The 144,179-nt window shown below is 46.1% G+C and overlaps 2 protein-coding genes across 2 annotated transcripts; both read right to left on the bottom strand.

Moving 5' to 3' along the window:
- Positions 1-41,355: 41,355 nt before the first annotated feature.
- On the bottom strand, positions 41,356-87,553 carry LOC144683379 (ras-related protein Rab-7b-like). Its single transcript, XM_078546334.1, has 6 exons — positions 87,336-87,553; positions 72,899-72,960; positions 66,870-66,996; positions 63,155-63,370; positions 51,523-51,648; positions 41,356-42,951 (listed from the first exon to the last, which is right to left on the bottom strand). Exons 2-6 carry the CDS (start codon positions 72,949-72,951, stop codon positions 42,868-42,870), a joined length of 606 nt encoding a protein of 201 aa, XP_078402460.1. The 5' UTR covers positions 72,952-72,960; positions 87,336-87,553; the 3' UTR covers positions 41,356-42,867.
- Positions 87,554-116,703: 29,150 nt separating this feature from the next.
- LOC144683377 (cathepsin E-A-like) lies at positions 116,704-143,828 on the bottom strand. The gene is made up of 9 exons (XM_078546332.1): positions 143,773-143,828; positions 142,525-142,687; positions 138,839-138,956; positions 136,330-136,448; positions 134,193-134,392; positions 129,224-129,346; positions 126,415-126,559; positions 122,660-122,758; positions 116,704-116,931 (listed from the first exon to the last, which is right to left on the bottom strand). The coding sequence occupies exons 1-9, from the start codon at positions 143,826-143,828 to the stop codon at positions 116,767-116,769; spliced, it is 1,188 nt and encodes a 395-aa protein (XP_078402458.1). The 3' UTR covers positions 116,704-116,766.
- Positions 143,829-144,179: the final 351 nt, after the last annotated feature.

The following is a 144,179-nucleotide window of genomic DNA, read 5'->3' as shown; positions in this document are numbered from 1 at the left end:
TGCCAGGCAGGCAACAGCGCAGATACTAGCGCCTCAGTGGGGATTAGAACATTGGCTAGTGTCCCGGGGCACAGCGGTGAGGGCACTTCACAGTCGCTGGAGGAGCTGGCAGAGACAGAGAGTGTCCATGGCGCCAGCAGTTGGAGGTCAGCAGGGGACCAGGCACATGCTCAGTCGGTGCCTGATGATGTGTCTCTGGAGTCGTCCGCGATGCAGCAGGTGCAGGAAATGTGGCCGGGTGTGTGGGAGCATCTGGGGGAGATACATGAGGCTATGCTTGGCTTGGTCTCTGTGGTGGAAGAGTCTATGCGGCCTATTGCTGAAGCAATGAGCCTCAAGTCCTAGCGCCATGTATCCTCCATGGAGTGACGACTCTCGTGGAGAGGCTGCTCCAGGAGACCTGCCAGGGCTTCCTGGGGATGCGCTCTGACCAGCAAGCCCTCACATCGGCATTGACCTCAGCTGGTCAGTGCCAGTGTGGGAGATGGTGTGGGCACCAAGTTTCCCAGCTCAGTGCCCATCCATCCACGGTGAGCAGGGAGGTCCGAAGCGACTTCATGTCGGCGCAGCAGCTGCCTGTCACCTCTGTGGGCTCCTCTCAAGGTGCTCCAGATGAGGGCAGCAGCTCCTCCACCCCTCTGCCAATGGCCGTTGCATCTGGTGAGGCTGCGGTGTCTGGGGAGACGCCAGCTGTGGAACTGGCAGCTCCCTCCCAGGCGGGGCCAGCACAGGCTCCATGGGCCAGAGAACGACCGCCAAGGTCATCGAGGCCAACAGGACAGCAGAGTCAGCAGGCTGGTTCAGATGCCACTCCCAGTGATGGGGCAGCACCAAGACATAGCACCCGGAAACAAAAGCATAAGGCACCGTAGGCACATCATGGGTTTATCACTGGTGCTTTTGTGTTAGCCAGAGATGAGGTCTTTATGAGTTGGTGTGATTTTTAACACCTTTTTCAATTTGTTTCATTAAGTTTCTTAGGTTGCAAAAATAAATTCAGACACGTCACCATGGCTGAGGGAGCCTCTTTTGTTCTGCAGGTGGATGGTTTCCAATAATGTAATGAGTGCTTTGTGGGACATTCAGCTTTATTAACAAGGCCCTTAGTTAATGCTCCAAATCAGGCAGATTTGGCATTTAGGTCTCGAATATGGAGCATACAGCCCAGGCTTGTCCTGGAGGTCCATATGTGGTGTGCTAGCTGAAGGTTCATTGGATTAAAGCCTCCCAGGTGTCCCTGCCTCCCTGGCGTATGCCCGGGTCAGCGCCTACCCCCTCAGCATTTCCCTGTTCATGCTCATCCTTGGACTCACTGCTGGACTCATCGTGTGCAGCTGCAGCAACTGCATCGACATCTTCATCGTCCACTGCATCCCCTCTTTCCAGTGCAAGGTTGTGGAGAGCGCAGCATGCAACCACTATCACCGACACACGATCAGGGGGGTACTGGGGGGCGTCCCCTGAACAGTCCAGGCATCGGAAGCACATCTTGAGAAGACCGATGACTCTCTCCACCCCAGCCGTTGTGGTGCCCTGGCTCCTATTGTAGCGCTGCTCAGCTTCTGTTCTTGGATGGCGGAGAGGCGTCATGAGCCACCTTCTGAGGGGATAGCCCTTGTCACCCAGCAGCCATCCATCCAGCCGGGCTGGAGCACTGAAGAGCCCCGGCACCTGGGAGTGTCTGAGGATGTAGGCATCGTGGGAGCTGCCAGGGTATCTTGCACAGACTTGTAGAATCAGCATCCTGTGGTCACACACTATCTGCACGTTCATGGAGTGGAAGCCCTTCCTGTTGACAAAGGCACCGGGCTCACCTGCTGGTGCCTTGATGGCCACATGTGTACAGTCTATAGCACCCTGGACACGGGGGAAGCCAGCAATGGCCACGAAGCCTCTGGCTCGCTTGGTCCCAACTGTAGTGGATGAAGGTCAATGCCCGTCTGAACAGAGCGTCTGTAACCTGTTTGACACAAGTGTGGACAGCTGATTGGGAGACACCACAAAGATCACCCACCGAGCCCTGGAAGGAGCCAGAGGCATAGAAGTTGAGGGCAGCTGTGACCTTCAGAGCCACTGGCATGGGGTGTCCACCCACACAGTTCGCAGAGATCTCAGGTCTTATCATCTGACAGATATAGTTGACTGTCTCCCTTGAGAGACAGCGCCTCCTTCAGCACTGCACCTCAGACATACTGAGGTAGCTGCTTCGCCGTCTGTCTACCTTGGCAGCAGGATAGTGGCACCTTCTGCGGCCCCTTCCATCTTGGACAACCTCTTGACCCTGCGCCCCTTGTGCCTGCGCCTGTCCTTCCAAAGGTGGTTCCCCTGGAGGCTGAATGTGTACTCCTAGCCTCCTCCCCCTTCTAGCCCTCCCTTCCTCCTCAGAGGAGCTGCCTCCAGTGGACAGATTAGATCCCATTCCCAGGCTAAGGGAAGGCTTCCTGAAACATGCAGGCCCAAAAAGGATTCCTCACTGCAGAGTGCTGACCTGAAGGTTGTGAGTCCAGACCAAGCAGCTGGTATGTGTTTTGAAGTATTGCAGATCACACAAGCAAGTATCAGTAACTTTGAAACTTCAATATCTGACAGAGCAACTCGCGACCCCACTGAGCCCTCTTATCCTGCCCGTGGATGAGGTTTATACAAATGTGTCCTACCCGCCTGCCCATTGCGTCCGTGTGCCGACCTGAAGATTGCACGGGCGCCGAAAAATTGCTGTCGATTGACGCCTCAAGGGCCTTAAGTGGCTTGTTAATTAATGGCGGGTGTACATTGGAGATCATTGTGCGCCTGCCCAATGAAATATCGTGATGGCGTACGGTGACGCCGGGATGCTCGCCCGACGTCACCACGTGTCATTTTATGCACGTGCGTGTGAAAATTCTGCCCCTGGTTATCACCTGCCTGTGGGATTTTCCAATGGGTAGAATGCTTGCTGTCTGCACCTGCACGATAACAGAAAATGTATTTCAAAAGTAATTAGTTGATTTAGAACCTTTCTTGAGAGAATTGACAAGGTGCTATATAAAGATTAGTCAGGACATCTCTCTGCTCTTTACTACATGGAACCTTTCCTTTGAAGAATGAAGGTAATACTTTTACCATTTCATGATCCTCTTTGACATGCCTATTGTAGTTTTGATCCTTTTTGTCCTTTTTGTTCTAGATGTTATTTGGTTTCTTTGTTTCAAACAACTCTTGAATGTAGTCTGGTGTACCCCTCTGAAATGGTAACCAGAGCCAAGCAGAATATAAATAACCGTCCGTTAACTTCAAAAACCTGCTAAGCCATCACATATCTTGAACATATCACACCTCATGTTTGTTCTTGAATGAATTGAGTAAACTGTTCCCTCAAGGAAGCTGCTCAGAAACTACCCGTCCACTAGTTTCAGCATTCTATTGAGTTAAACTGGGAAATTATTGTGTGAGTGAAGCTGGTTTTTTTTTTACTCTGAGTGCATAAAAAGTTAAAATGGCAAATACCAAACTAAAACTTAGGCAAAACGTTTAATTGAAATCCATGTAGTCACCAGAGTCGTAATTGAGCACCCTGAGGTTCTCAATCTCCATCGGGAGATCCCATGTGGAAGTGCTGGGTAATTATTTAGCTTCCAATATGAAAAGAACAGACCAATCTTCCTTCCGCTGCAGAAAGCTCCCTGCTTGTCTACAATATTGATTTCCTCCACTAACCTGAGAAGGCAATTGCACTGCTCATTCCCTCCATCTCCCTAGGTAGCACTGGAAGCCATCCAGACACCATCACCTTTGCACTCTCCACTTTTAAACTTGCACATCATACCTTTGCTTTCCTCTTTTGCTTCCGAACTTTTGTTCTGGCATGACTAGTTGGATTGATGGATAATATTTCCATGGTCCCAATTGGGCTGCGGCAAATGTTCTGGAGGATATTTGATTCTCCGTGTCTAAACCTATGCCACTGACTTTTAATCCCATTCTTAACGTGATGTTCATCCAGCTCATTTTCAAATGTTAATCAACATACTTTTGCATTGGGGATTGTGACACATATCTATTACTCCACAGGCAAAAAGACTTCTAATCTTGTTTGAGGCTTGCCAATTTTGTGCTTGCGTTTTCAAGCTTCACAATCACAGTATAAGTTAGATTGCCTGCTTCTATCTATATTATTGATGTATATCAAATAATGTTTTAGATGGGTGGCAATCACCCTGCAATGGAGCAAGATTTGTTTTAACTTGGATCCAATTCTTTTTCCTGGAATGGATGGGGTTTGGACACAGTTGTACAAAACACGCAGAAACACGCAGTGAAAGCAAATTACTGAAAACCTTATCTGGAACATGACCTGAAAACAAGCAAAGAGATTATGGGGAAAGGTTTAAAAGGGCACAGTATTTATTTTCCATTAATCATCAGGTTGCCTCTGATTCATAACAAAATTTAGCAATCCTTGAACTCAGTAGCAATAAACAGATCTTGATAGAGATGGTGAATGGTTATTAAGTTATTTTTCAATCCAGTATATTAGCTTTTACTCTGATGACAACAACATATGTTTATGCAGCAGCTTCCATATCATAAAATACACCAGGCTGATTTTCAGAGTGTGAGGCAGACAACCAAGCAGGGTATAAGAGAGGAGTTAATGATGAAGACCAAAACGAGTGGTGAAAGAGATATGTTTTTAGGATCCTTTCAAAGATGGACAGTGAGTCAAAGGCTTGAGAAAGAAATTGCAAAGTCTAGCAGCTGAAGTGAGCATCGCTAATGTTGGAGCGGGAAAGAAAACAGAAAGCGCTGAAAAAACACAGCAGCATCTGTGGACAGAGAAACAGAGGTAACGTTTTGAGTCTGATATGACGCTCCTTCAGAACTTCAGTTAGTCGAGTGAAGGGTGCTGAGGCGCAAGCCTGGATAATATTGCAGAGAAAGGGCAAAGCAGGAGATTTGAAGATGGGAATGAGGATTTTGAGGCCCGGGGACTGATGGATTGATGTTTGTTCAGGATTTGTGTGGGACACAAATCGGGCTGTAGATGAATTGGAGCTCGTGTGGGGCACAGCTGTGGAGACTGGCAAAAAAGGTTGTCAAAGAGATCCAGTTGAAGACCAGGAAGCTGAGGATGGAGCGTTGTGATGAAGATAGGTGTGATGTAGGGAAGTTGACGGGTGGTATTCCGGTGATGGACCCGATATGGGATTTGAAGCAGGAAAGTGAGGTTGTCGATCTGCGGATTCAGTCTGAGTGGGCAGCCAGTGTGTCTGGTGGAACCAAAACCTGAGGCATGAAATACCTGAAAAATGCAAATCTGAATAATTCTAGTATGGCTGACATTGAGTCAGTTTTTTCTGGACTTGGGGCTGGATTTTAAATTTGACTCGTTAACAGCAGGGAGCTCAGCAGCACATACAGAAGTCAGAAGTCCCAGAAACACGTTTGACAGTGGCTTCTTAACATAGCCACTCCGTTAGCATCTGACATCCTGGTTTTCTGACCAATTAGCGCGAGTGGGTGTGGCGATAACCCACTTCTGTCTATTGCAGCTCAAATATTTTAAGGAACTTGCTAGGATGAGAGTTCAAACGTTGTACAGGCGTTTAAGCAGAGCCAGAGCCTGGAGCTATAGTTTCACAACATTGCGAGGTAATCCAAGCTTCCATTGATGCCTCCCTGGAGATGACGTTGTGGGCTGTAAGGGCTCACAGGGAGATTCTGTTTCCTGTCAATGGGAGGAAGAAACCTGACACAGAGAACAAGTAAGATGGTTAGAAATCCCTGCGAAGGTGAGCAGCAAGAGTGTGGCGCCACGTTCCTGGATGCAGTGCCACAAGTGGTTTAATGGCCTAAACAGGACAGGGAAGGTGAGTGGCATGGCACATTCAAAAACGTGTGTCTTACCCCAGTGCCCCTCACTCTGCCTTCTGGACTCTTCTCCAGCACAACAACATACCTTGCCGGTGCACCCATCCCTCTCTGTCTATACACCTCCTCCCTTCTCATATCTCCAACTGACCAACAACTACTGATACTCACCCTAATTTTAATGCAATGTCACACTCTTCCTCACAGTCACCCTCCACAAATGCTGTCTTTCCATCCACTCAACACATTCCACTTCTCACACTCATAGGTCCTTTACTGCCCTCCTTGCAAGAGAAGAGAGCATAGAGCAGCAGAGAGGGATAGAGAACTTCAGGTGGCCATCCAACCACCTGCATACTCACAGCTGCAGATGAGAAGTCGCTGGAGATAATCTGAGTCTCTGCATGCCTGGCTATCTGTGAGGAAGAGGTGGGGATCTCCAAGCTACCTGGTGATAGAATTAACAATCACACAGCCACAGGGTATACAACACTCACTCATGATGTCTTGATGTTGGCAGCCACTCAAATATGATCATGTGCACAATGAGGACTTAAGACCTTCTTAAGTTTACAGTTCTAATTCATGTCTTGCATTTTTGACAATCCCTTCAAGTGTTCCACAGAAGGTGGTGTTGGAGGAGAACCAATAGTTCCCAGAGAGGTCACTCACTCTGAGGATGCATGACCACAACATGTCAGCTCAGATCCACAGAACTCTGTGGGACCACCAAGACTGGGAGTTGGGTTGTCATATGGTGCCTTACACATCATAAGTGAGGAGGGACAGATGGAGGCAGGGACAGCAATAGAGAGATCCCGTCAGAGGGTGTACGACATTTTTTACCATCAATAGTGGAAATTAAAAGGTCTTGAAAGACTTTAGGGGTAATTTTTCCTCTAAATTTAAGTGAGAGAATAGCAAAGAAAAGCAATCACAGAGAGTCCTGATCCCAACATAAAATGGGTGAAAGGAAACTAGAGAAAAAAACCTTGTTAAGGAGGGGATGAATGGAAAACAAAAAGCTCAACTCATATTTAAAATGGTATTTAGGTTAAAAAAAGAAATAGATTTGAAAGTATCAATTAGCTTATTCATCAACTGAAGTTTTAGTAGTTTGCACTCTTAGCATGGACTTTTACCCACAAGAAGCCTTTAGCAGTAATTTAGTTTGGAAGTTATCGTAGACCCCAGAATTTACTGCCCATTAAAATAGGACCAATTGATTCCATGCTCCCAAGTTTATCAAAGTTTAGCCTCAGGAGCACAAAATTCATAAAATAGACCCAATAGTTTTAAAAGATTCCAAATGCATGATTGGCCACAATAATGAAACAATGGTTATCTACAGGTATGTGTTTTACATAAAAACATAAAAATAATTTAAGGCAATATCTGTACTACGTCAAAAAAAATCTTATGAAACCTGATGGACTCTTGCCCCTGGGGTGGTCAACAGGGTCAGAATAGCTGGGACTCATGTCTCACACAGTCATCTCAAGGAAGCACATTTATCCTGGCCTCAAAACCTTGGGAGGATCTTGACTTTTGGTGATAGCATTAAACCTGCAAGGAGTGGCAGATGAACATGGAGTGGATCGCTCTAGACCTGTGTTTAAAGAATGCTTTCTGAGCACTGCAGTTGGAGTAATCACTGTGTGAAGCAATGCCATGCAGATGGTGGCCTGGATAGAGGAGTCCAGTGTATACTTGTGCACAGTGTTACACACAACACTGTAGTCCACAATACATGGTAATTACAGCTGTAGCAGAGATTCCAGTGCCAGAAGCCCACCCACAGATGCTCAGACAACTACCATAGAGGCCTTGAGTTCCAGCTTTGGCAAGCTGTAGGAAAGCCAAAAAGAACCTCATAGTGGGGTTTTATTGACCTTCATGTCTCCCATTGCATTGACCAGTGGCCATGGTGAGGGGGTGCTGCTCAATTATAAATCTAAACTTGATGGAATATATCACCTCAATGTTTTATGGACACAGCAGCCAGAAACCTGCTGGGCTCTTGCCCCTAGGGTGGTAGATAGGATCAGAATAGGTGGGACTCGTGTCTCACACAGTCATCAAGGGGAAGCACCAGACAAAAGAACGATTGCTGATGAAGCACATCACGTGTAGGTTTATGTAAAAAGCTGGTCGTACTGTAGTTGGATTGAGAAAATTTAAAACACTGCAGGTGGGGGCAGATTAGTGGAGAGCATGGCAGAAGTATAGACAGGGCCAGTAGTGCAATGGGCACTTTTTCATGTTAGGAAATCATGGTTAATGACAGGTAATCCATCCTCTTCTGCAGCATCCTCCAGCTGGCTCTTGCACCTGGCCTACATAATGATGCCTCTTTTGTGGGACTAAGTTGTGTAGACTGCCACAGTCCTTGGCACCTTAGCTGGAATGCAGAGCAGGATACCCTTAGCATCTGAATTGCTGAGTCAACATTCCAATGATGTGGTTTATGACCACTCTTGTAGCAGTCAACACCTCATCATTCCTGGGAGGTTAGAAATTACCTAATCTTGTTGCTTTTACTGTGTTTTGTTTGTAGGTTGTGTTTATTGTGTGTTTGTCGGGTGGAGAGGAGGTGCACACTCCAATATGTGCTGCAGCTCTGCTAATTTAGGTGTGGCTGTTTCTAACAGAACCTTTTATTCTTGTCATTTTTGTCCATGTAGTAGAACAATTGAAAATATTCTATTATTCTATCCAAATCTCATGGTATTTATTCCAGGTGCATATTTGTCCAAGAGCCTCATGTGATTAACTCAAGTGATTAACTCCACCACCAGCAATTTGTCAAGATGTGATCGCTAAATCTGCAAAATTTTTATCCCACCTTCATCCTCATCCTACCATGTCCTTCTTCACATCCTTTCCCCATTGGCCAGCATGCATTCATAAATCTGCTATTTTTATATATCAGTTCTGATGTATAGCTACTACATAGCTACTATAAGATAACATTAGAGTAGTCTGTCTGACTTCTTGTTGCTCCAACTGGGGAAGAACATAAGAACATAAGAAATAGGAGCAAGAGTAGGCCATTCAGCCCTTTGAGCCAGTTCTGCTATTCAATGAGATTATTGCTGCTCTTGTACTTCAATACTATTTTGATATAGGGAGTGACAAGGTATTGGAGGTGTTGGCAGGCTCAAAAGTGGACAAATCTCCAGGTCTGGATGATTTGTGTCCCAGACTGCTGAGGGAGGCAAGGGAGGAGATCGCAGGGGCTCTGACCCAAATTTTTAATTCCTCTCTGGCCATTGGGGAGGTGCCAGAGGACTGGAGAACAGCTAATGTGGTTCCGCTATTTAAGAAGGGTTGTAGAGATAAGCCAGGGAACTACAGACCAGTGATTCTCACGTCAGTGGTAGGGAAACTATTGGAGAAATTTCTGAAGGAGAGTATCTATCTCCACTTGGAGAGGCAAGGTTTGATCAGGGATAGTCAGCATGTCTTTGTCAGAGGGAGGTCATGCCCAACAAATTTGATTGAATTTTTTGAGGAGGTGACCAGGTGTGTAGATGAGGGTAGTGCAGTTGATGTAGTTTATATGGATTTCAGCAAAGCCTTTGACAAGTTCCCACATGGGAGACTTATAAAGAAGGCAAAGGCACATGGGATACAGGGTAATTTGGTTATTGGCTTAGTTGTAGGAGGCAGAGGGTGATGACAGAAGGATGCTTTAGTGACTGGAAGCCAGTGTCCAATGGCGTACCACAGGGATCTGCGCTAGGTCCCCTATTATTTGTCATTTATATAAATGACATAGATGACTATGTGCGGCGTAGGATTAGTAAGTTTGCGGATGACACAAAGATTGGCCGGGTGGTTAACAGTGAGGTTGAGTGTCTTGGGCTACAGGAAGATATAGATGGGATGGTCAAATGGGCAGATAAGTGGCAGATGGAATTTAACCCTGAAAAGTGTGAGGTGATACACTTTGGAAGGGGTAATTTGACAAGGAAGTCTTCAATGAACGGCATGGCACTAGGAAGTTCTGAAGAACAAAGGGACCTTGGTGTGTGTGTCCATAGACCTCTGAAGGGAGAGGGGCATGTTAGTGGGGTGGTGAAAAAGGCATATGGGACACTTGCCTTTATCAATTGAGGCATAGATTACAAAAGTAGGGAGGTCATGTTGGAGTTGTATAGAACCTTGGTGAGGCCACAGCTGGAGTACTGTGTGCAGTTCTGGTCGCCACATTATAGGAAGGATGTGATTGCACTGGAGAGGGTGCAGAGGAGATTCACCAGGATGTTGCCTGGGATGAAACATTTAAGTTATGAAGAGAGGTTGGATAGACTTGGGTTGCTTTCATTGGAGCAGAGAAGACCGAGGGGCGACCTGATCGAGGTGTACAAGATTATGAAGGGCATGGACAAGGTGGATAGGGAGCAGCTGTTCCCCTTTGTTGAAGGGTCAGTCACAAGGGGGCATAAGTTCGAGGTGAGGGGCAGGAGGTTTAGGGGGGGATGTGAGGAAAAACATTTTTACCCAGAGGGCGGTGACAGTCTGGAATGCACTGCCTGGGAGGGTGGGGGAGGAAGGTTGCCTCACATCCTTTAAAAAGTACCTGGATGATCACTTGGCACGTCATAACATTCAAGGCTATGGGCCAAGTACTGGTAAATGGGATTAGGTAGGTAGGTCACGTTTCTCACTTGTCGGTGCAGACTCGATGGGCCGAAGGGCCTCTTCTCCACTGTGATTCTGTGATTTTCCTGCACTATCTCCGTATCCCTTGACATCTTTAATATCTAGCAATTTATTAATCTCAGTCTTAAACATACTCAACGACTGATCCTCCACAGCCCTCTGGGACAGAGAGTTCAAAAGATTCACCACTCTCTGGGAGAAGAAAGTCCTCTTCATCTCAGTCCCTTGTTCTGAGACTGTGTCCTCTGGTTCTAACACCCCCGGTCATGGGGAAACATCCTTTCTGTGTCAACCCTGTCGAGTTCTGTAGGAATTTTGTACAGTTCAATGAGATCACCTCTCATTCTTCTAAGCGCCAGAGAACAATGGTCCATTTAATCATTCCTCATAGGACAAGCGCTCCAGGAAGTAATTTAGTGAACATTTGTTTCACTCCCTCTCTGGCAAGGATATATTTCCTTTGGTAAGAAGACCAAAACTGCACACAATACTTCAAGTGCGGTCTCACCAAGGCTCTATATGATTGCAGTGAGGCATCTTTATTCCTATAATCAAATCCTCTTGTAATAAAGGCCATTTGCCTTCTTAATTGTTTTCTGTACTGGCATTTTAGTTTTCCGTGACTCATGAACAAAGATATTCAAGTACCTTTGAAGTTCAACACTTCCCAGCAAATTTAGGAAATACTCTGTATTTCTGTATTTCCTACCAATGTGGATAATCTCATATTTCTCTACATTGTATTTCATCTGCCAAATGTTTGCCCACTTGCTAAGCTGCTCCAAATCTCTTTGAAACATCTTTGCATCCTCCTCCCCACTCACACTTCCACCTAGTTTTGTGTCATCTGCAAACTTGAAATCTCTTTTTTTGTATTCATTCTCGGGATGTGGGCTTCATTGACTGGGCCAACATTTATTTCCCATCCCTAGTTGCCCTTGAGAAGGTGGTGGTGAGCTGCCTTCTTGAACCACTACAGTCCATGTGATGTAGGTACACCCACAGTGCTGCTAAGAAGTGAGTTCCAGGATTTTGACCCAGCAACAGTGAAGGAATGGCGATATATTTCCAAGTCAGGATGGTGAGTGACTTGGAGGGGAACTTCCAGGTGGTGGTGTTCCCATTTATCTGCTGCCCTTGTCCTTCTAGATGGTAGCGGTTGTGGGTTTGGAAGGTACTGTCTAAGAAGCCTTGGTGAATTCCTGCAGTGCATCTTGTAGATGGTACACTCTGCGGCTACTGTGCATTGGTGATGGAGGGAGTGAATGTTTGTGGATGGGGTGCCAATCAATCGGACTGCTTTGTCCTGGATGGTGTCAAGCTTCTTGAGTGTTTTGGGAGCTGCACTCATCCAGGCAAGTGGAGAGTATTCCATCACGTTCCTGACTTGTGCCTTTAGGTGGTGGACAGGCTTTGGGGAGTCAGGAGGTGAGTTACTCATCGCAGGATTCCTGGCCTCTGACCTGCTCTTGTAGCCACAGTATTTATATGGCTAGTCCAGTTCAGTTTCTGCTCAATGGTAACCCCCAGGATGTTGACAATGGGGGATTCAGTGATGGTAATGCCATTGAACATCAAGGGGTGATGGCTGGATTCTCTCTTGTTTGAGATGGTCATTGCCTGATACTTGTGTGGCGCAAATGTTACTCGCCATGTGTCAGTCCAAGCCTGGACATTGTCCAGGTCCTGCTACATTTGGACATGGACTGCTTCAGTATCTGAGGAGTTGCGAATGGTGCTGAACATTGTGCAATCATCCCCACTTCTGACCTTAGGGTGGAAAGAAGGTCATTGATGAAGCAGCTGAAGGTGATTGGGCCTAGGACACTACCCTGAGAAACTCATGCAGTGATGTCCTGGAGCTGAGATGACTGACGTCTGACAACCACAGCCATCTTCCTTTGTGCTAGGTATGACTCCAACCAGCAGAGAGTTTTCCCTCTGATTCCCATTGACTCCAGTTTTGCTAGGGCTCCTTGATGCCACACTCTGTGAAATGCTGCCTTGATGTCAAGGGCAGTCAATCTTGCCTCACTTCAGGAGTTCAGCTCTTTTGTCCATGTTTGAACTAAGGCTGTAATGAGGTCAGGAGCTGAGTGGCCCTGGCAGAACCCAAACTGGGCGCCAGTGAGCAGGTTATTGCTAAGCGAGTGCCGCTTGATAGCACTGTTGATGACCCCTTCCATTACTTTACTGATGATTGAGAGTAGATTGATGGGGCAGTAGTTGGCTGGGTTGGATTTGTCCTGCTTTGTGTGTTCAGGACATACCTGGGCAATTTTCCGCACAGCCGGGTAGATGCCAATGTTGTAGCTGTACTGGAACAGTTTGACTAGGGTAGTGGCAAATTCTGGAGCACAAGTCTTCAGTACTATTGCTGGAATATTGTCAAGCCCCGTAGCTTTTGCAATATCCAATGCCTTCAGCCATTTCTTGATGTCACATGGAGTGAATCAAATTGGCTGAAGACTGGCATCTGTGATGTTGGGGACCTCCGGAGGAGGCCGAGATGGATCATCCACTCAGCGCTTCTGGCTGAAGATTGTAGCAAATGCATCAGCATTTAATTATTTAATCTCCACATCCTAATCATTGATAGATTGTGAATAGCTGGGGCTCAAACACTGATCCTTGTGGTACTCCACTAGTCACAGCCATTAATTCCTACTCTCTGTTTTCTGTCTATTAACCAGTTCTCAATCCAGGCAAGTATGTTACCCACAATCCCACGTGCTCTACCTTTGTTTATTAACCTTTTGTGTGGGACCTTATCAAAAGCTTTCTAAAAATCTGAATTATACCACATCCAACTGTTCCCTCTTATCTATTCTGCTAGTTACATCCTCAAAATACTCCAAAAGGTTTGTTAAACATGATTTCCCTTTTATAAATGATTATTGATTCTGCCCAATCCTACCATTATCACAGATTCCAGTCTTCAGCCAATGCAATTCATTCCACATGATATCAAGTAATGGCTAAAGGCACAGGATATTGCAAAGGCTACAGACCCTGACAATATTCTAGCCGTAGTACTGAAGACTTGTGTTCCAGAATTGGCCGTGCTCCTAGCCAAGCTGTCCCAGTATAGCTACCACACTGGCATCTACCAGATAATGTGGAAAATTACCCAGGTATGTCCTGTCCATAAAATGCAGGACAAATCCAACCCTGCCAGTTACAGCCCCATCAGTCTACTCCAAATCATTAGCAAAGCGATGGAAGGTGTTGTCGACATTGCTGTCAAGCGACACTTACACAGCAATAACATGTTCACTGTTGTTCAGTTTGGGTTCCACCAGGGCTACTTGGCTCCCAAACTCATTATAGTCTTGGTCCAAATGTGAACAAAAGAGCTAACCCAAGAGGTGAGCTAAAAAGGGACTGCCCTTGAGAACAAGGCAACATTTGGCTAAGTGTGTCATTAAGGAGCCCCAGCAAAATTGGAGTCAATGGGAATCAGGGGGAAAACTCTATGCTGGTTGGAGTCAAACCTAGTACAAAAGAAAATAGTTGTTGTTGGAGGTCAATCATCTTAGTCCCAGGAATCACTGCAGGAGTTCCTCAGGCTAATATCCTCGGCCCAACCATCTTCAGCTGTTTCATCAATGACCTTCCTTCCATCATAAGGTCTGAAATGGGGATGTTCGCTGATGATTGCACAATGTTCAGCACAATTTGCATCTCCTCAGATACTGAAGCAGTCCATGCCCTTAAGCAGCAAGACCTGGACAATATTCAAGATTGGCCTGATAAGTAATATTTGCACCATGAAAGTGCCAAGCAATGAGTAAGACCATAAGACATAGGAGCAGAAATTAGGCCATTCGGCCGATCGAGTCTGCTCCGCCATTCAATCATGGCTGATAAGTTTCTCAACCCTATTCTCCCGCCTTCTCCCCATAACCTTTGATCCCCTTACCAATCAAGAACCTATCTATCTCGGTCTTAAATACACTCAATGACCTGGCCTCGGGTCCTAGTCTCTCCTACTAATGGAAACATCTTCCCCACGTCCACTCTATCCAGGCCTTTCAGTATTCTGTAAGTTTCAATCAGATCCCCCCTCATCCTTCTAAACTCCATCGAGTATAGACCCAGAGTCCTCAAACGTTCCTCATACGTTAAGCCTTTCATTCCTGGGAGAATTCTTGTGAACCTCCTCTGGACCCTCTCCAGGGCCAGAACATCCTTCCTGAGATACAGGGCCCAAAATTGCTCACAATATTCTAAATGTGGTCTGACCAGAGCCTTATAAAGCCTCAGCAGCACATCCCTGCTTTTATATTCTAGTCCTCTTGAAATAAATGCCAACATTGCATTTGCCTTCCTAACTACCGACTCAACCTGCAAGTTAACCTTAAGGGAATCCTGGACTAGGACTCCCAAGTCCCTTTGCACTCCAGATTTCTGAATTCTCTCCCCATTTGGAAAATAGTCTATGCCTCTATTCTTCCTACCAAAGTGCATGACCTCACACTTCCCCACGTTGTATTCCATCTGCCACTTCTTTGCCCATTCTCCTAACCTGTCCAAATCCTTCTGCAGCCTCCCCACCTCCTCAATACTACCTGTCCCTCCACCTATCTTTGTATCATCTGCAAACTTAGCCAGAATGCCCTCAGTTCCTTCATCTAGATCATTAATGTATAAAGTGAAAAGTTGTGGTCCCAACACTGACCCCTGCAGAACTCCACTAGTCACCGGCCGCCATCCTGAGAAGGACCCCCTTATCCCCACTCTCTGCCTCCTGCCAGACAGCCAATCTTCTATCCATGCTAGTACCTTGCCTCTAACACCATGGGCTCTTATCTTACTGAGCAGCCTCCTATGTGGCACCTTGTCAAAGTCCTTCTGGAAGTCCAAGTAGATAACATCCATTGGCTCTCCTTTGTCTAACCTACTCGTTACCTCCTCAAAGAAATCTAGCAGATTTGTCAGGCATGACCTCCCCTTGATGAAACGATGCTGACTTTGCCCTATTTTACCATGCAGTTCCAAGTATTCTGAAATCTCATCCTTAATAATGGACTCTAAAATCTTACCACCAACCGAGGTCAGGCTAATCAGCCTGTAATTTCCCGTCTTTTGCCTCACTCCCTTCTTAAACAGGGGGGTTACATTAGCGATTTTCCAGTCCTCTGGGACCCTCCCTGACTCGAGTGATTCCTGAAAGATCACCACTAACGCCTCCACTATCTCTTCAGCTATCTCCTTCAGAACTCTGGGATGTAATCCATCTGGTCCAGGTGATTTATCCACCTTCAGACCTTTAAGTTTTCCTAGCACCTTCTCCTTGGTAATGGCCACCATACTCACCTCTGTCCCCCGACTCTCTTGAACTTTGGGGATGTTACTCGTGTCTTCCGCCGTGAAGACTGAAGCAAAGTACCTATTCAGTTCCTCCGCCATTTCTTTGTTCCCCACTACTACTTCTCCAGCGTCATTTTCCAGCGGCCCAATGTCCACTTTTGCCTCTCTCTTACCCTTTATATATCTAAAAAAACTCTTGCAATCTTCTTTTATATTACTGGCTAGTTTACCCTCTTATTTAATCTTCTCCCTCCTTATTTCTTTTTTAGTTGTCCTCTGTTGGTCTTTGTAGGCTTCCCAATCCCCTGGTTTCCCACTGCTCTTCGCCGCATTGTATGCTTTCTCTTTAGCTTTTATGCTGTCCCTGACTTCTCTTGTCAGCCATGGTTGCCTCGTCCTCCCTTTAGTATGCTTCTTCTTCCTAGGGATGAATTTTTGCTGTGTCTCCCAAATTACTCCCAGAACTCCTGCCATTGCTGTTCCACTGTCTTTCCTGCTAGGCTCATCTCCCAGTCAATTCTGGCCAGCTCCTCCCTCATGCCTCTGTAGTTACCTTTATTCAACTGTAATACCATTACATCTGATTCCAGCTTTTTCCTCTCAAATTGCAGGATAAATTCTATCATATTATGGTCACTTCCTCCTAAGGGTCCCTTCACCTTAATCTCCCTTATCAAATCTGCCTCATTACACATCACTAAATCTAGAATTGCCTGTTCCCTAGTGGGCTCCACCACAAGCTGCTCCAAAAAGCCATCTCGTAGACATTCCACAAATTTATTTTCTTGGGATCCACTACCAACCTGATTTTTCCAGTCTACCTGCATATTGAAATCCCCCATGATCACTGTAACCTTGCCTTTCTTACACACCTTTTCTATCTCCTGGTGTATCTTGTGCCCCACATCCTGACTACTGTTCGGAGGCCTGTACATAACTCCCATTATGGTTTTTTTACCTTTGCGGTTCCTCAACTCTACCCACACAGATTCTACATCATCTGACCCTACGTCATTTCTTGCTATCGATTTAATTTCATTTGTTACTAACAAAGCAACCCCACCCCCTCTGCTAACCTGCCTATCTTTTCGATAGGATGTATATCCTTGGGTATTTAGCTCCCAGTCCTGATCCCCTTGCAGCCATGTCTCTGTGATGCTCACCACATCATACCTGCCAATTTCATTCTGCGCCACAAGCTCATTTACCTTATTTCGTCTACTGCGTGCATTCAGATACAACACCTTCAGTCCTGTATTTCCCATCCCCCTTCTCATTATTTTCCCTTTATCTGATGTGCTTGAAGTTAGATTCCTAGCCCTTTCCAACACTCTGTCCTATTTTGTGTTCTGGAGACTTTAATAGCCTCTCCTGGGCTCTCCTTTCTTTTCAGTTTTTTCATAATTTTCCATGAAGTTGAATCCACCCCCCCACACGCTAACCTGCTGCTTTGTTTCCCATTAGTCATACTTCTTGGAGTTTTACCCTTCCCCCCCACTTTCTAGTTTAAAGTCCTGTTGACCAGGTCAAGCCGGTCAGAGATGTCCCTCACCCTGGCACCAGGCAGGCAACATACCATGCGGGACTCTCGATCCTGCTTACAAAGGAAGCTATCAATTCCCCTAATTATAGAATCCCCTACAACTACCACTTGTCTTTTTGCTCTCACCTCTTGAATGGCCTCCTGTGCCACGGTGCCGTGGTCAGCTGGCTTATCCTCCCTACAGCCCTGTTCCTCATCCACACAGGGAGCAAGTACCTCGTAACTGTTGGACAAGGTCAAGAGCTGAGGCTCCTCTGTTCCTGAACACAGGATCCCTCTACCTGCCTCACTTGCAGTCACACCCTGCTGACCCTGACCACTGACCGGACTTGAGGTACTTAATCTACCGGGTGTGACAGCCTCCTGAAACAAAGCGTCCAGGTAACTCTCCCCCTCCCGGATGTGCTGCAGCATCCGGAGCTCGGACTCCAGCTCATCAATTCTGAGCTGGAGTTCCTCCAGCAACCAACACTTGCAGCAGATGTGGTCGCTGCGGCTCACAATGGGATCTGCCAGCTCCCACATCATACAGCTACAGCATATCACCTGCCCAGCCATCTCTACTTAGTTAATTAATTTATTAATTAGCTTTGCAGTGTTTTTTTTCAAATTTGGTGCAGATTTCCTACCAACCAATCAGGTCACAGCTTTCCTGTGACATCACTTTTTTAGTTTTGGCTTCAGTTACTCTGTGCCCCGAGGTCACCGCTCCGGTGCTCCTCCCTCCGAGCCTGCTCCCTGGAGACAAGGCCGCGAATCCCCGAGGTAAGCTAGATTTATACTCACTGCTTCGGTACTCCTCCCTCCGAGTCTACTCCCTGGAGACAAGGCCACGAATCCCCGAGGTAAGCTAGATTTATACTCACCGCTCCGGTGCTCCTCCCTCCGAGTCTGCTCCCTGGAGACAAGGCCACAAATCCCCGAGGTAAGCTAGATTTTATACTCACTGCTCCGGTGCTCCCTCTTCCGAGTCTGATCCCTGGAGAGTAACTAACCACTTAACTCTCCTGAGCCTGTCCACCATCTACAAGGCACAAGCCAGGAGTGTGAAATAATATTCTCCACCTACCTGAATGAATGCAGCTCCGACAATGCTCAAGAAGCTCAACATCATCCAGGACAGAGTAACCAAGTTGATTGGCACCCCATCCATGATTTTAAACACTCACTGCCTCCACCACCTGGTTCCAGTGGTGAGGAAATTCAGTTACTTAGGTAGACTGGAGAAGCTGGGACTGTTCCCCTTGGAGAAGAGAAAGTTGAGAAGAGATAGAGGTGTTCAAAATCATGAGGGGTCTGGACAGGGTAGATAGGGAAAAATCGTTTCATTGGTGGAAGAATCAACAACAGACACCAACTTAAGATGATTGTCAACAGAAGCAATGGCAGCATGAGGAAAACTTTTTTATACAGCTGGTGGTTGGGATCTGGAATGTACTGTCTGAGAGAATAAGGCCATAAGACATAGGAGCTGAAGTAGGCCATTCGGCCCATTGAGTCTGCTCCACCATTCAATGAGATCATGGCTGATCTGATAATCCTCAGCTCCACTTTCCTGCCTTTTCTCCATAACCCTTGATTCCCTTACTGATTAAAAATCTGTCTATCTCAGTCTTGAACATACTTAATGACCCAGCCTCTACAGCCCTCTCCAGTAAAGAATCCCACAGATTAACTACCCTGAGAGAAGAGATTCCTCCTCATCTTTGTCTTAATTAGGCGACCCCTTACTCTGAGATTATGCCTTCTGGTCCTAGATTCTCCCACAAGGGGAAACAACCTCTCAGCATCTACCCTGTCAAGCCCTCTAAGAATCTTATATGTTTCAGTCAGGCTGCCTCTCATTCTTCTAAACTCCAATGAGTACAGGCCCAAATTACTCAACCTCTCCTCATTAGAAAATCCCTCCATACCCGGGATCAAACCAGTGAACCTTCTCTGGACAGCTCTGATGCCAGTATATGTTTCCTTAGATAAAGTGACCAAATATGTTCACAGTATTCTAGATGCGGTCTAACTAGTGCCTTGTATAGTTTTAGCAAGACTTCCCTATTTTTACGCTCCATTCCCTTTGAAATAAAGGCCAACGTTCCATTTGCCTTCCCTATTACCTGCTGAACTTGTATGCTAACTTTTTGTGATTTATGCACGAGGACCCCCAAATCCTTCTAAACTACAGTCTTCTGCAGTCTTTCTGCAGCTGAATAATATTCAGTTCCTCTATTCTTCCTGCCAAAGTGCATAATCTCACATTATATTCCATCTGCCAAGTTTTTGCCCATTCACTTAACCTGTCTATATCCCTCTGTAGACTCCTTGTGTCATCCTCACCACTTGCCTTCCCATCTATTTTTGTGTCATCTGCAAACGTGGTGATAGTACATTCACTTCCCTCATCCAAGTCATTAATATATATTGTAAATAATTGTGGCCCAAGCAATGATCCCTGTGCTCTCCACTAGTTACAGGTTGCCATCCTGAAAATGCCCCCTTATCCCAACTCTCTGTCTTTTATTAGTAAGCCAACCCTCTATCCATACTAATATACTACCCCCAACACCATGGGCTCTTATCTTATTAAGTAACCTTTTGTGCGATACCTTTTCGAATGCCTTTTGGAAATCCAAATATATTACATCTACTGGTTCCCCTTTATCTATCCTGCTTGTCACCTCCTCAAAGAATTCAAATAAATTTGTCAGGCCTGATTTCCCCTTTGGTGGAGGCAGATTTAATCATGGCTTTCAAAAGAGAATTGGATCATTATCTGAAGAGAAAAAAATTTGCAGGACTACTGGGAAAAGGCGAGGGAATGGCACTAGGTGAATGCTCTAACAGAGAATTGGCACAGACACGACAGGCTGAATGGCCTCTTTCTGTGCTGTAATCATTCTATGAGGGGGTAAATGTAAAGTGAAAAATCAGGCCACTCAAACCTTCTGAACAGTTTATCACAACATATTACACGTTTACATGTATCATGACTTACTGTAATCTTCCAGTGGTCTGAAGCCATACTAGGGCAGTGGATAGGGTTTTAACTAAAAGAGACAGGGGAAGGGTTCAGGTGATGGGAGATTTATAAATCTAAAGACAAAAGTCCAGACAATAGAATGGTGTAGCAATTATAAAGACAAGCAGTGAGATAGTAAGGGATAGAGAGTTTAACAGTATTAGGGCATCAGCGAATAAAGTCCATGCAAATAAAGTAGTTAAAAGAATTAAAGGCTTTTTACCTGAATGTATGAAGAACTTGTGAAAGATGGATGAACCAGTGGCACCAATAGAGATAAATGGTTTAGATCTAATTGCTGCTACCCTGCTATGGACCAGAATTTTCAGGATGGCGGGGGCTCAGCTCTGAGTGTTGATTGGCAGAAGGAGGGACTTCCACCTGTCACCGGGAGGAAGTTCTGCCTTGGAAAGCTGCTGGCCAATCAGATTGGCCGACAGCTCTCCGGTCATTCCAGGAACAGTGCTGCAGTGGCCGGAAGAGGCATTGCAGCTTGCTGCCTGGAACTAAGTGCTGGGAACCAGAGAAGAGGTAAGTGGCAGGGGTCAGGGGGGCAGGGGGAGGTGGCGGTGTTGGGGAGGTTGGTAGGGAAGGCGTGTGAGGGTTGTAAGGAGTTCGATCAGGGTCTCGGGGGATAGGTCGGTGGGTAGGGAGGTCCAGACCCCACCGGGCCCTAAGGGGAGAGCGCCCCCAGTCAGAAGGGGGCTTCTGATGGCCACTTAAGGGCCTTTATTGGGGCAAGGGTGGGCTTCCCACCCGAGGCCCTGCCCACCCCAGCGTAAAGTCATGACCATGTCATGGTGGGCGGGATTTCAGAGGGAATCCTGTCCATGTAATTTACACTCCCACCCCTCGTCTCAGAACCCACCAGGGGGTGGGCAGTGTAAAATTCTGGCCATGGTTACAAGGTGACCAAGATTGGGAAATAACTATTGCAGGTTACATTACATTTCAAAAAGATGGAGAGAATGGAAAAGGAGGAGAAGTAGCCATGATAGTAAAGGGAAACATAAGGACAGTAGAAAGGATCTTGGCTCAGAAGGCCAGAAAGTAGAATCAGTGTGGGTGGAGATTAGGAATAGCAAGGGGCAAAGAAAGCTGGAGGGACTAGTTTATAGGCCCCCTAACAGTAGTTATACCATTAGGCAGAGCATTAAGCATGAAATAATTGGGGCTTGTAACAAAAACAATGTAATTATTGTGGGGGGGCTTTAATCTTCATAGAGAACCAATCAAATTGGCAAAGGTGATCTGGAAGATAAGTTTGTAGAATGCTTCAGTAACAATTCCCTGGAACAACTAGGGACAAAACTATTTTAGATCTAGTATTGTGCAATGAGGCAGAGTTGATTAATAATCTTGTAGTAAAAGATTCACTGGGAAAAATTGATCCTAATACAGTTGAATTCCATATTACGTTTGAAAGTGGCCTACTCCAGTCCTGAAAAAGAATCTTAAACCTAAAACCAATTCCATAGGCAAGAGGGGAGAACTGGCTAAGGTTGATTGGGTAAATTGTCTAAAAATTTAGGCTGAATTTTACGGCACTCCTGCTGGGGTATTTGAAGGGTTCGTAAAATAAAAAGAATGGCATGCTCACTGCCATGTGAGCGTAAATTACATGGACAGGATTCCCTCTGGAATGGTCATGACTTTACGCAGGGCCACCCTTGCCCCAATTAAGGCCCTTAAGTGGCCATCAGAAGCCCCCTTCTGACTGTGGGGGGTCGCTCTCCCCTTAGGGTCCGGTGACGTCTGGACCTCCCTCTCCCCCGACCATTCCCACCCACCTTCAGCCTGTCTCCCATATTAGGGTGGGTGGATAAGGCACCAGACAGCCTGCCCACCCTTGGGCCTATCGAAGCCCTTAAGTGGTCAATTAATTGCCACTTAGGGGCCTCATTCCTCCCCTGTCACTATAATACTTGTGGCAGGAGAAGGCAGAAGCTGGGAGGATGCACTTTGTCCCTATATTAAGAATAAGGAGCTCACTATATACGAAACTTATTTTCTATCTCCCTGTGATATGGTACATTAGCACAGAACACTGCTTTACTGCTGCCAGTCAGGAACATTGAGGGCAATTTTAACCTAACTTGCCTTTCAGTAAGATGATTGGTTGCCACACCTCTACTGAAGCCAATAAGACTAATATTGGGTGTGGTGTAAAACTAGCGTTCCATCCAATCCTGTGGATTTCCTACCTAATGGGAGTCAGATTAAAATAATCCCAGTGAAGCATTGTGCGAAATTCAAAGTTACTGGTAATCAGAAACGTTTAGTGCCACAGTTTGCATTACTGTCAAAAAATACAGTGTAAAATCGATCCAATTTGGGACCTTCTTGGGTTATAATAGAAAAAAGTGGAACTATTAAATTGTCCTGCCAATTTAAAAATCCACATACAGGATCATAAGTGTTTCTCTGTTCACACACAATCATTTGATTTGTGTTTTCCCATCATTCACATGTTGCACTCACAGCGATCCAACTTTCTAAAGAGGAACAGATTAATTCTGGACACCAAATGGATCTTGAAGTCACTAAATCTGTGGGTCGATTGCTTCACTTTAAGTATCTGTTTTGATAGATGTTGGTCTGATAAAAGGGTGTGTTGACTGTAAACCTATTTCAAGCTCAGCATGTTTAAAGGTTGGGGCCATCTTATTATGAAATATAGCCACAAATTTTATCAATTAAGATCGGTAATCTTAACTATTCTTGGCAACTCAAAACCACCAATTTAAGCATTGTAGTATGATCTTGAAAAGTCTTTGATTATTAAAACTATATTCCAATTGTTTGCTTTCTTGTGTGAGGCTCTCTGTATTCAATTGAAAACGGAATCCTGGGCAGTGCTGTTCTCTTGGGTTCCACCCTTGTTGCCATCCTGATTCATTGGAAGTGAATGCGTGTGGAAGAAATTGGACTTGTTCATCCACGTTTTTTCTCCTTTCTTCAGGGGATCTGTTCTGTATTATTTCTGCTCTCTTGGGAATGACTGCAATGGAAGTCAGGAACTTGTTTGTAAAGAGTCTCTGAATCTGTTACTAATCTGTTTGTCCGCAGGGCTTGAGAAATCTTAATTGGAAAAAAAGTCATCAAAGCAATTCATGATTGCTAGGAAACAACTTATTAAAAATGATAATAATTTGGTGCTGGTTTCAAAGCTTAGGGTTTTCATTTTCTTTTATGTGACAGTCTATTATATTCTTTTTGCGGCCTGCCAAGAAAATACTATCACTGATCTTAATCAAACTGACACCAAAGTTGGAGAGTTAAATAATAGTAAAACTATTGATGAAAAACACAAAAATAATATAACGCAATACATTTTGAAATGACGTTGATAGTGATATGTTAACACTTGAGGCTTTGTCAACTGTGGGAAAGGCTCCATTCGCTACTACTCAAAACAAGTTAGTCAGTTTAATCACACACTCATGGTTGCCCATTTGCCAACTGTCACTGACTGACTTTTCTTTATTGTTATATTAATATTACACCAGTGTCAAAATGTCTGGCACCATTCTTTATGGCAGATACCCAGACAGTTCCATCTTTGGCTAAAGTTTCTCACAGTTATGGATGAACTATGAACGTCACATTCCTTAAATCGTTGCTTCTTCAGCTTCTCCTTGAAGCATTTCCTCTGAGCCCCCATAACCCTTTCGCCTAGTAACTGGCTGCCGAATATGGTGTTTGCCTGATGCGTAGACACAGCATAGCTCACCAGAGTTGCATTTGTATAATCATTACTTCTGTGCTGACCATGTTAATGAACACTTTACTGCTTGTTTCCCTGTATTGTCACTTAGTTTTCTTGAGATGTCATACATACTTTGGTGACATCTTCCTGACTGCTCCACTTGTCAATGTTAAAGAGTTCAGTGTTCTTATTGTACAAAGTGAGCGCGACAGCACTGCTTACCTGTAGCTTTGTTTTAACCTCAGACTGTGTTGGTCCTAAGGACAGATGGTTGCATACAGTGTGGTTTCTTTCACCTGATTGAATACACTGTTTAACAATGTAGAACTATCCGTGGCACCTAGCATTGTGTTCTGTATGATGATCTCGGGTTTATCCTAAGGTTGACCTGAGGTAAAATGTTACACATTTTTGGTCTTAGTTAATTTTGGTCAAGAGTGACACAAGACGAACTCAGTAAATTGATTTATGAAAGACTCCCCATTCTGAGTGAAAATAGTACACTCAACAAAAAATAGCAGCTTAACCTGCTGAGATTGAAAATCCTGCCATCGGAAAGGAATTGTCTGAAACTGTCTTTACTCACATCAATAACAACTTGCATTTAAAAAGTGCTTTTAATATTCTATGGTTAAGAAGGAAAGCAGTAGGACAGATGAACAAAGTCTTAGTCAAAGAGGTGGGTTTTAACGATGACCCAGGAGGAGGAGTAGAAGGTGAAAGGACAGAGAGATGTAGGAAGGTAATCCCAGATCATGATGCCTAGCCAGTTGAAGGCAGAGCTGCCGGTAGTGGACAAATAGAGAACACAGTCAGAAGAACTGTGAGTTTGGGGGGTGGTGAGGAAGGGTTTTATTGGTGGAGGACAGTTCCGAAACAGGTGGCCAAGAGGGGGATTTAAACGTTGTCTAGAATTGCTGGGATAAGCAGAAAAGGTTGGAATGAGTATGCTTCACGCCACCATCCATTACCGTCAATAATTTCCATACCCATCATGCCATTGTGGAGTTGCTTGATTATATTATTATAAAGAATTTACAGCACAGAAACAGACCATTTGGCCCACCTGCTCTATGCCAGCATTTAAACTTCACACAAACATTCTCACCTCCCCCCCACCCCCAACCCCACTCTTCATCTTATCCTGTTGTATATCCTTCTATTCCTTTCTCCATAATATGCTTATCTAGCTTCCCCTTAAATGTATTTACACCATTCACCTGAATAAACCTTGTAGTAGAGAGTTCCACATTCTAACCCCTCTTTAGATAAAATAGCACAAAGTACATAAAATATACAATGCTTCATAGGCTCAGGATTTTGTTACTGAATTTTCTTAATTTGGAAAAATGAGTGGGAAACTGGGAAATACAGTTCTGATCTTTTGGAGAGGTCCAAGGTTGTTCAGTATCTTCTCTGTTCAAAGATCCCCTGACCACATCCATGTATAAGGACACTTAATATTCCAGATCCTTCTTCTGCACTGCCCTTGCTGATACCATTTGCAAGTGGTGAATATTGCACTGCAATTTAGATTTGAAATCATCAGCAAAGTTTACAAAATGACTCGTAAATAATTTAGACTGAGAACCCAGTGATGGAAGAAACGTGTTTTGGTTATTACCTCAGTTGGATGTTTTTTTTTTACCTTTTTTTGTTTTTTAAATGGTGATGATGAACAAGGCTTTGCCATTCCGTGGAATGGATTTGTTCTCAGTTCAGCTATAGCAGCCTTGATGCAAACAACATTCCACTGTGCTTATCCAGTCCGGCGGGTATCAAGTGGAGCCCTTGTGGATTATTGCTTTTCATATATTGTATGGGAGCAGGGGTACATAAGAACACGAGAATTAGGAGCAGGAGCAGACCATTCGGCCCATCCAACCTACGCTGCCATTGGATAAGATCTTCTGATTGTGGCCTGAACTCCACTTCCCCGTCCATCGATCTCAGTCCTGAAGGCTTCAATTGTCCCCAGCATCCGCAGCCTTCTGGGAGAAATGCTTTGTGCACTCTCCTGAGAAATGTTAAAACAACAATACAAGTAACTTGCAGAGGGCATGGCTGCTTGGGAAACAGAATGGATGAGATGGAATTTACAACTTGACTCGAAATCTTCTGTTTGGGATGATGCTGTTCTACTTTTGGGCCTCCTCTCCTTGTGCGTGTTGTTCCTATTCTGCATAGGACACCTTGCACTAGGACAGCATTCTGCCCAGCAATTGGGGTGAGAACACAGGAAATTAGCAAAGCTGGACCTAGTAGACTTAGACAAAATGACAAGTAGGAGCCATGTTAGTGAGAAATATGGAATTGGGAAAATAAATCCTCCCCGCTTTATTTTAGGCATGGCTACATGCGATAAGACAGTGAATAGGAAATCAGAACCATTGCTAGGAAACTGCTGTACTATTGCGGAATGAACAAAATATGTTGCCCAACCAGAGCCTCTAAATGCTCAAGAGCTGCACCCTAGATATTTACAGAACACAGTGTAACAAGTAGCTATCACTCATAGTATTAAAACAGTGAAAGAAGATTGCCTTTAGTCAATTTGTATTACTGAAAGATTTTCACTGATAACCATTTCCAGCAGTATTTGGAACTATTTTGAACATTTTACCAGAAACAGTGAAAAGAATCTTCCTGCTATGTTTGCAATGTTGCTGACGCTTGATCAGATAGTTATCCCCTGATATTCTTGAATGGTATAAGTAGGGGTTAATTTGGAAGTTGTGTTTCGCAATCTATTTTTTCCAATAGTTTTATGGGAGTTAGAGAGTTTGGGTCAGTTGTAGGCTAATTGATAGAGATTGATTGTTCTCATTAATCATCAAGCCCATTGTCACGCTATCTCATTCTATTACAGGAGCAGCATTGTGGTAATGTTACTGGACTAGTAATCCAGAGATAAAAGCAAAGAACTGCGGATGCTGGAAATCCAAAACAAAAACAAAAACAGAAATACCTGGAAAAACTCAGCAGGTCTGGCAGCATCGGCGGAGAAGAGCACAGTTGACGTTTCGAGTCCTCATGACCCTTCAACAGAACTAAGTAAAAATAGGAAAGGGGTGAAATATAAGCTGGTTTAAGGGTGGGGGGGGTTGGGACAAGAAGAGCTAGGTAAAGGGCCAGTGATAGGTGGAGATAACCAAAAGATGTCACAGACAAAAAGACAAAGAGGTGTTGAAGGTGGTGATATTATCTAAAGGAATGTGCTAATTAAGGGTAGAAAGCAGGACAAACAAGGTACAGATAGACCTAGTGGGGGTGGGGTGGGGTGAAGGAATCGAAAAAGGCTAAAAGGTGGAGATAAAACAATGGATGGAAATACATTTAAAAATAATGGAAATACGTGGGAAAAGAAAAATCTATATAAATTATTGGAAAGAACAAAAAGGAGGGGAAAAAAACGGAAAGGGGGTGGGGATGGAGGAGAGAGTTCATGATCTAAAATTGTTGAACTCAATATTCAGTCCGGAAGGCTGTTAGTTCTGTTGAAGGGTCATGAGGACTCGAAACGTCAACTGTGCTCTTCTCCACCGATGCTGCCAGACCTGCTGAGTTTTTCCAGGTATTTCTGTTTTTGTTTTTGTAGTAATCCAGAGGCCTGGCCTAATGCTCCAGAGACATAGGCCTGAATTTCACACTGCCCCGCCGGCTGGTTTTAAGGGTGGGGGGGGGGGGGGGGGGGGGTTGGGGGCGCAGGGGCGGGAGCATGAAATTGAAGGAACCGGATTCCCTCTGGGTCCCAGTCCAGCCCCAACATCATAGTAATTATTGGCCACTTAAGGGCCGTTTCCTGCCCAGCCTCAATTCTTAGGGAGGAATTACTTGGCGTGGGGGAGGCCTGAAAATGAACCGGGTTATATCTCGGGTGGGAAGGGGGGAGGGGCGCCTTCTGACTTTAGGCCCACCTCCCCCTGCCTCCCTTTAAGGCCTCCAGTGGCCGCTGGAACTCTCTCCCCCGCCCAGCCTCTCCTCCAACACCCTGATCGCCTGCTTTGCACTCACCCCGTCCTTAGGCCTTCATTACCCTCCCCATCCTGGGCTCCCATAAACTTACCTTGTCGTCCATTCCTGGAACTTAGGCTCAGGCTAATCTTCCTGAAGTTCCTCTTCTGTCCACTGCGGCTCTTGTCGCTCCAGCGAGGAGAGAGCTGCCGGTCTAATATAAGGCGGGACTTCCTCCCGAGTGAGGGGCAGAAGTCCTACCTGCAGCCAAGGGACACTCATTTGAGCGGGAAATGGCTGCGGGACAGTCAGAGTCAGTGGGGATGTGCTCCTCGCTAACATTTCGGATGGCGGGAACCTATTTAGGCCATAGGTTCAAATGCCGCCACAGCAGCTGTTGGATGTTACGTTCAATTAATTAATAAATCTGGAGTAAATGGTGACCATGAAACTACCTGATTGTTGTAAAAACTCTATCTGCTTCTCCAATGTCCTTAAGGGAAGTGAATTTGCTGTCCTGAACTGCTCTGGCCTACATGTGACTCTAGATCCACAGCAATGTGGTTGACTCTTAACTAGCAAACTACTAAAGAAAAGTTGAATAATAATAAAACCTGATGGGCAACCAGCATTGACTTAGGTACCAGAAACAACTGCACACCCAGTCCACTCTTCAAAGTCCTCCTCTGAGGATATGTGTCACAGACTAATCAAGCAACAGCCTGACATAATCAAACTCACTGAATCATACTGTACAGCCAATATCTGAGATTCCTCCATCACCATCCCTGGGCATGCCCAGCCCCATCAGCAGGACAGATCCAGCAAAGTTGGCAGCAGAGTGGTATATAGTCATGAGGGAGTCACCCTAGGAGTTCTCAAAATTTACAAAGTTGAAGTGTCATGGAAACAGGTCAAACATGGACATGAAAACCACTTGCTGATTATTACCTATCACCCTCGCTTGGCTGATGAATTAGTACTACTCCATGTTGAACACCACTTGGAAAAAACACTGAGGGTAAAAAGGATGCAGATTGTGATTGGGGACTTCCATAGCACCAGGAGTGGCTCAGTAGCACCAAAACCGGCCAAGCTGACTGAGTCTGTCAGATTGGACCTGTGGCCGTTGGTAAGAGAACCAACAAGAGAACCAACTGACCTACTTGACCTCATCCTCATCAATCTACCAGTCACAGATATATATGTCCTTGACAGTATTAGTAAGACTGACCCACACCCCAATCTTCGAGGACATGCACCTTGCCAATACAATATTGACAGCTCAGCTCTGGCTAGCTTCATTGAGACCTCCTGTTTGGGACAGGAAGCTCATTTATCCTATTTAAATGAGATCCCGCTGTCAAAATGGAGGCAACCTCTTCAACCCGGTGCATTCTACCTACCAACTGCTGGAAGGTTAAAAATTACCCCATCATTCTTGTGGTGTATTACATGTCTGTAATGATGGTTTGCTCAATTCAATCATGTTACTACTTTTGCATAAACCTCTAGGAGTGATCGACCTTATATCATAAGACCACAAGACATAGGAGCAGAAATAGGCCATTTGGCCCATCAAGTCTGCTCTGCCATTCAATGAGATCATGGCTGACCTGATAATCCTCAACTCCATTTTCCTGCCTTTTCCCCATAACCCTTGATTCCCTTACTGATTAAAAATCTGTCTATCTCAGCCTTGAATATAACTAAAGACCCAGCCTCTACAGCCCTCTCTGGTAAAGAATCCCACAGGTTAACCACCCTATGAGAGAAGAAATTCCTCCCCATCTCTGTTTTAAATGGGCAGCCCCTTTACTCTGAGATTATGCCCTCTGGTCCTAAACTGTCCCACAAGGGGAAACAACCTCTCAGCATCTACCATGTTAAGCCCCCTAAGGATCTCATATGTTCCAATAGGTCACCTCTCATTCTTCTAAACTTCAATGAGTACAGACCTTCTTAACAATTTGTGCTTAGTCAGGCCACGCTAAAGCTTTACGTGACTATGATCACACTTATACTAGGTTGTTCTGTATGAATAGTTTTACAATAAATAATGACTCATCTAGTAAAACAAAAAAGTTTTCTTAAGGTTGACGTGAAGTAAGATCCTATTCCATTAACAAGTATTGTGTGTATCTGTTGTGATAATTATTGCTGCTGCAGTGGAAGCTTCGAATCAGATTTTATTTTAGAAGCAAAGTTGACAAAGGAGCTCAGGAGAGAACTGCAAACATGTGCCATACAAAATGACGAGGAAGTACTGATTGAGGTAATGACCAGTCATGCTTTCTGACTAAACACAAAGGAAAAGCTTGCTGTTGAGTTCTTCGATCTTTCTTTGATTGTCCACATGTTGATGTTGGGGGTCTCCAAGCTGTGGGGTTTGGACTGAGCTTCTTGATGAATTTAATTTAATTCTCTTCTTCATTTCACAGGAATGGCAGCTGTCTTTAAATATGACCAAGTGGGATGAAGAACTACGTTTATGGCACCCCAAACTCTGAGAAGTGGATCGTGCAACTTGCAAATATTATTTTTATCAAAGTCTACCAAGTTGTATTGGCAAATGTTGCACCCCTGCCACTGTACAACAAAAAGACCCCAGCAAATACAGTATGGTGGAAAAAATTTGAGTGCTTATCTGGAGAATCCTGTGATTGAAGAGTGCTCCAATGCACCCGTCCTTTTCCGTTGCTTCATCCATTTCTTTAAAGCCTACAGGACACAGAATAGTTGAGTGGAAGTTTGCCAAGGACATGCTTTCAAAGGATTATTAATCAAGAGCAAAGGTTGGAATTTTAACCCTTCACCTTTTTGCTGACAAAACATTTCTAATTGCAGTAAACAACGGGATATTTGTCTACAAAATAACAGATGAAAAGAAATGACAAACACAAAGGAGGAAATGAATACTAAGGACAGTGCAGGCCTATGAATAATTGGAATTTCTGTATAATTAGGAATGAAAAGATCAACAGCAATCTTTGCGTTTTTTGCAATTGTTTTAGGTTTTGTGCTCATCCTCTCCCCAAGTGGAAACTGAGAAGTGGATGATTTGATTTGCACGATGCAGAAAATAAACCCCATCTGCTGATGGAATGTTCTGGAGCAGAAATATTCATTGACAAGATTTATGTTTAAGCACTGAAATCAATTAATAATACATTCCTGTGAATACCATTTTTACACAATTCTTAACCTGATGTTTTATTTAAGCTGTGTCAAAAATGCCTCAGACAGCAGTGTAATACAACATGTTGTATCGAACTGTCAACGCTTGGAATTTCTACTTGTCTAACCGTGTGTAAGTCAATTATAACCAATTGATCTTGTGGAATTAAGAGGGGATTCTGAGCATCACTGTGGAGTTATGGCAAGGCAAGACTACCGCTCCACCCTCTATATCTGTTGGAGCTCTGGCCTTTTTTCCTGTATTGGGGTTCTTTTAAGTGTGCATGACATGCTATTGGTTGGATTTCTATTGCCAAGAGACAGTTCACTATTGCCAAGGAGCAAACTCTGATGGTGCGGCATCAGGTACACCACAGCAGCACCACAAGATCCATGGAAGGACCTCAAAGGGGTAGAAGTGCCCTGAAGACTTGAAAGAAAACTCTCATTGAAAGCCTCAGCTGAGATCGAGGTCTTCAATGTGTAAGTATCTGGGCTGACTGAAGGGAGAGGTGGCTGCTACTGGGCCCTCTCCCTCCATTTGGGGAACTCTATGTCCTTCCTTCTACTTTTTGGGGTCTATCACTGCCTTTCTTATGGTAGTCCCAGGAAGTGGCAGTAAATGGTACAGAAAGATGTAAAATAGGCCAGAAGCCCCAAGCCCTGATCTTCACCCCCAATCCATCCCCCACCCTAGTATTTGCGTGGAGACAGTGAACAAGTGGACAGTGTTGGTCCTGGCGAGTGGTTGGGGAGGGAAGTCCTGGTAAGGTGGTGAGAATGATCGCCTCAGTTTCTAACATTACCGAACTGGTTTGTCCAGCCAGACTCTTCCTATGTAGATACCGACCTCCAATTGACATGTGTTGCCTACAAATGACGTATATCTTGAACTGGGTAAGGGATATGTCAAATTAATTGTGGTTCATTGTTTTACAGTTATCTTGGGAAAATTTGATCACCAAAACGCTGGTGAAAATTGTGGAAAACTGTGCAATTAAAATGTAGATTGACAATTATTCATTCAGTGAAAAGCCATTCATAGTGGATAATACCTAACATAATATAATAGCTCAGCTTCTACTCCTGCTCGCCTTTGACCTACCCCATGGGAGGGTCATTGCTGGACAAAACATGTTGAGTCCATCCCAGCACTTTACTTTCTAATTAAAGTTGAACCTGAACACGCTTCCAAAGTACACAAAAAGGAGAGACTCGAGGCCTCGGGATGGGGCCAACAGCAACTGACCTGCAGTGGTCCTGAGAATGCAGTGATTTGCTGCAGTTAGTTCCTATGGCCTTAAAAGAACAGGCAAGTGACACTGAGCAGTAACTCTGCTGGGACTGAGGCAGGGACCCCACACCTGAAATTACGGCAGTAGAGTAGGAGCAACCCCGACGAAAGTTTCCAGACTTTGTCTCCATTGACGGAATAATGCTCCTGCTATTGTATACCACAGTGTGCCCTCCACTTTAATGTGTGCAGGGGAACTGTCACTTTATAATATACCTGTTAACGCTCTTACTTCCTTCGTCTTCCCTTCCCCACCAACACTTTCCCCCCTACCCCACACAGCCTACAGATCTTTAATAGCCCACCAAGTATAGTCACCATTCCTTTAATCATATTGCCTCTCCTTCCATTTGTTTGACTCTTGGCAATATCCTGCGTTGCAGAATTTGGCCTTTTACTTGCACTGCTCAGTTGAAAAAAACAATTGGGAGAAAAAATGATGAGGGTGCAGTAAATTAATCTTTGCTATGTTAAATTGCATCATGCTTTGGGATAATTTTTATGTGTGTGTAATAACACTAAGACTGAAGTTCCCCTCATTGCGATGCCTTTGCCCTTGTGAAATCAGTATCAGGATAGATAATGCAAATATTTAATAAGATGTAGAGTGTTACAAAAGGTTAAGTATAGCAATTCCTGCATATCTGAAAACTCAGCAATAATGAGGCTACATCCTAAACTTTCACCAGTTGCTGATCGTAATCAACGTTTACTATAATTTAGGAAATTGGATGGTACCGTGAATAAAGGTTGTTCGTCCTTCCTCTCTGGCAACTGCTTTAGCCCAGTCTCCCCTGTAAGAAGCTTACAGGTTTGGACAGGCTCAATCCAGTTCTTAGTGGCCATGGACTGGCCGCACCAAACTCTCCTTAATTGAGTACGACTGAGCAAACTCACTTCAAATGGCTTCAGGGTGGCTGTGAGCAGGGATATACCGCACTGTTACAGCAGGGAGGCTGGGGGAGGGGGACGGGTGCTTTTCTGAAGTTAGGGCTGAGGAACCTTGTCAAAGGAGTGTCCAGGGAAATAAGGGGAAACTGGCATTTATGTAGCTTCTTTCTTACTCTCAGGTTATGCCAAAACCTTTCGCAGTCAATGAAGTACTTTTGAAAGGTAATCACTGTTGCAATGTAGGAAAAGCCATTTTGCACACAGCAAATTCCCACAAAACAGCAAAGTGACAATGAGCGGATAAGATGTTTTGGTTGAGGGATAAATATTGGCCAGGGCACTGGGGGTTCATTTCCCTATTCTTCTTTGAAACAGAGGCCATGGGATCTTTTACTTCCATCTCAGAAAGCTAATGCCGCATCTGAAAAACAGCACCTCAGCCAGTGCAGCACTCCGTCGGCACTGCAGCGGAGGAAAGGAGCTTCGCACTCTAACATGGAGTGACCTGCTTGACACAGGTTACCTGGAACAGGGAAGATGACACCCCTTGAAATGTGCAAGACCAAAAAAAAAAGAAGCATTATATACATTAATATCAAGATCATGAGGGGTGTGGACCAAGTAGATTGGGAGAAGCTGTTCCTGTTGGCAGAAGCATTGAGAACCAGAGGTAACAGATTTAAGGTGGATGGCATTAGAAGCAATGGCACAATGAGGAAAAGCTTTTTTATTTTGCACATCGGGTGGTTAGGATCTGGAATGCACTGCCTGAGGCAGATTCAATCATGGCCTTCAAAAGAGAATTGAACATGAGCTGAAGAGAAGATTTTCGGGGCTATGGGGAAAAGTTGGGGGGGCGGTGGGGAGGGTGGAACTAGGTTAGTTGTTCTTGCAGGGAACCAACACAGGGATGATGGGCTGATTGACCTCCTTCTGTTTTGTGATTCTATGATTTCTCCTTCAGTTTAATTGAATCATATGCTGTGGAGGAATTAAACGCTTTACTTTTTCACTCGAATCGAGCAACATTATCCTTTACGCCTGAAGGTGTGCTGGTCTAATTTCCCACATTGACATTTTTTTGCTTAGTTCCCTAAACCCATAGATGGCAAATGGTGGTTGAGTTTGATTCAAGGGTCTGTGTTGATAGAACTTATCTCAGCTGGGCAGACAGCGGCCAGGTGTTACATTTGCTTTTTATAAAGCAGGGGGAGGGGCATGGGCAGAGGGAGGTGGAAGCAAAATAGCCAGGAGATAAGCTACAACTGTATCAACAGAAGCAATTTGAACAGATGGCCAGACTTCTGTTTTTCCCCAGGTGGCTTTGTTATGAATGCTTGGCTGAGCTCCAAGAATGTATAATGGGCTCAGCCCTGTAGGGAATATTGTAATCTCTTCCAGGGGATCAACATCTTCATGGTCTTGTATTGATTTTGACATTTCTTTAAAGAGTTTTTCAATATATATGTGTTTATTACACCAAGGTTAAGAGGTGTGAAGTAGACTAAGGCCAGGATTTTATGTGCCTGCTAGTGTCAGGCGTGGTCAGTGGCATGAGCTGACAATGTGGCGAGAAGTCCAAAAAATCAGTTTCATGATATAGTGAAACCTGTTTGCAATTGTCTGCTCCACCCACCAATGGCGGCCCACGTTTCCTGCCATCGGATATTGGAAGTCTCATTGTAATGCATCAGCATATCATTATAAGGCCAGCCTGCCGGACTCATGACCCCCCTCCCCCCCGCCACCCCCCACCTCCGGCTGGATCATCCGCCCACGTCGGCAGGAAAACACACTGATGAGTTTCAAAACAGCACAGAAGCGACATGCACATAGCAGACTGCACTTTGTTCAGGACTTCAAGGTTTGTTTGCCTACCTTGCTTCGGTCAGCACTCGCAGTCCTCAGCGCCAGGCTTCACAGACAGCACCACATCACCTTTAGGAGGCCTCATGGGTCGGTCTCTACCTACCAGATCAGCCATACATGGGAGGCTTTTTAATGGCTGCAGGGCAAGGTCTTGCTTAAGGAAGGGGGAGGAGTGGCCTAGGCAAGGGAAGAGGCTGCAGGATGAGAGCCAAACTGGGGAAGGAGGTTATCCCAGGGTGTGTGATGGGGCACATTATGATCTGTGCAAGTGGCCCCAAGATGTTGAGGGGGCTGAGGAAGCAGTCTCCAGAAGAGATGAGGCCAGGTGGACGTGTGAGAGTCTGTGTGAGAATGGGTGGTGATATCCCTTGAGCTGGCAGTGAGTGAGATGCCAATGAATGAGTGATGGGCTTGGGTGTGAGAGTTTAGAGTGATGAAATGGTTGCCTTACCCTGGCTGCACGGCTAAGTTCATTCATCCTCTATCTGCATTGTGATGACCAACCTCTTATGCGCAGCATGGGCACTGACCACCACTGCCACTGCCTGCCATGCTGGATTGGTGATGCCACTGCCCATCCTGCAGCCAGAACAGGGGCAGAGGACAACACGGCAGGTCTCCAGAATATCCAAATGGCATTCCAGTGATGTGTAATTTATCCTGGGGGCTGCAGTGTTTTTGCCTCTCGTGGACATCTTCCCTGCAGTAGTTGTGGCCTGGAAACACTAAGATGTGTGCGCGTGGCTAGACTTTAAATATGGTGCCTGGCGTCATGAAGCAGTGAGGTGATGGCGGGCGGGCGGGCGGGTGGGCGAATGAGAGCCCGCCCGCCATGGAAATGGTGTTTTTCCGGGAATGCATAAATAATGTGGCAGGTTTGGGATGATACTGCGTGAAAACCTCCCCCATCTCGGCCGACGGGTAAAACATCGTTTTACCTGCCCGCTACTACACTTAGTGCAAATATGAGATGATACCGCCCTAAGGTTTTTTTTGTCATTGATACTATGAATGGGTATGTATGGTTGTCACTTTTATGTGGTTGTTAGATTCAGCAGAGTCAGAGAGATGTCCAGGGCTGTTCCTGCACATGGGGTCTCAGAGAGCTGGTCATCGGTCTACACAGTGCTTTCACTTCTCAGTCAGAGGACAACTTTTGATAGGTGCTAAAAAAAAATCACAGTTTATTATTCCTATTCAGTTAAAGAACATTGCAAAGAACAGAGACTTGAATCTTTGATTAGGAATAATGAAGGACACATGGGCACTTATTCTACTGTGAGTTTTATTTGGGGCCTGATCAGCTGGAATCTCCTCTACAGCTCCTTCTTCACATTGAAAATTGCAGCATTCCATTCAATACAGACCATTATTTTTTTGAAACACATTGAATTCAAATGACACAATGGCTTCAGATATACTTTAATTGAGAAAGGAATGTTCTTGCCCATTTAGTTTCCATGAGATTCTGCTTTGCAAGTTGCTGCCTGTAGGAGATTTGAGGCATCTGAGAACTGGACAAGCAACTGTGTGTCTCCTGAACCCATCACACTGAAGGATGATGAAATGAAAGTTGCAGACTCTGAACCAGCAAGCGGAAGTTACAGTAATTAAGTGACTGTAAAATCAAGTATGGAAAGCAAAATAAACTGAGGGAATGAAAGATTGGATTAAAACAGAAAGATAAAAGAGACGAAAAGAAAACATTATAAAAATAACCTTTTTGCAACCATAATTAAGCTGAAGCAATGAGCCTCCACATTTGTAAAAGTTAATTTTCAGGGCCAGAGAGGTTGTTTGGGAGTAGTTAAGACTTAGGCAGAAATGGTGGAGGCCTAACTTTCTGTGTTGAACTTAAATTGCATTCGCTGTGCAGGTACAGGAACTTCACACCATTCCATGTGTTTGAATGATGACTGAGTCAGCGAGACAGCGCCTTTTGGCGCAGCAACTTCCAGATTTTTGTGTCTGACTGCTCTTGCTTTCTGTGTGATTTGTGCTTTAATAATCATCTTCACATGATACCTTAGCATGAAAATCTGGGCTATTAGTATTGCTGAAAGCATGGCCTCATTTATATAAAATTTCTTGCAAGTGTTAACCTATTTAACAAGCGTTAAACAAAACAACACTTCACAACAACTTGTATTTGTATCGTGTCTTTAATTTAGTAAAATATCACAGAGGGCTAAGTAAATGTCAATTATAAACTTAGTGGGATTTAATGTCCTTTGGTAACACATGTTTGTGTAAAATTTCTGTGCTTAATATTTTAACCAGTTTCTTGGAAAGTGTTAATAATAACATTAAACTAACATGGAGAAGAACTTTATGCAAGTGAATTAACCATTAATAAAACAGAAAATGCTGGAAACATTTAGCAGGCCAGGCATCACCTGCGGAGAGTGAAAAAGAGTTCTTTCTGTGTCAGCAGGAGGATCAGTTGGTATCACTCTGTCAGAGATTGTGGATTCATGTCCTACTACAGAGACTTGAGCACATGAATCTGGAGTGACAATTTATTGCGGTATTGAGGGAGTGCTATGCTGTTGGGGGTGCCATTTTTCTGATGAATTGTTAAATCAAAGCCTGGTCTGCTCTCTTAAGTGTATGTAAAAGACCCCATGATATTTTGAAGAAGAGTTGGGGAGTTATTCCCTGGTGTCCGGCCAATATTTATCCTTTAATCAACATCACAAAAGGAACTAGATTACCTGGTCATTACCACCTTGCTGCTGCTCGTGGGAGCTTGTTGTGCGCAAATAGGTCGGTACATTTCCTACATTACAGCACCGAGTACATTTCAAAAGGGTTTAATTTGGCTGCACAGCACTTTGGGATGCCCAGAGGTCGTGAATGGTGCCATCTAAATGCAGTTCTTTCTTTCCGCTTAGATGCTGCGTGTTCCCAGTATTTTTTTTTACTTCAGGTTTGCGGCATCCACAGTATTTTGCTTTTGAAGTGGCCACAAGAAACGCAATGCTTAATGCTATAAGGAAAGAAGACTCGCCGATTAGAGGAAATCATTTCCACACATTTTATTTGTTAATAGGATAAACGTTGAAACAATTGTTACAATGAATTTTTGAATGTTTTGGAATTTTTACTTTTGTCAATTCTTGACTTTGGAAAATTAAAATCAAGTTAATCTTCGTTCTGTGGTTAATTGAGATAGGCAGTGCATTCCTTGTCTGTGACCAGCGTTTCATTTTTCACACTACATTACCGCGCCTGCACAGCCAAAGCAAACATTGCATGCTTAGGGCATGGCACGTGGACCTTGATTTTCTGGAGAACTGAATATTTAGCTGAAATAATGACTGTGACAACAGTTATCATTATGTGGTATTGTTTAGCCAGCAACTTATCTTGTTTAAGTCAACTTAGGGGAAGCGTCATTCTCATGAACTGGACTATTATTCATTTATTTGCGAAAAAGTATTTATAGTCAATAAATACAGATGAATGTCACAGTCCCTCAGTGTGCCGGTCACCTATCTTTAAGCTGCCCGAGATCGTGCAGTGGCTCGGTGCTACCCTGGTAACTGATCCGGGAATGAAGAGGTTGGCATAATACAACTGGTACAATAGGCTTTTACAGAAAATCAGTTAATCCAAATTAAAAAGCCAACAGAATCAGGGACGGGAGGATAAATTTCCACATTCACTGCTTGGACAGTAAAACTGAACAAATGGAGAATAAATCCCCCTGCCACTTATTGAACCTGCCTCAATTCTTCAGTGAAATGAAAATCGGCCAGTTCTACTCTACCCATTGACCACTTAAGTGATGAAGGTGAAAGTAACCTTGCCATCCAACCTAAAAGCTGCAATTCCGGCCGATGCCCTCTCCCACGTGAGGGAACAGGCGGAACGTTGCAAGGTACTGAGGAACCATCAATAATTATTTTAACCACAAAGCTAGCTTCAACTTGCTTCAGCTTTGGCACCAGTCATTTGTATGTATACAATAATGTGTTTGGGAAGCGTGGCTCAATCTCAGTCCCTGGAATACACGGTAACCTTTCTGAAAAGTATTGACAATCCTAGATGGTCACTTTTCCTTTTAGTTTCGCTCTCCTTATATCCTGTGTAAACTTATGGATGAAGGTGAATTAGATATGAAAGGCATACATGTGATAATATCACATAAGGTAGCTTACTAGGCTTACATTACAGCAACAACTTATGTTTTTATAGTGCCTTTCAGGTAATAAAACATCACAAGGCGCTTCACAGGAGCATTATAAAACAACACAGAGCCACATTAGGAGGTATTAGGTCAGATGACCAAAAGCTTGATCATAAATATAGGTTTAAGGAGTGACTTAAAGGAGGAAAGCAAGATAGAGAGGCAGAGAGGTGTAGGGAGGGCATTCCAGAGTTTAGGGACTAAACAACTAATGTTTGAGGAATTAAAATCGGGTGTGCCCATGAGGCCAGAGTTAGAGGAGTGTAGAAATCTCCAAGGGTTGTGGGGCTGGAGGAGGTTACAGAGATAGGAAGAGGTGAGGACATGGAGGGTTTTGAAATCAAGGATGTGAGTTTTAAAATCAAGACAGTGCTTTGCCAGGAGTCAATGTCGATCAGCAAACACAGAGGAGATAGGTGAATGGGCCTTGGTGCAAGTTAAGACACAGGTCTCAAGTTTACAGAGGGTAGAATGTGGGACACCTGCCAGGAGTGGGTTGGAGGTAATGAAGACGTGAGTAGGAGTTTCAGCAGTAGGTGAATTGAGACAGGAGTGAAGTTGGAGCTGATAGTCCCAAAGCAAAGACTTTGAAAAATATTCATGCCTTGTCCAGCAACACCTCTTCAACTTATGGTATTTACATTTGGTCTTGGGGCTACTGGTGACTTTGATCTTTGATCAGTGGAAACACTACATTTAAAACGTTATATCAAGCAATGGGCCAGAGCTTCCATGGAGTGGCAATAACTGTTGGATTGTTATTCCGCTCCTAGTTATTTACACTGAAATGTGGCCATATTTTTCTCGCTCGACATTCTGACTTGGGCTGGATGAGAATAATGCAGTGCACCAGGTTCCAGAGGCCTGCGGTTGAGGGCAGCAGAATTGGGGGAGAGGAAGCTCCCATTTTTTACAGAACTAGCTGCCATAAAGCAGGTAAGTTTAAAGGTCCAGCCGCTTAAGGAAGCCAGGGAGAAGGTAAGTGTGTAAGGTAAGTGAGTAGGATGGCGGGGAGTGGCGGGTGGGATATGGTCGGATGGGGATCGGGTGGTCAGTGGGGGGATTTCAGGTGGTCAGTAGGAGGGGCTCGCTAGTCAGCAACAGGGGGTCAGGTAGTCAGTGGCGGCGGGGGTCAGGCAGTCAGTGGGGGGAATTGGGTGATCAGTAGGGGGGGGTGGGTTGGGTAGTTTCCAGGAGCTGGTTGATGGGGAGGTAGTCACATAGGCAGGCAGTGGTGGGTTTTCAGAGGTCTAGGAGGCTAGTCGGAGAGTTGGGAGGGTAGTTGGTGGGTGGGAGAGGGTAATCTGGGGGATGGGGGTGTTAGTCAGGAGGTGTGAGGGGGTAGTCAGGGGTCCTGTGGAAGGTGTTAGGGAGTCAGTACTATAGTTACCCAAGAGTTAAAAGTGGTTTTAATTCTTCTAACTTTTCCTGGGTAATTATTCCTGTAAGACAGTCAGAACCATCTGAAGCCTGCGATTTAAATTGGACTATTGGATGGTTTCCAGTGCAGGGTAATTGCCCAACGGAGATTTGAACTTCCTGGGCAACTGCTGTGCAATCCTCACATGGGGACTTGCGGGGAGTCTCCAGCCCATCTTTGGGGTACCTCCTGGGTATGACACCCCAGAGGTCGGAGGTTATGTGTCAATAATTCAGGGTTGTGCCATTTGAATTTTAGAAAGTTGTGGGTTAGGAGGGGTGTTGACAGTAGCGGGGGAAGGGTTCGGGAGGTGGAGGGGTGTGGTAAACAATGTGTACCTAATTTACCCATTGGAAAAAGGAAAGGATTGGATCTGATGTCTACTCTACATCCCGCCCAAATTTACTATTTAATGACTTCAATCCAACAGAAATGATATATTATATTTTACTTAAATTAAAATAGGCTCAAATTGTTTATTTAAAATCTAGCCTATGCAGTTTGACAGGTGCTATAAATGCCAACATTTTCTTGAGTCATGGAATATATATTTATTACCTTAGCCTTTTGAAGCATATTTTCCAATGAATATTTGAAAATCTTGTAATATAATAGCCAGAACTGGACAATGGTGCATCTCCCTTTGTCCCTAATTTACATTAGCCTGTGTTAAGATATTCCTCATGTTAGATCCATCAACCAGTTAGAACAGCCCCAATAACATGTTGTGTTCATTACCACTAAATTAACTATACACGTGCAGTACAGCCCTGCACTTAACCCTTTGCCGACTAACCGTGTTATGTTGAATACCAACTCAAAATAAGTTGATGCTCATTGATAAATCTATGCACCAATGCATATACCCATGCCCTTAACACCTTTATCTGTATCAGCGTTAGCGCCAACCTTTGACATGGGGCAGGTAATTGCAACTGACAGTGGCATAAACCGATGCCAGTCTTTGTGCCTCTCTTGTAAGACTTTTTGACTGAAGAAGCACTGGCGTAGTTTCTTTGGACAAAATTATTTTGCTTAAAATTGACAATGAAAAGAAGATACCCACCATCCAAAATTCAGCCACTATAATTCTGCAGAACCAATGTTTTGCTTGTGGTGTTGACTCCCGAACGGTATCCACGAATCCCGAAATGCATGTTTGAGCGACATTGATTTACTGCACTTATAATCACTGTTGGCAATCAAGTTTTGTGGAATTGTGCGGACAAAAATGTAGCCAAATTTGTTCTTCAGGCACCCAAAGCAACTGCTGGCCACAAAGAGTGCAGAGTTTGTGGTATAGCTATGAGGTTACTTTCGAAATATAAAAACTAATTTCTTAATATAGACTCTGTTGTAACCATGGTGAAGACTCCAACTAAAAACAACTCTTATCTTTGTTAAAAAACATATTTATTTTATTTTGCATTATGACAGCTCCTTTCTCTGCAATCTGCTTTTCAGGTCCCTTCTCTCCAGAATAACCTGTTGAACTGTGATAAGACAGTGTAAAGTAGTGTAAAGTACCGCAAGCAGCATTACCAGGAACCTGGAAGGGATTTTACTCCACTGTTGTCCGCATGGGGAGATTCCACATTGATATCAGCTGAATTGCAAGTTCCTGTTATGGCCAGTTTAAAAACGAGTGTTGTCCAAGTCAAATGAGCCCTGGCGCTGGTTAAATTTTCACAGTTCAAACATTAAGGTTCTGGATGGCTTTTCTATCTGACAACATCTGTCAAGATATCTCAAATTAGAAATTAGAAACGTGTCCCAATCCACAGCGCTTTCTGAATGAAAAAAAAACCACGTCTCATTATGTCAGTTAAGAAACTGAAATCGATTTCACCGATCCTTAGAAAAATAAATCTTTGCACAAAACCACAGCTGTAGGCGTAGCCAATACTCCAGTACATCGTGAAAGTGGAAGCCACACAATGAATTTGTGGAATGGAATGGTCCAGTCACAAAGGGTCAGCAGCAATTTTGTCTCGTTGCTGTTCTGTTGTCTCCCAGGGAAATGGAGTTTGTCAAGTAACAATCTTTCCATTCTGAATCCTTAGGAGGAAAAAAGGATGAAAAACGTTTATAGACTTAAATGTAAAATTTTTGCCAAGCAACTCCACGTTAATGGACCATGAAGACTCACCTCGAACGGAATATATTATAACCGATGAAAAAGAAAGAAATCAAATCAGGCAATAAGAAAAAGCCATTCAGGCAAGCAAACCTGGTTCTTTCACTGGGGATCATGAATGATCTACTCCATCAATGATTCTACTCAATTTTGTAGGTTTGTACAAGATGAAGGAAGATGTAGCAATGCAAATGGCTTTTTTGAGTAATTCCAGAGTACTGGGGCCATAGCTGAATATTGGGCTAGTTGTTGGGCTGCACTTTATGGGGGTGGGTGGGGGAGGGGGTGGGGGGTGGTAGGGAGGTGTGGTGTTGCGGATAGCTCGCACCCCTCACCCCCAGAAGGAAAGTTGGCTAGAAGCCGACTTGCTCCAAGCAAGCCCACCCCGCAGCCACAACGCACTCCGGGGGTGGGCTAAGTTGCCTGACAGTGGGGCACCCGCCCCTCACTGGGGAGGAATTCCCACTCTCAGGAACTGCTGGCCAATCTGATTGGCCAGCATCCCAGCAGTCCCAGCAACACCGAGATCTCAGCGGTGGGCGGCTGCCGGGACTGCAACCAGTCCCAATGGATCCCGGAGTGAGGTAAGCCCAGGGTATTGGGTGCGGAAGGATTTGGCCAGCTTAGGGAGTGTGGCCAAGGGGGTTGGGGTGTGGGTTTTTGAGAGCAGGTGGGTAGGAGGGAGAGGGGGGCGTACTATCTTGGGGGTGTGCCCCGATGCGCAAGGGGCACCCAACAAAGATAGTAACCCCGTCTTCCTTACCGCCCTTTTGAAAACTTTTTAAAAAAACATCCTGCCATCCTGCCCCCGCCAACTGTATTGTGGCATGGGCAGCATAACATTGGGCTCAACTGGCTTATTAACAAGCTCAGTTAGCCCTTAATTCTATATTTAAACATGGTGGGTGGGCTGCCGATTTCAGCACCTGCCCACCTACCATGCTATGGGGAGGTGAGCTTGGGGTGTGGGTGGGGAGGTGGTGGGCTGTGCACCCACCCTATTTTACGTGCTCCCCCCCCGCTGAAAACATGGCCGGCAGGGGCAGCCTGTTAAGTGTGCTAGCATGTGGGGGTTGTGCTTCGAGTGGACAGGGCTCTTGGACTCCCCTTCCCCTTTAAAGCAGAATTTCAAAAATTGTGTAACAATGGAATACCGTCAAAAGAATACGACACAATCCAGGAAAAGGCGGCTAAGTAGATAGATCTGCTTTAGTTACAGTTTCCAAACATAACGGCTCCCACGCTTAGTAATGCAACCTAACTGCTGATTAATTCTATAGCTCAGAAAACAGCCCAGCCAAATGTTCTGCCTCACTGATACCACGGTCAGCTTGCAAGCCAAGGTTTATCAGTTGACGACAGCAAGCATTTCAAAGAGCAGGGGGAATTCGGCTTCTTTCTTTGCGCCACCCTTTCACTGGCAAGCTGGCTTCTCTCTCTAGTGCTCCAAGCCCAGCACAAAACAGAGGATATGTTGCCTGCCAACTTGACTTCCTAACGACTGGCAGACAGTTTTACTGAATAGCATCTAATACACGACTGCGAGACCATGAGACTCATCAAAAATTAAAAATAAAAAGCACGAGCAGGAGACCGAGCTCTGCCCTGAATTATCCGGTGCGATCTGTTAGAATCTTATTTCGTCCTTTCAATAAAATGAAATAACTGGAACTTTTAGGCAATGTCACGGGAGTCAGGCAACAATCCCTGCGCTGTCTTATTTCACAAGGCATCATTTTAAATGTTCACCAGGCCAGAATTTTACGCTCCCCCAGCCTCCCCCTGCTGCCCCTCTCACCACCCCGCATCCCCCCCACCCCCCCCACTCCCAACCCTCCCTCCGTGGGTTCTGAAGAGGTCGGGGGGGGTGAAATTGAATGCACGGGAATACCTCTAGGTTCCCACCCTCCCCGACTTCGCAGCAGTTTTGCGCTGGGGCAGGCAGGGCCTAGAACAGGAAGCCCGGTCTTGCCCTAATTGAAGCCCTTTGAGGGAATGGAGGACAGGCCCACACCATCCTAAAAATTCAGGCCCAGATGTATTATGTAATGAGATCGGAATAATTAATGATCTCATAGTGAAGGTGCCCCTAGGTAGCAGTGACCATAATATGGTTGAATTTTATAATCAGATTGAGGGAGAGAGGAGTGTGTCCGAGACTAAGTTTTTAAACTTAAATAAGGGCAATTATGAGGGCATAAAAGCTGAGCTGGCTAAAGTGAATTGGCAAATTAGGTTAAGGGATAGGTCAACAGAGATGCAGTGGCTAATATTTTAGGAGATATTTCAGAATGCACAAAATAGATACATTATAATGAGCAAGAAAAAGTCCAAGGGACAGACACACCATCTGCGGTTAACTAGAAAGATTAAAGATAGTATCAAACTTAAAGAAAAAGCATATAATTGTGCAAAGATAGGTGGAAGGCCAGAAGATTGGACAGAACATAAGGAACAGCAAAGAATGACTAAAAGACTAATAAGGAGGGAAAACATTAGAGTATGAGAGAAAGCTAGCCAGATATATAAAAACAGATCGTCAGAGTTTATATAAATATTTTAAAAGGAAAAGAGTTAACAAGTGAGTGTTGGTCCTATAGAAAGTGAGTCAGCAGAATTTATAATGAAAAGCAAGGAGATGGCAGATGAATTGTACAGGTATTTTGCATCAGTTTTCACTATGGAGGATACTAAGTACATCCCAGAAGCAGCTATAAACCAGGAAATGAAAGTGGGGAAGGAAGTCAGGAAAATTATAGTCACCAGAGAAGTGACACTGAGTAAGTGGTTGGAGCTGCGGCTGACAAGAGCCCAGGTCCTGATGGACTTCATCCTAGGGTCTTAAAGAAAGTGAGATAGTTGATGCATTGGCTTTAATTTTCCAAAACTACCTTGATTCAGGGAAGATCCCATTAGATTGGAAGATAGCAAATGTAGCTCCATTATTCAAAAAGGGAGGGTGACAGAAAGCAGGAAACTACAGGCCAGTTATCTTAACATCTGTTGTAGGGAAATGTTATAAGCTGTTATTAAAGAAGTTATAGCAGGGCACTTGGATAAGCTCAAAGTCATCAGGCAGAGTCAACATGGTTTTGTGAAATAGGAAATTTAACCAACTTATTGGAGTCCTTTGAGGAAATAACATGTGCTGTGGATTAAGGGGAACTGGTGGATGTACTGTACTTAGATTTCCAGAAGGCATTTGATAAAGTGCCATATCAAAGGTTATTGCGAAAAATAAAAGCTCATGGTATAGGGGGTAACATATTGGCGTAGATAGAAGATTGGCTGGCTAACAGGCATAAATGGGTCTTTTTCAAGATGTAACGAATGGCATGTCACAGGGATCAGTGCTGGAACCGCAACTGTTTACAATTTATATAAGTGACTTGAATGAAGGGATTGAAAGGATGGATACCAAATTTGCTGATGACACAAAGATAGGTAGGAAAGTAAGTTGTGAAGAGGGCATAAGGAGGCTACAAACAGATATAGATAGGTTAAGTGAACGGGCAAAGATCTGGCAAATGTAGTTTAATGTGGGAAAATGTGAAATTGTCCATTTTGGCAGGAAGAATATAAGAGAAGCATATTATCTAAATGGTGAGAGATTGCAGAGCTCCGAGGTGCAGAGGGATCTGGGTGTCCTGGTGCATGAATCACAAAAGGCTAGTATGCAAATGCAGCAAGTAATTAGGAAAGCTAATAGAATGTTATAATTTATTGTGAGGGAAATGAGTACAAAATTAGGGGGAGTTATGCTTCAGCTGCACAGGGCATTGGTGAGACCACATTTGGAGTACTGTGTACAGTATTGGTCATCTTATTTAAGGAAAGATGTAAATACATTGGAAGCAGTTCAGAGAAAGTTTACCAGCCTAATACCTGGAATGGGTGGGTTGTCTTATGAGGAAAGGTTGGACAGGCTAGGCTTGTATGCGCTAGTTTAGAAGAGTAAGAGGCAAGTTGATTGAAACATATAAGATCCTGAGGGGACTTGACAGGGTGGATGTGGAGAGGATGTTTCCTCTTGTGGGAGAATCTAGAACTAGGGGTCACTGTTTAAAAATGAGTGTCACCCATTTAAAAGAGAGATGAGGCAAAAGTTTTTAACTCAGAGGGTCGTGAGTCTTTGGAACTCTCTTCCTGAAAAGGTGGTGGAAGCAGAGTCTTTGAATATTTTTAAGGCAGAGGTGAATAGATTCTTGGTAAACAAGGGGGTGATAGGTTATCGGGGGGTAGGTGGGATGCAGATTTCAGGTTACTATCAGATCAGCCATGATCTTATTAAATGGCAGATCAGGCTCGAGGGGCTGAATGGCCAACCCCTGCTCCTTGTTCATATGTTTGTATGTATATAGCTTTGCAGTATTGTTTAGTCCCATTTATATTTAATAGAAAGAACGTGGCCAAGTGTAGTCCCTTATACCAACGCTGCCATTTATTATAAAAGATTTATGAGGCTGAATTGTGTTAAGGTGTGCAATTGTGTCTGATGTTAGACTGAATTATGCTTTCCTTGATAAAGATGTGACTATAAGCCATTCAATTACATTGGTCATGAGTTGACTCTACTCTTCTGTGGGAATATCAAAGTACCTTCTTAATAGCGATAATAATTTCATGTTCGAGCACTGGTTATCCTTAAACTATTGATTTAGGCTAATGGCTCGCAGTTTTACACACAATGGGAGGTAGGTAATAGGTGCCCAAGGTCACTAGCCAGTGTTTCCAATGTGTCGGGATTTTGGGTGAGGGAAAGATCACATCTATGATGTTCCTCATGATCAGACAAGCCATTGACTCACACAATCTAGGCTCACAACATTTGGGGAGGTACAGGAGGGCTCTTACTGCATGTGGAACTGAGTGGGATGAATAAGGAGGGTGAAAATGTGCACAGAAACACAGGGGGAGTTTTATCCCCGCAAACTGGGTGGGTTTGGGTCAGATGGCAGGTTATAGGGTTAAAAATCTTATTCCTGACCCAAACCTAACCTTTAACCCACCCACGTCCATTTTTAATGGAGGCAGAATGGAGTGGGGAGGGGTTGACGACAATTTAAACATGATTGTGAGGCTATGTGCCTTGTATTCATCCACCATTTTAAATTTAACTCTGGCCAGGCAGGTTTCCTGAGTCACAGGAAGCCCAAGAGCTACAGGATGATCGGGGACTGATGAATCCAGGATGTATTGATCTGCTTCTAATTACCTGCTTTATCCAGCATACCTGCCTTGCCAACCCCCCAACGATTGGACATCAACCCTGACTTTTCTGATACCCTTCTGACCTCCCCCACAAGTCCTCTAACTTCAACAAAGAGGTCTCTTCCTGTGCCATAATGACTCGATACTTCTATGACTCTATGACATGTATACTTGAATGTGGGAAGACTCCAGTGCCCCTACATTCCCAATAGGTCAGGAAGTTAAAATTCCCTCCATAGTATGGGTTGGAGGATCAGCCCTGTATTCTTTTAGGCCTACCTCTGACCACAGTTGGCAACAGGCTCTGAACTAAAAATGGGGCCTCTCAAAATTACCACTGCGCACACACAAATACAAAGAAGGTACATTTTATTATCTAAACTGAATGAGCTGCAGTAACAAGGTAACATTTGAGAGGGCTGCAGTTTAACTGCCACATTAACCTGCTGCCTGACATGACAACAACGGCACTGAGATGCTGTATTCTTAATGGTGTATCCATCCAGAAAATGCTCTGCGCTGCCGGACAGCGAGAGAACACTGACATTCTCTCTCTAGGTAGGACCATGGCATGGCTTAGTCAGTGGCAGGAGTGTGTCGGTTAACAAGGAGCAAATGAGTTGAGTTACTCATTGATTCCATTTATTTTAATTAGTTGATCTACCTGGGAGAGCTCTTGAGGCATGAGTGAGGGAGTTGGTTTCAACTGATGCCTGATGCCCTTCCTCATTCACAGGGACACTGGAATGGAACGTGGGGCCTAAGGCTCCGTGTTCTACTCTTGCAACCTGACTACCGACTCCTGCTGTCTTCGAGCTGGGCTTCCTGCAGCGAGTGTGGGATCGGTGAATGGAGAGGAATATGAATTTTGTGATTTTCACAGTCAGATATCTCAGTTTAGATGCACTGTGCTTTTTGTTTTAATCCAGATTATATGGAGCCCTAACAAAACCAACATAGCAAAAGAAGGAGGCCATTCTGCCCCTCAAGCTTGTTCCATCATTCAATGTGACCACGGCTGAACTGCGACCTAACTCCATATAGCTGCCTTTGCCCCATATCCCTTAATTTGATTAACAAAAACCTTATCAACCTCAGATTAAAATTAGCAATTGATCCACAACTGCCTTTTGCAGAAGACAGTTCCAAACTTTTAGCACCCTTTGTGCGAAGATGTGTTTCCTAATTTCACTCAAAGGTCTGCTCTAACTTTTAGGCTATGCTGCACTAGTCGTAAGATCTCCTGATCGGGGAATAAATTAAAAAAATAAATTGAACTCCTTTGGGTGTCTCAGCAGTAAACACAGGAGTAGGGATGGATGGTCATGGACCAGGACAAAGCCAGGTTTGATCCCTCGCTAGCGCTGAGTTAGTTTTAGTTACAGTGGGTGCTAGAGTTGGTCTGAAGAGCTTTTGGAATAGGGAGTGAAAAAGTTTGGATTTCTGTTTCATGTTATTATCCCCCGCTGCCCACCCCTCTCCCCATTAGAGAGTGAGCTGGGTGGAAGTCAGGAAGAGGAGAGGGTTGAGTTTCCGAGTGACTTTTTCATGGTTGAGGCACCTCCTGACATTTAAAGGCTGATTTTATGCGTCGCATTAATAGTGGTGAGCCACACCCCATTAACACCAGCAGCTCATACTGAAGCGGAGGAGGAGAGGGCTGGAAGGATGGGCACATGTTAGCCATGAAATAAAGGGTCTCCCATTTAAGTCGTTGGTCTGTAGAATGCTCTTCCCTCAAGAGCAGAGGAGACTGGGTCATTGAATATTTTTAAGACTGAGTTAGGCGGATTCCTGATTGACCGGGGAGTCAAAGTGTACAGAGGGTGGACAGGAAAGTGGAGTTGAGGCCGCCACCTGACCAGCCGTGGTCTTATCAAATGACAGAGCAGGCTCAAGGGGCCGAATGGCCCACTCCTGCTCCTAATTCATATGTTCGCATGTTTGTATGACTTTCTGATAGTGGGCAGCGCAAACTCAAGTTTCTGATATACACTGCCAGCCAAGTGGGTGTGGCTAGGACAGGCAGCACCCACTCACGGAATAGTCCTCCTTTACCTTTTGCACTAGCAATGTTAAGGTGCCACTTGGGTGAAGTGCCAGAAAGTTACCAGCACCCATGGGACCAAAAAACTAATTCAAACCAATGGCCATTGGGTCAGGAGTGGAGAAAGAGTTTGGGGGGTTGGGGGGTTTGGGGGGTTGGGAGGGGAGGGGTGCGTTGGTGGGTGTGCAGACGGGGGTGGTAACCTATGACCAAGGAATAGAAAGTACTACAGATGCTGGAAATCTGAAACAAAATGGAAAACAATGGAGACTTTCAACAAGTCATCCCTGTCAAAACATAAAGCATGTTCTGAGGAAGATTAATATACCTGAAGCATCAACAGCCCCATGTTTCTCTGACAGATGCAGCCTGACAGCCCGAGGTATCTCCCAGTGTTTGATTCACCCAGTTTGTTACGGGGGTAGGGGGGGGGCGGTGGGTGGGTGTGTGAAGACGAAATGGCCTAGAAATGGCCATTGGAAGTCGACATTGGGATTCATGTACAGTTTGCTAAATTGTTCCCTCACAATTCAACTCAAAGTACCTGCTTTGCAAGTTCCTGGGAGTGGAAACTGATAATGGCACAATAAGGGCAACGAGGCACCTAGGACATTGGAAAACAACGGGATCAACAGTCTATCTCCTTAACCAATGAGAGTTAAAGATTGAAAAATAAAGTGAGGAATAATGGAAAAGGAAAAAATGTGAATTCGTTGCCAAATTAGACACCTAAAAGTAAATAAAGAGAGGAAAAGAAATATTTAAGAAAGACAGAGCTGAAAAGAAAGAGACAGACAAAAAAACAGAAAAATATTTCAAATTAAACTCTCTAAGAGCAATTGACTACCTGAAGGAATGAGACTCCAAAGTTTCTGGAGAGGTTGACTGGCATTGCAGGAACATAATTCTCCTTGTTAAAAAGGTGCTTGTTTTGTTAAATACCAGCCCCCAACTTTGTGGCGAGTTTACTTAATGTGAAAAAGCAACAATTTCTTGAATTACACAGGGTAGGTTAGAGATGAGCTCCCATTTTCTCAAGGGTAATGGAAAGGAGATGCAAATCATGGGCTAACATGTGGCTATTGGCATTTCATGGGCTAACTCTTGCTTGCTACAAATTGTTGGGTTATTCACATCTTAATAACGGCAAGTGCATTAAACTCACCATTATTTACCCAGCAAATTCTGAGACCTTTGTCTACTTTTATTTTTGAGTAACTGATGTAATCGTTACCTGCGACAATGCATTTCTGGTGATGTTCTCAAAGGCTTGGTCCACATTGATATCCTCTTTTGCACTCACTTCAAAGTAAGGAACATTGTGAGCTGTGCACCAAGCTTCTGCCTCATCACTTGCAACCTGGAGGAGTGAAAAGAGAGGAGGAGGGATCACAACATTAGCAAAACTACAGAATCATAGTCCACAAGGTTAACCACGGTCTGCTGAAAAAATTTACAATTTATCCTGTTTATTTGAAATCCCAAATTTGGCGTTAGTCCTTTGCCTTGCCTGGTTTGCACTCCATTCCGCAGTTTTTGATGCACGCTTCTTAAAGTCGCTTTCCTAATTAGTTGAAAAAGAGCCACCGTTAGCCACTCAAGAGAGTGGACATTAGGTTTTAACCTGGTCACGTCACTGAAGGGTCACTTCAAATTTCCATGGCCAGGATTTTCCGTTTGGGGGGGTGTGGGGGAGAGTGGGAGTGGGTGCAGGCGGGCGGGAACCTGAACACCGCCTGTGATTGGGTCCGCTTCACCATGTTACGTGGGTGGGCCAATTAAGACCCACCCAGCGTATTTGCCGTCTCCCGAGGATAGGATATGGCGGGCGGCGGCGGGAGTGCACAGACCTCCGGGTCCAATGGTGACCCCACAGCCTGTTTAAAGGAAGGCCTGGCAGCCTCCTGTAGGTTGCTCACAACAGCCAGTTCCAGGCCGCCGCAGAGGGGTTCGGGTGAGCAGGGCAGGCTGCAGGGTAGGGCAGAGGTGGGGGCCAATGCACCCCTCGTTTTTCTGATGCCTGCCTTGCTGCCCTCCTCGAGGAGGTGGCAGCACGGCTGGAGGTGTTGGTCCCCCAGGATGGGAGGAGGAGACCCACCCCAACATGACAAAATGTGCCTGGGAGGAGGTGGGGGAGGTGGTGAGCTCCTGCGATGAGGAACAGCGCAACTGGATCCAGTGTCGCAAGCGCTTCAACGATTTGTTGCGCTCTGGCAGGGTGAGTACCATGTTGGCATTGGGCATTTCACCCAGCAGGCAGCCTTACCCCCTAAGGCCTCCCTGCCCCAAGTCTTACTGTCGTGACACCATTGAATCATTTAGGGCATTTTTCCTTTGCTGGGTGGCCAAGCAGATATTGCCCATGCTGAGGTCAGCCTGAGTGGGTCATGAGGAGATGAATTCTCCTCCGCATCATGTGTTGGTCTTAGTCCCATATGACTGGTTTGGGGGCAACCTGGAGGAGATGCACCTAGTCGCAGACTCAGAGCTCCAGGACATGTCCTAGTCAGGGTGATGAGATGGTGGAAGGGGAGCCTCAAGGTGTCGTGGCAAAGACCCATCTGCTGCCCTCTATGCCGTACGTGGCTGTGCCTCCTTGCTATGGGAGCAAATACCGCGTGGTACCTAATGTGATGTAGGCAGCATGTGTCCAAGGGGGCGTTGGGTGGATGGGGAGCAGGCCTAGCATCTTGGTCTGAGTGATCAGCAGCAGCGGGGAGAGGAGGCACTGGAGGCCTGATGTGTCCCACTCTGGCTGGGGTGGGCCGAGCGCGAGCAGAGTCCATGTGCAATTTGCACTAATCAATGCTCTTCTCTCATTTTCAGGAGAAGAATGCTCATAACGGGGCCGGGTGTGTGAGGGCTGGAGGCGGCCAGGCCCAGCTCGCCATACTAAGCTGCTTCGAGCAGGAGGCCCTGCTTCTGGAGAGGCGCCATGCACCCAGGTCCACTGGTGTCGGGGAGGCTGGTGTGCCACGGCCAGGTATTTATGCCCAACAGTGAGGTCAGCATTGTCCTCCCAACAGCCATAGCAGTGCTGAATGTTAAATTAGTTATTGTTGGAACATTGCTGGGCCATTGGTTCTGGAAGGTTGAGCGCATAACGATCCAGGGGACAGGGATGAAGTTTGTCAGTGTCTGCACGCTAAGTGATCCACTGTCCTTGTTCTTCCTTTCAGCATCATCAGAGCAGGGCCAGGAGGAGGAGCAGCAGATGCCCCCCTCTCACCTGAGGGGCCTGAAGTCTCACCAGCGTCAGACCATCTCTGCCAGGCAGGCACCAGCACAGATACTAGCACCTCGGTGGGAATTCGAACATTGGCTAGTGTCCCGGGGCACAGCGGTGAGGGCATGTCACAGTCGCTGGAGGAGCTGGCAGAGACAGAGTGCCCATGGAGGCAGCAGTTGGAGGACAGCAGGGGACCAGGCACATGCTCAGTCGGTGCCTAATGATCAGCCTCTGGAGTCGTCCGCGATGCAGCAGGTGCAGGAAATGCGGCCGGGTGTGTGGGAGCATCTGGGGGAGATACATGAGGCTATGCTTGGCTTGGTCTCCATTGTGGAGGAGTCTACGTGGACGATCACCGAAGGAATGAGCCACATGTCCAAGCCCCACGTGTCCTCCATGGACAGAGTGGCAACTCTCTCAGAGAGCCTACTCCAGGAGACCCGCCAGGGCTTCCTGGGGATGCGCTCTGACCAGCAAGCCCTTACATCGGCATTGACTTCAGCTGGTCAGTGCCAGTGTAGGAGATGGTGTGGGCATCAAGTGTCCCAGCTCGGTGCCGATCCATCCACGGTGAGCAGGGAAGTCCGAAGCGACCTCATATCAGTGCAGCAGCTGCCTGTCGTCTCTGCGGGCTCCTCTCAGGGCGCTCCGGGTGAGGGCAGCAGCCCCTCCTCCCCTCTCTCAGTGACTGTATCATCCGGTGAGGCTGCGACGACTGGGGAGATGCCAACTGTGGAACTGGCAGCTCCCTCCCAGGCGGGGCCAGCACAGGCTCCACGGGCCAGAGGACAACCGCCAAGGTCATCGAGGCCAACAGGACAGCAGAGTCAGCAGGCTGGCTCAGATGCCACTCCGAGCGATGGGGCAGCACCAAGACGTAGCACCAGGAAACGAAAGCATAAGGCACGTTAGGCACACCACGGGTTTATCACTGGTGCTTTTGTGTTGGCCCGAGATTAGGTCTTATGATTTTTTTTGATTGTTTACACTATTGTTTAATATGAGATAACTTCTGATTCACACTTTAAATGCCAGATGTGTCACCATGACTGAGGGTGCCTCGTTTCATCTGCATGTGTGTGTTTAAGAAAAGTGTCATGAATGTTTCTTTGGACTTCAGCTTTATGTACCAGGCCCTTAGTTACTGCTGATGACCTGGCAGATTTTCTACTTAGGTGTCGAGTATCGAGGCGGCAGCCTAGGCTTGTCCTGGTGATCCATCTGTGCTGGCTGAATGTTCATTGGATTAAAGCTTCCCAGGTGTCCCTGCCTCCTTGGTGTAGCCCCGGGTCAGGGTCTACCCCCTCAGCATTTCCCTGTGCATGTTCATCCTCGGAATCACTGCTGGACTCATCGTGTGCAACTGCAGCCACTGCATCGATGTGTTCATCGTCCACTGTGTCCCCCCTTTCTAGCTCAAGAGCACAGCATGTAACCACTATCACCGAGACACGATCTGGGGGGTCCTGGAGTGCGCCCCCTGAGCAGTTCAGGCATCTGAAGCGCAGCTTGAGAAGACCGATGACTCTCTCCACCACAGCCCTTGTGGTGCTGTGGATCCTATTGTACCGCTGCTCAGCCTCTGTTCTTGGATGGCAGAGAGGCATCATGAGCCACCTTCTGAGGGGATAGCCCTTGTCACCCAGCAGCCATCCATCCAGCCGGGCTGGAGCACTGAAGAGCTCCGGCACCTGGGAGTGTCTGAGGATGTAGGCGTCGTGGGAGCTGCCTGGGTACCTTGCACAGACTTGTAGAATCAGCATCCTGTGATCACACACTATCTGCACGTTCATGGAGTGGAAGCCCTTCCTGTTGACGAAGGCACCGGGCTCACCTGCTGGTGCCTTGATGGCCACATGTGTACAGTCTATAGCACCCTGGACACGGGGGAAGCCAGCAATGGCTGCGAAGCCTCTGGCTCGCTGTGTCTGACTTGCCTGGTCCCAGCGGAAGTGGATGAAGGTCAATGCACGTCTGAACAGAGCGTCTGTAACCTGCTTGACACAAGTGTGGACAGCTGATTGGGAGACACCGGAAAGATCACCCACCAAGCCCTGGAAGGAGCCAGAGGCATAGAAGTTGAGGGCAACTGTGACCTTCAGAGCCGCTGGCATGGGGTGTCCACCCACACAGTTCGGGGAGATCTTAGGCCCAATCATTTGACAGATATATTTGACTGTCTCCCTTGAGAGTCGGAGCCTCCTTCGGCACTGCACCTCAGACATATTGAGGTAGCTGCTTCGCCGCCTGTAAACCCTGGCAGCAGGATAGTGGCATCTTCTGCGGCCCCTTCCACCTTGGACTAACTCTTGGCCCTGCGCCCCTTGTGCCTGCGCCTCCCCTCCCAAAGGTGGCTCCCCTGGAGGCTGAATGTCCACTCCTGGCCTCCTACTCCTTCCAGCCCTCCCTTCCTCCTCAGAGGAGCTGCCTCCAGAGGACAGTTCAGCTCCCATTCCCAGGCTAAGGGAAGGCTTCCTGAAACCTGCAGGCCCAGAAAAGATTCCTCTCTGCAGAGTGCTAACCTGAAGGTTAAGAGTCCAGAAAAAGCAGCTGGGATGTGTTCTGAAGTCCTGCAGATCACACAGGTAAGTTTCAAAAACTTTCAGCAATAAATACTTCATAGAGCAGATTCACAACCCCAGTGAGCCCTCTTATCCCGCCCGGGGATGAGGTTAATAGGAATGTCTCCTACCCGCCTGCCAGTCGCGCCGAAAATCGACATCGATTGAAGACTAAAGGTCGTTAAGTGGCCTGTTAATTAATGGCGGGTGCGTGTCGGACTTCATCGCGCGCCCGCCCAGCGAAACATCGCGATGGCGCACGGTGACTTTGGGACGCTCGCCCACTGTCACCGCGCGGACACGTGGGGCCCACCCCCTGCACGTCCGACGAACAATTCTACCCCATGTGTTTCTGAGCTGACATTCCAAAGCCTGACACAGTTGGCAAAGTGACTCATTGCATCCATGTCAGTGATACAGGGAAGCTGATGGAACATAGTCTCTGACAAGTGTTCCATGCATCATTTCACATCAATCTGTCGATGCACGTTCCTGTGTCAGAAATTGTGTGTGGAATGTTATTGTGACAAACGTGACACATAGCTCCTCTGGCTGCTCCGTTTGCCCAAGAAGGAGGAATGAAAGACAGACTTGCATTTCTAAAGTGTCTTTCACAATCCCAGAACGTCTCAAAGAGCTTTATTGACTTTCGAAGTGCAGGCACTGTCGTGACACAGTAAACATGGCAGACAGTGCGCGCACAGCAAGCTCCCACAAACAGCGGTGCGATAATGACCAGATCATCTGTTTTTCTGACGTCAGCCGAGGGATAAATATTGGTCCAGACTCCTAATAGGGCCCTAGGTTTTTTACAACCACCTTAGAGGGCTGACGGATTAGAGACTCACCCGAAAGACAGCATCCCTGACAGTGCAGCATTCCCTCAGTGCTGCCTTGAAGAGTGAGCCTAAAGAGACAACAATCCCTCTTTAGGTGTTTTTTTTATATATGCTGCACTGCAAAAATTTATAGTTGGTACCAAATCCAGAATCCAGAATTCCCAGAGGGATCAATCTTTATGGGGAAAACTGCATCTCAAGAAGTTGAGAGCTACCTGTGGAAGCTAAAATCACACATGTTGAGCAGTGGTGTCATGAAAATATAATAATTTTCATAATATTATTGTAATTTATTGTCAAAGTAGGTTAACAGTGGGGATTGGATTAATTTATCTGTGTATAGGTGTGTGTGTGTGTGTGTGTGTGTGTGTGGGTTTTAATTGAATTACAGACAGCTGGCCTGGGTACTTTGATGTAACAGAAGGGGAACTAGGTTTGAAATGCTAAATATGTAAACACGGCTGAAGTTTTAGAGTGTGAGGTGTGAAGAACATTTGCATTTTTTGATAAACCAGAGTAGTGAATTTCAAAGAGATGGTAAGGTGTTACACCTAGCCATAAGAGGCTAAGCCAAACAGTGTGTTAATTTTTCCCAAAGATTACTGATAATATGAGCGCTATGAAATATTTCTATTATGGAAAAAGTGAAGTTGCAAATACACATTGGGAAATGGAATTTACATTAAAAATGGAGAAACCTGTACAAAGGAGATGAGGTTATGTGTAATAGGGAGGAATTCTAAGATCTAACAAGTGTGAAAAGCCTCCAGCCTCTATGTACCAAGCTGCTGCCTATAGGAACTGAAGATAAGAGAATTAATTTTAAATATCACTGTCCAGGGTATTGTGTTGCTTTGCCTGAGTCTGTTGAAATCTATTCTGTTTTACTGTTGCCTTAACGTAGGTGTAACTGGGAGCCAAATTAATTAGGGGAGCTAGGAGTTATCATGGTAGTAATCTGTAAATAGCAATCTGTAAACCTATGTATGTGCTTAAAATCATTTCTTTTATTAATAAATGTTTAATTTAGTTTTGTAAAAAAAACCTCTAAGACTCAGTGATCTATTATTGAATTCAAGGCATGCATCTCGAAATAAAAATACAAATTGCAAAACAGCTGTGGCAGCTGTTTTGTTTCAAGTTTCCCTCTGGGATTTGAGCAGCTCATTATTTACCATAATAAGTGGATAAATGGCTAGGAATTAGTGTCGCTTATATTCGAAGTTGTATGACATCTCTCTGCGATATTCACGCAGGCCTTTGCCTCTTGCTTTTGAATCTTGTCTCAGTAATGAAATGGAAGCAGAGATGGAGAGTGGGACAAATACTTCAATTTGTTTTCACGCCCTATGACCATTCATGGAGAATGCACTAGTTGATGGTGACTGACAGTTAACTGCCAAGCATTGTTTGACATTTAAACCAGGCAGCTTGACTCCGATTGGTCAAGGAATTGCTGTGAGGAATGAACCAGTGAATGGCTGTCACTTGTTTTGTTTAGCTGAACAGGTGCAACATGTTTACATGTTCTCTCTGTCTACAAAGAACAGGGCCCATGTATTAATGTATGTAGTCTCCTGTACATGCAAATGCGCCACACTCTGAGCCTGACGGACAATCTTAAATTGGTTGTCAATGCAATTCTTAGCACACTGAGGATTATTTAGAAAAATGATGTCCAATCACAGAATCACATCTAATGTTGGACACTGTGTTTTGAGTTTTGCAAGCACGGGCTGGTTGGGTACTTTGTCCATTGCGAACAATGGAAGGGACGTGCTATTTGATATGATCTGCCCGTCTTCAGGACGTACGGCCTTATTCTGATGAGTGCAAGACAAAAAGCATCGACAAAATGTCTCTTTTTTCGGTCGTACTCAAGTCCTGTTCTACCAAACGACTACTTAAAAACAGGAGTGGAGCAAATAAAAGCAAACATTAATTTAGGGGCCATAACTGTAGGTTAGTCGCTAAAAAATCCAATTGAAAATTCAGGGGAATGTTTTTAACCCAAGGAGTGGTAAGAATGTGGAACTCACTACAAGGGAAGTAGCATTGGTGTTCAAGAAGAAACTAGTCGATGAGGCAGAAAGGACCAGGAGGATGTCATATTGATGGGGTCAGATGATGAAGAGTGGAGGGAGTCTCACGTGGAGCTCAAAAGCCAGCATAGCCAGCTGGGCTGAATGTCCTGTTTTTATGCTGAAGATTCGCTGTAAATTTATGTAAGTCAAATATAGCTGAAAGGCTAACATATTTAATAGTTTCTCACTCTGGTGGTGCATTCCACCCTTGTTCTTTCATGATGTAAGGGAACGTGATAGATCGTGGAGGCTAAATCTCTTCTTCAGTTCTCTGCACAGTAAACTCCTGCTATCTTTGAACCTGTCTGATGGAAACAATGTGCCCTCTATTCGAGGAAGGAATACTAGCATTGGAAGGTGGGTCAAACAGTGTGGTCCTTCTCCACCACCTACTGGCTAGTTTAAGAACAGCAGAGCCTTAACTTTTTTTCACGAGAAACTTGGTTGCTTCAAATAGAAGCCCTGCATTCTGTTTCTTCCTTTCCTCCCTCCACAGTCTTCCTCTTTCTCTCTCCCTCTTTCTCTCTCTCTCTCTAAATTATTTTGATTTCCCGTGAGGTGATTTCACTGAGTCACTCACCACTACAATTATCAAATAGGTGGCTAGAAGATAGGCAGTTTTTTCAAAAAGCCTAAGTCCCGGATATTGAATGTGCTGATTTACAATTACAGGGGATCAGCTGTGACTCAGTTGATGACCCTCATGACTCTGAGTCAGAGTCTTGGCTTCAAGTCCCACTCCAGGAGTTGAACAGGAATATCCAGGCTGACACCTGGTGCAGTACTAGGGAGTTAAAAACAAAAAAACTGCGGATGCTGGAAATCCAAAACAAAAACAGAAACAGAAATACCTGGAAAAACTCAGCAGGTCTGGCAGCATCGGCGGAGAAGAGCACAGTTGACGTTTCGAGTCCTCATGACCCCTCAACAGAACTCTGCTGAAGGGTCATGAGGACTTGAAACGTCAACTGTACTCTTCTCCGCCGATGCTGCCAGACCTGCTGAGTTTTTCCAGGTATTTCTGTTTCTGTTTTTGTTCAGTACTAGGGAGTGCTGCACTACCAGAGGTGCTGTTGTTTGGATGAGATGTTAACCTAAGGCCCCATCTGCCCTGTTACGTGGCACTGCTTTGAAGAAGAGCCGGGGAGCTATCCCTGGTCTCCTGGCCAACATCTCTCCCTCAGTCAGCGTCACAGACACTGATGACCTGGTCATTATCACATTACTGTTTGTGGGAGCCTGCTGTGCACAAACTGGCTGCTGTGTTTCCTTCATCACAACAGTATCAATACCTCAAAAGTATTTTCTTGGCTGTGAAGCACTTTTGAGACATGCTGAGGTTGTGAAAGGCATTTTCCTTTCATGAACAAAATGAACATAAATGATAATGACTTTCAGTGAAAGAGGTACATCTAGGCCTTTGTACTGGCAACTGGCAAATAAACAAAATTATTCCATCAGGTTGGAGAGTGTGATTTTATAAGCAGAATCAAAAAAAAACCCCAATGTAAAAGGGGAGGTGGTGGCATAGTGGTACTGTCACTCGACTGGTACTCCAGAGACCCAGGGTAATGCTCTGGGGACCTGGGTTTGAATCTCACCATGACAGATGAAATTTGAATTCAGTAAAAATCTGGAATTAAATGACCATGAAATGATTGTTGTAAAAGCCCATCTGGTTCACTAGGGAAGGAAATCTGCTGTCATTACCTGGTCTAGGGTCTGGTCTAGATGTGACTCCATTACAGCAACGTGGTTGATTCTTAAAATGCCTGCTGGGCAAGGGCAATGAGCAATAATCACTGGCTAGGCCAGCGATGTTCATATCCCATGAAAGAATCAATTTTAAAAAATAGCGGTATTGTCACTGGACTAGTACCCCAAAGACCCTGGGTTCGAATCCCACCACGGCAGATGGTGAAATTTGAAGCCAATAAAAATCTGGAATTAAAAGTCTGACCCCAAACTCGTTGTTGTAAAAATTCACCTGGTTCACTAATGCCCTTTAGGGAAGATAATCTGACATTCAGACCCATGGCAACTTGGGTTTTAAAAAAGGGCAATCAGGGATGGATAATAAATGCTGGCCTGGCCTGGCCAGTGATGCCCATATTCCGTGAATGAATAAATTTTTAAAAAATGAAACTCGCTTGTAACTTTCCTTCTTCAGCAAGTACCTTGACAGCAGCACTTACTGATCCTAAACTCTGTCTGGCCTGCCCTGGGAAACTCTCGAATCCCACTCCCATATACCATCTCGTGTCACAATCACACAAAAATAAATATGTGATGGAATTAAGGGGAAAAGACACCATTCCACAAATAAGATATAGAATGAATAGGCCACAAAATAGCCCAATCACCTACTTTATAAAGAGTATGTACATGATTGAGAATTTAATGAACTGACCATATATGCAACTGTGGACTTTAATACAAAACGCAGAGTGTAGAAGAACTTATATTTCTGTTCTGTCAATTAAGGAGACCTGCATTTTGCAACATGCTGTAATTATTTCTATACAAAAATTTTCATAATTGCGCAATCCTTTATTATTTTATAGTTTTTTTATTTTAATGATTGTAATGAATTATGATTACTTGCTGAACTTGTGTTGGCATCACAGTTCGGCACCTGCCACCATCATGATATTTCAATTATCTCTTTTACCTACCTAAGGAACTCCTGTTTATATTACATGTGAAAGTTTACTGACCAACTGTATCCATCAGGACTTTAGGAGATTTCCCGGTTTGGTAGCAGGACTGAGGAACTTCAATTTTGTGGCCAGACTAGAGAAACTGGGATTATTCCCCTTAGGGTTGAGGAGGTTAAGGGGGGATTTGTTTGAGGCATTCAAAATTATGAGGGGCTTTAAGAACAAAGGAACAAGAGGAGGGTTTTAGCTCTTTAAGCCCATTCTGCCATTCAATCAGATCATGGCTGACCTGGACCTAATCCCATGGGCTGAATTATATGGGGTGGCGTGGTCCGATGGCCAAAAAGTTAGGGCAGAGCCAGCCCAGGGGAAAAATGGCTGCCCCACAGCCATTTAACGGCCAACTGACTATTAATAGGTTGGAGGCAGGATTTTTGCCCCTCGGGAACAGGAAGTCCCACCTCAGATAGCTGTCAGCCAATCAGGGGCTGGCAACTTACGATGTACCCGTAGCGCCAGCGGGAACAGTGGCCACTGCCGGTACTGCACTCGGGCAATGAGGCTGCGGGCGGGGATAGATTGGAATTTCCTAAGTGATTGTGGGTCAGCAATGCGGTGGGGAGGCCAGGGGGTTTGAGAGGCCATGTGGAGAGGGCAATCTACGGGGTGTTTACAACATGGTGGGGGAGGGGGGGTGGGGCGGGGGGCTGCGATGGGCACAGGGGACCAGGTAAGGAGGGACGCCAGCCCCCCCCACCACCCTGCCCACCACGGCAAAGGCAAACTTGCCAGGCTGGCTGATTGGCGTGGGCCTCTCCCGCCACCAGTTAAATGCTTATGGTGGTGGGATGAAGCCCTTCAGTGGACATTAATTGCCCACTTAAGGGCCCTAATTAGTCTAATGACAGGTGGGCTACCCCTGTCACTGGTATAATTGCAGTGGGGGCAAGGGATGGGCGGCAAGGTGGTGGGCAGTCCGAATACCAGATTTACCATGGACCCCGCCTTCAAACCCGTCTACGGCAGAGTGTTAAATCGAGCCCCATATATCCATTTCTCCCCCCGTCCCCGTTCCTCAATAACTTTGGCTAACAAAGATCCATCAACCTCAGTTTGAAAATTAACAATTGACCTATTGCTGTTTGCGGAAGAGAATTCAGAAGTTGACAAAGTAGATAGGGAGAAAACTGTTTCGACCGGCAAGAGGGTAACCAGAGGTCACAGATATAAAATAAATACAAAACAATCAGGGCACGATGAAGAGTTTTTTTTAGTACAGGAAATTGTTAGGATCTGGAATCCACTGCCTGAAAGACCAGTAGGAGTAACTTTCAAAAGAATACTGGCTATGTACTTAAAAGGGAAAAAAAATGTAGGGTTATGGGGAATGCGAGTGTGCTGATTGGAAGATCTGTCAATGAACCATGATAGAGGTGATGGGCCAAATGGCCTCCTTTCGTACTGTACGATTGTATGGATTTATAATAACTTACCTGTCTAGCAGCTACATCAATTTTGTTGCCTAAAACAGCAAAAGGATAATCCTTATATTCCAAAGGAATTTGCAGCAATATCTCTTCCCTCCAGCCTTCCAGGTCATAGAAAGAATCTCGGTCAGTCACGTCGAATACCAGCACACAGCCATCTGACCCTTTAAAGAAGGAGGGCACCAGTGACTTAAAACGTTCCTGACCTCCTGTGTCCCAGATCTGAATAAGAGAACAATAGGCAAGTCAGTCCATATTGGATTAAATGGCTGCCTCATGGGTGTCCCGTAGTCATTCAACAAACTTCCTTTTAGTTCATCCATGGGTGTGGGTGTCACTGGCAAGACCAGCACTTGTTGGCCATGCGTAATTGCCCCTTGAGAGCAGTTAAAAGTCAACCATGGTTGTTGAAGTTCTGGAGTCACATGTACACCAGACCAGGTAAGGGTGGCACATTTCCTTCCCTAAAGGACACTGGTGGGTTTTTATGTGGTCACCATTAGCAAGGTTAGATTTTAATTCCAGAGTTTTTTGAAATGACTTGAATTTAAATTTTACCAATTGCTGTGGTGGGATTTGAACCCATGCCCCCAGAGCATTAGCCTGGGCCCTATTGGAATAGCTGTCCCAGCAATATTACCACAACACCACCATCTCCTTTCAGAACTACCACTCACAGGTCAGCCCTGCAAAGTAAGAGGATGGCTCAAGATTCTAACCTTCGTTGCCTTTGTTTTGGGCTTATCAGCATGTTTTATTTTTAATTTATCCTTTCATGGGGTGTGGGTGTTGCTGGCAAGAGCAGCATTTGCTGCCCATTCCTAATTGCCCTTGAACCAAGTGGCTTGCTAGGCCATTCCAGAGGGCAGTTAAGAGTCAACCACATTGCTATGGGTCTGGGGTCACATGTAGGTCAGACCGGGTGAGGGTGGCAGATTTCCTTCCCTGATGGACATTAGTGAACCAGATGGGTTTTTATACGACAATCGATGATAGTTCCATGGTCGCCATTACTGAAATTAGCTTTATATTCCCGATTCTATTAACTGAATTTAAATTCCAACAGCTGCTATGGTGGGATTTGAGTCCGTATCCTCAGAGCATTAGCCTGGGCCTCTGAGTTACTAGCCTAGTGACATTACCACTACACCACTATGGTAAGAAAAAAAACTCAAAACTGGACATTTTAAAGCCACGGTGTAGAATTGAGTACATGAGTGACGAATCTTGCTGGTCGATTTTTGCCATTTGCTCCAATAACTTCAAACAAACAGCTTCTTGCCCTTAACCTTCTCCTTATTTTTAAGAACTTGCTGCATCTGCACATTAGTTGTCCACCAAACAAATAGCAGAAAGATAGGGCTAGTAGGTAATTGCATAATATTGTAAAAATTGTTATTTCAATGACAACCAGCCTCTCGGACCTTGAGAATTAACAGTTTAAACTGTTCAATACCATTCCAGGCATATTGCCAATTCTACTTAACCATTTTTAAAACTGTCAAATTTTACATTTTTTCTTAATGTCCCTCTGTGCCTCTTTTCTCTGTCTTATTCCTTTTATCTCTCTCTCCTTGGGCAGAATCTTGTTGACGCATCGGGGGTCTTGTCTACCAGCTGAAGAGTTGGCTCGAGGCCCACTCTGCCTCCTCCTGAAGGCCTGCTGAACCACAAGCCCATCAGGCAGTGGCAAGGCCGCCAGCAGGCCTTCTCCCGGAATCAAGACCCCCGGGACGGGAGTCCCGCCTAACGAGAGCTGCCGGCCAATCGGAGCCCAGTAGCTGTTACACTCAGCAGTACCACAGAGGAGACGGTGGCCGCTGCCCGAAGAGCTCCCCTGGAGTTCCAAGATTGCGGAGCAACCCAGGCCACAAGTAAGTAATAAGGGGGGGAGGGGGGCTATGAAAAGAGGGGTTCAGATACAAGGACTAGGGGGTGACTCCCAGCCAGCAACCCTCCCCTTTCCCGATATCCTGTCCTTCAATCTGGCACTGAGTGCCTTTGGTTGGGATCCACCCAGAGGTGACAAGCTGCATGAGTGGTTTTAGCTTTGGTGCATGTCAATGGCAATAGGCTGGCCTGCAGCTGGCAGTGAGATGAGACCCTCAAGTGGTGGTTAATTGACCGTTTAGCAGTCTCAGTTGGCGATGGGGTGGGAAGGTCAACCATGGGCCTTCCTGCCCAGAGCTTAATTTGAGCAGAGGCGGGAAGGTGATGGGGTTTGGTTGTGTCACCATCCAGCCTTATATACAATCCCTTCCTACCTCCAGCTCGTCACCAGTGAAAGCACAAGATTCTGTGCTTTATTTCTCTTCCTCTATCTAATTTAACTTTAGTTCACCCTTCCTCCTTTTCCATCATTCGTTGGTTTCATTCTCCACCCTTAAATCTCATTGGTTAAAGGAGACACAGTGTTGACCCACCATTCACCGCATGCGGTTTCCTCTACATTGGAGAGACCAAACGCAGACTGGGTGATCGCTTTGCAGAACACCTTCGGTCTGTCCGCAAGCATTACCCAGACCTCCCTGTCACTTGCCATTTCAACACTCCACCCTGCTCTCATGCCCACATGTCCGTCCTTGGCTGCTGCATTGTTCCAGTGAAGCTCAGCGCAAACTGGAGGAACAGCACCTCATCTTCCGACTAGGCACTTTACAGCCTTCCGGACTGAATATTTAGTTCAACAATTTTAGATCTTGAACTCTCTCCTCCATCCCCACCCCCTTTCCGTTTCTTCCCTCTCCTTTTTGTTTTTTCCAATAATTTATATAGATTTTTCTTTTCCCACCTATTTCCATTATTTTTAAATGTATTTCCACCCATTGTTTATCTCTACCTTTTATGCCCTTTTAGTATTATTTCACTCCACCCCCACTAGGTCTATCTGTACCTTGTTTGTCCTGCTTTCTACCCTTAATTAGCACATTCCTTTAGATAATATCACCACCTTCAACACCTCTTTGTCCTTTTGTCTGTGACATCTTTTGGTTATCTCCACCTATCACTGGCTTCTTGTCCCAACAAACCCCCACCCCCCCCCACCTCCCCACTCCCACCCCCCCTTAAACCAGCTTATATTTCACCCCTTTCCTATTTTTACTTAGTTCTGTTGAAGGGTCATGAGGACTCGAAACGTCAACTGTGTTCTTCTCCGCCGATGCTGCCAGACCTGCTGAGTTTTTCCAGGTATTTCTGTTTCTGTTTTAGCAATGAGATCATGACAAGTTAATCCTCTTTTGTATTGTTGATTGAGGGATAAATATTTACTATGACACCCGGGACAACTCCCTGTTCTTCTGCAAATTGGGCTGTGAGATGTATTACACCCACCCGAGAGGGTAGATAGGGCCTCAGGTTAACATCTTATTTGAAAGACAGCACCTCCAACAGTGTAACAAGCCCTCAGTACTGCACTGGCTTACCATCCTGGGTTACGTACTTAACTCTCTGGATTGGAACTTGAACTCACTACCTTCCGGCTCAGAGGAAAGAGTGCAACCTCTGAGCCACAGCTGAGCACAGGGGTTGTAAAACATTGTGAGAAAGGCAAAGGGTGGGGAGGAATTAAAAACATCAATATGTGCTGGTGACTTTCCTCAATAGAAGACCATTCCAGGAATTGTATATCTATACAATGGCTGGACGCAGAGCAGTCAGGTCTTCAGTATTTTCTCAGATGTATAAGTGCACGTAATGAAGCAAGACAAGCATTCCTCACCTGTAGCTTTACTAAGGTATTGTCCACTCCGATCTCTTTTGTGAGGATGTTTGCTCCCAGTGTGGTGCGATACTCCTGAGTGAATCTCTTGTTGACATACCGGTTCAGAAGGGAGGTTTTACCAACCCTACATCAAAGGATTCAGGAAAAAAACAGTCACTCTCAACCTCATTTTTAGGATGTAACCTCAGTCTGCTCCAACTAAAATGACGCAAATATAATGAGATTCATATTTTCCTGAGAGGGAGTCATGTGATGTGAAGGCTCCCAGACTTTCTTTCTCAAAGCGGTTGTCCAATGCTCAGCAATTCTTTGAATTGCCTGGACCAGCCTGAGAGTTGCCATTGGCAGGTGCCAGTTGATGCCCCCCATGCTCTGGTGCTGTTAATAAGCCAATCATTTCAATACTTACAGAGAATTACACACAACATCCGGCACCAAAATGAATGATTTCACCCAACAGCTCGGAGCTTTTGTTTATGCTTCACACAAACCTCCTTCCTCCCTATTTTACCTAACCCTAGCAACACATCCTCCTATTCCTTTCTCCCTCATGTATTTATCTAACTTCCCCTTCAATGTATCAATGCTATTCGCCTTTCCTATTCCCTGTGGGAGCGAGCTCCACATTCCCAGCATGCTGTGGGCGGAATCGTCCCAGCCCGTTGGCGGCAGGTGTCAATGCCGTACTGGCGAGAAGGCCAGAAATCAGATTCACGCCGTTGTGAAGCGATTGTCTGCTTGGCCTGTCGGTGATGGGCTGTGTTTTCCGCTGCAGCACATAGGGAACCTTCAATACTTTAACATCTCATTATAAGCCCAGCTCGCTGGAATCATCCCCTCACACTGGAATCATCCCCTCACACTGGATCATCCCCTCACACTGGATCATCCCCTCACACTGAAATCATCCCCTCACGCTGGAATCATCCCCTCACACTGGATCATCCCCTCACACTGGATCATCCCCTCAAACTGGAATCATCCCCTCACACTGGAATCATCCCCTCACACTGGATCATCCCCTCACACTGGAATCATCCCCTCACACTGGATCATCCCCTCACACTGGAATCATCCCCTCACACTGGAATCATCCCCTCACACTGGATCATCCCCTCACACTGAAATCATCCCCTCACGCTGGATCATCCCCTCACACTGGATCATCCCCCCACGCTGAAATCATCCCCTCACACTGGAATCATCCCCTCACGCTGAAATCATCCCCTCACACTGGAATCATCCCCTCACTCTGGAATCATCCCCTCACGCTGAAATCATCCCCTCACACTGGAATCATCCCCTCACACTGGATCATCCCCCCACACTGGAATCATCCCCTCACGCTGGAATCATCCCCCACACTGGATCATCCCCCCACACTGGAATCATCCCCTCATGCTGGATCATCCCCCCACACTGGAATCATCCCCTCACACTGGAATCATCCCCTCACACTGGATCATCCCCTCACGCTGAAATCATCCCCTCACACTGGAATCATCCCCTCATGCTGAAATCATCCCCTCACACTGGAATCATCCCCTCACACTGGAATCATCCCCTCACGCTGGAATCATCCCCTCACACTGGAATCATCCCCTCACACTGGATCATCCCCTCACGCTGGAATCATCCCCTCACACTGGAATCATCCCCTCACACTGGAATCATCCCCTCACACTGGAATCATCCCCTCACGCTGAAATCATCCCCTCACACTGGAATCATCCCCTCACGCTGAAATCATCCCCTCACGCTGGAATCATCCCCTCACACTGGAATCATCCCCTCACGCTGAAATCATCCCCTCACACTGGAATCATCCCCTCACACTGGAATCATCCCCTCACGCTGAAATCATCCCCTCACGCTGAAATCATCCCCTCACACTGGAATCATCCCCTCACGCTGGAATCATCCCCTCACGCTGGAATCATCCCCTCACACTGGATCATCCCCTCACACTGGAATCATCCCCTCACGCTGAAATCATCCCCTCACGCTGAAATCATCTCCTCACGCTGAAATCATCCCCTCACACTGGAATCATCCCCTCACACTGGAATCATCCCCTCACACTGGAATCATCCCCTCACGCTGGAATCATCCCCTCACGCTGGAATCATCCCCTCACACTGGAATCATCCCCTCACACTGGAATCATCCCCCCACACTGGAATCATCCCCTCACACTGGATCATCCCCTCACACTGGATCATCCCCTCATGCTGGAATCATCCCCTCACACTGGATCATCCCCTCACACTGGATCATCCCCTCACGCTGAAATCATCCCCTCACACTGGAATCATCCCCTCACACTGGAATCATCCCCTCACACTGGATCATCCCCTCACGCTGAAATCATCCCCTCACACTGGAATCATCCCCTCACGCTGAAATCATCCCCTCACACTGGAATCATCCCCTCACACTGGAATCATCCCCTCACGCTGGAATCATCCCCTCACACTGGAATCATCCCCTCACACTGGAATCATCCCCTCACACTGGATCATCCCCTCACGCTGGAATCATCCCCTCACACTGGAATCATCCCCTCATGCTGGAATCATCCCCTCACACTGGAATCATCCCCTCACACTGAAATCATCCCCTCACACTGGAATCATCCCCTCACGCTGAAATCATCCCCTCACGCTGGAATCATCCCCTCACACTGGAATCATCCCCTCACGCTGAAATCATCCCCTCACACTGGAATCATCCCCTCACACTGGAATCATCCCCTCACGCTGAAATCATCCCCTCACGCTGAAATCATCCCCTCACACTGGAATCATCCCCTCACGCTGGAATCATCCCCTCACGCTGGAATCATCCCCTCACACTGGATCATCCCCTCACACTGGAATCATCCCCTCACGCTGAAATCATCCCGTCACGCTGAAATCATCTCCTCACGCTGAAATCATCCCCTCACACTGGAATCATCCCCTCACACTGGAATCATCCCCTCACACTGGAATCATCCCCTCACGCTGGAATCATCCCCTCACGCTGGAATCATCCCCTCACACTGGAATCATCCCCTCACACTGGAATCATCCCCCCACACTGGAATCATCCCCTCACACTGGATCATCCCCTCACGCTGGAATCATCCCCTCACACTGGATCATCCCCTCACGCTGAAATAATCCCCTCACACTGGATCATCCCCTCACACTGGATCATCCCCTCACACTGGATCATCCCCTCACGCTGGAATCATCCCCTCACACTGGATCATCCCCTCACACTGGATCATCCCCTCACGCTGGAATCATCCCCTCACACTGGATCATCCCCTCACACTGGATCATCCCCTCACACTGGATCATCCCCTCACGCTGGAATCATCCCCTCACACTGGATCATCCCCTCACACTGGATCATCCCCTCACGCTGAAATCATCCCCTCACACTGGAATCATCCCCTCACGCTGGAATCATCCCCTCACACTGGAATCATCCCTCACGCTGAAATCATCCCCTCACGCTGGAATCATCCCCTCACACTGGAATCATCCCCTCACGCTGAAATCATCCCCTCACACTGGAATCATCCCCTCACATTGGAATCATCCCCTCACACTGGAATCATCCCCTCACACTGGATCATCCCCTCACACTGGATCATCGACAACGTGTTTCACAACAGCGCGTAAGCAACCTGCACTCCGCTTGGGACTTCGAGGTTTGTTTGCCTACCTTGTTTCGGGCAGCACTCGCAGTCATCAGCGCCAGGATTCACAGGCAGCACCACATCACTTTTAGGGGGACTCATGGGCAGGTCTCTACCTACCGGACCAGCCCTAAGGTGGGGGTGGCTTTTCAATGGCTGCAGGGCTTGGGCTTGCTTGGGGAAGGGGGAGAAGTGGCCTCAGACAAGGGAAGAGGCTGCAGGGTGAGGGCTGTACTGGGGAAGGGGGGTATCCCAGGGTGTGTGTGGGGGAACATGTTGATCTGTGCAAATGGCCTCAAGAAGGTGAGGGCTGAGGAGGCAGTCTCCAGAGGACATGAAGCCAGATGGAGATGTGGGGGTGTGTGTGAGAGAATGAGTGGTGATGTCCCTTGAGCTGGCAGTGAGTGAGATGCCAGTGTGTATGTGATAGGCTTGTGAGTGTGTTGCCTTACCCTGGTGGCACGGATGAGATCATTCATCTGTTTTCTGACCTCGTGTGTGCAGCATTGGCACTGACCACCTCTGCCACCACCTCCCAAGCCAGACTGGTGAGACTGATGGTCCTCCTGCAGCCAGAGTGGGGGTAGAGAACATCGCAAGGGGCCTCCACGGCATCCAGAAGGCATCCCAGGGATGCGTCACTGAATCGGGGGCCTGCATTCTTCTTGGCTTTTGGGGCCATGTCTTCACCGGAGCAGTCCTGGGCTGCAAGTATTGAGAAGTGTGCGCGCGGCTGCAGTTTGAATATGGTTCCCGGAGTGAGGAAGTGGCGAGGTAATGGCATGGTGGGCAAATTGGGAGGCCGCCTGTCAACAAGGCAGAATGTTTCCTGCACAATTAATGAGGAGGGAAGGGGACGATACCTGCCATTGCGGCCAGCAGGTAATACATCGTTTTACATGCCCGCTACCACACTTAGTACAAATCTGGGATGATTCCGCTCTCTGGATAAAGAAGTCTCTCATGAATTCTTTACTGGATTTATTAATGACTGTCATATATTCATGACCCTTAGTTTTGAAGTCCTCCGACACACAAGTGGGAGAATTTCCTCTCTGTCTGCTCCACCAACCCCCTTCTTAATTTTAAAGAACTCAGTCTTCTCTTTTCTGGGGACAAGAGCCCTAGTTTCGTCTGATAGTGATAACTTCTCAGTTATCGTATCGTCTTTGCAAATCTTTTTACACGTCCCCTAGTGCCTCTATATCCTTTATGCAACACGGAGACCACAATGCCACACACGACTCAGTGTTGGTTAAACACAATTCTATCTGGATTTAATATAAACTCCCTGCTTTTCACTTCTAATTATTGTGTGTGGCCAGCAGAGGGTGCACTTGCTCGATGAACTGCACTGGTCAGTCAGTCCGCTGGGGTGAGTTGATTGGTACGAGGGTTTAAGATTGCTGTTTACCTTCAGCCTCCCTCAGGAAAACAGTGCAATGGTCTAGGTCTGGGCATTTACTGTAACACCATGTCCAGGGTGTCAGGTATGGCTCAGAGAGAGAGCCTCACTCAAGTAATTATCTTGAGCCCAAAGTTTAGGCTGACACACCTCCCACAGGTTTACATGGTGTTCCTCCTGTGTGGCGACAGGCTGGCCCACCACTAATTAATTGCCCAGGAGAAGGTGTTCATGAGCCACTTTCTTGAACCATTTGGTGTCTGCAGTGGTTTGGTGCAACTGAGTGGCTTTCCTGGGCTATTTCTGAGAGCAGTTTAGAGTCAGCTGTGGGTCTGGAGTCACGTGCAAGGTCAGACCGGGTCAGGACTGCAGATTTCCTCCCCGAAAGGACATGGGTGAACCAGCTGGGTTTTTACGACAATCGATGATAGTGTCACGGTCACCATCACTAAGACTAGCTTTCAATTCCAGATTTGTAAATTAATTTGAATTTTTAATTCCCTCAGCCACCATGGTGGGTTTTGAACCTGCCTTCCCAAAATATTAGGCCGGGCCTCTGAATTACCGGTGCAGTGATATTACCACTATGCCACCGTGGCCAAGGAAGGAAGGAAGGATCCCTGATTAATGTTCCCACTAAGTTGTGCAGACGCACAGCCGGGAACAAACAGGCTTCCCAGCAATCTTAAAGGGACTGTGCAGTGCAACGAACAGGTTGTGTATCACAAAGAGAAACTATAAAGAACGTTGTTCCTGAGGTACAGAAATATTATCCATCAGCTATTTGCTGTACTTTGTTTTCAATTGTTCATGTTTTAAAATTATTTTGTTTCATCCCACCAACCCCCCTCTTTTCCCGACTTCTCCTGAACGTCTGGATGCTGTTAAACATTTGTGATGCATATTTTTATAAGTTATTTTGTTGCTTACCCAATGGAACCAAGGATAATTATTTTCAAGTCTACTCTCTTGCTGGTGTTCATCTATGGTACCTGGGGAATAAACATAGGAAAACACTTGTCAATGCTGACCTGACAGAAGATTAACTTGTCTGCAATGATCGTGGACTGATGCTCTTGAATGGTGCAACTCCCATAAGGCTATGATTCTAACGTGGTCTGTCTGACCTTGTTAAGATAAAAACTCGCTGTTTTTCCAGGATCAAAATCCTGGAACTCCCTTCCTAACAGCACTGCAGGTGTTCCTTTTTTTTAATTCATTCATGGGATGTAGGCATCGTGGCTGGACCAGCATTTATTGCCCATCCCTAATTGCCCTTGAGAAGGTGGTGGTGAGCTGCCTTCTTGAACTGCTGCAGTCCATGTGGTGTAGGTACACCCACAGTGCTGTTAGGGAGGGAGTTCCAGGATTTTGACCCAGTGACAGTGAAGGAACGGCGATATATTTCCAAGTCAGGATGGTGAGTGACTCGGAGGGGAACTTCCAGGTGGTGCTGTTCCCATGTGTCTGCTGCCCTTGTCTTTCTAGGTGGTAGCAGCCGTGGGTTTGGAAGGTCTATGGAGCCCATGGATTGCAGCTGTTCAAGAAGGCAGCTCACCACCACCTTCTCAAGGGCAACTAGGGATGGGCAATAAATGCTGGCCTAGCCAGCGACATCATGAACTGATGAAAAAAAGATAGCTCTATTCCAAAATGAAAAATGAAATGCTGGAAACACTCAGGTCAGGGAGTGAGAATTACCTACAATTGTACAGCACTGTAACAGGTCTGTACCACTGTGCCTGCTCCACTCAAGCCTTGTCCCATTCCAGTTCATTTCACATTAACATCACCATCTATTCTTTTCTCCTTAATGTACTTGCTTAACTTTCCCTTAAAGGCATCTTTATTATTCACATGCTAGCGAGTGCCACATTCTCCCCACTCTCTTAGTAAAGAAGTTTCTCTTGAATTCCATTTTAGGATTTATTAGCAATTTAGTAGTGAGAAATGGAGTTTACTTTTCAGGTCAATAACCTTTCACTCAAACTCCAGTTTGCTTTAGCTTTAATAAAAATGTTGTTTTGCTGCATAGCAATGTGTCAACATCGAGCCGTTTCAGCCTTTGCACCAAGGGTAATGTTATTGTAATTTGGGAATGATATTAACTGGATTTTACATAGTCTCCATATTAATGAAAAGATATAGAGGCATTTGAGAATGTGCAAAGAAGATTTACAAGGACGATGTCAGAACTGAGAGGTTATGAGTATCAAGAATAAGCTTTGGCTATTTTCTCTGGAAAGGAGAATGTTGTGGGGTGACCGTTAAAGAGGTTATTAAAGTTATGAAGGGGTTTGATGAGGTAGCTCTGGAGAAAGTGTTTCCACTTGTGGGGAGTCCAAAGCCAGCAGCCAAAAATCTGAGAGAGGATGGATAAACCCAAAGAACGATTTAGGAGAAACATTGGGCGGAATCGTCCTAAATTTGTACGATAGCGGGCGTGAGAAACGTTTTAGCTGCCGGACGTAATGGCAAATTTTCACTGTATCGCCCCCGCCCTGCCTCATTAATTATGCAGCCACAGGAAACACGCCATCTCACTGGTGGGCGGCCACCGATTTGCCCGTCACACCGTTACCTCACTGCTTCCCCACTCCGGGTGCCATATTTAAACTGCAGTTGCACACACACAGTTCTCAATGCTTGCAGCCCAGGACTGCTCCGGTAAAGACATGGCCCTAAAAAACCAAGAAGAGTGCAGCCCCCCCAATTCAGTGACTCATCCCTGGCCTGCTTTATAGACGCTGTGGCTGCCCGCCCATGCTGTCCTCTACCCCTGCACTCGCCACAGGAGGCCCATCAGTCTCACCGCTCCGGCTTGGGAGGTGGTGGCAGTGGTGATCAGTGCCAATGCTGCACAGAAGAGGTTGGCCATCCAGTGCACAAAAAGGATGAATGATATCTCATCTGTGCCACCAGTGCAAGTCAACCATCTCATCAATCTCACAAGCCCATCACACATTCACTGGCATCTCACTCACTGCCAGCTCAAGGAACATCACCACTCACTCTCTCACACACACCCTCACATCTCCACCTGGCCTCATCTCCACTGGAGATCACCTTCTCATCTTGTCCATGGCTCCACTCAACACACACGTATGCCTGGCATCCTTCCTCATTTGGCCTGGCACGCATCTTGCTCACACTCACCCCATCTGTCTTTATACAGGACAAGATCACACACCATCAACGGAAGAGGTGCCAGACATCAAGGTCCTCACTCCGTTTGAGAGTTGAGCGTTGGAGCTGGCTGGAAAGGACGTGGACCATTCCTGCAGCAACAGTTAGATCGGCGGCAAGGATCCTGCACCAGCTCATCCCGCTGTCAACACTACCCTGGGTCCGCTGTTTTGTGTTCAACACGGCTGCCAAGCACAAATAATCTCCACTTTATCTCCTAGGCACATCTGACACAGAGCGCAAGCGAACTGCCATCAGCCAGACAGCAGTCAGACGTTCACAGAGGCAATGTGAAGATCCATGGAGTGTCCTCACTGCATGTCAGCATCATCCTCTATTAATCTAGAAGCTAATAGGGCCTCACGAATGCACCAGCCTCGTCTGGCCAGTGCGATGGCCTCATCGCTGGCATGCTGGCCTTCGAGGACCTTAACATCCTCATCCCCTTCGGCGTCCTCCTCGTCGGAGATGCACAGCTCTCCTATCTCCTCCTCAGCTAGGTCCTCCTCCCCTTGCAGCGCCAGCTTGTGTAGTGCACAGGAAGCTACAGTGAGATGCTCTGCAGACTGGATTGCAGGGCTCCACCAGACCAGTCCAGGCCCTGGGACCTCATTTTCAGCATCCCGATGGTTTGCTCCATCAAGCTGTGAGCTGCAGCATAAGCCTCATTATACCGTCGCTCTGCTGCAGTCTGAGGCCGCCACACATGTGTCATCAGCCATGTTACCTGTGGGTAACCCTTGTCCCCAAGGAGCCAACCCTGCAGCCTCTGTGGACCCTGGAAGATGTCAGGGACCTGAGACACACTGAGGATGTAGGAGTCATGGACGCTTCCTGGGCATCATGCATAGATCTGTAGGACGCATATTGTGGTGGTTACAGACCAGCTGAACATTCAGTGAGTGGAAGCCCTTGCGGTTGAAGCAGTTGACTGCTTGTTGCCGTGGAGATCTAAGTGAGGGTATTCGATGGCAGCCTGCACCTATGGAAAATCGGAGATCTGCGCAAATCCCAGTGCTCTTGCTTCTTGGCTTTCCTGATCCCAGGCAAAATGCACAAAGTTCTGCACCTTTGCGAAGATGGCGTCCATGACCACCTGGATGCACTTGTGGGTGGAGACTTGTGAGATCCCGCACAGGTCACCTGCTGGGTCCTGGAAGGAGCCACTGGTGTAAATATTGAGCGCTGCGGGCACTTTAACGGCCATGGGCAGTGGATGCCCTCCGTGTCTCCATGGTGCAAAATCCTGCAGCAGCTGGCAGATGTGACCGACCAGTCCCCTAGACATTTGGCGGCACTGGTTCTCAGTCACCTGCGGAATAACAAGCACCGTCTATTGGCCCTGGGACTAACGAGGCGCCTACGAGTAATGGCTCACTGTGGATCTTCAGCTGCGTGTACAAGGGGCCCTGTGCACCTTCATCTGGAGGGTGGTGCTCATCCCTTTGGTGAGCCGGGCACCTCTGTCACACTCTCCTTCTCTGCTCCCTGTAAGCCATGAGGCATATCGCTAAATCACCAGGTTCCATTATCCTGATGTTCTCCTCTGTAGAATCAAAGAGAGAAATGCATGGGTTAGCACGTGCCCTAAGGATCTCTCTTGGTTAAGTCTCTGGCTCAGGCTGTGTCTCAAGGCACCTTCACACATACTGGAGAGCGCTGGCCACCGCTTGGATGGCCAGTGTGTTGTGCACTTCATAGCTGTCCAAAACCCCGCCCATCTCCTCCCCTCTCCACTTGACCGATTGGCAGCAGCTTTGCCCATTGGACTGCAGGCTGTGCTCTCAGCTCAGGCACAGGCATTCTCCTAACCCACACTGCAAGGCTGCACTGTTAGCTTGAACCATGGGGGAGACTGGTCCAAACCTTAATAAAGACATTGCAAGGGGCTGTGAGCCCCTCCACCAGTGACTGCGCCATGACCACCTTTCGCAAGGGGATTGTACAACTTACTCAGTCGTCCAATTGTCCTGCTGCCCCCTAAAACTCACATTAATTAGCAGTCTGCATCTGAACGGTGAAAAGTTCTGCAGCATTTGGTGGCACTTTCATGCTTTTGCGTCGCTTGAGTGGGCAGAAAAACCTCAGAGGCTCCGACTCCAAGCAGGTCAATGGAGCTGCTGCTGACCGGTCTCAGCTGTGGAAGAATGTTCACTTTGACAAGCTTTTCCAAGTGTGTGGCCGCTTCCCTCACCCTCCCCTCCTTCACACCCCCCCTCCCCACCTTCCCCTCCCCCCCTCCCCCCCTCCCCTCCCCTGGCATGTGCTTATGTACTTCCATCAGTCTGTGCTGCCTTGCCTCCCCCCTCCCCAAGCCCCACCCACACTGGAATTCCTAACCCCGGCACCAAACTGAAAGCCAGCCGGGGAAAAGCGACTTGCCTCCCCAGTGAATGCACGGTGCCTCTTCCATGATGTCCTACGCGCGATCCTCCCAAGCGCTGCTCCAGGTTGAGGGCACTCACACCCTAGTTCCCCTGGGCGTTCAGCTCGCCAGGTGCACGCCTTTTAAAGGGGGCCGTAAATCACGCCATTCTGGAGTCACGCCGATGTGGGAATTAAATTTGACGTGGCGATGCGGGGGGATGATTGGGCTTGAGGACACAATAATGAGATGCACAATAATAATTTCCCGCCATTGGACGGTGGGAAACACGGCCAGTCACTGACGGGTGGAGCGGATGATCACAAACTGGTTTCACAACGGCGTAAAGCCAATTTTTGGCCTACTCGCCATACTGTCCACTCACGATGCCAACTACACTCAACGCCAATGGGAGCAGACGATTCCGGCCTTCTTTACTTAGATAGTGGTGAGGATGTGGAAGCTGTTGCTACATAGAGTAGTGAGGTCAGTAGCGTAGTTGGCTTTAAGCAGATAAGTACATGAAGGAGAAAGGAATAGAAAGGTATGTTGATGAGGTTCAGGTAGGGGAGGGGGAAGCTCTGACCTATGACATATTTCTCTGCTGTAAATTCTGTGCAATGTAGATTGTAAAGACGTATAAAGGTCATATATATCTATAATATATCTGAGGTCCTACATCTGCACATTTCTGTCTATAAAAGTTCACTTCCTGTTTCCATAGTTCTGTTATTCTATTATGTCAAGTGTTCCCATTGCATGTCTGCTTTCCTGTTGATAATGATATCTGCCTGTGTAAAGCTGTCCAGCTGTCACTGCGCCCTCCAGTCAGGGGTAAAGCGCTAGTACATCCATTTCTCATTTATCAGCTCCTCAGCCTGTCCTGGAAAGAAGCTCCAATACTCTGACCAACTCCACTGCCCTGCTTCCCAAATTGTGCTAAATTCTGGTATTTAATTATAAATAAAATAAAATTAAATCAAAGTGCAATATAAAAATATGTAGACTTTAAAACAGGACTTTTCTTTTTATTCATTCATGGGATGTGAGCTTCGCTGGCTGGGCCAACATTTATTGCCCATTCCTAGTTGCCCTTGAGAAGGTGGTGGTGAGCTGCCTTCTTGAACCGCTGCAGTCCCTGTGATGTAGGTACACCCACAGTGCTGTTAGGAAGGGAGTTCCAGGATTTTGACCCAGCGACAGTGAAGGAACGGCGATATATTTCCAAGTCAGGATGGTGAGTGACTTGGGTGGGAACTTTTGGGTGGTGGTGCTCCCATCTATCTGCTGCCCTTGTCCTTTAGATGGTAGTGGTCATGGTTTTGGAAGGTGCTGTCTAAGGAGCCTTGGTGAATTCCTGCAGCGCATCTTGTAGATGGTACACACTGCGGCTACTCTGTGTCAGTGGTGGAGTGTTTGAGGATGGGGTGCCAATCAAGCGGGCTGCTTTTTCCTGGATGATGTCAAACTTCTTGAGTATTGTTGGAGCTGCACTCCTCCAGGCAAGTGGGGAGTATTCCATCACACTCCTGACTTGTGCCTTGTACATGATTGACAGGCTTTGGGGAGTCAGGAGGTGGGTTACTCGTTGCACCTGCTCTTGTAGCCACACTATTTATATGGCTAGTCCAGTTCAGTTTCTGGTCAATGGTAACCTCCAGGATGTTGATAGTGGGGGATTCAGTGATGGTAATGCCATTGAATGTCAAGGGGCGATGGTTGGATTCTCTCTTGTAGGAGATGGTCATTGCCTGGCACTTATGTGGTGTGAATGTTACTTGTAACTTGTCAGGATATTGTCTGGATATTGTCCAGGTCTTGCTGCATTTGGACATGAACTGCTTCAGTATCTGAGGAGTCGCGAATGGTGCTGAACATTGTGCAATCATCAGTGAACATCCCCACTTCTGACCTTATGATGGAAGGAAGGCCATTGATGAAGCAGCTGAAGATGGTTACATTACATCTGTGCAGCCTGGTGCTGTAAGTCCATGTCCTCTACTCCATTTCACCTGAGGATTGCACATAAGGGATTTGCAATGAATTTTGAGTGTTAACAAATTCTCCATTATTCTGTGCACCTCGGTATTGAATTTTCCAGGATCCCGCTGCAGATGATTACCCAAAGAAAACGTGGGAATTTTACCATCATTCATTCTCCCCACCGGAACAATGTGAATTGTACAAATGTGTCGCACTGCTGCCTTTGTCGTTTTATGACCAAACCTCCGGCATCAAAGTATGTGCCCAATATCCAATAAAACCCTCCAGAAAAGCTACAACAATGATTTGTTACTGATGCAGTCACCACTTGGGCTGGTGCTCGATAGCCCTCAGTATTTGTAGAACTGCAACTCAGTTTGGGGACAGTGCTTCTCGGAGAGGATCCTAGCAAAAAGAAAGCCGGGGGCTGGGGGCCAGGAGGCGGGGGGGTGGGTGGGGGTGAAATACAAAGGCCGGGATTTCCCGGTCCCGCCATGACGGGACCTGCCGCGGGCGATGCGGTGACCCAGCCAAAAATCCGTTGACTTTTGTGGGACCGGATGATCCCAGCGGCATCCCCAGATGGGGCTGGAAAATCCCAGCCTAACATCTTTTCATTAAGAAACACAAACATGTTAAATGTTCTCGTGGCATTAAGCTAATCTCAGAAGTGAAAGGGCAGCTATTACTTTCACATTTTATAACTTAAACTCGACTCAAATTAGATTGCAGCCTTCCGAACGTGTGTAGGCACCACAAGCCTGCTGCCTTCATAGCCTTACTGCATTAGGGCAGGTCAATGTTCCTGCTAAACTGAGCTCAGCTCTGCAACAATCCAGAACATAGCAAGCAGTGCAACCAACAGCCTAGCACAACCAACGTACCCTTTTAAGATACGTGCTGGCAAAGCTACGCAACAATCTTAAAGGGACGACACACCTCTCTCCCCCTGCCATGATTGAAAACATGCCCCTCCTCCAAGCACTGATCTCCAGCCTTCCCCCCCCTTCTGATTGCCACTTCACCAAGCCCTACAGGAAAAGGCAGCTGAGCCTGTGGACTGAACCCTGTGGAATCGGCTCAGATTATTCTGAGCTTCTTCCTGCATTGCCATCATTGACTGTTCCTTCAAACCACATTAATCAAAAGATTTATTTTACTGATCTCACATTCATTGCATCAGACGGCGAGGTAACCGACAAGCTAATCGCTCTAAATGTGCACGACTTGCTTCAATTTTGGTCAGGTTTACTTAAGCATTGCTTAATTTATGATTATATTTCCTCATTCGCCTTTGGTTCAGCAAAATTTCCTCATCAATTCCCTCAATTTTGAAATTCTCATCCTTGTTTTCAAATCTCACCCTGGCCTCATAACACCCTAACTCTAATCTCCCCCAGCCCTACAAGTCTTTGAGATCTCTGCACTCCTCCAATTCCGGTCTCTTGTGGGTCCCTGACTCTAACTGCTCCACCATTGACGTTTATTCTTAGCCACCAAGCTCGAGAATATTCTCCCTGCATCTCTAGCTCTCTCCCCTCTTATGGAGATGTTTTCCATAACCTACCTCTTTGACCAAACTTTTTGGTCACCTACCCTCATGTCTCCTTATGTGACCCAGCGTCAAGTTTTATTTTGTGAAGCTCCTGTGAATCACCTTGGGATGCTTAACTATGTTAAAGGCACAGATAAATGCAAGTTGTTGTTGTCTACTCATTTTCCAGAGAATGACAAATTTACCTCTATGAGCTGTCTGTTATCATCGTTGTGGGCCTTAGATGGGGTTGATCATAGGAACAAAGGTCTTTGGAGCAGGAGTAGGCTATTCAGCCCTTCAAGCCTGCTCCACCATTCGATGATTTGGTTGTGGTCTCAACTCCACTTTCTTGTCTGCCCTCCATAATGCTTGGCTTCCTTTACTATCAAAAAATCTGTCTAACTTTGCCTTGAATAAATTCCATGTCCCAGCCTCCACTGTTTTCTGGAGGACAGAATTCCACAGACTAATGACTCTTTGAGAGAAAAAGTTTCTCCTCATCTCCATCTTAAACAGTTGCCCTCTTATTCTTCAACAATGTCCCCTGGCTTTAGCCTCTCCCAGTATCTACCCTATCAAATCCCCTCAAGGTCTTATATGTTTCAATAAGATCACCTCTCATTCTCCTAAACTCCAATGGGTATAGGCCCAACCTGTTCAACATTTCTTCATAAGATAAGCCCCTCAAGACAGGAATGAGGCAAGTGAATCTTCTTTATAGTGCTTCTAATGCAATTATATCTTTTTTTTTAAGTAAGGAGACCAAAGCTGTACACATTATTCCAGATGTGACCTCACCAAGGCCTTATACAGCTTCAGCAAAATGTTCCTACATTTATGTTCCATTCCCCTTGCAATAAAGGCCAACATTCCTAATCACTTGTTGTACCTGCATACTAAGCTTTTGTGATTCATGTACCAGGACACCAAGATCCCTCTGTATCACCAAGTTCCGCAATCTCTCTCCATTTGAATAACATACTGCTTTTCTATTCTTCCTGCCAAGTGGACAAGTTCATATTTTCCCACATTATGCCAAATTTCTCCCACTCACTTAACTTGTGTAAATCCCTCTACCTACTCTTGACAACTTGCTTTCCTACCTATCTTGGTGTCAATGACAAATTTAGCTGCCGTACATTCGGTTCCTTCTTCCAAATCATTGATGTAGATTGTAAAAGGTTGTGGCACCAGCACTGACCCCTGTGGCACTCCACTAGTTCCAGCTTGCCGAGCTGAAAAAGACACATTTATCCCTACTCTCTGTGCCCTGTTAGCAAACCAATCCTTTGTCCATGTTAATATGTTACCCCCTTCACCATGTACCCTTACCCTGTGCCATAAAGTTTGATGAGGCACCTTATCAAATGCCATCTGGAAATCCAAGTATATCACACTTACAGGTTTTCATTTATCTCCCTTGCTTGTTACTTCCTCAAAAAAATCTAATAAATTAGTTAAACACCATTTTCCTTTCACAAACCCATGTTGACTCTGCCTGATTCAATTAGGACTTTCTAAGTATCCAGCTATAAACTCCTTAGTAATGGATTCAAGCAATTTCACTCTGATAGATGTTATGCTAACTGGCCTGCAGTTTCCTGCTTTCTGTCTCCCTCCTTTCTTATGTGTTACATTATCCACTGGGACCCTTCCAGAATCTACTATCTCTGCAGCCGCTTCCTTTAAGGCCCTAGGATGCAGGCCATCTGGTCCTGGGGCCTTGTCAGCCTTTAGGCCTAATAGTTTTCCCAATACCTTTTCCCCAGTGATGGTGATTGTTTTAAGTTGCTCCCTTCCGTTCACCTCTTGATTTTCAAGTATCTTTGGGAAGTTTTCTAAGTCTACTATAGTGAAGCCAGACACGAAAGGCAGAATTGTCCCAGAATTGTACTAAGTGCAGTAGTGGGTGTGAAAAACAATGTTTTACCCGCCGGCCGCAATGGTTTTCACACCTTATTGTCTGCTTCCTGCCTCATTAATTATGCAGCCACAGGAGACACGCTGTCTCACTGGCAGCAGCCTCTAAATCACCCATCACACTGTTACCTCACCGCTTCCTCATCCTGGGTGCCATATCTAAACTGCATTCACCCACACAGTTCTCAATGCTCGCAGCCCAGGACTGCTCCAGTGGAGACATGGCCCTGAAAGCCAAGAAGAGTTCAGTGACCTGTCACTGGATTGCCTTTACAGATCCACCACAATGTCCTCCACCCCCCAACTCTGACCGCAGGAGATCCAGCAATCTCACCGCTCCGGTTTGGGAGGTGGTGGCAATGGTGGAAATGCCAACACTGCACAGAAGAGATTGGCCATCCAGTGCAGAAAGAGGACGAATGATTTCATCTGTGCCACCAGGGTAAGGCAACCATCTCATCACTCCAAACTCACACACTCACAAGGCCACCACACATTCACCTGCATCTCACTCATTGCCAACTCAAGAGACATCATCACTCACTCTCACATCTCCATCTAGCTTCATCTTTTCTGAAGACTGCTTCTTCAGCCCTCACCATCTTGAGGCCACTCACACAGATTAACATATGCCCCCCCACCCAACACACACACACATCCTGGGATACCCCACTTCCCCAATACAGCCCTTGCTCTTCCCTTTCCTGCAGCAACTTCTCCCCTTTCCCCAAGCAAGCCCTAGTCCTGTAGCCGTATAAAGCCATCCTCGCCTTATGGCTGGTCTGGTAGGTAGAGACCTGCCCGTGAGCCCCCCTAAAAATGATGTGCTGTTGCCTGCAAAGCCTGGCCTTGATGACTGCAAGTGCTGCCCGAAGCAAGGTAGACGAACAGACCTCAAAGTCCCGAGTGAAGTGCATCTCGCTAGGTGCACGTCGCTTATGTACAGTTGTGAAACACGTCAGCGTGAGTGTCCCGATGATCCAGCGAGGTGGGAAGATTCCGGCAAGCTGGGCTTATAATGAGATGCTGAAGTATTGAAATTAGGTTCCCGATGTGTAGTGGTGGGAAACGCAGCCGGCCATTGATGGGTGGAGCGGACAATCACAAACTGGTTTCACAATGGGGTAAAACCGATTTTTGGCCTTCTCGCCATATTGTCCACTCGTGCCGCCAAACATGCCCAATGCCAACGGGGAGCGGATAACTTTGCCGAAAATACCTGCTCAATATCTCTGCCATTTCCTTGTTTTCCATCATCAATTCCCTGACTCACTCTCTGGAGGACCAACACTAGAGTTGGTTGCTCTTTTCTTATTTAAATGCTTGTCGAAACTCTTACTATCTGTTTTTGTATTGCTAGCCAGCTTTCTCTCATACTTTTCTTTCTCACTCTTTTTTTTAGTCATTCTTCGCTGGTTCTTAAAATTTGACCAATCTTCTGACTTACCACTAATCTCTGCAGCTTTGTACAATGTTTCTTTCAATTTGAAGTTATCCTTAACTTCCTTATTCAACCATAGAGGGTGCATCCTTCTCAAAGGGTCTTTGTTTCTCGCTGGGATAAATCTTTGCTGAGAGTTATTAAATATCTCCTTAAAATTCTGTCACTGCAACTCCACTGTGCTACCTTTTGACCTAGTTTCCCAATTCACTTTAGCTAGATCTGCTTTCATACCCTTATAATTTAATCAGGTTTAAAACACGAATCTTAGGCCCACACTTCTCCCCTTCAAACTGAACATGAAATTCTACAATGTTATGACCACTGTCATCTAGAGGTTCCTTTACTATTAGGTTGTTGATTAATCCTGTCTCATTGCTCATTACCAGGTCCAGAATAGCTTGATTGGCTCTAGAAAATGTTGCTCTAAGAAATTAGCTTGAATACACTCTATCAACTCATGTTCCAGGCCACTTTTGCCAATCTGATTCACCCAATCTATATGTAGATTAAAGTCACCCATGATTATTGTGTACCTTTCTAAACACGTCCCATTTATTTCTTCCTGTATACCCTATCCTATCATGTCACTACTGCCTATAAACTACTCCCACAAGTGACATCTTATCTTTCCTATTTCTTATCTCTATCCAAACTGATTCTACATTTTGCTTTTTCGAGCCAAGGTGCTGTACTAATGACATCCTTAATTATCAGGGCTACCCCATCAGCTTTTCTCAGCTTCCTATCTTTTCAAAATGTCAAATACCCTTCAATATTTAAATCCCAGCCTTGGTTACCATGCAACCATATCTCTATAATGGCCATTAAGTCGTACATACTTATTTCTATCTGTGCTAAGAATTCATCTGTTTTGTTACAAATGCTGTATGCATTCAGAAACAGAGCCTTTAACCATTTTTGCACTCTCCAGCCTTATCTTCTGGTGCACTCTTAAGTTTGTACTCTCTGTCCCTTGCTGCCACACTCTGTTTATTATTACTCAAATAGCTACCCTACTCTATAACCTCATTGTTTCCCTTTGACTAACCATATCTCCTTTCACATGATCCCTTCCCTCCACTCTTTAGTTCAAATCCCTCTCTACCATCCTCATTATATGACTGGGCAGAAACACCAGCACGGTTCAGGTGAAGACTGTCCCTACGGTACAGCTCCCACTTTCCCCAGTCCTCGTGCCAGTGGCCTATCAATCGAAACCCATTTCCCCCACATTAGTTTTTGAGCTACGCATTAATCTCTTTAATCTTATCTCCTGGTTTCCCCTGAGACAGTCAGCACCAGTACTGGTTGCACTCAGGGGAGCAAAGTTTACATGCAGCCTAAAAGGTGGTCCTGCAAGGGACCACTGCAGACCACAACCAACAAGGGAAGATGTATCTATATCTCCCTGAATGGGAAGCTGGGAGCAGCAGGATTGGTCCTCCTGACCCCTGCCCCAGTCAACACCACTACCTGAAGCAATTGTCACCGTCCATTCCGGCAATTCTCAGTCACCTCCCTTCCTCATTTGCTTGACTGTGATGCCAGTAAGTGACTGGATCTTCCTTTGCTTTCTACACGGTGCTCGGTGTAAATGGAACATGAGGCCCAATATTGGAGGCACTAGGGATCGATTCCTGAAGCCAGCAGCAGCCACCCCCACCTACCACCCACCCTCCCCACAAATGTTCAAAAATGAGTGTGGCTGAATTTCTAGGGCCATGATGCTGTACTGCAGAATTTTGATAATAGTATCCAGCACAATATTATTCTCCATCAGCCCAAACTTCTCATTATTCTTAAGTCCTCCATTGGTGACCAACCTGATTCAAAATTACTGAACCTTTTTTCTGAAAAACTGATTGGTTTCTTAGTTAATTAAATATGTTTTGATATGAAAAACTTTTAATGAAAATCTTGGATTTGTAACATGCCTTCCACAGCCTCAGGATATCCTAAAGGATTTTTGAAATGTTGTCACTGCTGTAGTATGGGAAATGCAGCAGCATTTTTGTGCTGTTTGTGGCACCTTGCTGTGCAATATGATAATGAACATGATCTGTTTAAGAGGTGTTGATTGAAGAATAAATATTGACCAGGACACTGGGGATAACTCCCCTAACGCTTCTTCAAATAATACCATGGGAGCTTTTACATCCACCTTTGAGAGCAGACAAGGCCTCAGTTTAACCCCTCATCCAAAAGATGACAGTGCAGCACACCCTCAGCACTGCCCTGCAGAGCCAGCATAGATTTTTGTAGCCAAGGCTCTGAAGTGGTTTCTTGAACCTACAACCACTTGACACAGAGGCAAAAATGATACCCGCTGAGTCCGTGTGCCTGAGAAAACGAACACAGTTTGAAAGGCCTTCCCAAACCAGCACTATCAGTGACGTTTCACAGTTTCAACCTGAAGGCATGACCAGCCCTGTGGGAGTTGCCTGAATGGGGATAATTGAATCTTGGGCCAGTTTAATAGATCCCAGAAAACACGATTGCAAGTGCTTTTATGTGTAACTCTCTGAAGTTTACAACTCCCTGATCTTTTAGTGCTGATTTGGCCCATTCTGCCCAAATTGCCCTGATGTTACTAAAGGGAACTTTACTCCCCAAACTTTAACATGACTGGCTGATATTGAGGGCGACGATCTGGGAGTTGTCAGATCATGGTCATATCAGTGAAATGATCTGGACAGAGACAGCCCAGTGACACAGACACTGACATGACGAGTTTCAGAAATCAATGCCACACTCTATAGAGATTGTTGGGCATAAAGTGACAGGTAAATCCCTTTCATGACAGACACCAGCGTCTAAAAAGGAAATATAAATGGGAACAAAAGAACCTTGATAAAACATTGCTATCTATTTACAAACACAGCCTGTAATGGTGAAAGCTGCAATTTGTTAGAGTTAATCTCCAGTTACTCACAGTTTGGCACTCTTCACCATGCGGCTCTTGGCAGGATATGAGAAGGCTTGAGCCCAGCACAGATATCTACAACAGCACTTTGCACTCCAATACCTTCAGGCCCATTTTATTTTCTGTTCATCTCCCCGGGTGTAGGGGGGAATAAGCACTCGACAGCTCGCACCCGGCTTGCAGGCAAACTCTCTGTCAAAGCAACTTCTCAGACTGGTCGCAAAACCGGTCGGTTCAGATACAGATGACTCTGCCTGACGTTACAACAGGGGTGTTTCCCATCCAACAGCTGCAGGAACAGTCACTGGCTTGCTTGCTGCATGAAAGGAAAAAAGGCTTTTGAGGTTAGATTAATATCCTGATTGCGCAACCACTGTCAGAACGTCCACTGTAGAAATAAAGGCAATATTATGCTTTCTTTGCATGTAGAAGAGGATCAGGCCAAGCATGTTATTTATCTGAGAACCAATGTAACTGTTTGCAGGGGTCTGCACATTGTGGGTCATTGCAAACTGCTGAACCCACGTTCTTCCATGCCATAGACAACTGCAGAGGGCAGATACAACGGGGCCCAAACTGGGGTTGCCAACCCTCCAGGATTGGCCTGGAGTCTCCAATAATTGAAAATCAATCTCCAGAACACTGCCGTGTACAACCCTGGAGAAAAATCATCGGGACATTAAAGAAGATTTTTTTTTTTTTTGTCATTTCCTTCGAATGTTTCTCTTTACCAGATATAAAAATATTGAAAATGGGGAAAAATGTTTTTTCGGTTAACAGCCAAGCATCATCCAATTGGGTAATGAGTCGTTTTGCTTTCCAGTTTATGTAGGAAAGCAGTGTGTCACAAGGCTGGATGTGTTGGCAGACAAGGCTGGAGCATGGGGGCGAGTCATGTGATTAAAGCCTCCAGGAATATGTTTAATCACAGTTGGCAACCCTAGCAGGGACATCATCAGGATAAGAAAACGTCTCCAAAACTATCCGTCCATAACTGTGCTCAACGCACCTTGTTGGATGTAAACACCCCTGCCTCATACCTCGATTAGTGGAGTCAACAGTCGGCAAATAGCTAATGATGAAGCAGCAAGTGCGAAGGACTGGGGCTAGAATAGAATCACTGGGCAGAATGTTATGGCCCTGTTGCAGTGGAGGGCGGGGCAGGGAAATGCGGCAAGTTGTTCAAAAGTCCATTGGCTTCGGCGGGACTAGAAAATCCTGTTGGTGGGACAGGCCATAAAATTCCGCCCATTGAAACTTATAACATATAAGGCAACCTCTCAACCCACAATACCTGTGCAGCTCTTTGAACGAGCTGTCCAACTTAGCCCCACAGCCCGGGAAATGATAGAAAATAGATTCTGAACACTCTCTTTTGCAAGAGCTGCTAAACTACTCTCTCAGGTGGAGGTAAAAGATCCCGTGGCCAGGGGAGTTCTCCCAATATTTATCCCTTAACTAACATCACTTAAAAAAGCAGATTATTTGATCATTATGGCATTGCTGTTTGTGAGAGCTTGCTGTGCACAAATTGGTTGCCGCATTTCCTACATTACAATAGTGACTACTCTTCAAAAGTACTTCATTGGTAGTAAAGTGTTTTGGGACATCATGAAAGGCACTTTATAGGGCCCCATCTTGTTCACGCAGTAGCCCGAGGACTGGGGACAGGGGGCTGAATTCTTCCCCCCTTCGGGGAGGGGGGGTTGTGCGGGGCCAGGCGGGAGCGGGCGCGAACCCAATCGGGGCCACACCACCATTTTATGTGGGCGGGCCAATTAAGGTCTGCCTAGCCTGACGCTCGCCCAGAAACGCTGAGCGTTCCCTGTGCTGGGGGTGGGGTGGGGTGGAGAGATTCCCTGAGTCGGGGCCTGTGCACTTTTGTGCATGTGCGAGAAAGAGCATAGAAATCTCCCTGAGGCACAGATGTGCTTCGGGGAGATCGGTTTAAGGTTTTAAAATTTAAATAAAGGGAAAAAAAACTTTTAAAACATGTCCCCTCATGTGACAGTGTCACATGAGCCGGGACAGGTCGATGAATTTTTAAAATAATTTTTATTGAATTTTAAAACACTTCACGAAAAACCCCATCCGGCCCGTGGATGAGGTTACATGACAAAGGTCACCTGGCCTATTCACCTGTCCCGCTAACCGGAAGGTTGGACAGGCAGCTCAGTTAACTGTTTTAATTTGTTTTTAACAGGCTTTAACAGGCCTGTGACAGATCGGCGGGCGCGCAGCCTGAAAATCTAAATGACGCGCGGTGATGTTGGGACGCCTGCCCAACGTCACCACGCGTCATTTTACGTGTCAGCGAGCAGGGCCCTGCCCCCCACTCGCCGACCGGAAAATTCTTCCAGGTTTGCCACGAAAACTAAAGACTCAGAACAAAGTTGTTAACGCGTGCTTTTTCCGTACTTGAACTCTATCCCATAGCTGCAAGCATTCTCTCTCTTTCAGCTGCCTGACCTTTGTGTTCATGACCACCCAAAGATACCCATAATTATCCCTGTGTCAGGTAAACGGGAAGCAGGGGACTCCCAGAATGCACCAGTCTTACTCTGCCAATTTCCCAGAATGCAACAAAAGGCTAACATTAGTCTTCGTGGGTGGGAAATTGTGTCAAACATCAACCTGGCATGTTGATACCCACATTCTTTGTTACAGAAAGTTTCTCTCTGGGAGCAATTCATTGTACAGTTCATCAAAGGATCGTAGTCAAGGAAGAGAAATCGCTCTTAAGCTCACTAGGGTTCATCTATTAAATAGGCTGATTCTCTCAGCCTAGTATCCAATTGCGTTGTTGAATATCCCAATGTCACCGTGTTTACTACAATGCCCTGTGAATAATTGCAAACATTCATCACCCTTCAGATAGAGAAATAGTGGACCAAAAATCCACAAACACAACACCCATGCAAATGTCGGCATGTTCCAAGTCATGACTTCCTGTGCCGATCTCACCAAAATGTAAGGGATGAACAGGGAAGGCTCTGACTGGTGGGCACTTATGCCACTAGAGGCACAACCTACCAGATAGGGAGGTAGAAGGATAAAGTGATGAGAAGTTTCCCTGGTGGAACCTCGCCCGGAAACCTCTTTCCCTTTAAGTAGAAGCTGGAAAGCTTTAAAAACTTTTAAATTTTCAGGGATTTAGGCCAAGCCCCAGGCTCAGCCCCCCAGGGCAGGCCCCACACCTGATTGCCAGGCGACTCCTGAGTTCATTCAGCTCTGCTAGGCCAGGGGTGAAGAGACGTCTGATCTGAGGACCCCGACCCTGATCATGCCCACCCCACCCCCAATGCCACCACCCTCACCTGGGGTGAGTTGTAATTCCCAACCCCTGTGCCATAGTCCTGTTGGGGTTATAATGGAGGAAGGCCTGCTGAATTTTAGCGCCATCCTTTCTAAAGTCTATGTTGAAAGTGGCTCAAGAACAAAGATTGCTGGAAAAACTCAGCAGGTCTGACAGCGTCTGTGGAGAGAAAGACAGAGTTAACGTTTTGAGTCCGTATGACTCTTCTTCAGAGCCAAAGGGAAGTAGAAATGTAGTGAAATATATACTGTTTACGGGGTTGAAATTGGCTGCTGCTCCTCTTATATTACAACAATGACTACCCTACAAATGTATTTAATTGCTTGTAATGCTTTTTGGGATGTTCTATGGTCATGAAAGGTGCTGTATTAATGTAGGATATAAAATTCACAAATTTCAATTTATATCCTACCTGCATAGTTTACTTCAAATAATGCCCTGGGTTTATTTGATCCATAACGTTTAGTTTACTTCAGTGAAGTTTCTATTTAAGCTCTCCTTTCTAGAACTGTACAGCCTGATCCTCTTGAAAGCCTTCCTCATAAATCATTCTCTTTGAAGTGGCCACTTAAAAACCTGCAAATAAATGATCGACCTGAAAAGATACCGCTTTATGAAAAGCAGGTAAAAGCGCGGAGAGCTTCCGTTATCCCCTGACGGGTTTTACCACTGAACTCAGGCACAACTCGGAATTTGAAAATCGATCCACTTCCGGGAAAAAAAGACATAGCTTTGCCGAGTCGTCGCGTTCGTGCCTCTGAGGAAGATGGTCATAGTATCAAAACCCATCGCGAGAGTTGAGCACATGATCCCTAGGCCCTAGGTCGGGGCTGTAAAATATGGCGAGGCATTCTAAACTCCATTGACTTTGGCGGGAAGGTAAAATCCCAGTGCATTCCTGCGAGACTACTGTATTTTCAGGCTTTTAGTCATCTGCGAGATTCAGTGAGGGCCTTGGTCACCTCTTCAGAAGGATGTCAAAGACCCTGTGGCACTATATTTCATTGACAGTTAGAGCGGTGGGCAACATTTACCCCTCAAACGGGTTACGCCAGAAGATGTTAACTGGGTATTTAGCGCACTGCACTTTGCAAAGGATCTCCTGACATAACAGCAGGCGCCTTTGAAAACAAACTGAATGGCTGAAAAATTCTTTGGGATTTCCTGAGGATGTGAGATGTGCTGCACGGATGCAAGTTATTCCTTTTTTTGTCAAGTGAACTTCTGCAAATCTCAGCGACTTGGAGTTTACCAAAACTGTGATTTGTTTGGCTTCCTGGAAGATTCCACGGAGCAGTGGGATTAGATCATGTTTATCCAACTGCAAGCACAATGCATCAGGAGTTGTTCTAAAACCTACAGCTAAGGACTCCACTATTGTACACTCTTTGGTTTGTTTTCACATGAGAAGTTTGCTGTAGATTAATTTTATACCTCTCGCATGCTCTATATTTCTAAGAAAATGTCAGAATTCCTTTAAGAATTAGTCCACATCGCAAAATACTGGATTGGTTGGTCAGCTGATGCTTCCTTACAAACTCTGAAATAATCATAGATTCAAATATTATGAATCCTAATAATTTTATTTATAAATGTAGCAAAAAGCATGTGCTCTCTCTTCTGCTTATTCTTCTATCACCACGTGGTAAGCAATGGGATAAAGAAGAAATTAAAGGCTTTTTATCTGAACATATGCAACATTTTTTTTATTCATTCATGGGACGTGGGCATCGTTGGCTGGACCAACATGTATTGCCTGTCCCTAAATGCCCTTGAGAAGGTGGTGGTGAGCTGCCTTCTTGAGCCGCTGCAGTCCATGTGGTGTAGGTACACCCACAGCGCTGTTAGGGAGGGAGTTCCAGGATTTTGACCCAGCGACAGTGAAGGAACGGCGATATATTTCCAAGTCAGGGTGGTGAGTGACTGGGAGGGGAATTTGCAAATGGTGGTGTTCCCGTGTATCTGCCCTTGTCCTGCATAACAAAATGGATGGATAGGTAGCAGAAATAGAAATAAATATGTCTGACCTGATAGCCATTTCAGACACACGGGGCGGGTGGGAAAAAAGACATTTTACCCGCTGGCCGCAATGGTGGGTTTTCCCACCATCTCATCCCAATTCTGCCTCATTGATCATGTGTTCTGAGAAAGCATGCTGATTCGCTGGCAGGCAGCCTCCCATTTGCCCGTCACCTTGCTGCTCCCTCACACCGGCCGCCATATTTAAAGTGCAGCTGCGTTCACACCTCTCGGTGACCCCAGCTCAGGACAGCAGCACAGAAGGTGTGGCCCTGAAAGGCAAGAGGACTGCAGGCCCCTGATTCAGGGACGCATCCCTGGAACGCCTTTTGGATACTGTGGAGACCCGCCGCTCTGGTCACAGGAGGGGCAGCAACATCACCAACCTGGCTTGGGAGGTGGTGCCAGCAGTGGTCGGTGCCAGTGCTGCCCACAAGAGGTTTGCTCTCCAGTGCAGAAAGAGGATGAATGATCTCATCTGTTCCGTCAGAGTAAGTCAACCATCTCATCGCTCTGAACTCTCACTCTCACAAACCCATCACACATCCACAGGGATCTCACACCTCGAAAGACAACACCACTAACTCCCACACACACCCTCACATCTTCATCAGGCTCATATCCTCTGGAGCTCACATCCTCCTCCTGTCCATGGCTCCGCTCACCACACAAACATCCCACTCAGTGTCATGTGTCCTGCTCACACTCTCTCCATCTATTTTCATGCAGGAGAAGCTGGTTCACAACAGCAGGGAGAGGTGCCAGACCTGGTGGTGGTGGGGGGGCGTAGTGGTCCACATTAGGCCCCTCACTCATTTTGAGGAGCGTGCCATCGTGCTGACAGGTGAGGAGGTGGATCTTGCCTAGAGCGACGGTGAGGTCAGTGGTGGACACCCACATATGGATCCTGCAACATATCATCCCTCTCTTAACACAACTGTGAGTGCCTCTCTCTCCTGATTTTGACTCTGCTGCCATGCACTAATTATCTCTACTTTGATTCACAGGGAGCTCTGCCAAGCGACTGACACCCTCAGCCAGCCAGTCCCTCAGCTCCATCCAGGTCCTCACCTCCAGCCAAGAGGACACCTCCTCCTCTATTGCAGAGCTGGAAATAAGCAGCCTGGAAGACCGGTCACAGCGCTTACCCACACCCTGCACCAGCGCAGAGACACACACCTCGGTGGGACCCAGATCTAGAGCAGGCTCGGGTTCACAATCTGGTGGTCACCACATGGACACGTCTCCGCAGCAGCAGGAGGCAGGTTTAGCCGAGCTCCCCAGCACACGGAGGACTGCTGGGGAAGAGGCATCTGTGAGGTTCGAGTCAGATGATGAGCTTTCCAACTCATTGTGGAGAGTCAGCAGAAGGTGGGGGAACATTACACAGAGCTATTGGAAGCCATTAACAGAGTGGTACGCGAGTCGGAGGAGTGCGTCCGCCTGCTCTCTGATGAAGTGGTGCCCACATATCCGTGTATGGAGGTCTCCGTGAGGAGGATGGTGGACGCCATGGAAACCCTGGCCCAGCAGAGCACGGAAATGTGTGCAGCCCCGCACTCCATCACGGTAGCAGGTGGCAATTCCTACAGTGGCAACGCGAGAGGGAAACAGGGCACCTCGATGTCACTCCAGCTGCTCCTTCCCCTCAAGGAGTCAGGCCGGGGCTCTCAGGCACCAAAGGAAGGAAGAGCGGCAGCCGGATACCCCTGGGTCATCCACTCAGGAATCTCATAGGGCAGGACTTTCCCCCTGTCGGGGGGGCGAAGTTGAAGTGCAGGCGGGCGGAGGAGCCCCCAATCAGAGGCATGCCACCATTTTACGCGGGCGGGCCATTTAAGGCCCGCCCAGCGTGACGTCCGCATGGAAGCGCTATGCGCTCCCCGTGTGTGCGGGGAGGGGGAATCCCTAAACCCAAGAGTGCATCTATCACGCATGCGCACGAAAGAGTGCACTCATCTCTCTGAGGCTAAGTGCAGCCTCAGGGAGATCGGCTCTACTGTCAAAAATATTAAAAATAGGAGAAGAATTTCCCTGACAAATCCCTCATGTCACACGAGTTGGGACTTGTCCATAATTTAAAAAAAAACTTTACTAAAAGTTTTAAAAACCCATATGAAACCTCAACCCAGGGGTGGATGAGGTTTGATGCTTTTTCTATTCCCCGCCAGGGTTCCTGGCCTGCCCACCAGCCTTAAGGTTGGATGGGCATGTCCATTACTTAGTTTAATTGCTCTGTCAATGGCCTCAATTGGCCATTGACAGGTCAGAGGGCGCACAGCTGATTTTACTGCGCCCCCACCTTCCTGAAAATTTAAATGGGGTGCGATGACGTCGGGAGTTCCGCCTGACGTCACCGCGCATCATTTTACATGTCGGCAAGCAGGCCCCACCTCCACTCACTGACGGGAAAATCCTGCCCATCGTGTGTCCTCTCCCTCCGAGTTCCCTTTGCCTGTGACCCCTTCAACCTCATCCTCTGTCACCACAGAGGGAGTAGCTGGCCCACAGGAGGACAGCCAAAGCAAGCCAGGGCACCCAAGGTCTCGACTCTCCAGAGGACCCATGTTGAACTCATCAAAGACAACAGGGCAACCATTGCACAGGCTGTCTCCATCCCTGCTGCAGATGTCAGGGCAGCACCTAGAAGAAGTGGTAGGCCTAGAAAAGTTAAGAGTTTCTGATCAAAGTGGTTGCATCGGTGAACATGTTTTGTCACTTTATAATCTGAAAATATATTCACTTTCACCGACTAATGAGTAATGGTGTCTTTTAGCTTCATTTACAGGCTTTGCAAGTCCACCCTCTGCATTCCCCCACCCCCATCAGCAGTTCAGCTGCATGCAGCCGGCCCACGAGTGATCCTGGAGAGATAAGTGTGAGTGTGGCAGGGCCTTTCAGAGCCACGTGCAAGCACTCTCCCACGCACATGGGTCCTTCCTCCATCTCACTGTCCCAAGCATTTTCAATGCTGCCTGTTGGGGTTCTCTTCTAGTTCTCCATCTGAGCTGCCCTGTATCTCCTCCCACCCACTCCCAAGGAACCCCATGTTCCCGCTCAAATGAGGCTCCTTTTACTTACGATTTTGGAAGATGGTTGTAGTGAAGTAAGTCTTCAGCTTCCCCTTTCTTCCCCCTCCCCCAGTCACCTATGACCTTTCCCCCCATCACTGTTGAACCCCTGGCATCACCTTCCACCTCCCCATCACCACCTACCAACCAGAACCCTATTCTTTCTGGGATGTCCAGGTGAACATGCACGTTCCCTATCTTCCCAAGAAGCCCGTTCCCATCCACTTTGACCTCCCGACCTCCCCCTTCCCACCCCTGGGGTCCGTGTCTGCCTCCGAGTCCCCACCAATCACCCTCGCCATCCCTTCTACCACCACCATTCCACCTTCACCCTCCCATCATACCGCCTCACTCTGCCCTCTCTCATTCTCACCATTCACTCCCACCTCGCCCACCCTCATTTCACTCCCCAGGAGGCGGTCATCGACTCCACAAACCCCTTCCTTGCATGTTCACCTGGACTTCCCTCCGCTTACACCTTCCTCCCCTCTTACTCATTCCTCCCCTCTTACTCCTTCTTCCCCCAGACTCCTTCCTTCCCCTGGACTCTTTTCCCCCACCCTGAACTCCTACCCCCTCTGAACTCCTTCCACCCTCCGAACTCCTTCCACCCTCCGAACTCCTTCCGCCTCCGAACTCCTTCCGCCTCCGAACTCCTTCCCTTAGACCTTCCTCCCCCTCTTACACCTACCTGTTCAGCTGCCGCATTCCACCCCGTTACACCCTCCTCCCCCCATACTCCCTCCCCGCCTCCCAACCTCACCCACCCCTGACACCATCGGCCCCCCACCTTCCCAATTTCACCCCGCTCCCGGTACACCTTCCTCCCCGAGTCAAACTTAGACCCTCCTCTCCCACCCCCCTCCCCGGTACACATTCCTCTCCCACCCCGCTCCGGTACACCTTCCTCTCCCCCCGCACCCCCTGGTACACCTTCCTCTCCCACTCACAGTTGGACCTTCCTCTCGATGATCTTATGTAACAGACCGTGGCTAAGAAACTGATGACCCGAAGCAGACCCTCAATGGTGACCTTCCACCTTCTCTGAGCTGCTTTGCGGCGGAACCATGTCCATGAGAATCCACCCAGCATGCAATGCATGTGTTCCTCCAGGGTCTGGTAGCTGTGGGGGTCCAGCATCTTCAGCTCCTCAGATGTCCATGATATGAGCAAGGCCCTGACTGTAAGTGCCAACGACTGCACGTCACATTTGTCAAGACGTGTTCTGCGTTGGTGTGTTTTCCCATAATCATGAGCGGTACATTTGACGGAGGGTGATGATTCAGGCGAGCAGGGTTTCTAATGAAATACAGATGTATTAAAATGCTGTCCCTGACGTGCAGTGGTGGGAAAGGTTGCCTGCCATTGATGGGCAGAGTGGACAATCGCAAACTGGATAGCGCAAAACCAATTTTTAGCCTTCCTGCCATATTGTCCACTCATGCCCACCATGATGCCCAATGCCAACGGGGCCAGAAAATTCCATCTATGGTTGCAAGGTGACCAAGGCTGGGACCTAAATGTTTAAGGATATTTGACATTTTGGAAGGACAGGAAGATAGGAAAAGGTGGTGGAGAAGCTCTGTTAGTTCAGGATAAGATTAGTACAATAGTGAGAGATGACCTTAGTTCAGAAGATCAAGATGTAGAGTCAGTATGGGTAGAGATAAGAAAGAGCAAAGGTAAGAAGTCACTTGTGGAAGTAGTTTATAGACCGCATAACAGTGGTTATACTGCAGGACATTCTAGTCCCGACCACCGAGCAGGCTATTTTAGACCTGGTAATGTGCAAAGCATTAATTAATGACCTATCGTAAATAGCCTTTAGGCAATTGTGATCATAACATGACAGGATTCCACATTCAGTTTGAGTATGAGAAGCGTGGGTCTAAGACTAATGTTTTAAACTTAAATAAAGATAATTGCTAAGGGTATGAAGACAAAGTTGGCTAAACTGAACTTGAAAAATAGGTTAAAAGGTAGGACAATAGAGAAGCAGTGGCCAGTGCTAAAGGAGATATTTCATAATGCTCAGCAAAGATACATTCCATGGAGAAAGAAAGATTCTATGAGAAGGTTGCACCATCTGTGGCTAACTAAGGAAGTTAATGATGGTATCAAATTCCAGGGTGCCCTGCCCTTCACAAAGAAAAGCAAACTCTCCCCATGGCTCCTGTCAGCTTCTCCAGGATCATTTGTGTTACCACACTGGACGAAGTGAGACACCCACCTCTGCCACTTTTTAGAGGTCTTTGAGGAAGTAATGAGCAAGGTGGATAAAGGGGAACCTGTGGATGTGATGTACTTGGTTTTCCAAAAGGCATTTGATAAGGTGCCACATCAAAGGTTACTACACAAAATAAGAACTCATGGTGTAGGGGGTCACATATTAGCATGGATAGAGGATTGGTTAATTAAGAGGAATCAATGCTGTGGCCTCAATCATTTAAAATCTATATCAATGACTTGGATGAAGGGACCGAATGTATGGTAGTTAAATTTGCCGATGACAGCAAAGTAGGTCAGAAAGTTAAATGTCAAGAGGGCATAATGGGCTGGATTTTCATCCTCGAGCAGGAAGTCGGAGTCGGGAAATTTCTGAGATCAGTGCGTCCATCTCAGGAGAGAGTGCCTGCAAAGGTCGGGTTTTCATTTGGAGGCAGTCACAGGGGCTGGTTTAAAGGAGTGCCTTTGTGTTTTGGGACTTAGTCTCAGTTGTAATAAAATGAGTAAAACACAAAACAGCCGTCTAGCCCTCACCCCTCACACCCTTCTCACATTCCCACACATTCCCATGCCCAATCCATGCCAACTAATACCCCTCCACCCATTCCCAATGGCCCCTCATACCCTCCATGCCAATTCATGCCCCTCCACCCACCCCTATGACCCCCCCATTCCCTCCATGCCAACCTATGCACCATCCACCCACTCCCAATAGCCTCTCATATCCTCCTTGCCAACCTATGCCCCTCCACACACCCATAATGGCTCCACATACCCTCCATTTCAACCAATGGTACTTTCATGCCCATTCACCTAGTATACTTACAGAGCCAATGAACCCTATAGTAACAATGTCATGTGTGGAAAGGCTTTAAAAAAGTCATTCATTCATAATTTTCTTAACAACGTTGCTTTTACTACAGCCCTATAAAAGTGTCAATCATTCAGACCCTTAAAGTATCAGTAACAGAAAGTACAAGCACATTGTATAATTGACAAAATAGATCCACGAAAAAGAGTTGTCGATCAAACAATGGTTATTCCGGATTATGCATTCTTCGCTGAGAGCCCAGACGTCCATTAGCCTGTTGAAACAGCTGCACCCAAGGGAAAACATTGCTTGGTTGACAGCTCTTTCTCTTGGGGCTCGGGATCTGCACCAGCCTGCACCTTTACCCATGCTGATCAAAATTGGAACCTCCAGAAATGAGGCTGGGAATCCCAGAATGGGCTCCCACCCACCATTTTTTAAGATTCATAGAGTCTGCCCGTTTCTGCAAAAATCCAGCCCAAAGAGTCTCCTAAAGGATTTAGATAGGTTTAGTGGGTGGGCAAAAATTTGGCAGATGGTGAATAATGTGGGAAAATGTGAGCTTGTCCACTTTGGCAGGAAGAATAAAAATGAATTATATCATTTAAGTGAAGAGCGAGGGATCTGGGCGTCTTAGTACATGAATCACAGAACAGTTAGTATGCAGGTACAGCAAGTAGTTAGGAAAGCAAATGGAATGTTGGCGTTTATTGCAAAGGGAATCGAGTATAAAAGTAGGGAAGTGTTTCTACAGCTGTACAGGGTCTTTGCTGAGACTGCTTTTGGATTACTGTGTACGGTTTTGGTCTCCTTACTTATGAAAGGAAATAATTGCTTTAGAAGCAGTTCAGAAGAGGTTCACTGAACTCATTCTTGGGATGAAGAGGTTATCTTATGAGGAAAATTTGAGCTGGTTAGGCCTATACCCATTGGAATTTAGAAGAATGAGAGGTGATCTTATTGGAACATGTAAGATCCTGAGGGGACTTGGCAGTGTGGATACTGTGAGGATGGTTTCCCCCTGTGGGAGAGTCTAGAACCAGGAGAAACAGCGTAAAAATTAGGGGTCATCCATTTAAGACTGAGATGGGGAGAAATGTTTTCTTTAGTCTGTGTAATTCTCTTCCCCAGAGAGCAGTGGAGGTTGGGTAATCAAATATATTCAAGGCTGAGTTAGGTAAATTTTTGATCGACAAGGGAGTCAAGGGTTATGTGGAGAAGACAGGAAAGTGGAGTTAAGTCCACAATCTGATCAGTCATCATCTTATTGAATAGTGGAGCAGGATCCAGGGGCTGAATGGCCTACGCCCCCTCCTAATTCTCATGTTCTTGTTTTTGAGTTTAGCAATGAGTTTAGGATCGCCAATTCTGACCAGACATATTCCTGGTAGTTTCCACACATGACTGCCCACCTCTAACCACCCGGCCATTAGTCACCCAGCTTGTTCATTCTCACAGTAACCAGCTTCCTACACCAATTAGAAAGCGAATAGACTCTTCATTACCTGATTGGGTGATTCTCCACCGTCGCTCAACAGCTTTTTTCCCCCATATATAATTTTTTTATACCTAATAAATAAAAGTCTTTGAAGAAAATTTAAAAAAATAATTTTTTATTGTCCCCATGATTTTCCCCCTGTCTTGCTTGAAGCAGTGTCTAGGAGATGAATCTTTAATCTCTGGAAATTCCAAACAATCCTGGATGGTTGGGAACACTAACTGAACTGCAGTACAGATGTGTAGGATTTCACAATGAAATTAAATGCCATGCTTCAGGTGTTAGACATTATGATCACATTCTGCACACTGCTCCATGTTGTCCCTGGGTGATGAGGTATGAACAAATTGATTCATGTTAACGTTGGCCTCTGGTTCACCGGACAGCAATACAGATTGTCAAGATTGAAGTCGCTGCTGGCATTTGTCAGAGAGTGGACTGGGACCAAAATCAGAGTGTGGATGGCTATTGAAGATGGAAAACAATCCAACTCCAGTCAAATGCAGCGACTGAAAAGACTTTCAAAAGAACGCAAAGATCAGGAACAAATGATCACCAGGCAGAGTCTGAAGGAATTGAGGAACAGTTTGGCAAAACTAGGATATGCTCCAAATCTAGGGCCAAAAAATTGTCCAGATGTCTGGGCTTTGGGTCAGCAGCTTCTGGTCTAGTTTTGAAATATTTATAAAGCCACAGAGTTTTGTAACTTAAAAATGATTCGTGGTGTTAAGGTACAAGCCAATAAAGATGGCCTGGGATAACTTATTGTCTGTCTATCCCAGAAGCTAGTGGATGCTCAGGCATTGAATATATTCAAGGCTGAGATCGATAGATTTTTGGACACTAAGGGAACCGAGGAATATGGAGATTGGGCAGGAAATTGGTTGAGGTCAAGAATCAGCCATTACCTTATCAAATGGTGTAGGAGGATCAAGGAGCCATATGGCCTTTGCCTGCTTCGATTCCTTATCTCTCCTATGCGCTTATCCAGTTTCCCTATGAGAAACTTGTTCCAAATTCAGGACTGGCCTCACTCAATCGATTAAGAGCTCTGGTCATTTGTAGGTTACAAGTTGACTCCCACTGGCCTATAACTAGTGGGGTTTTTCTTTTATTCATTTACAGGATGTTGGTGTTGCTGGCTAGGCCAGCATTTATTACCCATCCCTAATTGCCTTTGAGAAGGTGGTGGTGAGCTGTCTTCTTGAACCGCTGCAGCCCATGTGGTGTAGGTACACCCACAGTGCTGTTAGGGAGGGATTTCCAGGATTTTGACCCAGCGACAGTGAAGGAATGGCGATATATTTCCAAGTCAGGATGGTGAATGGCTTGGAGGGAAACTTCCAGGTGGTGGTGTTCCCATCTATCTGCTGCCCTTGCCCTTCTAGATGGTAGTGGTTGGGGGTTTGGAAGGTGCTGCCTAAGGGACATAAGGGTGTAAAAATGAAGCTCCTGTATTTTCTGGACCAGATCTCTCCGCCTTCCACACATATATTCTTTAATGGTCTCTGGAAACAGACAATGTTAATGTTGGGTGAGGCAGCAATTTGTTTGATTCACATGCTGTTTAATTCCACTCAGGCAAAGCCTGCAGAGTGCTGAGTATGATGGGAGACATTAGCTGACATCAGTATAACTCCAGCTCAGGTGCTTTAACAAAAATAAAGAGCACACAGGGGTAAAAATCAACTTTGGGAGTTGATTGGATTGATCTCCATTCATAGCCCCTGCCTGATTTCTCATTACATGTCCCCATCGAAAATGAATTCCACCCCCAATGTGTTCTTTATGGAAAGCTTCAGCTATGACTTTTACTTAATATAAACGCCTGACCCCTCCCTGACCCCTGGACAGAGGGAGTCCCACAGCAATTCCTCAGCATTTGACCTAATCTTCAAACTTCTCTCTCTCTTGGTCGGTGAGCTCAGTTGGCTACATGGTTAGAGTGTGGTGCAGAATAATGCCAACAGCATGGGTTCAATCCCTGTACTGATTGTGGTAGTTCATGGAGACCTGCCTCCTCACCTTGCCCACCCTAGATGCAGAGTGGTGTCCCTGAAGCTGTATAACCAATTGTTTCTCTCTAATGGAGAGATGACAATGATCCCTCGTGGACAATGGCTAATTCCCTTACCTTACCTATTTGGCCCACAGAGATCAAGTCTGTCAACACCAAAGTGCTAGATAGCTTCCTGAATAGCAATACATTGCCAGTGAATCTCTGATTGTATGTGGTCTGAGTGAAGTGACTTCCTTTTCTATTCATTTATCTATGGAATATGGTGCTGTCCCAGAAAGCTAATGGGGTAGTCTTTACCCTGACCCATTCACTGAGTGATCAGCATAACCCCAAAGATGCCCGAGGATCAATTTCGCTGTTCACCCGTCGAAACTGATCACCCTGGCACAGGCAACGACCAATGACATCAGCAACCCTCATCCTGAGCGGGCTACATTGAAGGGACAGGTCACAACTCCTATGGAGTGTGTGATCACTCCTGTTCCTCCCAGGTCCACCAGACAGGTTTTTATAAATAGTTTTGAACTTTATACGGAACTGGCCATACTGGGGGCTACTTAAGAAGACTAAGTGGGGTAGGCCTGAAGCCCGTCTTGCTGTTGTCCATGAGAAAGGGGTCCTTTAACGGGTTTTAGATCTCTAATTTACATACTTAAAAAAAGCCTACTGCATTTTTTGGACATCTGCCTCAAAAACGTGCCACACGAATTTAGCAACAAAATCAATACCTGCCCAAATTGGGAGTTCGCTGCCCATTGCTGAATGGGTACACTGTGCACCTGTTTGTGTGGCCAAAAAAGGGATACAGGGCATACCAGTGACTCATTCAGTATTGTTTTGGCAGCTTTTATGCAGAAAACACTTTAGAATAACTTATATTTAAATCTTTTTCAGTGAGAAAGAATTTAAAATCACAACCTCTCTGTGTCTGCCTCAAAAAGAGTTGCTGTGGCTTCAGAAATCTCAGGCAGTTTATTGTACTCACTTGCCCTGCGTAAAGTAAAATTTATTGTATATTTTAAAATGATTGGTTTGCCATGTGATATTTCCTCATAACTCCTGTGTAACTATATTCAGTTATCCAATTTCCATTGTTTTCAACGCTCATTTGAGTTATGACACATCTAGCATATGAACATACTTCTAACTTTAGTCATTCATTGCATAATCTGATAAATTCAGAGAGACTTCCCCTTTCTGGTGCCAGTTTAAAGGTGCACTATCATTAGCATTATTTTTTGACTTCCATTACTAAAACTCTACACAGTGGCATAAACCTTATACTGTATAACTTTAATGTGACATGGTTGTGACACAGGTGGCCCATAGCTTTTGAGATTTCTCCTTCTCCACACATGGAAAAACATTTTACCAAAACATTTTTATATAGGCAGTAGTGATCCTTCAATGGAGTTACCTGACCCTGGGATTTAATACACAACTTTATCAGTATGCCTCTTTACAGTTTTATTTACTGTTATGCCCTTTATTGGCACTTCTACTGTGTGTACATGGAAAATGATTAGGTACCTCATGAGTGATGGTCTTTCTTACCTTTATAAATGGTAGCATTTGAATTGTAGTCAGATGTGTTGTCAGATCAGTTAGACACTGAAGTACCAAGTTAAGGTACTGGCTGTCAATCCTAATGCAGTTGTACTGATAACAAGTTCATAAATAAACTATTTAGACTTCATAGTTGCAGCTTTTTGTCTGCACAATTTTTATTGTGTAACTTCAATGTGGAACAGATTGAATTTAATTCAATCTACAGTAGCTAGTTTCTTGTCACTTGGCTTTCAGGCCAGCCACACTGTAACTGGTGTCATGTGAAGTTTTATAGAGTGTCCAGGCTGTCAACTGTTGAATCACAGAATCACACAGCACAGAAGGAGGCCATTTGGCCCATCATGCATGTGCTGACTCATTGAAAGAGCTATTCAATTAGTCTTACTCCCTTGCTCTTTTCTAGTATTCCTGCATGCTTTCCTTTTCAAATATATTGCTAACCCTTTTGAATCTCCTGAAAGGAACTATTTGGATTAGTTGGACTCGGAATGGCTTCAACTTGCATTTTCAATGATGGTAGGGACCTGAATTCCTCTCTATGTTGCATTCAAATTGAAATGGCACTCGGGTGTTAGAACCACACATGCTCAGGGCACCAATTTCTCTGACTAAAGAGCAAAAGATATAACTAGGGTCCAGCTTCTCTGAATTGCTCCTAGATGGTTCCCCACCCTAAATCGGTACCTGTAGCAGAACAAGAGTCTTAACAATAGCATGGGAAGTTACTTTCGCCAATGTCTTAGGTGTGGACATTGCAAGAAAGAAAGTTTCTTGAACAATTACGAGTAACAAAAATTAAGTTTATTCCACAAAAAGGCATCACAATAGTAAATCGCAGCCACTAACAATCTGAGTGTTGAACCAATAAGTAAAAGGCAATTGTATATGTGATATTGTACTTTAATGAAGTGTTGATTCTTATTGTTTATCCCCACAAACAATAATTTGTATTTGTATAAGTACCTGTAAATTGAACACGTAAGAAGCTATCGGGACAGTTGACCAAAAGTTTGCTCAGAGAAGTAGGGTTTGAAGGAGCAGCTTAAAGGAGGAGAGAGAGAGAGAGAGAGAGAGAGAGGCATGAAAAGCCTAAGGAGGGAATTCTAGAGCTTACAGCCCAGGCTGTTGAAGGCATGGTCACCAATGGTGGAGTGAAGGAAATCGGGGATGCAGAATTGGAGGAAAACAAAGATTTTGGAGGGTTGTGGGGCTGGGGGAGAGTACAGAGATAGGGAGTGGCCAGGAGGGACTGGAAAACAAGCCGCACAGCAGACTGGTGGACACAATTGATGATATGCAATTAAATGTTTTGCTGTAACTTCAGTTATCACTTCTTGATTGGCATCAGAGTCTTTCTGGTGCCAACTTAACCTGCGTTCCCCCAAAATCTGCTTGATGGATTCTCGAATGTTTGTTGCATCACCAGCTCTGACTGTTCTGGCAAGGTCAGTGCCCAGCGGAATCTCTAACAAGACAATGTTACATGTTTAAGATGCTTAGAGGGCATCATGAATATAACCAAAATGGTCTGTAGAGTGAAAAAAAATGCTCTCGTCTAAGAGGGAAATATCAGGGTACACATTCCTAACTGCGATACTGTGATCTCTGCTGGAAATTGTGCTAATATTGAAATTGTGTAATGATAAGATTAAATTGGGCCCTAAAGCTCCTTAGGGACTGACAGGCCACGCTAACATGCTACAGTTACTTAGTAAAAAGCTAGGTATGCAGCTATTCAAGCAAGAGCAGACAGACCAAGTTTTGAGTTTTTTTTTCCTCCCCCCAACCTACTTTCCTATCCCCAGACCCAAGAATCAAACTCCATCCCGAGACCCAACCTCTCTGGGTATCCAATCAGCTCTCCGGGTAGCTGTTCTTCTCGCAAAGGCCCGATCTATTCCCCCCCCTTCACCGAGACCAGATCTCCTCCTCGAGACCTGATCTCTATCCTGAGACCCAACCTCTCCAGGTCTAGTCATTCCTCCATGTAGCTGATCACTCCCATGGGGCCCGATCTATTCCCACACCTCACCAAGACCAGATCTCATCCCTAAGACCTGATCTCCCTCTGAGACTGGATCTCCCCCAATATCTGATCTCCCATTGCTGAATCATGAATGTCCCCCCCCCCAACCTCCAACTTGATCTACCCTCCACCCCGAAACATGACCTCCCTTTCCCCGATACTCATTAGCTCTCCAAGACTCAATCCCTGCCCCGAAACGACCCGATCTTCACCCTGAAATGCAATCTCCCATCCATCCAAGATCCAATCTGTGCCCACCCTGAGGTTTGTAGCATTTGTAGTGTTCTCCTTGGATTTCAGCCAACAGAATCACAGAATCACAGAATTGTTATGGTGCAGAAGGTGGCCATTCAGCCCATCGTGTCTGCACTGCCCTTCGAATGAGCATTATGACTCAGTGCCATTCTCCTGGCTTTTCCCCATACTCTTGCACAAATGCCCTCTTGGATGCCTTGATTGAGCCTGTCTCCACCACACTTCCAGGCAGTGCATTCCAGACTCGAACCACTCCTTGTGCGAAAAAGGTTTTTCTCACACCGCTTTTGCTTCTTTTGAAAGTCACTTTAAACCTGTGCCCTCTCATTCTCCATCCTTTTACGAACGGGAACAGCTTCTCCCTATCCACTTTATCTAGCCCCCACATAATTTTGAACATCTCTATCAAGTCCCCTCTTAGCCTTCTCCTATCCAAGGAAAATAGTCCCAACCTCTCCAATCTATCTTCATAACTGAAGTTTCTCCTCCCTGGAACCATTCTTGTAAACCTCTTCAGCACACTCTCTCAGCCCAGAACTGTACACAATACTCCAGCTGAGGTCTAATTAGTGTCTTATATAAGCTCAGCATAACCTCCCTGTCCTTGTTCTCTATGGCCCTATTAATAAAGCCCAGGAAACTGTATACTTTATTAACTGCTATCTCCGCCAGTCCTGCCAACTTCAATGATCTATGCACATATACACCCAGATCCTTTTGCTCCTGCACCCCCTTAAGAATTGTATCCCTTATTTTGTATTGTCTCTCCATGTTCTTCCAACCAAGTGCATCATCTCACACTTCACACTTCTCCGCATTGAACTTCATCTGTTATGGACAAAGAAATCGACAAGTTGCAAAAAAGTGTTTTGGATTGGGGGAGAGTGGATTTTAGTAAAATAAGGCAGGATCTGGCCAAGGTAGACTGGTAACAGCTACTTGTGGGGAAATCTACAGAGGAACAGTGGGGGGTGTTCAAAAAGGAACTGGGGAGGGCACAGGCTCAACATGTTCCCTCTAGGTGATAGGAAGGAGTAACAAGCCCAGAGAACCATGGATGACCAGAGATATTCAGGTTACGATGAGAAGGAAAAGAGAAACTTTTAGCAGGTACAAGGGAAGCAAATCAGCGGAGGCATTGGTGGAGTACAGAAAATGCAGGGTGGAGCTTAAGAAGGCAATTAGGAGAGCAAAGAGGGGATATGAGAAAGCTCTGGCTGGTAAAAGTAGGGAAAATCCCAAGATATTCTATAAGTATATCAATGGGAAGAGGATAACTAGGGAAAGTGTAGGGCCCATAAGGGACCAAGGGGGCAATCTATGGGTGGAGCCAGAGGACATTGCTAGAGTGTTGAATGAATACTTCACATCCATCTTCACCCAAGAGAATGAGGATGAAGGTATCAAACTTGGGGAGAGACTGCGAGGTTCTTAAGCAACTTGATACAGGGAGTGACAAGGTATTGGAGGTGTTGGCAGGCTTAAAAGTGGACAAATCTCCAGGTCCTAATGATTTGTGTCCCAGACTGCTGAGGGAGGCAAGGGAGGAGATCACAGGGGCTCTGACCCAAATTTTTAATTCCTCTCTGGCCACGGAGGAGGTGTCAGAGGACTGGAGAACAGCTAATGTGGTTCCGCTATTTAAGAAAGGTTGTGGAGATAAGCCAGGGAACCACAGGCCAGTGAGTCTCGCATCAGTGGTAGGGAAACTATTGGAGAAATTTCTGAAGGAGAGTATCTATCTCCACTTGGAGAGGCAAGGTTTGATCAGGGATAGTCAGCATGGCTTTGTCAGAGGGAGGTCATGCCTAACAAATTTGATTGAATTTTTTGAGGATGTGACCAGGTGTGTAGATGAGGGTAGTGTAGTTGTAGTAGTTTATATGGATTTCAGCAAAGCCTTTGACAAGGTCCCACATGGGAGACTTATAAGGAAGGCAAAGGCACATGGGATACAGGGTAATTTGATAATGTGGATTCAAAATTGGCTTAGTTGTAGGAGGCAGAGGGTGATGACAGAAGGATGCTTTAGTGACTGGAAGCCAGTGTCCAATGGCGAACCACAGGGATCTGTGCTGGATCCCCTATTATTTATCATTTATATAAAGAACATAAATGACTATGTGGGGGGTAGGATTAGTAAGTTTGCGGATGACACAAAGATTGGCCGGGTGGTTAACAGTGAGGTTGAGTGTCTTGGGCTACAGGAAGATATAGACGGGATGGTCAAATAGGCAGATAAGTGGCAGATGGAATTTAACCCTGAAAAGTGTGATGTGATACACTTTAAAGGAGTAATTTGCCAAGCAAGTATTCAATGAACAGCATGGCACTAGGAAGTTCTGAGGAACAAAGGGACCTTAGTGTGCGTGTCTATAGATCTCTGAAGGCGGAGGGGTATGTTAGTGGGGTGGTGAAAAAGGGATATGGGACACTTGCCTTTATCAATCGAGGCTTAGATTACAAAAGTAAGGAGGTCATGTTGGAGTTGTATGGAATCTTGGGGAGGCCACAGCTGGAGTACTGTGTGCAGTTCTGGTCGCCACATTATAGGAAGGATGTGATTGCACTGGAGGGGGTGCAGAGGAGATTCACCAGGATGTTGTCTGGGATGAAACATTTAAGTTATGAAGAGAGATTGGATAGACTTGGGTTGTTTTCGTTGGAGCAGAGAAGACTGAGGGGCGACCTGATCGAGGTGTACAAGATTATGAGGGGCATGGACAGGGTGGATAGGGAGCAGCTGTTCCCCTTAGTTGAAGGGTCAGTCACAAGGGGACACAAGTTCAAGGTGAGGGGCAGGAGGTTTGGGGGGGATGTGAGGAAAAACATTTTTACCCAGAGGGTGGTGACGGTCTGGAACGCGCTGCCTGGGAGGGTGGTGGAGGCGGGTTGCCTCACATCCTTTAAAAAGTACCTGGATGAGCACTTGGCACATCATAACATTCAAGGCTATGGGCCAAGTGCTGGTAAATGGGATTAGGTAGGTAGGTCAGGTGTTTCTCACATGTTGGTGCAGACTCGATGGGCTGAAGGGCCTCTTCTACACTGTGTGATTCTGCCACCTATCTGCCCACTCCACCAGCTTATCTATGTCCTTCTCAAGTTCTGCACTGTCCTCCTCAAAGTTTACAATGCTTCCAAGTTTCGTATCATTCACAAACTTTGAAATTGCCCCCTTTACACCAAGATCTAGATCATTAATATATATCAGGAAAAGCAAGGGTCCCGGTAATATCCCTCCATTACAAACCTTCGTTCCGCCCGAAAAATATCCATTGACCATTACTCTCTCTTTCCTATTATTCAGCCAATTTTGTATCTGTGTTGCTTCAGCTACTTCAACAAAACAAAATATGAACGGTGTTGACTTGGTTGCTAAGCACAACAACTGTTGTTTAGTCCAGCCCATGTCATAGCCACACATCCTGTTTAATTTAATCTTCTGGAGCTGACTAAGGAAAAGAAAGAACTTGCATTTATATAACGCCTTTCACAATCTCAGGTCATCCCGAAGTGCTTCACAGCCAAAGAAGTTTTAAAGATCTGACATGTTGCCATCTCAGTTAATTGCTGAAGATTTGATGTTGGACTGTTTAAAAAGGGGGAAAAAAAACTATCTTGGAAACCTGAAGGTAGTGGAATGTAATATGATGAACAAATGGATACAGCAACTGGCTGCTTAAGTGAAGGATTGGAGTGGGAGGTGAACTGTCACCGTTGGCTGTAAATTTTGAAAAAGAGAGTTGCATAGTACATCTGTGCAAAGAAGGCAATGTCAAACTTACTAAATAATGGCAAGTAGGAATAAGACAGCAAATGTGGGCAGATTTAAACCTGTCTGAGGCCTGAATCTTCTGGTCGGCGTGTGGGGGTGGGACCTGCTTGCTGATGTGTGAAATGACACACGGTGATGTCAGGCGTGCATCCCGACATCACCGCGCATCATTCTGATTCATAGTTCAGCAAGTGCACAGCAGACTCCGCTGTGTGCCCGCTGAACTGTCAAAGGCCTATTAAGGCCATTTATCAACTAATTGAAGTACTTGTCAGGGCTGCCTGTCCAAACTTAAGGCTGGGGGGCAGGCGAAGAGCCCAGGCGGCCTTCGCATTTTTCATGGAACCTCATCCACGGGTGGGATGAGGTTTCATGAAGGGTTTATAAGCTTAATAAAAATTTTTATTAAAGTTCATTGACATGTTCCAGCTCATGTGACACTGTCAGATGAGGGGGGCATGTCTGAAAATTTTTTAAAAAAATTCTTTTACTCAACTTTTTGTAATCAAAGTAATCTCCCTGAGGCAGCTCCGTGCCTCAGGGGGATGTCTGCACACTTCCGCGTGCAGGCCCCGACTCTCCCTCCTCCCCCCCCCACCCGCACAGGTAGTGCTAAGCGCTTCTGGGCGCATGTCATGCTGGGCAGGCCCTAATTGGCCCGCCCACGCAAGATGGCGGCGCACAGCCGATCATGGGCGGTGATCGGCCAAGTGCCCGCCCGCACCCTCTCCTGAACTGCCCACCCGACGGGGAGAAAATTCCCCCCCTGAGTTTATACCTTAAATATAATGGTGCCAATAATACAGACAAAGTCATGGGTTCAATCCCCATGCTGGCCTGTTGCTCCACCTGGACAATGTATTTTTTAAGGTAATTGGCAAAAGCACCAGAGAGGACACGAGGAGAATATTTCTTACGTGGAAAGTTATTCTGCTCTGGAATGTACTATCTGAAATGGTGGCGGAAGCAGATTCATTAAGAACTTTCAAACAGGGAATTGGATAAATATTTTGAAAAAGAAAGAAAAAAATGCAGGTCCATGGGGAAAGAGCAAGAATTCAAATTAACCTCTTTCAAAGAGGCAGCAAATGCTCGATGGGCTGAATGCCCTCTTTCTGTGTTTTATCATTCTAAGCATGAGTAGTTGATGCGCACACTCAGGGAAAATGCAGCACTTTATTCTTGAGAACTGATATCATTTAACTTGATGAGCGCAAACATTTTATTCAAATGAATAAAGGACGGGTGAATCCGGAGAAGAGAAACATAAGAAACAGGAGTTGGAGTAGGCCATATGGCCTCTAAAGCCCGCTCTACCATTCAGTAAGATCAAGGCTGACCTTCCACCTGAATCCCAGTTTCCTGCCCCAATAACCATATCCCTGATCCCTTGAGTGACCAGAAATCTATCGACCTCAGTGTTCAACGGCAAAGCAATCACAGCCCTCCGGGTTAGGGAGTACTGCGTAGAACTTAAAAGTGCCATTGGATGGTTGCGTGAGTGAAGCAGGAGGACGAATGAAAACTCTGGATTGTGGTTATTAAAATTGACAAATTCAATCGTCATTTGGTTTGTCCACATGGTGGAAACAGAGAAGCCACATCAGCAAGTTGTCAGCTGATCGGTTCAACGAGTGTTCAAACTCACACAATGGAAAGTCTACTTCTGTTTTTTTTTCAATGCAGCTAGATGCAGATTCAGCAGGACATCAGCTGAGTTTATTTATCCCCCTCCATTTCTTGGCTATCAGCCGGCCAGATTAAGAGGCTGGTTGGCTGTTGGGCTAAAAGGCCTGCGGTGGAAGGCCTCAGCAGGAGAGCAGCAAGGTCGGAGTGAGGGAAGGAGAGAGGGATCTCTGGGGAGGGGTCAAGAGATCATGGATTGGGATGAGATTGTGGGGTTGGCTGAAGAGATCACGGGTTGGGAGAAGATCGTGGGGGGATGTTGATGAGATCGGGTGTTAGGAGGGTGACTGGCAGTCAGGTGGGCGATAGCTTTTTTTAATTAATTCATGGGATGTGGATGTGCCCGACTAGGCCAGCATTTATTACCCATCCATAATTACCCTTGAGAAGGTGGTGGTGAGCTGCCTTCTTGAACCGCTGCGGTCCATGTGGTGTAGGTACACCCACAGGGCTGTTAGGAGGGTTTTGACCCAGTGACAGTGAAGGAACGGCGATATATTTCCAAGTCAGGATGGTGAGTGGCTTGGAAGGGAACTTGCAGCTGGTGGTGTTCCCATGTGTCTGCTGCCCTCACCCTTCTAGATGGTAGCGGTTGTGGGTTTGGAAGGTGCCTTGGTGAGTTCCTGCAGTGCATCTTGTAGATGGTACACACTGCTGCTACTGTGCATCGGCGGTGGAGGGTGTGAATGTTTGTGATGGGGTGACAATCAAGTGGGCTGCTTTGTCCTGGATGTTGCCAAGCTTCTTGAGTTTTGTGGGAGCTGCACTCATCCAGGCAAGTGGGGAGCATTCCATCACATTCCTGACTTGTGCCTTGTAGATGGTGGACAGGTTTTGGAGAGTCAGGAGGTGAGTTACTCACTGCAAGATTCCTAGCCCCTGACCTGCAGTTGTAGCCACAATATTTATATGACTAGTCCAGTTCAGTTTCTGGTCAATGGTAACCCCCACCCAGGTTGTTGATTGTGGGGGATTCAGTGATGGTAATGTCATTGAGTGTCAAGAGGCGATGATTGGATTCTCTCTTGTAGGAGATGGTCATTACCTGGCACTTGTGTAGTATGAATATTACTTGCCACTTGTCAGTCCAAGCCTGAATATTGTCCATATCTTGCTGCATTTGGACATGGACTGCTTCAGCATTTCAGGAGTTGCAAATGGTGCTGAACATTGTGCAATCATCAGCGAACATCCCCACTTCTGACCTTATGATGGAAGGAAGATCAATGAAGCAGCTGAAGATGGTTAGGCCTAAGTCACTACCCTGAGGAACTCCTGCAGTGATGTCCTGGAACTGAGATGATTGACCTCCAACAACCACAACCATCTTCCTTTGTGCTAGGTATGATTTCAACTATTGGAGGTTTTTCCCCCAATTCCCATTGACTTTAGTTTTGCCAGGGCTCCCTGATGCTACACTCGGTCCAATGTTGCCTTGATGTCAAGGGCAGTCACTCTCACCTCACCTCTGGAGTTCAGCTTTTTTGTCCATGTTTGAACCAAGACTGTAATGAGGTCAGGAGATGAGCTGAGTGTAGGAAGGGTTGAAGAGATCAAGTGTTGGGGGGGATACTGAAAGGGAGTTTGCAGAGTGTTGGAGAGATTGTGGATCAGGAGTTTGACAGTCAGAAAGGAAATCATGTGGAGGACTGACCTGATGTTGGGTGGGTGATTGATTGTTGTGGGGGGGAGATCACAGGCAGGGTTGGAGATGGGGATTGGGGAAGATTGATGATTGGGAGGGAGATCATAGAGGGGGAATGAAGAGGTTATAGGGGGAGGTGCGTGACCAAGAGAATGCAGGTTGGAGGAGCTTGGGGAGCAGTTGGAGAACATTAAAGGTAATGAGGGAATGGGATTCAGGTGGCTTTGGATTTCAGGGAGAGCGGGAGTTGTGGGGAAGGATATAGGTTAACTTGAGATGTTGGGGAAAGTAATTTTGGAAAGGGAACTGGATCCAGTTTTTTAGTTTTTTAGTATTTTGTTTTTGTTTGGATCCAGCCTTTCTCACTTTCCCTCAGCTGCTAGGTTTCCTGACTCCTGGAAATATCACACTTTGCACAACCATAGTATGACCCAACGTGTTTCCCAGCCAATGAAGTACTTTTGAAGTGAATATAGGGAAACATAACAGCCAATTTTGTGCAGAGCAAGGTCCCATTTCACCAGCCTATCTCTGTCCTGTTAAAGTCTATTACTCTCTTCCTTTAAGTTTTGTGTCATGCAAATTTCAGAATTTTTTCCCCACTTCTGACCCCCGATCTCCCCCATTTCTGACCCCCAATCTCCCCACTCCCAATCCCCCCGATCTCCTCCATTCCCAACCACATCCCCGCAATTTCCAGCACCTTCCCATTCCCCCCTGATGTCCCCCACTCCTGACTTCCCTCAATTCTCCTACTCCTAACCCTCCAATTTTCCAACACTCCCAAGGTAGTGATTCACTCAATCTCCCCCTGCCTGACTTCCTGACCTCCACCACTTCTGAGACCCCCAATCTCACTCCCCTGAACTCCCATTCCCACCCTAGTCTCCCCCACTCCCAGCCCCTGATCCTCCAACCATCAGACTGTGTTCGTCCCATGCCTCGGACCCCTGATTCCCAAGTGCATGGCCCATATTCACTGGCCCTGAGACCCCCGATTTCTGAGCCCAGACCCCATATCCTGGGCATTACAAGGACAAAAACACAAGTTGCACCAAGCTGGAGATGTCTCCTTCCAGTTGGAAAAAAATTATTCTTTCTCATTATTAATAATGTCTTTGTATGATTTAACATGAATAAGCACAAATAAGCAGGACAGATCTTCCTGGTTAATGTATCGCTGTATTATTCAAAAGCATTATCTTTTCACAGTGAGGGATAGCCCTGACTACACATCCAATGTTCTAACACAAGACACACACAGCTGTGACAAGATAACACTGGTGTTAGTATATGGCTCTAAAACAGATAACTCGCTAATATACCTGGCAGAGTTCCATGGTAAACAGTAGAAGAAGATACTTTAATTGAAGCAAGACATGATAAACAAATAAAATGATCATAAATACACTCAGAAGCATCACACATACAACGAAGATTTTAATTTAACTTTTGAGAAACCAAGAGGAGATTTTTTTCTGAGCTCCTGCTCTTTGCGATGATCACAGAGTACAGTTTATAACATTGCAACATTATTTAACAGACTGGGCACGAAACTAGTGGATGTGGAAGTGTGCAGTAATAGTGCATTCCTTCCATCTCCCTTTTGAACAGAAGCATTTAAAGAGATAACAGATAAAGAAATGTTAACAAATGTTTTATCAGTGCTTTAACTTCATACCATTCCCTTAGTGTAGGGGTTGCTCATAAACTTGAAGACTTTTGATAAGTACAGTCCATATCATGGCCCCAGGAATCCCAGATCTGAGAGGGCGGAGTGAACTGGTTGGAGGAATTGGGCAGAGCTGATTCCCACCAGCTCTTCATTCTCTTTTCCCACAGCCAAAAACATTAATGGTAAGATTCAATCAGAATTCCGCATTGTGAATTTCCTAATGGTAGTCTATGGTTAGACCCTTTCATCTTATGGTCCAACCACATTACAGTGCAATTACAACACCATTTACTACATCAGTCAATATTTATGTAAAATAGTAATTAAGCTATTGGTGTGCAGAAGCCCCCGCGATTATTTTTGAAGCAACAGAAACATCTTGGAAGAAGGGAAAAGGCTATGATTAAATCCCATAATTAGGAAAAACCCATAATTATCGCCATCATCACAAATGTAAAAGTCCCCTTTATCCTTACGTCCCCTTCCCCTTTGTGCTGGACTATCATTACAAAGTTCTAGATTTCTCTCCCTATCAACCTCCTGTTCTTTTTTTCTATCCCCCAGTCATCCTAAACTGACCTTCTGCCAACTTCTGTTGCAGCCGATTTCTCAAGTCTTTCCTGCTCTGTAATCCCTGCCCTCAAATATGTCTCTATCCCTTTACCGGTCATTTACTGCTCCCATAATCATCCTCTTGTATGTTTATCAGTGCTTGTTTTCAAGATCCCTGCACAGACCCTTTTTACAGACCTGAAAAAACTGCTAGTTAAACAAGAACCGAGGACATAGTCGACATGACCCCAATTGCACCTTCTTATTTGAACAAAAGTAATTTCTTGCCATTGCCTAGACCTTCCCCACCTACCCTGGCAACCTTCAGGCATTGTACATTTGTGATAGTTTGATTATAATGATGAACCATTTCTTGAAAGATTAATTGTTTCGTGATAAGACTGTGAATTAAAGTAGACATGGAGAAAGATGTTGATCTGTGATTTTAGTCACGCACACACACAGTTCAATAAGCAAAAGCAACACACTTTGCATGAATGGGTTTCTAAAACAGGAACTCAGTTTACAAAGGTGTTTGGAAAACCATTTTCTGTATTTGAAGGCACTGCAACACATTACCTATCAAGCTGAAAAAAAGCCATAGCAATGCAAGATCCTGTCACGTGTGAGTTTATTGTAACAAAGAGAATCCCCATTTATTCTGGCATGTCTCCTCTTTCAGTGACAAGACTGACTCTTTAAAGGGCAACTTGATCCAGATTTGTGGATAGGAGTGTATTGCAGTGAAATTTGAAGATAATTGTCTCACATTTTAGTTTGAAATTCTCAATTTAGTGAATTAAAATCAGCCTGAGGGCACAGAGGTTATTGATCCATAAATTTAGAATTTCTGAATGTGATGAGTGGATTCATAGCAAATGAATGTTTCTGTTTTAAAGGGGAGTTGTCATTTAAAGGTGCATTGTCACTAGGCTCTCTGCTACACTTAGAAGCATAATTGTGAGCAATAATGATTGTCTGTGCCCTGAAATATATTTTAACAACTTCCTTTAAAACAAAACCCAGAAGAAAATCAAAGACCCTGGTAAAGATTGTGCTGTGGGATTTATGTGCTGTGGCACAGACTTGTAGCGATGTGCGAAGCATTAAAGGTTTCAGTGAGGCTATTTCTGAATTTTAACACCCGAGCAACCTCGCCCCCTCCTCAACAAACATTTTTAATGTCAATTTCAAAAATGATGATACGCTGATTTAATTTCTTTCTTTAGCAATGTTCTAACTAACTGCAACAGACATGGAAACTCCATCCATCTGAACCTATGCATTGAGATATCACGGAACGGATTTAGCCAGCCCCACTCTATTGTTCCCTCTGTCAAACACAGCGTAATAATAGCCTATGAAGACGTCTCCCAGGATCCAGAGTGGCCCAGCAGGGGGAGGGAGGTCCATGCCCTGGAATCCACTGCTGCAATAAACATGCCCCCATTCTTCTTCCTCCTGTAAGTGGGATACACTGGGTTAATCACAACTTTAACAGCACTTACTGTTTCAAACAGAGAGAACTTGCATTTATATAGCTCCTTCTATCACCTGGGGGAAGTCCCATAGCATTTTATGACTAACGAAGTATTCTTTTATTGAAGTATTGTCACTGTTGTAAAGTAGGAAATGCAGCAGTCAATTTGTACATGGTGAGATGCCACAGTGTCCAGCCAATGACCAGATCATCTGTTTCTAGTGATGTTGATTGAGAGATAAATATTGGTCAGGACACCAGGAGAGCTCCCCTGCTTTTCCTCAAACTAATGCCTTGGAATCTTTTACATCCACCCAAGAGGGCAGACAGGGCCTCAGTTTAATGTCTCATCTGAAGGAAAGCACCTCCGATAATGCAGCAATCCCTGAGTACTGCACTGGACTGTCAGCCTAGCTTATGGGTGGAATTTTATGCTGGCGGACTCCGTGGTCCTGCTGAAGTCAATGGGCTTTTGAAGAATAATGATTGTCTGTGCCCTGAAATATATTTGAACAACTTTTCAATGGCTCGTTGCGTTTTATGGCCATGCCCCTGCTGTGATGGGGCAGTAAAATTCCGCTTTATGTGTTCAAGACGTGGAGGGGACCGACTCTAGTTAGTCCCATTCTGACTTGAGTCACGTTTATTTTTGACTTGTTGACATGACTTGACTTGGACAAAGTTGACTTGGTGACATTTCTCAGTTAAAAAGAAAATGGTATTTTAAAAAAAAAATCCCAGCATGATACAGCGGACCAACAATTTTGGCAGGAACCAAGATGTCTATAATCCAGCACAGGCTTTGATCTCTTCTGTCCCGATCCCACCCATTGCCACCACTGATTGGCTACTTCAGAGACTGGATTGCCAGATCCACTGCAGTCACTGGTTGAGCTGCTTATCAATGAGACACAGTGTAAGAGGCAGATTCCCCATTCCCTCTTTCCTCACTGACCTCGTGTGAGGAGTGGTCTGGTTGCTGGCGTCAATGGAAACACCCAGAGGTGCAGGGTGTAACCCCAACCCATGAGGTAAATAAAGGGTTTCTGGCCAGTTCCCGCCAGCATGTGTTACTCACCCTGAAGCCCAAACAGAACAGCTTCTGTTGGCTGCCCTCTACCCAACCTTACAGCCACCCCTGACATTCCCACAGCGGCCCTGGCCCTTCAATAGCCAACCCAACCTCAGCTTTCAATGGCCATGTGCATGAACAATGGAGAGATAGAGCAAGAGGGGGGAGGGACAGGGGAGAGAGACAGGGGAGAGGGACAGGTAAAGAGACAGGGAGAGGGACAGGTAAAGGGGAGGCATAGGGAGAAGGAGAGGGGAGAGGGGAGGGGAGAAGCACGGGGAGAGGGAGAGGGGAGAGGGAGAGGGGGAGGGACAGGGAGAAGGACAGGGAGAGGGGCAGGGGAGAGGGGAGAGGGGAAAGGGAGAGTGGGAGGGACAGGGAGAAGGACAGGGAGAGGGGCGGGGAGAGGGAGAGGGGAGAGGGAGAGGGGGAGGGACAGGGAGAAGGACAGGGAGAGGGGCGGGGAGAGGGAGAAGGACAGGGAGAGGGGCAGGGGAGAGGGATAGGGGAGAAGGACGGGGAGAGGGAGAGGGGAGAGAGACAGGGGAGGTACAAGGGAGAGGGAGAAGGAAGAGGTACAGGGGAGAGGGACAGGGAGAGGGGAGAGGGATATGGTAAGGGGATCAAAGGTTATGGGGAGAAGGCGGGAGAATGGGGTTGAGAAACTTATCAGCCATGATTGAATGGCGGAGCAGACTCGATGGGCCTAATTTCTGCTCCAATGTCTTATGGTCTTATGGAGAGGGGCGGGGGGAGGTTTTGGTAGAGAGACAGGGGGAGGGACAAAGAGAGGGACATTGAGAGGGACAGGGGGAGGGGAGAGGAACAGGGGGAGGCACAGGGAGAGGGATAGTGAGAAGGACAGGGGAGAGGGACAGGGGAGAGGGACAGGGAGAGAGAAGGGGAGGTACAGGGAGAGGGACAGGGGAGAGGGACAGGGGAGAGGGACAAGGGAGAGGGAGAGGGGAGAGGGAGAGGGGAGAGGGAGAGGGAGAGAGACAGGGATAGAGGACAGGGAGAGAAACGGGGGAGAGGGACAGGGAGAGGGACAGGGAGAGAGGGACAGGGGAGAGGGACAGGGGAGAGGGACAGGGAGAGAGGGACAGGGAGAGAGGGACAGGGGAGAGGGACAGGGGAGAGGGACAGGGAGAGAGAAGGGGAGGTACAGGGAGAGGGACAGGGGAGAGGGACAGGGAAGAGGGACAGGGGAGAGGGAGAGGGGAGAGGGAGAGGGGAGAGGGAGAGGGAGAGAGACAGGGAGAGAGGACAGGGAGAGAAACGGGGGAGAGGGACAGGGGAGAGGGACAGGGGAGAGGGACAGGGGAGAGGCACAGGGAGAGAGGGACAGGGAGAGAGGGACAGGGAGAGGGACAGGGAGAGAGGGACAGGGGAGAGGGACAGGGGAGAGGGACAGGGGAGAGGGACAGGGAGAGAGGGACAGGGAGAGAGGGACAGGGGAGAGGGACAGGGAGAGAGGGACAGGGAGAGGGACAGGGAGAGAGGGACAGGGGAGAGGGACAGGGGAGAGGGACAGGGGAGAGGGACAGGGAGAGAGGGACAGGGAGAGAGGGACAGGGGAGAGGGACAGGGGAGAGGGACAAGGGAGCAAAAAATGTTTTGGATTGGGGGAGAGTGGATTTTAGTAAAATAAGGCAGGATCTGGCCAAGGTAGACTGGGAACAGCTACTTGTGGGGAAATCTACAGAGGAGCAGTGGGGGGTGTTCAAAAAGGATCTGGGGAGGTCACAGGCTCAACATGTTTCCTCTAGGGTGATAGGAAGGAGTAACAAGCCCAGAGAACCATGGATGACCAGAGACATTCGGGTTACGATGAGAAGGAAAAGAGAGGCTTTTAGCAGGTACAAGGGAAGCAAATTAGCGGAGGCATTAGTGGAATACAGAAAGTGCAGGGTGGAGCTTACGAAAGCAGTTAGAAGAGCAAAGAGGGGATATGAGAAAGCTCTGGCTGGTAAAAATAGGGAAAATCCAAAGATATTCTATAAGTATATCAATGGGAAGAGGATAACCAGGGAAAGAGTAGGGCCCATAAGGGACCAAGGGGGCAGTCTATGGATGGAGCCAGATGACATCGCTAGAGTGTTGAATGAATACTTCACATCCGTCTTCACCCAAGAGAATGAGGATGAAGGTATTGAACCTGGGGAGAGAGACTGCGAGATTCTTAAGCAAATTGATATAGGGAGTGACAAGGTATTGGAGGTGTCCGCAGGCTTAAAAGTGGACAAATCTCCAGGTCTGGATGATTTGTGTCCCAGACTGCTGAGGGAAGCAAGAAGGAGATCGCAGGGGCTCTGACCCAAATTTTTAATTCCTCTCTGGCCACGCGGGAGGTGCCAGAGGACTGGAGAACGGCTAATGTGATTCCGCTATTTAAGAAGGGTTGTAGAGATAAGCCAGGGAACTACAGGCCAGTGAGTCTCACGTCAGTGGTAGGGAAACTATTGGAGAAAGTTCCGAAGGAGAATATCTATCTCCACTTGGAGAGGCAAGGTTTGATCAGGGATAGTCAGCATGGCTTTGTCTGAGGGAGGTCATGCCTAACAAATTTGATTGAATTTTTTGAGGAGGTGACCAGGTGTGTAGATGAGGGTAGTGCAGTTGATGTAGTTTTTATGGATTTCAGCAAAGCCTTTGACAAGGTCCCACATGGGAGACTTATAAAGAAGGCAAATGCACATGGGATACAGGGTAATTTGATAAGGTGGATTCAAAATTGGCTTAGTTGTAGGAGGCAGAGGGTGATGACAGATGGATGCTTTAGTGACGGGAAGCCAGTGTCCAATGGCGTACCACAGGGATCTGTGCTGGGTCCCCTATTATTTGTCATTTATATAAACGACATAGTTGACTATGTGGGGGGTAGGATTAGTAAGTTTGTGGATGACACAAAGATTGGCCGGATGGTTAATAGTGAGGTTGAATATCTTGGGCTACAGGAAGATATAGATAGGATGGTCATATGGGCAGATAAGTGGCAGATGGAATTTAACCCTGAAAAGTGTGAGGTGATACACTTTGAAAGGAGTAATTTGACAAGGAAGTATTCAATGAACGGCGTGACACTAGGAAGTCCTGAGGAACAAAGGGACCTTGGCGTGTGTGTCCATAGATCTCTGAAGGCAGAGGGGCATGTTAGTGGGGTGGTGAAAAAGGCATATGGGACACTTGTCTTTATCAATTGAGGCATAGATTACAAAAGTAGGGAGGTCATGTTGGAGTTGTATTGAACCTTGGTGAGGCCACAGCTGGAGTACTGTGTGCAGTTCTAGTCGCCATATTATAGGAAGGATGTGATTGCACTAGAGGGGGTGCAGACGAGATTCACCAGGATGTTGCCTGGGATGAAACACTTAAGTTACGAAGAGAGGTTGGATAGACTTGGGTTGTTTTCGTTGGAGAAGAGAAGACTGAGGGACGACCTGATCGAGGTGTACAGGATTATGAGGGGCATGGACAGGGTGGATAGGGAGCAGCTGTTCCCCTTAGTTGAATGGTCAATCACAAGGGGACACAAGTTCAAGGTGAGGGGCAGGAGGTTTAGGGGGGATGTGAGGAAAAACTGTTTTACCCAGAGGGTGGTGAGGGTCTGGAATGCGCTGCCTGGGAGGGTGGTGGAGGTGGGTTGCCTCACATCCTTTAAAAAGTACCTGGATGAGCACTTGGCACATCATAACATTCAAGGCTATGGGCCAAGTGCTGGTAAATGGGATTAGGTAGGTAGGTCAGGTGTTTCTCACGTGTCGGTGCAGACTCGATGGGCCGAAGGGCCTCTTCTGCACTGTGTGATTCTGTGACTCTGTGAGGGCAGAAGGACAGGGAGAGAGGGAGATGGAATAGGGAGGTGGAGAGGGATAAGTGAACAGGTCACCAGCACACCGAAGTGTTTGCTTGACATTGTTACGTATATTACATATACTAACCACATCGAATGCTGAAATGCTGATGCTCTTTGTTAATTGTTTTGCATGTATTATTACTTGTATTGCTCTGGCAAGCTAGACAGCAAACATTTCATCACCAAAAGTCACATCATTTTGTCATAAAAGTTCTGAAAGTTTGGTCACAAAGAGAACTAGAACTTCTGACTTAGCAGCAAGACAGCCACAGCCAAGCCACAGCCAACACCCTGAGAAATAACGCACTGTCTCATTGGAAAATTATAAACAACTGGCATTTTGAAACTGTCAGTCATTTGTAACTTGCAGACATTAATATGTTGATTTATACATTTAATGTTGCACTAACTTTGCCATTGTCTTTTATTTGCTCATTTTTGAATCTGTGAAGTGAACAGTCCAATTTAACACTGATAATGTGGAGCTTTGTGTGCCATGTGCAAAGGGTATGTACAGAGGTCACTGCCCCCAATCTGTAGCCTGCAGGATTTTTCACCCATCATCACACAATGACTGTGAGTTGGGCATGCTGATGTCAGCACTGGAATTCCTGACATGCATCCCTGTCCTGAGAAGCTGTACGTTGGGAATAAATTGAAAACATATCCCACATGCAGAGCTGTTGACATTCTGTCTAACAGATTATAAAACAGTAGAATTCTACTCTTCTGTCGAGTCAAGTAGTTTCTCCTTCTTATGAAGTAAATTGCTAAATACCTGAAGTGTGTAGGCCTGGGGAGGAAGAACGTACTCGAATCCCCCTATTGTGAACGTCACATCAGGCATGCTGGATAGATAGCCACAATCTACAGAGTACTGTAAACAAAAAAAAACCAACAGTGTCCAGTTACTGAACGAGCAATTCTTAACATGGGCAGGAGGAAGTGCTATAAACCATTCTGAGGACCATGCCTCATTTTAATGTCATCGGCAAGCAAGACACTTTACACAATACTCTGACCGACATGAAAGCACCAGCATTGTTGCCCACCCCATGGGGATGCAGGTGGTTGGTTTGAGGAGGTGGGACTAGGTGAATCAAGTGCACAGGTACAGGGGAGCAAGAGGTGCTGTGAATGGACGAGCAGGAACAGTTATGCGGCTGCTGCCAATGCCCCTCTTGAATGGTACGAAATTCGGCAGGTGTGGTGAACCCGGGCAGTCATTTCATTCTGCTGCTGCTATTCGGTGAGAAAAGAGATGAAAGTGTTGGCCCAGTGTATCGGTTATCTGTTTGATACATTAGCGAGGCAACTACTGACCAATGCTGCAGCAAGCCCCTATTCTAACCTGGGAAGTGGCAGAAATGAATGCATTGACTGCCAGCGGCAGCATCATCCCCGGTGCGGAGGTTGGCTAGAAGTATTGTGGCGACTGATGGCATGGCATGGCTCTGCTGTTGCCTTACCTGGTGACACAGAGACTGCAAAGGCACTCACCTTGGTGAAGTGTGAGGTCATGGGGAGGGCAAACAAAGCAAGGGAATACTCAATAAAAGGGAGGGTACTGAGAGGGGTAGAGGAAGTGAGAGACCTTGGAGTGCATGTCCACAGGTCCCTGAAGGTGGTAGGACAGGTGGTAAAGAAAGCATATGGAATGCCTTCATTTACTGGACAAGTTATTAAATATAAAAGCAGTGATGTAATGATGGCATTGTACAAAACGCTGGTTAGGCCACAGCTGGAATTTTGTGTATAGTTCTGGTCACTCACATTACTGGAAGGACATAATTGCTCTGGAGAGAGTACAAAGGAGATTTACAAGAATGTTAAAAGCAAAATACTGCGGATGCTGGAAATCTGAAGCAAAAACAGAAAATGCTGGAAAAACTGAGCAGGTCTGGCAGCATCTGTATAGAGAGAAACAGAGCTAACGTTCTGAGTCCGTATGACCCTTTCTCAGAGCTCTGAAGAAGAGTCATACTGACTTGAAACGTTAACTCTGTTTCTCTCTATACAGATGCTGCCAGACCTGCTCAGTTTTTCCAGCATTTTCTGTTTTTGTTACAAGAATGTTGCCAAGGCTGGAAAATGGCAGCAATGAGGAGAGATTGGATAGGCTGGGGTTGTTTTCCTTAGGACAGAGGAGGCTGAGGGGGTGACCTGATTGAGGCGTACAAAATTAGGAGGGGCCAGGATAGGGTAGACAGGAAAGACCTGTTTGCCCCTAGCTGAGGGGTCAATTACCAGGGGACATAGATTTAAGGTGATTGGTAGAAGGATTAGAGGGGACATGAGGAAAAACTTTTTCACCCAGAGGGTGGTGGGTGTCTGGAATTCACGGCCTAAGTTGGTGGTTGAGGCTGAAGCTCTCAACTCACTTTAAAAGGCACCTGGATCTGCACCTGAAGTGCTGTAACCTGCAAGGCTATGGGTCAGGCGCTGGAACGTGGGATTAAAATGAGCAGCTGGTTTCTTTTGTTCTCTTTTTTTTTGGCTGGTGCTGACATGATGGGCTGAATGGCCTCTTTCTGCACCGTAACTTTCCCATGGTTCTAACGCCTGATTGCGTATTTTGGACCCACAGTTGTGATTGGTGGCATAACGGTGGGTGCAGGTCATCTGACTATGCCGCACCCCATCTCTCAGGTACGCTACCTTTGACCATTCTCCATCACTTTGAACAAGATCACATGATGAGGGTGCTCAGAATGCAATTCCCTCAACTCGGAGCAACTCAGTAGCTGAAGAAAAATTAGTTTGCAAAAAAAAAAAACCCCAAATAGTTTTAAATAATTCCTGCCCTTTAATTGATTTATTTTTTTTAACTGGGCAGGTTTAGCCCTGGGTAGCAAATGCAGGGGAAATGTGGAACTTTGGTGGTTGCATCCCAGCTTGTGTAGAATTTAAATATCAAATGAAATTATGTGAACAGCAGGTGAGGTGGTGACGTAGTGGTACTTTCGCTGGACCCAGAGACCCAGGGTCATTCTCTGGAGACCTGAGTTCCAATCCCACCATGGTAGATGGTGGAATTTGAATCCAATAAAAACCTAGAATTAAAATTCCGATGACCGTGAAAAACCATTGTTGTGAAAGCCCATCTGGTTCATGAATGCCCTTTAGGGAAGGAAATCTGCTGTCCATTACGTGGCCTGGCCTACCTGTGACTCCCACCTGCATGTGATTGCCTTCTATTGACTGAATTGCTGCCTATCCGTTTGTTATGCTCGGTTTTCTACGTCGTTAATGTTTGACCTCTTCCAATCTTTATTGCAAAGAAATTGTTTCCTCTTATCTACGTTGCAATTAAAATTCCTTCTGAAGACAAACAATTTTTTTGCCATAAATGCTGGCCCAGCCAGCAACACCCACACCCCATGAATGAATGGGAAAAAAAAAAGCAGACAATGTCACTGGGAGAACAAGATTGGGATTTTGCATAGTGTGTGAAATGAGTTTGGAGTCAACGGTATCCAAACTCCTGACTTTGCAGCTCTCTTCATTTGGCCTCTGCTTCCATCAGCTGAAATATTCACTCCTATCTTACTGATTAACTAGTGTCTCTTTGAGGCTCACTTAACTGAAAATACACATCTTCGTATTGCTTTGTCATGACCTGTGTGATAATATATCCCTATCTGGCTTCACATTACTTTAATAGAAGAGGCAGAATTGGTTTAAACTGTGTGCTGAGTCAGAGTCAGGCTTTGCATCATGGCAGGGGGGGTGGGCCGATCGTTTTCAGAAGGAATTTTAATTGCAGCGTCAATAAGAGGAAACAATTTTTTGCAATAAATGCTGGAAGAGGTCAGATATCAAGGATGTAGACAACCGGGCATTACAAACGATAAACTGAGAGGCAGCAGTTCAGTCAACAGGATATATGATAATGTGATAATATGTCCACATTTGTCCCAGTAACAAAATATAGAAGAATGTAACTCACTGAAGTTCAGTGGGAATTTTACTTTCAAGGCAACGTACCATGAATAGATTTGGATAAGTATTGTTCGTGATTCTCAGGGGTTCTTTACACATAAGTTTCTTGACTTAGGGACTGCCACTGCACTGTGTGCTGTCTTAAGATGGATGTTTACATAGAATCATAGAATGATAGAGCACAGGAGGAGGCCATTCGGCCTGTCATGCCTATGTTGGCTCTTTAGTAGAGCACTCTGATTAATCCTACTCCTCTGCTCTTTCCCCATTGCCCTAAAACCGTTTTGCCTTCATGCATTTATCCAATTCCTTTTCGAATGTTACCACTGAATCTGCTTCAGCCATCACTTCAGGAACCGCATTCCAGGTCGTAACAACTCACCGTGTAAAAAAAAAGTCTTTTCTGAAAGAAACTTTACTTTGAAACAATAATAGATGAAGTTAATTGTCCGACATAAGTACTGTCTCTAGCTTTATGAATATGCCATCAAGAAAAGATAAAGGAATTGTGTTATGTCCCCAGCAGTTTGACAGACATTGTAAAGTGTGTATCAGAAATGCTTTAATTAAATCAGATTTACTTCCACATACCATTCCGTTCCTACTGGAAACGGCGCCAATGAGTTTCTGCAGTTCATTAATGTTCTTACTCGGCCCAGTAAGGAGAGATGTGCCAGTGTCAACAATGGCTTTGCATCCGTTTTCACAGAACACAACAGTTCCACCGACTTTCACACTGAAAACATAAGAACATCAGAAGTAGGAGCAGGAATAGGCCACATGCCCCCTCAAGGCTTCTCCACCAGTCAGTAAGATTGTGGCTGATCTTCTGCCCTACCTCCTCTAGTCCTGCCCCATCCCCATGTCCCCTGATTCTCTGAGAGCCCAAAAATCAATCAGCCTCAGTATTAAATGTACTCAATAACTAGTCCTCTGGGGTTGAGAATTCCAAAGATTCACAACCCTCTGAGTGGAAAAATTTCTCCTCATCTCAGTCCTAAATGGCCAATTCTTTATCCGGAGAGTGTGATTCTCCTAGACTAATTCTAGACTCTCCAGCCAATGAGAAACAACCTCTCAGCATCTACCCTCACGACCCACTTAGTATTTTATATGCCCCAATGAAATCATCTCTCATCCTTCTAGACTCCAGAGGGTATAGGCCCATTCTACACAATCTCTCTCAACCCAGAGATTGGGAAATCTCCTAGCATTTGGAATGTTTTATCAGTGAATGAATTTTCACTGTGTTAAGTGTCGTGTGGTACAGAAGGAACCTTTTAAGCGTTGCTTTTTTGTATTGTCATAACAAAATCACGTGACCTAATTTGCATGGCTGCATTGTTAGCGACATCATTGTAGTGCTCAACTCTTAAGTGTCTGACTGATGCCACAAATATGAAACTGGTCATAGTGATTGATTAGGCCTAAAGATCAATTAATCATCATAACCTCGTGATCAAAGCAGTCTGTTCGCCACTTGTACTGTTGCTCCGCACTGAATGACTTTCAACAGCTGTTTACCGCGCAGCCTCTTCTCTCAGCCTTATCCTATCTAAGGCCATGTCTTTACAAGTCAGTCTCATGTCCCCTGCTTTAGCCCCTGACCAACACAAAGCAGAGTTCCTTTTAAAGCAGCATTGAGCAGCAATTATGAACCAGCTGATCAATATCCTGGGGGTTACCAGTGACCAGAAACTGAACTGGACTAGCCATATTAATACTGGGCTACAAGAGCAGGTGAGAGGCTAGGAATCCCACAGTGAGTAACTCACCTCCTGACTCCCCAAAGTCTGTCCGCCATCTACAAGACACAAGTCTGGAGTGTGATGGAATACTCTCCATTTGCCTGGATGAGTGCAGCTCCAACAACACTCAAGAAGCTCGACACCATCCAGGACAAAGCAGCCCATTCGATTGAAACCACATTCACAAACATTCACTCCCTCTACCACCGACGCACAGTAGGAGTGTGTACCATCTACAAGGTGCGCTGCAGGAACTCACCAAGGCTCCTTAGGCAGCACCTTCCAAACCCACGACCACTACCATCTAGAAGGACAAGGGCAGCAGATACATGGGAACACCAACACCTGCAAGTTCCCCTCCAAGCCACTCACCATCCTGACTTGGAAATATATCACCGTTCCTTCACTGTCGCTGGTTCAAAATCCTGTACCTACACCACATGGACTGCAGCGGTTCAAGAAGGCAGCTCACCATCACCTTCTCAAGGGGCAATTAGGGATGGGCAATAAATGCTGATCTAGCCAACAATGCTCAGACCCCGTAAATGAATATAAAAAAAATTAAACTATAAAAGTGTACAATTCCCCATTTAATCCTTATCTATTTTCTATGAGGCCTGTTCTGAGTGACTTAAATAGGATTATTTTTGGCAGAGGTTCATCTTCAGAATCTTTCAATAGTCGGTTAGAAAGAATCCTCTTGAACAAACGGCCTCTGCTCTTTCAGAATATCACACCTCAGGGAATTTAGATTTCAGGCTGGAGAGCTGTAGGTAACAGTTTTTAAAACATCTCTCGACAAAAGACTAAGTAAATGCCTGGTCAATGGTGACCGTACATGGGCTCTGGAAGGGTGAGTTTGAGAAGCCAAATTCTGTTTTGCTGTTGTGTTATTGAATTCGCCAGGCTTGACTTTGGACCTTGTTGCCCTCATTAAGGTGAGAATTGTGTAAGAATTTGTGGCTGGAATAGTCTGCAGCCCCTGTGAAGCCGCAGATACTGAAGATACATGGGAGATATCACTAACAGCACAAAACCAGGCCATTCAGCCCAGCAGGGTCTATGTGGCTGTTTATGCTCATGTGAGCATCCTTCCACCTTACTTCATCCCAGACTCTTCACATATCCTCCTATTTCCTTCCCCCTCATGCTAAATTCCCCTTAAACACATCACTGCTGTTCACCTCAAGTTACGACCAGAAATTTCTATTTACCAATAATCTTGGTCAGTTTTCTCACAGCTCAATCCTCGAATAGTGAATTCCCCGAGAGTGTGGGAACTGACTTCTTAACCTGTCCGTGTAGTTAAAAAGGTTCTTCTGATGAGGTCTCTCTCCCACGGAATCGCTTGCTTGATTCAGAGGTCAATCTGTGGCACACCATGACCCCCCCTATTTTTTGAGCCCCCCCAGCCCCGCCCCATTAGGCCCCACCACTAGAAGTTCCCTGTTCCACGTCACGCTCATGTTCCTGCTGCTAAACCTCGTTCAGAATCACATCAAAATGCCATTCAAGGGTTGATGTGCAGGAAGTAGGCTCTGACTGCCATCTAGTGGTTCTGTGAAACACTACACCCCATTGTGCATCACTTGACATGGGGGAAAAAAAGTCATGGGCAGCTTATCTAGGGTAAGATGTGTGCCAGTATTTACTTATCCAACTGAATTTGCCAGTATCCCTGATTGGTCACAGGAACCCAGTGGAGTTCACCGGTGAAGTGCGCAGTGTCGAATCCGCCAAAAATGATTTCACTCCCGCTCTCATCGTTTGGGTTCCTGGGAAACGGAGCAACAGGAGAAGCCGTTAAAAGTTTGGTTGAAAGTAAGAACGGTTTTATTTTTACAAACTCCAGCAGTGGCGACAGAAAACAATACAAAACGCTGTGTGTGTTAAAGAAGAAAGGCGTAGCTCGAGGGTTCTTCTGTTCAGCGTTGGTATTGGAATAGTGAGCCTGCTCTCTGTACTCACTGTGGGGATTTGTCCCCTCTCCCTTGTGTTAACCGGCCTGTCAGTTAAGGCAATTAAGTGAGTTTGGGCCTCTTAACGTGGTTCCCGCCGCCTCCTCCACATCGCAAAAGCACCGGGCAAAACTTTTATACCTGGGGAGGTGATGGCATTGTCCACTGGGCCGGTATTCCCGAGATCCAGGGTAATGCTCTGGGGACCCAGGTTCAAATCCCACCACAGCAGATGGTGAAATCTGAATTCAATTTTAAAAAAAAATCTGGAATTAAAAGTCTGACGATGACCATGAAATCATTGTCGATTGTCGTAAAACCCCATCTGATTCACTAATGTCCTTTAGGGAAGGAAATCTGCCGTCCTTACCTGGTCTGGCCTACATGTTAGTCCAGACCCACAGTAATGTGGTTGACTCTTAAATGCCTTCTGAACAAGGGCAATTAGGGGCAACCTAGACAGCGATGCCCGCATCCCATGAATGAATAAATTTATACAAAGCTCGTGGAGAGGAATTGGTTTCAGGGACCCTGAGGCAGACCATGGGATCTGGGATCCTGAAGGAGGGGCACTGGGATGGGATTATTAACGTTTAGAAACATTGGGGTTAGCTAAAGCTCAGGGAGGACCATCATTATTTTTTTATTCATTCATAGGGTGTGGGCGTCACTGGCTAGGCAAGAATTTATTGCCCATCCCTAATTGCCTTTGTTCAAGGGGCATTTAAGAGTCAACCACATTGCTGTGGGTCTGGAGTCACATGTAGGCCAGACCGGGTAAGGACAGCAGATTTCCTTCCCTAAAGGACATTAATGAACTGGATGGGTTTTTATAACAATCGACAATGGTTTCGTGGCCATCATCAGACTTTTAATTCCAGATTTTTCTTTAATTGAATTCAAATTTCACCATCTACTGTGGGGGGATTAAAATTACCAGGGTCCCCAGAACATTGCCCTGGGCTTCTGGAATACTAGTCCAGCGACAATACCACTACACCACTCGAAATATTAACCTAAAGCTTTGTCAGCACTTTGTGATGGGGATAGCAGAAGCTGGGTTTGTGCGGGACAGTGGGTGGTGAGTGGAAAAGCCTGAGGAATGTGATTCTGCAGTCCAGCAGGATTCATGAAGGGGCTTTGGGAACATTGGGAATCCCTGGGATCTGGCAGTGTAGGGAAGGGGCCTTGTTGGCTGGAGAATTCAATCTCCAGTCCTTCCAAAGTCTTTTAGAAAAACTACAAAGAAACTCCTGTAATCCTCATAGGTTGAGGGGGCACAACCTTCACCCCTTCAGTTCCTGTTGTACACAGATTGAACACTGGGAGACTCTGCAAACTGTAAATTCTCACAAGCCGCAGAATTAAATAAAGCTTTCAACTATTACAATGTTTAAAAAAAAGCTAGTCGAAGATTGGGGAGGCTGATAAAAACCTTAACATGACATTATAAGGCACAAAAGACAAATTCATAGATTGATTTGGCAATTTGAACGTGAAATTTGCAATTTTGTATATTTGGAAAATTTGTTTAAACCCTTATTAAGTACATTTGGTACTGAGCAAAAATAACAGATGAAAAGATTGCCAACGAGCAATTTATAGGACCGATATATTGTGCAATCACAGTGATGGGTGATAGGCAAACCCACTATAATTGGTGGCATAGAATTTTATAATGGAGAGAAGTTGACACAAAAAGGTTGGGCAGTGAATGCAGGCGAAACATTTTTAGTGCATCAAAGATATCCTGTACATGGTTAGCTCTTTTTAATCATTGTCATAATTGATCATGTAAGAAAGGAAGACTGGTATTTATTAAAGAACAGCACCTCATCTTCCGACTAGGCACTTTACAGCCTTCCGGACTGTATATTGATTCAACAACTTCAGATCATGAACTCTCTCCTCCATCCCCACCCCCTTTCCAATCCCCCCTTTTCCAATAATTTATATAGATTTTTCTTTTCCCACCTATTTCCATTATTTTTAAATGTATTTCCATCCATTGTTTTATCTCTACCTTTTAGCCTTTTTCGATCTCTTCCCCCCACCCCACCCCCACTAGGGCTATCTGTACCTTGCTCGTCCTGCTTTCTACCCTTAATGTCACCATTAGCACATTTCTTAGCTAATATCACCACCGTCAACATCTCTTTGTCCTTTTGTCTATGACATCTTTTGGTTATCTCCACCTATCACTGGCCCTCTATCCAGCTCTACCTGTCCCACCCCCCCCTTAAACCAGCTTATATTTCACCTCTTTTCTATTTTTCCTTAGTTCTGATGAAAAGTCATACGGACTCGAAACGTTAACTGTATTCTTCTCCGCAGATGTTGTCAGACCTGCTGAGTTTTTCCAGCTATTTTTGTTTTTGTTTCAGATTTCCAGCATCCACAGTGTTTTGCTTTTAACTTGTATTTATTTAGTGCTTTTCACGACCACCAGACACCTTAAAGTGATTTATAGCCGAGAAAGCACTGTTGAAGTGCAGTCACTGTTTAATGTGGGAAACATGGCAGCCAATTTGCGCACAGCAAACTCACACGAGCCGTAATGTGCTAACGACACGATAGTCTATTTTCATCATGTTGATGGTCATGATGACTACACTTAAAATACTGTGAACAGTTTTAGTCCCCTTATCTAAGGAAAGATACACTGGCATTGGAGGCTGTCCAGAGAAGGTTCATTAGGTTGATTCCGGGTATGGAGGGATTTTCTTTTGAGGAGAGGTTGAGTAGGTTGGGCCTGTACTCATTGGAGTTTAGAGGAATGAGAGGTGACCTTATTGAAACATATAAGATTCTTAGGGGGCTTGACAGGGTAGATGCTGAGAGGTTGTTTCCCCTTGTGGGAGAGTCTAGGACCAGAGGGCATAATCTCAGAATAAGGGGTCGCCCTTTTAAAACAGAGATGAGGGGGAATTTCTTCTCTCTGAGGGTAGTGAATCTGTGGAATTCTTTACCGCAGAGGACTGTAGAGGCTGGGTCACTAAGTATATTCAAGGCTGAGATAGACAGATTTTTAATCAGTAAGGGAATGAAGGGTTATGGGGAACAGGCAGGAAAGTGGAGTTGAGGATTATCAGATCAGCCATGATCTCATTGAATGGTGGAGCAGACTCGATGGGCTGAATGGACTACTTCTGCTCCTACGTCTTATGGTCTTATGATTAAGAGATAATATTGGCCAAGGCACCAGGGATAACTGCCCTGCTGCTCTTCAATATAGTGCCATGGATTATTTTTCATCCATCTAAGCAGGCAGATGGGGTCTCAGTTTAACACCTCATCCGGTGTACCTGCAGTGTCACATTAGTGTCATTTTGTGCTCAAACCCCGAAGCGGGACTTAAACCCAGAAGCTTGGGGCTTAGAAGAAAGAATTCTACCAACTGAGCCACAGCTGACAAACCCAGGCACTCCAGTAAGAAATTAGATCAATATGGTTTCAGCCAGCAAAACCAAACACACAAATTGTTTCAAGATGATATTAAGTTATGGTTGCTGTCATGCTAATTCTTTGCATAGAGATTGTGTTAATTACAGACCAATGTCCCTCTCAAATATCTCATCCATTGACTCTTCATACCTGTAACCCTCAGCGGTTCCAACAACGTTACTCGAGAGTGATCAGGAGCAAATTTTGTTGAGTTTTCCTTGTGTTCGCTAGACCAAATGCATTGAAGTCAATTCCCAAACAGCTGCTCACACAACATAAACCAGGAAACAAACCCAGGAATTTCCTGAACGGCTTAAGGCTCAAACCGTGCAAGTTTGAAGTGGACCTTCATTGAGCAGTTGGTGGGGGGGGTGGGTAGCGTTGGTGGTGAGAGGAGTTGAAAGTAATAGATGTATTTATATAGTGCCTTTCATGACACAGGAAGTCCCTAAGTGCTTTCCACCCAATGCAGTAAATTATTTTCGGTAATACTGACATTTAATTTCAGTCATCCTTCACAAAATGCCCACCGGTTTCTTTTTTATTTGTTCATGGGATGTGGGCATCGCTGGCTAGGCCAGTATTTATTGCCCGTCCCTAATTGCCCATTATGGCTTGCTGGGCCATTTCAGAGGATATGTAAGAGTCAATGACATTTCTGTGGGTCTGGAGTCACATGTAGGCCAGGCCAGGTGAGGGTGGCAGATTTCCTTCCCTAAAGGGCATTAGTGAACCAGATGGGTTTTTACAACAATTGACAATGGTTTCATGGTCATCATTAGATTCACTCCAGATTTTTAAATTAAATTCAAATGTCATTATCTGCCATGATGGGATTTGAACCCTGGTCCCCAGAGCATTACCCTGGGTCTCTGGATCACTAGTCCAGTGACAATACCTGCCCTAATTGTGACAAAGTTTTGTTTAAACAGAAGTGAATCTAGATATTGAAAACAGAAATATATAATAGTGGACTGAATTTGGTTCAAAAATATCAGGATTTGTATTGATGAAAGAATTAAAGACTATTCTGGATCAGATTGACCAGCCATTTAACCATGTTCTATTGAATTAGAGAGTATTAATGAAATCCCAAATATCCTAATCTAGAATGTTGTGTAGTACACATCATGTCAAAGAAAAGGGAACCTTTATCTCAAAGATATGCATTCCAAATATTTAATCTACTTCTTGTAATGGCGTTGAGATAAAGCCCCACCTGCTGAGATACACTGAGAAGAGGGGAAGGTCCACGAGGCCTTGTTCCATCATGTTGTCAAACACGGGTGTGGCATCAGCTGCTGCAATAGATGGATAGGCCAGTCCAAGGATCCCATCAAACGGGGAGTACAAAAATGCAGTGCCAGGCTCTGTCACACTCTCACCAAATTTCTGGTTCATGACAGAGATGCCTTCAACCTAAGTAGAGAAAGAAAGGCTTGCGTTTATTTAGGGTCATTTCTGACCTCAGGACATCCCAAAGCGCTTTTCAGCCAATGAAGTGCTTTTGAAGTGCTGTGCCTGTTGTAATGTAGGAAACGCATTAATCAATTTGCACGCAGCATACTCTCACAAACAGCAGCGAGATAATGAGCTGGGTCAAGATCCTGGAACTCCCTCCCTAACAGCACTGTGGGTGTACCCACACCACAGGGACTGCAGCGGTGCAAAAATGTAGCTTCACCACCACTTTCAGGGCAACTAGGGATGGGCAATAAATGCTGGCTCAGCCAGCGAAGCTCACAACCCATGAATGAATTTTAAAAAAGACCAGATAATGTGCTTTAGTGATGTAGGCTGAGGGGTAAATAATTGTCAGAACACTGAGGATAACTCCCCTGCTCTTCGTTGAAATAGGGTCATGGGATTTTTTGCGACCACCTGAGAGAGGTTTGGTTTCACATTGCTACCTCTGGCAATGCAGCACCCCCTCAGTACTGCACTGGGGTATGAGCCTGCGGGCGGAATTCTCTGCTCCCGCCAGCAGCAGAAATTGCCGTGGGTGGTGGCCCTTAATTTGACGGGAGACCAGAAAATCTGTTTTCCGACGTGGGATAAACTGTTGGCATTTTGTTCTCCCAATCTTCAAGGCAGGTTAAAGGGCAGGTCGAGCTTCCCGACGAACAACGCTGGGAACCCCATTCGCATGCGTTAGCATCTCATGCATGCTCATTAAAAAGCCACCTCGCTGGAATTAAGCTCCCCCCTCCAAATTAAGAACATAGAACATTCAGTTTTACAACTGTATATAAATGGGGCACACACCTGGCGAGCTTCACCTCTTCCATGGTAATGGCTGCCGTCCAGGTGAGAAGGGGGGGGGCCTGTCTCTGATTGGCACAGGGCCTGGAGAAGTAAGGGCCTGAGAAGCAAGAGGGAGCGGGGCCTCTGTAAGATCAAGAGGCTGGTGAACATGGAACACAGCAATGGCGAGCATTGGGCGTGTTGTAGGCAGTGCCCTTATCTAGAGCCAGAGGCGCCGTCATATGCCCCAGGATGTGGCTGCTCACATCTGCTACCTTCCCCTCTATGAACTGCGGCCGCAGAGTCTCTGGAGGAGTAGTGCGGCGTTCCTGGCCTGCATTGAGTGAACGCCAGCCCTTTTAAATACGATGCCAAGGACCTTTGACCCTGTGAGGTAACAGTGGGGCGGCTGACTTCCTGCCCGCCTGCCCTGCCACGAAATTTGCCGAGCTCCCCCACGATGCATAATTAATGAGCTGACAAGCGAAAGGATTGCCCGTGTTCACCTGCCCCACTGTCCAAGCAGGAATCATGCAGACCTTCCCACCCACCACCGGACTTGGTCTCCGGAATGGAAAAATCGCACCCTATATTTCGTATGGAGGTCTCGGGGGGTGGGGGAGAAACAACTATTCCGGTGTTAAAAAACTTTCAGAAAAGCAGGAGTATTTTTGTTATATTTTTTGCCCCCAGCCTGGGAGTCCTGAGGCCAATTGCAGCTGAAACAAAGACACAAATTGCTGGAACTCAGGGGGCTCCTGTGACAAGAGAAGCAGAGGCTGGATTTTCCAGTCCCGCCTGCTGCCGGACCAGGAATTCCTGGCCGGAGTCCATCGCCTGGCCCGTCAAATTTTCCGTCTCGCTCCCGTCGATTCTTGTCGCAGGCGAGACCGGAAAATCCCAGCCATAGACTTAAGAATTCGCGTCCATAACCTTTCACGTCGATGAATTAAAGACCCAAGAGCAATCCCACCTTTCGACCTCCTGGGCGATACTGGCCTCGTTTGGATCAACTTGTCCTATTAAATGTATTGTTGCTCAAGCAATATCAGGCAAGCACTGTATCCCTTGTGACATTTCACATTCCCCTGTAGGAGAAAACAAAAACCTACCGTTACCGTATCTATTCCAATTATTCCTGTCAGACTACCTGTACCGTAATGGATTGAGAAAGGGCGTCCATCCCTTGTATAAGTCGATGATTTATCTGGGGCATACTTGTCATGGTCTCCTGTAAAAGAGAAAAGTCTTCACACTGAGGCACAATTCTCGGTGCAAGTTCGATCACTTTAACGTACCTCATAGAAAACTTGCATGCATAAGTTTTTTTCATACTCCTTATACAAGGGCAAGATTACATCCCAGTTGGTATGATACGATGAGATATATCCTCATCACCAAAACGTCATTATTCCTTTATAAATGAACCAGAGGTCATGAACATTTTAGAAGGCAAGTATAGATCCCAAAATGGCAGATTACATTTGATCAATGTACTGGATTTTGGTGAGGTGATTCTAGATCTCCAGGATAGGGATCTGGCAGTGAATGTTACCTATTTGGTTCAGACAACATCCAAACATGCCCATGGGATGATGGTAAAGGTTGGATAGATGCAAGGTCGGAGCTTAGAGTGGTGGTGATGAGAGAGGTGCAGATTAGAAACTGGTTGCCAGTGGAGGTCAGTGATGTGGTTGTTGTTGTTTCTGATCTTTATGAATGACTTGGAGGATGTAATATTGCCTGAGGTGTCTAAGTTAGCCAATTACACTAAACTGGATGCAAGTGCCAATGATAGGTCCCTGACAAACCCAAACTCTTCACAGCCAATGAGTTATGAAGCCAATGAAGGGGTAGAGATTAGGTAGACAGTATTTGGATCTGCCCTCTTGCGTTATGATGCTAGAGATGGAGGTGGGACTGACAAGTTGGCATCATCCATTGATAGTCCCACTAGTCCCTCACCTCATCCAAACTCTGATAAACCCTCAAGATACAGTGCTCAGTACATTTCAGTGTTGGTGGAAGAACCCACAGGAGTGTTTCAGGAGCTTGAAACCCTGACAAATACCTGATATATCCATGGTGAAGCTGCCTCCATTGAAAGAGGTTGATTGGCTCTTGACACAACTGGACCTCCTGACTCTGTGGCTAAGTGGATGGGTACATTGCATTTTCCAGATCCCCACCCACTCCTGCATCCATCTATCATGTTTCACCAGTTGTGCCAATACTGGTTTGGGCTCTCATCTACAATATGCGAATTGTCTGATGTCAGAAAAGCAGTTAGAAGCAGACACTCATCTCATGGACACACAAATTCCATTCTGCCATTGTGTTCAAGGCTTTTGAGACCTCTATGTTTAATCCTTACTATAGTTTAGCCTCCAAAAATAACAAGTGCTTAATTCACCCTAATATATCCTCTAGTTCATATCTCGAAACAGAATGAAAAGTCAACATTATAGCTAATGACAACCTGGATTCTAAAAGGAGTACCAACTTGAACAGGAATTTTGAAGGTTAATCTGGTGATGTTACAAGCCCAGCAAAAAATCCCAGAAACGGCTGGAAATTCTATGTCACGCCACTGAACACGGCACAGTCCATTTTTGCGGGGCGGAACTGGAGTCAGGCCGGGTTTGCGCATCCTGCTTCGCACCCATTTAAATCACCAGCTGCCTCCACTGAAGTGGGATTTTGGTAGGTCAGGAGTGCAAAGGAGTGTGAAACCTGTCATGTGCAGATTCGACCAGGCAAGAGGAGGTCCGAGCTTGGTGGATTCATTTAGATAGCCAGGGTACCCCTTTGGAGAGGTAAGGCATCCCTTTGGATCTGGTCCCTGGACACCTTTGGGAGAGGTAAAGCACCCTTTGGGAGAGGTAAAGCACCCTTTGGGATTGTTAAAAGTAAACATACTTTTGTGTAAAATGCAGGTAAACTCATTGGAACTGTCAAAGCTGTCACAGAACTGTCAAAGCTGAGACAGAACTGTCAAAGAACTGTCCAGCTGTCAAAGAACTTTCAAACCTGTCAAAACTGTGACGGAACTGCCAAAGGACACTAGATGAGTTGGCATGGAGGGGGTAAGGGCAAAGGGTTGTGGGTGGGGGTCATGGGTTGGCACGATTTGGCACTAAGTTGACATAGGGTCTATAAAGGGCCACGGGGATGTAGAGGGTATGACCGGCCACCGGATGTGGATGGAGGGGCATGGGTTGACATTGAGGGTATGAGGGGCTGTGAGGGTGGGTGAAGGGTATGAGGCAGCATGGGGTGAGATGGATAGGGCAAGGGGAGTGTGTAGGGAGGTGAGGGCTGGAGGGCTGTTCCGTGTTTTATTCTTTTATTTTATTTAATTCGATGCAGTGTTGGAACACAGGCGCAGGCCTTCCGCCCAGCCCTCTTCTGCAACCAGCAGCCTCCACACTCGCCCCGGGAGTGGTGGGCCCCCAGTTCTAATCCAGTGCCCACCCCCCACGCAGAACGAAACTCCGAACCTGTGGGCCGCCATTTTTATCGGTCAGGTTCACAGAGCCTGGAATTCTCCTGACTCCGCACACCCAGCCCAGGAGTCAAAACCCTGGGCCACAATCTCTTGCCGACCTGGATTATACTTACTGCAAGATCTGCTGTGGCAATAAACCGACGGCACCCACAAATTAGACGACCCGGTATCAAATACGACTGTGAAATTCTGAGGAGGTGTGCCGATAGAAATCTCCCCTCCATACTGAGTCTGTCAAGAAACATGAATAACGATGTGAATGCAGGTAGCGCCAGACTGCAGTGAGGTCCTTGTCTGCCCAATGAAACACTTGTTGACCCATCGGCGCTGACTCACAAGGTGCTCAATTTATAAACTTCGAACAACTGAGAGTGAAGATCTTTTTTCTCTCAAATTTCCCATCAACCCAAACCTTTCGTGGTAAAAAGATCGACGTTTTCCCCTGCGGCTCCGTTAATATTCCTTAAAATCTGGAACAGGAACTGAAACCTCAGCAAACGAAGGCTTCGGTTACAACTGCTTTTACCAGGCCTTTAATGGGTCGATTTAAATTGGGCGGAGAGGAGGGGGGGAATCGGAGGTGTGAGGGCGAACCCTGCAAAAACCAGGCGCGGGACGTTTTGATTTCGGAAAGCTTTCGCGAATCGCTTCGTCATCGGTGGGTGGGAATCAAAATGAATAGGGTGCCCATGGGGTTGGGGGGGGGGCAATGGGGGTGAGGCTAGTGGGACCAAGCCCAGCTTCCCCAGGGGAAATGGCCCCCGGCAAGAGAAATACACAACCAGGGCGGAGGTCGAGTCAGCAATCCGGAGATGAGCAGGAGCGTTGGGGGGGGAAGGTGCTCAGGGAGGACCAATACGTCCGTGTGGATTGGAGAAGCACTCCCGCTCCATCTGATCCACAAGGGCCCTGTATCCAGACCCTGACCCCACAGCACGTTGTAGAAGGGCCCCAAATTGGACATGTCCATTGGTTGTGCCCGTGGTTAAAATATCCTTCCCGCCCCAGTGATGGTGCTATTGAAAACAGGGCCCCTCTCCACTGGGGAGGTGGCTTTTCAGTGCCTGAGGTCAGCTGAGTAAAATTGAAGCGTGTGCAGGAAGGTGGTGCAAAATTGCACCCCCCACCCCCCACCCCATCTCCCCCAACCACCATATTAATCCTTAACCACCAACACGGTTCCCACGGGATGAGGAAGAGTTAAAATTGGCTCTGAAGGGAAGGATTTTCCCGAAGGTCGGGAACTGAGGCAGATAGGGCCCGAAAATACTGGCGTTGGCGGGCAACCAATGAGCTCATTAAGAGCCTTGTCAAGGGGCAGTTAAAGGAGGTTGACTGGGATTTTCCAGTTGGCCTCCAGTTTCCCCATGTGGCTGGGTGGGGGTGGTGGTGGTGATGGTGTGGGGGTGCAGTTTAATTGCATGCAGGCGGAGCCCCGGAGATGGACACCCAGCCCACCCTCCTCTCCCCAAACCCACAGTGATGGCCTGACTGCTTTTCATGTTTTTAATTACATTTTAAAAAAAATAGCTGGTGAGGGGGAGGCTTCATGTTGAAGTACCCTCTCTGTTACTTGCACTTCACTATATCCTGCTTCTCCCCTGAAGCTAGAAGGTCTCTGATTGGCCCTCTCCTTCAGAGCCCGTCTGCTGCCCTTAAGTGTACAGGGAACCCCTTTCCATGCCAATTAGAGGGGCACCCTGACCAAAATCCCAATTAATAACGGGTTCCCCGTGCCAGGGGTGAGTTTGACCCCTTGGCTCCTGTTTCCAGTCCCACAAAGCCAAAATTCAGCCCTAAATTTCTTCCAGTGATTTATTTCTGCGTATTTCCATTTTTAGTTGTTGTGAGTGCTGTTACAATTTCAAAGCACAGGACATTAGCACGGTGGTCTCAAGCACTCCCTTTGTCTCCAAGCGAAGGGAAGATGCATTGACTGTATCACCTCCTGAAATACAAATAAATCAGTAAAGGCAACATTCAATATTTCATATCGGTTTCACAAAATAAGAAACCCAGGTCATTGTTTTAATCCAAACCAGTGGACTTGGCAAAAAGAATCATGTTAAATAAATACAATCCTAGATTGTTTGTAAGATGGTTAAGATACCTGTGAAGAACCTTGTGATATAATCACCAACATTGTCAACCTTTTAACCACAGACTGCACAAAGCCCCTTGCTTTATGAACCCTACATCTCTGACAGACTCAGTGAGCTTGGGTCAAGTTATGTGAAGCATCTGTATTATATATTGCCAAGTGTTAAACATTAAACATAGGCTCCCATTTAGCAACTGGAAATAATTTTCAGCTTCTCAGTGCTGAACTGCGTAACCCTTGACAGATGTCCCAGGTCAGGTGTTGGTGATTATAGCACAAACTTCCTCACAAGTATCTTGGTCATCTTACAAAACAACCTAGGATAGTACTTATTTAACATGTGTTTATTTAATAACTACTTTGGCTTGTACTGAAGAGCCTCTTTAACAGTTATGTTACTGATGGAAATGATATGGTAAGTCGGAGTGCTGCACGTACCACCATCAATAAGCAAAGGCCTTTCAGTCCTGACTTGTGTCAGGTCCCATTGGAAGTCAAAAGGCCAGTTTCTCTCTCCGGTTGAGAAACAATAGTAGCTGCGATTTATTACTTCACTTCCCTCTGATGATCACTGCTATCCTCTGATTTAGTTGCACAGGTATATTGATGACACTCTGTCAGTACTAATGGAGATTTCACGTTAATTATAGGGCAGGATTTTCCCCTTGTCGGGCGGGTGTGGTGGGCGGGTCCGGGAATGGCCACAAGACGGACCACCGCCTGCAATCGGGCTCCGGCCACGGTTTCACTCTGGCTGACCAGGGCTCCGGCCACGGTTTCACTCTGGCTGGCCAGGGCTCCGGCCACGGTTTCACTCTGGCTGGCCAGGGCTCCGGCCACGGTTTCACTCTGGCTGACCAGGGCTCCGGCCACGGTTTCACTCTGGCTGGCCAGGGCTCCGGCCACGGTTTCACTCTGGCTGACCAGGGCACCGGCCACGGTTTCACTCTGGCTGACCAGGGCTCCGGCCACGGTTTCACTCTGGCTGACCAGTTAACGGCCACGGTTTCACTCTGGCTGGCCAGGGCTCCGGCCACGGTTTCACTCTGGCTGACCAGTTAACGGCCAGTCAGCGTGAAACACGCACTGACAGCCTCAGCGTTGCCGGGGTTGGGAGGGGCGGGAGGAGCGCGGCGCTGAAATCTGCGCATGTGCGGGTGGAGCACTCACAGCAAAATCTCCCTGAAGGCACAGAGCTGCCTCCGGGAACTGAAGAATTTTAAAACGAAGACTAAACATTTTACAAATGATATAAACATGTCCCCACATGCGACTCAGTCACATGAAGAGGGACGTGTTAAAAATGATGTTAAAAACATTTTTTTTTTGTAGTTACCGTTGGAAACCTCACCCCGCCCATGGCTGAGGTTTCACAAAAAACACAAAGGCTACTCGGCCGCTGACCGGATGGGTGAACAGGCAGCGTAAAGTACAAATTAATTACTTGTTTAAGGGTCTTAATAGGCGAGAGGCAACAGCGCGCCCGCCAACCGGAAGGTCGCGAGAGTGCGCAATGACTTTGGGACGATCACCCGACATTTTCAGGCATCATTTCACTCCCATTAGGGTCGGGCGGCGCCCGCCTGCAGGGTGAAAAAACCCTGCCCTTAGCTCCTGATCCCAATATCGGGAACTCAGCTTCACAAGTGATTATAAAAACACAGATCATCCGTGGAATAATTGTAGGGACAGACTTACATCCATGTAATTGAGAAGAGGCTCAGTTGATTTTTGTATGGCAGAACATTCCTGAGCTTGACCCATCTGGACCATATCCATCTTATGGTGCTCCCAGAAATAAGAAAGCATCCCTTTTTCTCTCATTGCTTGCTTGATAGACTTGTGCTTCTTCAGTGGGATTCTGTCAGATTATATTTGGATAATTAGATGAAGCCACAATTATTGGTCGATCATTGTTTCATGATCTCTTTGCTAAACATTAACTTGCAAGTGATCTAATTTTCACACGTTTGCAAATTCTTTTATTTATGAAGCATCTTTTGGGTGTACAAGCATAAAGAAGGAAAGGACAGCTAAAAATGAGTTGGTTTATCTGAACCTTTTGCCTCTTAGTACAGTGCAGCATCTTTCACACCAATAGCCCACCCACTCCCCCACACGCTGCTGACCCATGGAAGAAGCAGATAAACATAAAACACCATCGGGCTGGACTCCAGCTCTAACTTTCACTTCCTGCATGGCTTTCTAACTTGTAACAAGACCCAACAATAGTCCTCAACCTCAACTGCAGAGAAGCACCTTCATTGTACAGGTGTGTGACTCTTCCATTACCTACAATGCCCAGACTCTAAGCTTCTCGAAGTACGATTTAATTGCAAAATTAGGGGCAGCGGTGTGCTATGGGACGTCAGATTTAAAATCTAAGGAGAAAAGAAAACTGATTGTTATACAGTTAGCTAGTTGAACTTTCTCATCCTAAAGGAAAACCTGTTCATTGAGATTAACAATTAAAATATAAAATAAACAGGAGCAGCGCCTCAAGCCTGCTCTGCCACTCATAGCCAATTTTCTACCTCAACTCCACTTTCCTATCCTACCCCCATACCCCGGGATTGCCTTTGTGCCTAAAAATCTCAGTCTTGAATACACTCAATAATCCAGAGCCCTCTGGAGTACAAAATTCCAAAGATTCACAACTCTCGGAGTGAAGGAACTCCTCCTCATCTTAGCCTTAAATGGCCGGCCCCCTTCTCCTGAGACTATAGACCCTGTTTCTTTGACTCGCTGGTGAGGAGAGTCATAGGAGGTGACCCTGGTGGGCTGCTAACCAAATACACCACCAGGCTTAGGCTGGTTATGAGACCGAAAGCAAAGCTGAAGTTATGAAGCAGTGAAGCAATCGATGCTTAGGCACTCTGGTCTGGTCCTCCTACACTGATTTATACCAACAGCATAATTTCTGAAGAAAACTTTCTGTTTTGTTACCTTTTATAGCACTCTGAAAGATGGAGGCAGCAAAGAGCAAGGATTATCCACTTCATACTGTGTTTCAGACCAGGGCCAGCCAGCTGAATATAGGCAGGTTCAGCTACTCGTAACCTTTCAACGTGACTCTCCTACGTTTTAAGCTCTGGATCAGTGTGGACCGGAAAATGATCCAGTGGCCAAACCCCAAGAGTGCAAAGTCACAAGGAAATCAATTAAGCGTTTTGCTTTTGTATGAACTATCAGCATGGCTTTGTTGAAATGGGCGACTTGAGAATTTTCAGGCAAATTTTACAATAGCGCCGTATCTTTGTTAAGTCAGAACCAATTAAAAAACACATTGCTTTAGCATTAATCATGGTGAGACATGACATCAGTGATATAAAGGTGCATTAGTTACACCCAGT

This window comes from Cetorhinus maximus, chromosome 8 (assembly GCF_964194155.1).
Source record: "Cetorhinus maximus chromosome 8, sCetMax3.hap1.1, whole genome shotgun sequence".
Lineage (NCBI taxonomy): Eukaryota > Metazoa > Chordata > Chondrichthyes > Lamniformes > Cetorhinidae > Cetorhinus > Cetorhinus maximus.
Note: the sequence above shows the minus strand (reverse complement) of the source record. Positions and strands in the feature narration are given on the sequence as shown.

Coding starts and splice junctions, on each gene's coding strand:
- LOC144683379 (XM_078546334.1), bottom strand. CDS start 72,951: ATGAACACCAGCAAGAGAGTAGACTTGAAAATAATTATCCTTGGTTCC. Junction 66,997..72,898: donor ATTATCCTTGGTTCCATTGG/GTAAGCAACAAA, acceptor CCTTTGATGTAG/GGTTGGTAAAACCTCCCTTC. Junction 42,952..51,522: donor CCAGAAATGCATTGTCGCAG/GTAACGATTACA, acceptor TTTCCTCCTAAG/GATTCAGAATGGAAAGATTG.
- LOC144683377 (XM_078546332.1), bottom strand. CDS start 143,828: ATGAAGTGGATAATCCTTGCTCTTTGCTGCCTCCATCTTTCAGAGTGC. Junction 142,688..143,772: donor CTTTCAGAGTGCTATAAAAG/GTAACAAAACAG, acceptor ATAATCTGACAG/AATCCCACTGAAGAAGCACA. Junction 129,347..134,192: donor TTCTCAGTGTATCTCAGCAG/GTGGGGCTTTAT, acceptor TCCGTTTCCCAG/GAACCCAAACGATGAGAGCG.